This window comes from Cibotium barometz, chromosome 1, assembly GCF_041138505.1.
Source record: "Cibotium barometz isolate CiBa-2024 chromosome 1, ASM4113850v1, whole genome shotgun sequence".
In the NCBI taxonomy this organism is placed as follows: Eukaryota; Viridiplantae; Streptophyta; class Polypodiopsida; order Cyatheales; family Cibotiaceae; genus Cibotium; species Cibotium barometz.
The window spans coordinates 60,219,872-60,364,050 of NC_141046.1; the positions used below are offsets into that span (position 1 = coordinate 60,219,872).

The window sequence follows — 144,179 nt, forward strand, 5'->3', positions numbered from 1 at the left end:
CATGTGCATGCTTCATATAATACGATGTGGTGTGACATTTTTTTATAGTTCTTTGCCACTTTGTGAGCTTATGTGGATAGCTAATGCGGTAATTTCCTTCCCACCAAAGAATCATGATCAACTTTATATCTCCCTCTCAACAACTTTAAGTTGTGCCACATTAGTTATGTGTCCATGTTAAATTCGTTGGAGCCGGTTGTAGTGCTTGGTGCAAAGTATGGAGAGATAAACAAAACAATTGAGAGGCTTAGTGCCAAAACTTTGAGCAAATTATCTTCTTCATCATTAAGGTATATGTTAAGTTAGTTAATACTTAATTAATAACCTGGTGTTGCCAATCCATTTCGATCTTGTTTAACATAGCAAATTATCATGGATCTTAGATAAAAGCATTTTATTCTAAGATTTCAAGGAAACTCCTTCCAAGGAAACACTCTTAACACAAGATAGTGGTTAAAGAAATCCGAGTACAAAAAAAAAACACTTCAATATTATGTTTTACAATGTCTTCATTCATGGACCTTTTATAAGCAAACGTTTCATTTTTTATGATTTTAAAATATTTAAGCAAACTAGAAATAAGAGTTAAAATTTTATTCATATGTATTTAAGCCATTAGCATGTGCATTCCATTTATTTGCACATTACTTATCCTATAATATTACACTTTAAAAAAACTTTCAATTTTTTTAAAAATCATACATTTTTAAAGTCACTCTAAGTATTTTTGAAATTCACAAAATTGCTATGTGCATGCTTTTAAAAAACATATTTACATGTTGATGCATGGTAACCAGCCTCACACAAAGTAATTCCATGGATTTTTTTCAAGTTTATTTATCTCTTTATTAAAAATATATATAAATAAACCTTAAGTCTCTTTTTTTTTTGTTAAAGCCATTTACAAGACTAGTTCTAATATGTATTTACACAAAATTATTTTGGCTTCATAATCATGCATTACCTTGTCAATTATCTCTTTAAAGAAAATTTAAGTGTGTAAAGTGATTGATGAAGTAAGTTTGTCTTATCTTGGGTTTAACTTCCAATCATACATTGCCTTGTCAATCGTCTTCTTTTTTATTTAAGTTTGTAAAGTGCTTGATGAAGTAAGTTTGTCTTATCTTGGGTTTAACACGCAATTAAGTGCTATGGTATATTTGGATTAGCCACCACATGGTGTGCAAGTCTCCTTTTCATGTAAAAAGAGCTTACATGCCACATGGTGTGCATGCCTTCTTTTCATGTAAAAAAGGCTTCCATCATTTATCTTATTGATGTATTCCTGTTGTTTTTCCTACCATGTTCATCTCCATGTCTTTCTCTAGTTCCTTTTCCCACACTCTACTTAAGGCACTACTTGAGCAAGAGGAAGTCCTTATAGAAGTGGCCTTCATGGAGGAGGAAGCATGCAAGTGTGAAAAACCAAAAAATAGAGTATTTCACGATGAGCCAACTCCCTTCTTTTAGTAAAAAATTTGCATGATCCTCCTAGGTTATTACAACACATTAGTGATGATAGATTAGTGTGTGGATGCTAAACCAGGGTAGGAGAGTTTTTCACAAAACTAAGACTTCTTCCTTTTTTATTATTGACTAATATTGGTTGATCTTTAGTAAGTCATATAGAATTCAGCCTTTGTGCACACTTGAGTTGTGCTCTTGCTCCCCTCCGTGCTTATGTTGCCATGCTTCTGTAATATACCGTGTTGGCTCAAAAAGTGGGTCGAAGTTATGTTCTTCGTCAAATCCATTATGGATGGAATAAGTGAGGATGTCCAAGCTTGGAGTTGTCACTCCTCAAGTGGTGAGGCAATAGGGAAAGTTTACTTGTTGGTTGCCCTTGTTGAGTGCAAGCAGGTTCGTGTGGTTTCTCCTTTTTTGGGAGGGGGTTCTACTTAATATGCTGCTTTGACCTCCACACCATGTGAGACTTTAATGCTCTTATCCCACTAAAGGTTGGTGGAGGAGGCTTTAATTTTGTTGTTTGCTTTAGGCACATATAAAAAAGGGATTGCCTTCGTGATACCCTTGAGCATGTAGTATCCACTTGGGCACCCATCTTTTTTGAACCTTTTGCATTGGGAGTTGGTAACTGTTGTTAAGGTTTCTTGTTTTGGGAAGTATTAGGGGGTGGTCTTTTTGGAATCCATAATTCAGCATAACCTTCATTAGTATCCCTAATCTTGTAATAAATTCTTTGGAACCCACAACATTTACATTGCTAGAGGTTGTGGTCAGGCTATTGTGTGTTTCCATGGAAGAGGTGGTAGTTGGGTACCCTTCTTTCTAGACTTTTAAAACTTGTGTTGAGTGCATGGCTTGGGTCGGCAAGGCAACCAAATTGGATTTCCACCCTTGTAGTAGTCTTAAGTTGCAAGCAGCTATTCTTCCAAATTGGGTGGCAATCCAATCTGGCAAGGTAGCAAAATTGGATCACCACCTTTGTATTTAAGCTACAAGAAGTTATTCTTTCACCCATCATCTTTTGAGACTTTGTAGATATCTGGACAATGATCTTTGTGGTCAAAGTCACCTTGCAAGGGATAGTCATCCATCATGTTGGGCTTCAACAATACGGGAAACCGATAATTTGTGTGGGCGGTAGACTAGAAGGTGTTCACATGGGCACTACACGAGCAAACAGATGTTATGTGTGTGGAGCTTGGGTGGTTCTAGTGTCTGATCAAAAGTTGTTGGATGGCTATATAGTTGATGTATGTGGACCATGACATAGTGTTTAAGAGGAAAGTCAACCTGTTCCATGCGTGGATAATTATGAGATAACGGTCTAGGGTAGTATGTAATCCAAGACATATCTAAATCAATGAGGTAGCCGGTGCCTAGACAATACAATGAGAGTGGTGCTGATATCGATGCATTAATATCCAACACCCACCCTTAATGTCCAACCACCCACCAAAGGTGAACTATCTCTATGATCTGATGCCAAGTCCATGAAGATGCCTCAATGAAGATGTAGCTCCATTCCGTCCTTGCTAAAGATGTCTACATAATTTTTTGTTATCAGCTATCTTGGCCTCCCTGAACATGATAAGCTCGCATACAAAGTGATAATGAATCTCGATGTATTTCATGTGAGCAAGCAAGCGGGAGTACGAAACACAGGATTTTGAGCATGTCTATAACTTTGGTTGTCGCATTACAACATTGTAGGGTGCTTGTGGCTATGCACTACTTCCATATCCTGTATGATCCTCCTTAGCCACAATGTCTCACATGATGCAAAGCATGCATCTTTGTACTTATGAGAGTGTAACAATGGGTTGTTTCTTATCGATCCGAGAAATGCATCCCGAACCAAGAGAACTAATATCCTGTTTTACTAAGTGCATGGTGTCCAAATCACTTGCTCAATCTAAGTCACAAAATACACTGAGGGTCTAGCCAATGAGTACCTTGGGGGATGTATCATGAGTACTTTGGATGTATCTCAACACTTGTATACCTACTTCATTCTCAAGGGGCTTGTTGGGGACCTACTCAAAACACTAACAATGTTGGATGCAACCCAAGCCTGCTACCAGAACCCACAAACACCAGTGCTACCTTGTAAACCTTCAGCTACCAGAACCCACAAACACCAGTGCTACCTTGTATACCAAACTTTGCGCCACAGTACCTACGAGCAGCAACACAAGACTTGCCATGCGCCTTCACAAGGTGACTAGCCTAGCCATCACAAGACCCCACGCAGGTCTCATGGCCACCAACTCTTTGCAAGAAAATGCCAACCACCCCACAGCTCCATTGCCGCCCTTTGCAGCATCACCACCAACACCCCAATGCTGCCTAGAAAACAACCCATCAATGCTTGCCTCTACGTCAGGCATCAGCAGAAGCACACAAATGTAACCTTACATGACGTTTTTCAACCATGATGATGGTTGCTATCCATGTACACAAATTCTAGGTTTCCAAGACACAACCTTGAGCTCCTTCCAACTACTGTTGGAACATCCATGTACACAAACTCCATGTGTCACAAGGGCATGAACACACGACTTCACCTCCTACAAGATGTACCAACTCTTCTTGAGTGAGAACAACTCTTGATGCACGGCACATTCTTGAAGAAAAGAAACCACCCACACCCATCACAAATCCTCTAATATGTGAAGCTTATGGGTCACAATGATGTGCCAAAGCAACCCACACATAGGCCCCACCCTAGCCATCCTCTTCAACACCACCAATGTCACCACGGCCATATTAAAGCGAGGCTAAGGACCATGAGGATCTTTGTGCACAACACTTCACTCATGGATATAACATATTGACCTCTATTCTTCTAGACCTCTTTTTAATAAATCCTTGTGCGAAGGCATCCTCCTCCTTGGACCATAGCAACACCATTACTTCTCATTTAACTATCCACCATCACTTGGAGCTGACAAAATTTGACCTACATAAATGAAAACATTACATTTCATGGATGAAATTAAATAATTAGTAAATAACTATATATATGTACATATGTGTGTGTGTGTGTGTGTGTGTGTGTGTGTGTGTGTACACACACACATGTATGTATATATGTATATGAACATATATCTATATATGTATATAAACATATCTCTCTCACTCTAACTCTACACACACACACACACACACACACATACATACATACAGTATGTATATGTGTGTGTGTGTGTGTGTACACGCACACACATATACATACATACATACATATTTATATATATGTGTGTGTGTGTGTGTATACATATGTATATATATATATATACCACGATGAATCCAAGAACATGCCCAAATTCACCTTTTAGGAACGTGCATGTTATATACTCATGGTAGTCAACCCACAAGACTATATAACTATCAACTCCATCATGCAATATGGACTAGATACTACGACATCCCCACTAACGTCATCAGTGCCTATATATATATATACATACATACATATCTATATGTGTGTGTGTGTGTGTGTGTGCGCGCGCGCGCGCGCACGTGTGTATATATACATTAGCATGTTCACACTGTTGGGACCTGATTTTTAAACATGTGGAAGATCTCATCCATGTCTTCTTCAACATGGGGACTTGCTTGGCTGTGGATGAGGTCTGCACATTGTTCCACTTGAAGATCACCTTCCTCGTGTACAACCTCAGGTCTGGCATCCCCTTGAAGCTCTGCACCTGCCTACCCTCCTCTTTGTGCTGCCATGTCCATTCACCACTAAAAACCGGTGATTCTCACTGAGCATTCCTATTGTCTTCCAAACAGTCACTTGTGCTTCAATCTCAATGCTAAACATTGGTGCAGATAGTACGTTACCATAGCACCTTCACAAGTTTTGTAAGCTGCTTAATTGTGTATGGAAACCCTTTTAAAAAAATCGCATTACGTAGTGATGATGGACATGTTGGAGGGATGATAGTAGTCTTTAACTTGACCTTAACTCCAAATGATCCTGAAGGACCTAGAGAGAAGTTTTTCAATGGCCCTCGCATTTCTCATCCAGCTTTGAAAAGCTGAGAACTCAACTTTCCTTTTTAGGCTTTGATGAGAGCAGCTGTGCTCCTATAAATGATTGCAAAGTGGCTTCTAAGGGTTTTCTTGGCAAGCATTCCACCTTTGAAAAGCCTGGCATTCATTTTTTCCAGTCAAGCATAGCAAATTTTAATTATCATAATAATGCCAATCTAACCGAAAAAAACATTCGCTTTATGTTATATCACTGTGCACACTGTTGACAGACAGCATAGTGCACCTTTTTGCATGGGTCATCAAGTACACATGATAGCAAGTATGTTGAGAATGCCACAAGTATATAATGACAACAGTGTATGAAGTATGCTCTATTATACATGCTTTGATCCTTATTCTTGTTTCCAATCTCACTTGGACCATTTTTCAATTGGGAACATTTTGATTGCTGCTGCAGAAGTCTGCATCTCTGATGAGAGAAAGGATAAATAGGATTCATACAGGAATTATGCCAAGGCTTTTCCTGAGCTGTTCGAATACAAAGAACGTGACAATTGTGTGGGGTCCAATCCTCATCCAAACAGGTATAAACCCTTTGTACAAACCTCGCGGCCCTTCTGAACATAGTGTTTTCCAGAAGCAATCAAAAGTTGACGAATAAATTGCACCTCGGCCATCTGGATGCACTGCCTGCTGCATGATTCTGAGGACAAAAAAAAGTTTCACCACATCAGTCAAGGTGAGATTGTTAGGAAATAATCACACCCAGATCGTGCACATGTCATAAATCAAAAACTATGTATGGCCGCTATTTAACAAACCCATTTGGTGGGTAAAAGGATTTTGAAACTTGCTGTCAACCGACTTTGTCTCCTCACACGACACAGAGAGACAAAAATGTACATTTCATAAACTTGATTGTAGGTATTCCCTTTTCGCTTTGTATACAGTTCATGGTTATCAGAAAATCCAGGGGTGAATGAGCACCTTCTTTAACTCTCAAGGAGCTCAGGAAAACACGAATTAATATCACGAGGCCTGTTCATTACTTGCATCCCCAGTAGCTCAACAGTCCCACAGTCGCCCATCTTGCTGAAGAGCTCTTGGCATCATCACTGCACAACCCACCACATCGTGCTTCCCTGCACGATCACTTATTGCAGTTGGCTGCCTGGCTGTTTACTCCTGGTGAAGGATACCTAATAGGGACATGCTCAACTGAATGTTTTGGCTCATCAAGTCCAACCCCCAAACCCTCTTTTCCCCACAAGATTCTCTTTGCAACCCCAAGCAATCCATATGCAAAACCCTAGAGCACCATATCATCTCTAGAAACATGGATCGACAACCATGCAAAAGAAAGTTGTCTGCGAGGAGCTGGAGAGAGCCTTGGCATCTTTATGCTACAAGACCAAGTCACTACTGTCCGTTCACTACCGAGGCAACGGCACTTTATGCTACAAGACCTCTTCACTACTGGCCGTTCACTACCGAGGCAGTCGCACCATCTTGTCCCCACTGCACTAGTTAACCAGGAGGGCATCTATACTTGTCACATGCATCTCATCCAACACTCAAACGCATGTGCCACACCTACTCCCCACCCATTAGACCAGCCTATAAAAGCATGTAGTTGGGTGGTTCTATTAACATGGAGCATCATTTGAGTTGTGCAATCTCTCTCTCTCTCTCTCCACACTCACCATGGGTTGAACCTCCATCTCTCTCTTTGTACATTCTCTACCCTAGCACAATGAATGCTAATAGTTGACTCATGGATCACATGTAACAGCTTTTGGGTCTTATAGACCGTTCAGGTCTTTTGTAGACATTAATAGCACTTGGGTCATCTTCATGCATCCCCTGTTTGCTTTGAGTGTGCTGTCCATGTGTCTGCTTCTCCACATAACCTGTATGCATATGCCTATTACCCAAAGCATCAGAAACAGGGCAGCCGGATACAGTACAGTACAGTACAGCAGGTATTGTCAGATTCAGCACCCTGCAGCAGGTATGGAATGGGTATGGCAAATGGTCAGCAGTTTCACAGGAGACAGGTACAGTTCAGCAACCAGTACAGTCGGTACAGCAGCAAGGTACACAATAGGTACAGTCGGTACAGTGTAGGTACTGTAGATCCTGTCGAGTTCGGCAAGGTGTAGTAAGGACAGTTGGTACAGCAGGTCCTGCAGTCTGTACGGCAAGGTACAAAGATACTGTTGAGTACAGTAAAAGGTGCACAGGAGGTACAGTCAGTACTGCAAGATACAGTAGGTAGAGTAGTCGGTGTAGAATCAGGTACAGTATGCATGTATGGCCACAAGGCGTGTATGGTCACAAGGGTGCAATCGAGTACAGTATGGCAGCCTGTGGAGCAGTCACCAGCTTATTTTTTGGCTTTTGTGGGAATTCACTTGCATAGGGAGAGTTCTCGGCAGAGACAGGTGCCGATTTGATACGTGAGTGGCAAGGAGAGAGTTGTGGGAGAGGCTGATGGAGAGGAGGATTGTTGGGGTCAAATCTTCTTTTGCCATGTGGCATAACCCACCAAGTTTAAAGGTGGGCACCTCCATTAAGTGCCCACACATTAAAGTGAACACAAGGTGGCTTTAAATGACCAAATGGGGTGCCCAAAGTTTAGGCTGCCCACACATGGCCTTTGGGCCCCGGGCATAACCCAATGGGTGGTCCAGACTTTAATAAAGTTTGAACACCCAAAGGTTATAAAAACTTTGCCCAAAAATTAAAGGGCTAAACGAGATCCTTGCCACGTGTTCACATGCCACAAACCATGTCAGAATACAAAGCATCCGCACAGTTCACGGGTGGGCATCCCCAGCCCATGAACTGGACACATCATAGCAGGTAGTCACACGAAAACAAGTCATGCGAAATCAGTTTCAAGCAAGCAGAGATGTGTGCACATGCATTATGCACTGGATATATCTCTCGTTCCTGGAACCTATAAATAGCAGGTCTTCCCGAGCACATAATTGGTTTAGTGGGAAGCCTAAAATTGGGATCCCCGACAGTGGATTCCACGTCCTGGCCACACTACAGGTGACATGAGACCTAGCCTCCCGTAGGTGACATGAGTCCTAGTCTCAGTACCGGTGACACGAAGCTCCCTGGCCTCCCGTATGTAGAGCACTTGCACCTATGTGCTAGGGTTTTCCAGAGATAGAAAGAAGAGTGCGGTGGAATCACACATACAACACACACAAGAGTCCTAAACTACTGCTTTGTATTATGTACAAGAAAGAAGTAATACAACTTAAATTCAAGTACAAGACATGGCTGAGATTCGAGAATAAAGGCGTCAAATCACAACCCTGTGACCTACTATTCACTCTTGGCTACCACTTCACCTATGGAGAAACGCTCTATGAAGTACAATGCTCAGGAAAGCATATGATTATGTATATATATGTACCAATGTTCCTAGTCAGCCAATATTATTGATGTCAGCTGGCTGTACCCAACTGCATGTCATTTGTGCCATGTCACCACTGCCACATCATCACTACCATGCGGTAGTGCCATGTGTCACTTGCGATGTTTGACTCTGCTTGTTGATTGCTATCTAATGTCTGGCATACTCGTAGGTGTGTGACATTCTCCCCTACTTGCATTGCAACTGTCCTCAACTAGCTGCACGGTGTCCATATAAAGTGCCCTTCCATAGAAGGAAAAGATCCAAGAACGCTCAACCAAGAGACCCAAGATCTCGAACACAACAAGACCACTTTGCATCCATTGCGAAGGCTCACATTCTGTCCTCGCCGCATAAGTATGAAGACCTCTGGAGAAACATGCGGATGACCAACTTCCACCTGATAGAGCGCTCTCCATCTGTCTGACCATCCATGAAAAAACACCGTGCATCTCTGAGTATCCTCCAGTAGCCCACGAAAAGAACACCCTAGAGAATGGCTGCACCAAACTCTAGCCCGTAGTGGTTGAGTACTTTAGGTACAGTGCGGTATGGTACGTTCACGTTTTTTATTATATATATATATGTGTGTGTGTGTGTATAAAATAAGGAATATCTAGCATCCATACAAAAAAGGAATATCTAGCATCCATACAAAAATAACATGAAAGACAATGGTAATACTGAAATTAAAACTAATCTATTAACTATTGAGCAATGACCACTGACTAAAATAATTAAAAAACGGGCCAAATAAGTGTTGTACATTGAACCTCATATTTGGTACGAAGACCTTATCCGTACTAGGTATGGTACGTATGGACTGGTACGGAAAGTACTGATGAGTATGGGTACAGAATGCAACTATGCTCTAGCCACTAATGTATCGGCTCATATGGAGCATAAGAACTGTTTGCACCGTCTCCAGCGCACCCTGAAGGAAGAAAGCAGAACCAAGAACCATACTCCTCAGAAACTTTGCACCAAATTTGTATCCATCAGTACTGCTCGGTACCTATATGTCTAAACCACCCATGTCTTGTGGAACATACTCCCAAGTAATACATCCGTCGATATACTGAAGTCAAAACCCCGGTTGTTGTCGATATTGTCTCCAAGAAGTTTGTGTACTGTGAAGATACACCAATTGGCCTATCCTCCCATGACAAAGACAAATCCGATGACAAGTCCTCTTGTCCACCCAATGCAAATGGCAGGTGAGAAGAGTCCTCCTGAACGACCCCTAAAACTGAAGCGACAGCCCCACTAAAGCCAAAGATTCTCCACCGAGTACAAACGGCAACAGTGAAGACTCTCCCTCAGAGACCTGGCTGAAAACTTCCTTTGTTCGTACATGTGGCCTGATGCAATGAAGCACCCTGGGTGTTTGCTCAACCCGAGAAATGAAAAAAGCTGAGACGGACACATACATCTCCTTCACACTCATACTCCAATTTTGAATAGGCCTCCTCCTCGGATTGCTCCTCCAAGGTCTTTAAGCAATCCTTCGCGATATGCTCAGTGGAGTCACAATAAAAGCATTGTTTAGCAGCCATCTTGGCACGACGCTCTTCAAGGGTGAGGCAAGTCGCCGAGGCTCCCCCACTTGCCTTGTCTTTACCATCCTTGGCCTTGGACTAGCTGCCCCTCGTCTTTGCCATTGCCCCCATTGTTTAGTCCCAAACCTAGAACTCTCCCACGTCTCCAGGGTTGTAGCAAGACAAACTGCATCTAAAAGATCATGAGGTGATGTGCATGGACGTCCACGAGCAAAGACGGCTGTTGAGATGGCCAGATATAGCCTCCATTTTAGTTGCCTACGCATCCATGGATGTCTTCATGCCGAGAAGCAAATTAGTGAGTTGTGAATCCATAACAAATATCTAATGATCAAGGACCGGGTGAGGGATTTCAGCCTTGCACGATGAGGTAAGGGTTTGGGAGGGCAATGCACCATATACCCCAAAGAACCTAGGTGCAATGAAGAGAACCCAAATATTCACTTTTCCCAAAAAGAAAAGAAATTTACAAGTTCCCTAGGCTCTGATACCAACTATAGAACACTTGCACCTATGTGCTAGGGTTTTCCAGAGATAGAAAGGAGAGTGCGGCAGAATCAAACATGCCACACACACAAGAATCCTAAACTACTGCTTTGTATTATGTACAAGAAAGAAGTAATACAATTGAAATTCAAGTACAAGATGTGGCTGAGAATGAAAATGTCAAATCAAAGCCCTATGACTTACTGTGCACTCTTCGCTAGCACTCTACCTATAGGGAATGTGAAGTACAACGTTGAGGAAAGCAGATGAATATGATGTTTTGGCTACCCATGTATATACATGCACTAATGTTCCTAGTCAGCCTGTATTATTGTTGTCTGCTAGTTGTAATCGACCGCCATGCCATCACTGCCACATGGCAATGCTATGTGTCACTTGCGCTATCCGACTTTGGCCGTCAGCTGCTATCTGATGTCTGGCTTTGTCCTGCATACTCAACGGTGTGTCACATCGTACCTTGGCACGAAATAAGGGAGAGCCACTTGGGTGGCCAAATGGTTACACTTGTTGGACTACTCAATTGCTCGCGAGACTACTTCGGCTTTGAGATTGCTTAGCACTATTGGACCTTCAAATTGTCGACTTTGATTGCTGGCGACTTTGAGTGCTGTTCAACATGGTGGTGAGCTCGAATGCAACTAGATGTGGCAGTGAGCTGTTGGCTAGGATTTATCCTGAAGCTAAGCCTTTACCCCCCCAGGGTTGGGCATTAGGGCTATGCTCAAGGGGGAGTGGCTGGAGCAGAGGAGGAGAAGACGTGGTTGTCGGACCAGATATGCAATAGATATGATAGCCAAGGACGATCATGTATCACCCGCTACTCATGCCACTAAGTATATCCATAGAGAACGAGTTTCATGCAAGGATCCTTTTGTGAATGCAAGTGTTGGGAGGCCACCTTTGCACAGGTCACCATTGCATAGGGCACATGCCCTCGTGCTGCATGTTTCTCACCATGATCATGTGCATGTACCTACTGTTGCCCCATTGAATAAGGAGAAGAGGAAGATAGATGAGGAGGGTCACCATGCCAAGAGGCTAGGTGATAAATCTGTTAAGTTTGAAGCTTATCATGGTGATTATGATGCAAGCAAGGCAATGGCTTGCATAGCCCAGTTTGATATTGCCTTCAGTGATGAGGAGTTTTTCACGAAGTCAAAGATTCGCAGTGTGAGCATGTTTCTAAAGGGCTGACCTGCCCAGTGGTGGATCACAAGAAAGCTCTCTATTAGCCTTGTTCAGACACGGGAAGAGTCAAAGAGAGGTTTTATGCATAGTTCTTGCCTCCCAATGCTATGGAGAAGATAATGATCAAATGGGATGAGATAGAGCAGAAAGACAATGAGTCTATGCAAGCCTATGTGAACAAATTTTGGAAGATCTATTTGGAGGTCTCACCATTTTGGTTGGTGGGTGAACCCAAGAAGAAATGGAAGTTCAAGTCTAGGCTTCAGCCGGTTTACAAATCCAGTCTTGATACGCATCACACTACCACCTTGCAGGACTATATGGCAGCCGCTCTTGCCACAAAGCAATTAGCACAAACTGCAGCACTCTAGCAAAGGGGATCATGCTTTCAAGGGCAAAGAGAGGGCTGGTCATAACCTGCAAAAGGGTGGACAGCATGCTAAACCTTATATGAAAGATGCGACAAAATGGAGGGAAGGCTGTAAATTCGCATCCCAAAGATGCCTCTTAGAAAAAGCACGAGTTTAGCTTAACCCTAGAGTAAAGAGAGCAATATGCTAAAGAGGAAAAATGCTTCTCATGTGGCAGCTAGGATCGCATGTTTCGGGAGTGTCATGAATGCAAGAATAAGGACAATGAGAAGCAGCAAAAGGTTAATGTGCATGCCATACTCAATGTGAAAGGGGATACATGGAATGATGATAAAGAGAGGGTGGTTTGCAAAGCTTCTCAAGACAGCTGAAGGATCAGCCTGCACTCTTTATGTTTGATGACTGTGCCATAGATAACTTCATCTCTATGGAGATGGCAACCGCATTGAACATTGATGTAGGGGACATGGGACCCTAGATTGAAGCAGAAGCCGCCTTTGTGGGAAAGGAAGTGCAAGTGACCCCTACCATTGGAAAGTTGTGTAACTATTTGGCTTTCCTAGCACTCTATTCACATGATGGAACCCTTGCCTGGACATTGGACAGGTAAAAGTAGGCATGGGGATAGGGACCATAAGGTTTGTCAAAAAGCAAAGAAAAGCAAAAGTCAAATTGAGTTGACCACGAGTTAGGAGCACTACTAGCAAGAGGGGATTGAGCAAGACCAAAAAGCCAAAAACTTCTTTTTCAAAAAACAGCTCTAGGGCCAAAAAGCAAGGCCCCAAAGTCGGAAAAGCAAAGCACAAAGAACTTTGGAAAAAGCTGGCCTTATTGGAGTAATAATTTATTGTAATAAGTTAAAAGTGGAAAACCAAAGTGAAAAAGAAAAGCAAAAGCAAGACAAATTTCAATGCTTCAAAGGATTCTTTTTCAGCTTTGGTCCATTGAAATCCCACGGCTTTCTTTTTTAAATCATGCAATCGACTAGCCACCACCTCAAACCACTTGATGAACTTCCTCGCATGATGTCAATCTGATGATCTTCCATTCTCTTTGGCTTCTTGCTTTGGCTTGTCGAGACAATTTGTAGCCAAGTGTCCCTTCTTTCCATGTTGAAAACACTTCATATTCCTCTAGATGCTTGGGGGACAATTTTCTTCGAAAGAGTGGAGGTTTGTCCCCACTCATATCCTTCTTCTCTTGAGACTCAGCTCTTGATTGGGATCCCGCTTTAAACTTCTTTTTTTGAGATGGATCTCGGTTGTCATTTTTCGTCTTGTCCACCATCCAAGGCATGTGCAAAGCCTCGGCTTGCAAGGCTTTGTCTTGGGCTTCCTCCTCCAAAGATTTCAGACTAGCCATATACACTACTTGCATAAGCTTAGGTTGAAGTCCATTCACAAACTTACGCATTTCCATTAGCGGTGGAATAGGATTATAATAAGTAAACTTCAATGAAACAATTGAAAAGTTGTTAGGATAAGTTGCCACATGCTTGCCGACTTTCTACTTTACCTCATCCCACTCTTTTGGCGCGTCCGCTTCAAAGGTTGCCGGTAGAAACTTCTTGTTGAACATAGCCTTGAAGTCAATCCATGTCTTTGGCTCAGTTCCTTCTTGTACCACCTTTAGCCACCAATTCAAGGCGGCATCCTTCAAGAGCATGCGAACCACAAGATGCACTTCTCCAGAGATCACTCCCTCACGCTCACTGAGGATGGATTCATCCAGCAGCCGGGCTACCTGAGTGTTCACACGTCCCATGCCATGCGGATTGCGATTGGCTAGATATGGGTTTCATCCCCACCGCCTCAGAGTGGAGATAGGTAGAGCTGAGCGCGTTTTCAAAGCCACGAAGCTCATACAGAGACCCAAAGAGGAGAGGATCTGCCGATTATGCCACACAGAGGTTTGAGACAGAGGAGCATTACATATGCCGCTACCCAGTATACTATGAGATCCACAGGAGGTTTCACTATCTGGTTCGTGAGGGATTTGGCTCCCTCTCCGGGATCATTGACTTCCTGAACCAGCGTTGCCTAGGCCTCTTCCTGCTTGAGCTCCGTAGACATAGGGACACTTCCTTGAGAGAGCTTCGGTCCCGCCCCCTCCCTCGCCAGCAGCCAACCATCACCAGTTTCTTCAGCTCCTAGGAGGTGGAAGACACTGATACAATGGATCTTGTGGACCCACCTCGCCTGAGAGGAGTTACCTCAGACCGGGCCTCCGCACTCCAGCGTGCCCGATGCCCCCGGGCCATCGGCCACGATCCCCTCATCAGCTCCAAATCCAGGACATGCTCCGCCACCATCGAGCTACCTTTCCACATGACATAGCTGAGGGCCATACTCATTAGCCCCATGCTTGATATTTTGGAGAGTGGTATACCATCTACTGGGGGCTGATGCTGCTCTCATGTTTCTATGTTCCTAGTATTCCATGATGAGTTTCCATGGACAGTTTTGTATCACCCAAGTGAGATAGTATGTTTATGTTTTGTTTCTGTTTAATTTTCCATTCCATGATGAGATATGCCATGGATATTATTGTATCACTATGGTCTCATAGGCCCATTGGGTCTTTAGTAGATGCTTAATCTCTCTCTCTCTCTTTTTTATTCAGTACTTTTTCATTTTGTTGGGATGACAGAGGATACCCCATACAGGTACTCCGATTTGTCTCATAGGCCGAGTTCGGTCTTTTGGAAGACGTTAATAAAATCTTTCTTTCTTTCTTTCTTTCTCTCTCTTCCGTAGACGTTTATATAACTTTCTTTCTCGTGTGCAATTGAGCACATCTTGGTCTCATCTCACTGCCTCGAGTGGAGACGGGGAGCAGAGGACATTGTAACAAAGCTCACGATCTGTATCAAGAGGAAGGAACATTACATTTGTGCATGCCCAGTGTACTATGATATCCATGGGAGATTCCACTGTCTCTTACGAGACGGATCTGATCAGAGAATCTGGTTCCTGCAGGTGTGCATGTATGTGTGCATGTGCATGTGCGTGTGCATGCGCGTGAGTGTAAGTGAGCCTGACCACGTGCTTGCGGTCCCAACTTTTAGGTGGCCTGGTGGTATCTTCAGAGTGTTGGCCACTGATAGTTTTCCATCTAAACATGAGAGCTTTAAGATGTAAGGACCACCTACAAGCTAAGCTTGATGCATTTACTCAATACATGAAAAGCTTTCTTAATTTTGCAGAAAAAAGGAAACATAACAATGTTATGAAGAAGATACTAAAGAGCACTTGAGCTTTGTTTCTATCACTTCATTAACTGTGTCTCTCATCATGAAACAGCCAAGTTACCAAATCTTGCTGGTTGCAGTAACATCATAGACTAAACAGACTACATTAAATTGTAGACTAAACAGACTACATTAAATTGTCAAGACTTTAGTGCAGTATGCTGCAATGACCATGTTAAATACCTGGTCCTGACAAGATCTACAGGTGAGATAACAACAGCAGACACAAGTCCTGCCACCATAGACGCTATCAAATGGCATGATACACCTTCTTGTACAAGTCCGGCATTCAGAAGTGTATGCTTTGCATGGTCATAGCTCGGAGCTTGTGCTGCATTAATCAAAGCTGCTCTCTGTATAGTCGGTACTAGCCCCCGATAGAGACCATTTATGCCTTCCGTCCGGGCTATCGAAGCAAAAGCTTGGAAGGGACCACTGTAATTCCACCCAGGATGAGCCCCTGGGAGAAATAATAATCTGAACATTAGCAAAACATGATTGGTTTCCCGAGTTTCCCTGGTTTACCTGGTTGTATGGCTAAAATGTTGAAAAGAGTGATTTTTTGACCACACATCATTGAGCTTGCTGTGTAGATAAGCTACCTCCTAATGGTGTCCTCAAAGATTGAGCCTGCATTCTAACCATGACCACATCAGTTGGATTCGCAAAAGCACTGCCTATTATTCCTGCACTTGCCCCAGCCGTAACTTTGATCCACAATGCTGTGTGGGCCGGATCATCACCGCCTAGCATCTGCAGCACAAAAAGAAATGTGTTTGTGAACATTGTCTTCATTAAATTGAAGGAATACAGCAGAAAACCAAAGAATTAAGCTGTAAGATTTATTGTAAGATCAATTCTTTTTTTTTGTGATCAAATACTTGTCCAGTGGTCACGTGTGTTAACCATAGAAAGTTTAAGCATAAGATGATAAGTTGGACTCTTACCATGGGCAAGCTTATATTTACAAACAAATGAGCATATCATTGTACACATACAGCTCTAATAAGTGCAAAGGTTTTCTCACCATTTTGAATGGTTCATATGCTCCCATGCGTATACTAGAATAAGATGCCTCTCTCAGCAATGCGGCCCCTGTACCCCTCCAGAGGCCAGTCAAACCCTCATTTCTACCAATACGCAAAATGCCCGAAAGAAAGCTTCCATATATCCGTTCCTACAAAAGTCCATATCATGGCTCATTAGTCTCATTTTGCTTATGATCACAATAGTATTTATATAATTGATTTTCATTGCAACACCAGTGTTTTTACAAGAAAAACAAAAGCTTTGATCCACGCAGGAGGAAACTCACTTGGCTTGAAGACAAAGCACCATCCAGCTGCATTCGGACTTTAATGACATTAACAGGATTTGTAACAAATGCTCCACACATGTTGCTGAGGCCCGCTAGTGCTGTTATTGTTAGACTCTTATGCCAGTCTTTGAATTGAGAGCTAAGAAAGGGAGCATGTGAACCCTCTGCTGTAAGCCATTTACCAAAGGGTTTACACTGTACCAATAGGATATAGCAATACTGAAAATTAAATGACACTGGCAATAGGGCCGGGCCTACCCCCTTGTAATATATGTGTTATATCAAGGATATACTGAGAGACAAGCTGCATGGACAATGAATGCCAGATTTCCAATGACACTTTAAGCAATGAAAACAGATACCAAACATGATTTTGTCAATGCCAATTGTCAAATTCCAAAGATTTAGGCGAGCGATTCCTCACTCCCCAATCCCCAGTAGCTTGTCACATGCATCTACACTCCATTGGTATCCATGTGCTAGGCCGAGACGTAGAAGACCAAAATGATCAAGCACGCAGATGTGGAGCACGAATCAGTCTAGTAAATGCTCTTCCCACTGGACACGATCAGATTTGTAGGTTCAAATCAACAGTAGCAAAAGTAAACAAAGTCAGAGCTGTACAGAAAGAGCTGTACGGAAAGTACACAGCAGGTAACCTCAAACCACATAAACCTCTGAGCAAGCTTCTAGGTGTAAACGGAAGTTTAAGTCTCAAAAGGCTTCACAAGTCCAAACCCAATCTTCGGGTGAACCCAATCCAAAGAAGGGTCAAAAGCATCAACAGATCCTCTAAAACATTAGGGAGGGAAGGTGTTTCTCTTGCCGTCAAAAGCGCCATGTGAAGGTGAGTCGTCCAAAGGCCAAGAGTAGCAACACATTTGACCAAAGTAACATGTAAGCCTCACATTTCTTCCGTGGATATTATTGTTCTAGGTCTGAGCCTTGAGGGCTTGCATGGAATGTGTTTTCCACATGGAAATCTTTGATTCTAACGACTTGATATGTAGGTATGGATCAATGTTAGGGAAGACTATGTACATTCTTTTTTGACCCTAGTAGTAGTCACAACTTCATTAATGCCAAACTTGTGCAGAAGCTAAAAGTGAAGACAACCGAGTGATCACGTGTATCGTGTGCACCTGGCGGCGGGACTTTGACAGTTCTGGATAGGCCTGTGTCGCGATTACTAATATATATTCAAAGTTATGATGCGTCCATGTAGATTGAAAGGATCATGTTTTGTCCTTGTAATGGAAGATGCTCTAGTATTTTGAAGGGTGATTTTGAGGTCACACTATATTTTTGTAACTCAATAGGACTTCGTACTATAACGTATATTTATGAAGAGTTTCAATGTTTTGGTACCCTTTCATCTAATGTCAATTGTGGTTTATAACACTTAAATTAGATGTTTGGGAAACATAGGACTAGAAAGCATCAAGGCAAAGTTTTGCAGATGTTTTCTTTGTTGAATTAGGTTGTGGTTTTCTAGGTGAACAGTTGGTTGATCACATGATTATTTTTGATCCCACAGTCTCGGCCTTTGAGGATGAGCCAACTGAGGGAGGATGAGATTGCCTGACAATTGTCGGAAGATCTCGGGATTGGGACAGATAGCATGGTGTATTTCCATGTGGGAGCTCCATTAGGAGGAGAGTTGTCGGATGTGTGGACGTGTGAATTATTTCACTAATATTCCAATGGTTTACCTGTAGGGCGGATCGAGACATGGGGTGGAGGTGAAGTGCACCAAGATTTAGTTGGGAAAGGATTTATTACCCTGACCTGGCTTAGGCAATTTTATATGGTGTGTATCCTAGTGCTATAGGACGCTAGGATCTACAGCATGTAGAGTTAATGGGTGTGTCTATATTTTCTAACCTTGCTATGTCATGTCCTTCCCACTTAGGACATTTCCACTCTTGGAAATAAATGAAGAAGAATCCAACTACCTTCATCAATTGTCTCTGAAATCAAGTTTATACCTATCTATTGAATCCACATAGCCATGTATCTAGGAACCAGCTCAACCAAAGTTGTTGTTCCTTCAACATATGACTATGGAAACAAGACAAAAAAACAGAATCTTCTCAAGTCCTTGAAGAACATAAACTATCCTTCAATCCACCCAACTCCTCATGGAATTGGAAACCTAAAATCGCCCCGAGACAAATATCTGCTAGCTGTAAGATGATACCCATCCTTTTCAAGATCTGGTAAATCCTTGTACCTAGGGGATATCATACCTCCCTCTTAAAGACTCCTAACTATCACACACTTTAACCCAAATCCTATCAAACATATTCTAGCTATTGCTAGAACCATATGCTCAGTAGTACCATAGGCAAACTCGACCATAGGGATGTACCTCTCCCAATAAAATGGTCACGAGGAATGGTATGCACAAAGCATAACCTCCAAAACTTGATCCCACCCTCTCCACCTGTCCATCAGACTAAGAGTGATCAGAAAAACACAAGTCCGTCGAATCTCCAGATGACTTGCTATAGGAGCATCATGACAATCACAAAGAATTCCTCTCCTAATCCCAGCACAATCCGGTGCAAAGACCTCTATCATCCTGATATGGTATTGACTACCTTCCACTCTAACAAGTGGAATGATCCTTGAGTCCTAGTCTAAATCAATGGAGCTCCCCACCTGGACCTACTGCCAATACCGAATGAAATGCCCATTAGCCCGACATAGCTCTCTCGAGGAATCATATAAGTCAGTACAAAATTGGGTAAAAGATTCACCCACCCAATCCTAGCAACCACCCTTCCAATTTCCTTGTCAAGTCTTACATAACTCTGTCTACCATAGGGTAACTACCCCTATGTACCTAGCACTAGGGACTAATCCAACAGGGTTAGGGGAGTCCTCGGGTTAGGGAAAGGAGGTAGATTCATCTGGCTTAGGTTTAGATTTAGTAAAACCAAGGTTATTGGCTATTTATGACTGGACTATTATTTATAGGAGTAATAAGCACTATATAAGAGGGTCTTGGGTTATTATTGGTTCATTGTGGTTTGGACTACTATGGACATGAAGGATCACGGGTAGTCTTGCCAAGGGCCCCTTTGGACAGGCATACCGCATCATCTTGTACAAGAACTCTTTTGGTAATATAGTTTACCTAAGGGGGGGGTCGGCCCATCTTCGACCCCTAGTGCTATGTATTGTGCATTTTATTTATGTTATAACATGATGTATCAAACATGGATGTATGATGCCATGATGTATGCAATTGTGATTGTGTTGGATTTGCAGTATTTCTAAGTTTATGTGTTGTGACAAAAAACCCATCTGCAACATAGTACCCTCCAACCACAAAAGCCCAATCCACCCCATCGTAGGATTTCTTGAGGTCTAGTAGTAGAATTGCCATATCCTCTCCACACATCTGTGTAGATCCTGTCACCTTCTAGAAGGTGATGACACTAGGAGAGGTTCATCTGGGTAGGAGCATCCTCGCAACAAGATTGATGGAGCGCTACTGGCGAATCTCCAGCCGGTTCCTACCCTTTTTGGGGATAAAGGGTTTGAGGCCCTCAGTGAGCCTCTCTAGAAGAAAACGTGTTTGCATGACCTCGTCGATGGCTGCCTTGAGGTCGGCCTTCAAAAGTTCCCAATGGTGCAGGAAGAAAGACAGGGAGCTCCGTCCTTGCCAGGGCATTTCGTGCCGGATAAGGCCTGTAGGGGGCAGCCTGTACGGCCTGGTTCAGGTGTTGTACCACCTACTGGACAGCCTGTAAGACCTGGTTCACTTGCTGCGCATCACCCTCTGCTGACTGTGACTACAGCCCTGCTGCCTGCTGCTACCTGCGCAGCCCCTTCCTTGGCTGTTGGCGCACAGATCAGAGCATAACGAGCACTCCCGCACATGGTCGCCTTTCCCTGCATGCCTGTCTGCAAGCCCACAGCCTATGCAACAACCATGCACACCATGAAACTCACACAATCCACAGCACTACATCAGAGAGAAAACCTAGGGCTACAGTCCAAAAACGGGGGTTTTCTGGGACAATTCCACCACACGCATGCATACAAATCTCCCCATGCTCCCCCTTCTCTCAGAATCCACATGAACCCTATCCTGCCAGCAAAACCTAAAAAAGCACCTACTTCTTGCAGATGCAAAACGCCGATATGGTGACCAAGAGATACCTGGCTAAGGCAACCTTGGTAAAAACATGACGACATGCAAACCCTGCGATTAGGCATTCTCTGATACCAACTGTGAGGGACTCCTGAGAGGATCACCTAATACAAAGGCATAAACAAGATTAGAGAAACCAAATAAAAGGGGTGTAGGCAAGCTCACCACCCAACCGTAGGTTCGCGTCTCCAAACCTCCCCCGAGCTAGGGGCTAGGGTTCCACTCCCACGAGTCCATGACAACAATGGAACTAGCCCCTCTGTCTCTAAATGCTCAACTAGCACGATAGACACCCATCACATCCCCTCCTGCTTGACTTGCAGCACGGGTGCAAATGATGCTTGCTCTTTGCTCTACACAACATTCCGAACACCAAAAGCATGGCTCCTAGACCTATCTCCAATGATGTCTCCACTACCGCCTCCTTGGGAATTGCGGACAATGGAACTAGCCCCTCTGTCTCTAAATGCTCAACTAGCACGATAGACACCACTGCGGAATCGCTCATCTCATCCTCCTCCTCAATGGCTTTGGAGAGAAAAGCCTGAAACTCACTTGATGACTCCTTCCATGTCCTTCCTCCAGAATCTACTCCTAACTTGGGAACTTTGTCATCGATACCACTGCCTCTCTTAAAAGCTTTCCGACATCCTCCCACACTCCCTCCTGTTAAGCTTCATCTATGGAAGGATCGTGGACGTGGGTCATCTATTGAAGGATCATGGACTTACCAACGTATGTGCTGCCTTTCTTGCTTGGATCTCTTGTCCACAAGCTGCCAACTAGCTCTCCAACTGCTAAGGATAGTCTTCTCACCCCTCACTGTCCTAAATGTTTCCACTATGCTCTTGTAGGGATTGATGTTGGTGGACCATGTTTTCTCCCCAAAAAAACAAAGAGCTCTCTGGTATTTGCCGAAACTAAGCTATCAATAGGCGTTAAAGACGACTCTACCTTGCAAATTGCAACGAGCCAAGGGGGCCAGGAACAGAGCTGATCTTGTCTTACCTTGAGGTTCTGGAGGAGGCCGGCTCGCGTTTCGTGATGAGGGCTTCTCTTCCATGTTATTTACGTTCACTTTCAGCGACGCTATGCTTTTTTGACAGTCAAATCACTGCCTTCAATCATAGCCAGCTCACGTGGAAATTGCTTGGCTACACACACAGCTTAATACTACACACCGGACGGTCAACCGAACCTCCAATTGGGCACCTTTCATCGTGTGTACAGAGCCTAGGTTCGTCAATAAATTAGAGTGAATCGATAGAGCACTCTTTCTTCCATCTTTATCAATTTTATTCCTATCTTCTAGGTTCTTTCTTTTGTTGTTTTGAAAATAGAAACAGAATATTTTTGGCTCTCATCTTATCTTTGAGAGGAAATATTATATATATATATATATATATATATATTACTGCATTAATAGACTGTGAAAACAAAATAGAGACTATGGTTGTGCGCGTCATCTTGGGACATGAAAGGGCATGTGAAGAGCCCACACTTGGCTTTAACTGTAGATACATCCACCTTATCAACCTGAGCACGAGTGGTTCTCCCACAGACCACTCCATTATGCTTTTCTCAAATGATTAATACATGAGGCCAAGCAGTATTCATCTTCCTTATAGCACCCAACAATGTGTTCTTCCACTGGAACATGTCTTGAGTGCCAGCCTATCGTAGCCAATAGGCCACTACTCTCTAGAGTCACCTAGCCAGAGGGCAACTTCATTCTTTTTCCTCTTTACATACGCCTTTGCATTTGCACAATCTATCACAGGTAGCGAGCTTCCTGAAAGATACCCCTCCATAGCTAGAGATTAAGTGATGGAGCCTTGGTGGTTTTCCAAACATCTTTAGCTCCCAGCCTAGGCCTTGAGTGGGTCCCTAGTAATTCATTTGGCAGTAGCCTTCTTAATCCATTGGGGGTTGTCTCTATCAGTGAGATGACTAGTTCACTAGGTTAAGCTTCACTAGATGCTTTTTAACCCAATTATGGAACTAGTTAGAGAAGTTCAAAGTTGGGATCGTGAGCCACCAATCCAAGGTGATAACTTTGTCAAGAGATTTGAGATATGCATGGGTTTAGCTCTTGAATCGGATCTACCTACTTGCATGGAAACTTCCCTTCCAATTGCTTATGACATCCTTATGTAAATTGTGTAAGTTGGTGTGGGGGTGGTGCATAGGCACAAGGGTAAGGATAGTATGGTATGAAGTATGGATTCCATAGGCATGGTTTTCCATGGCTTACTATACTGGATACTATCGGAGGTACTTGAGGTCTAGCCAAATTTGGATTGCTGCATCCCCTCCTTGGGGATCTTGCTACATTAGGTATAACATCATTTTTGACTCCTAGCCAAGGATATATCTCTATCAATGTGGTGGTCTAGGTTCGCGACTGGGACCTTGTTATCCCGTGTTAGTTCTAGGTGGTAGTAGTGGACTAGAGGTTCGCTCCTTCATGGCTCTTCTCAAAGGTGACTCAACAATTTCACGTCGAATGAGAGTACCAGAGACCAAATAGTTCCAAATGAAATTTGCATGATAATTAGATATAGGGTGCCATCTAATGCCAGATAATATAAGACATGAGTGTCTTTCGATACTTGTAAGGGAAACCATGATTAGAATGAGGGTGCTTACACCCCTCCTATTTTCTTTATCAAACCAGTATTTAGGAGGGTGCTTACACCCCTCCTATTTTCTTTATCAAACCAGTATTTAGGAGGGTGCTTACACCCCTTCTATTTTCTTTATCAAACTAGTAGTTAGGTCAAGTCCCTCACCCTCCCCTTTTGCTTACTCTATCAAACCAGTAGTTAGGTCAAGGCCCTCACCCTCCCCTTCTGTTTGCTCTATTAAACTAGTAGTTAGGTCAAGTCCCTCACCCTCTCCTTGTGCCCCTCCTGTTTGCTCTATCAAACTAGTAGTTAGGTCAAGTTTCTCACTTCCCCTTCAGGTCTGGTCAAGACTGGTGGTCCTAGACTTACCCAGTGTTCCTAGTGGAATGTTTCTCATGTGGTTTAATTAGTGACATCTACTTGATTTATTTCAGTTGAGACTATTCATTCACACCTCAGGTTAGTATTCTCTTCTTAGTTCATATTGATGTGACTCTTAGACTCTTAACAATGACGGATTTGAATATCCTAATACTAGTAGATAGAATAAAGTCTCGATTAGAATAATGTGATGTCTAGACATCGTTTATTATATTATCCTCATAGAGATGTCCTCATAGAGATGCTTGTATAATGAATAAACCTCCTTGAATGAAGGTGCATGAATTGAATGAAACAAGCGGATCAAGCCCTTGGCAAGAGGCTGTAAAAGAGAATCTGTAAATGTGAGAGAACATGTGAAAAGGTGAGAAGAATCTACTAGGAGAGAATAAAGGGTAGCATGAGAAGATTTAGGAAGTGGAGATATTTTGGGAGAGGTGGAGAGAATCAAGCAAAAGAGGTGGAGTGAATCAAGGAGAAATCAGTGGGATTAGATGCTTGGATGTAAACTTTATAAATTGAGGCATTGGCCTAATGAGAATTTGTTGGTTTTTTATTATCCATGCCTACATTAAGCTATTAGGTAATTACTCACTAATCACGTCTTAATTATTATCTAATCACTTTGTTAATGATGTTGATTCTAGCATTTGATCCACCATAGCTCATCACATTACTGTAATTTTAACATGGTATCAAAGCCAAGCCTAGAATCCGTCAAGTTTATGAGTCCATTATCTAGTTAATTAAGATAAATAGATAATTAAAAAATAATCAATTTTTTAGTTATTTTCAAGAAGCTTTCTATACCCCCAGCCAGTGGAGGAGCTCCCTCTCCTTGGAGGCTCAACCATTGCCCAAACCCTTCTAGCCCAACATAGCCAACTCATTTGTGCTCCAGCCAGTCGAGTCAGAAGCGCAAATCGCCGGCGCATTCAAGAGAAATCGCGATTTTGTCAAGCGCTTGTTTCTGGGAGCAAAACTGAGATCTTCTCTTCCACAGATCAAATGGGTCTAATTCCTCTTAGCCCGGAGGGTTTTCAAGCATGCTCTACAAGCTGGTGAAGTCAAAATTTGATTTGATCAAGTCTACAGTGAGATCTAAGCTCTTCATCAAATCTGCAGGTGACTTTGGTAAAATAGAGATTAAGCATTCAATATTTGGTCAAATCTTGTGTTTCTTGGCTTAATCCTCTACTAGACTAATTGCTATGGATGGCCTTGAAAGGATTTGAGCTTATTTCAAGTCTAAGGCTCAGATCTGGGCTCCCCGCATACTCTATTTTCTACACACAAAATAGAGGATAACTTCAGATTGTAATTCGAAGATGGTTTGATACTCCAACCATTCCGTACAAATTGGTTACCCTTGATTTAATGTAATTTTTGGTGATTTTATTGTTGAAATATACAAGTGAATAGGGTGTGTGTGGGAACAAGCTCTTGGATAGAGGCTGTAAAAGAGGAGATGTAATTGTGAAAGAACCTATGAAAAGGTTAGGAGAATCTACTGGGAGAGAATAATGGGTAGCATGAGGGAATTTAGGAGTGTGGAGATATTCTGGGAGATAATCAGGGAAAAGAGAAGAGGTGGAGAGAATCAGGCAAGAGGTGGAGATATTCAGGGAGTGAATCATGGAGAAATCAAGGGGATTAGATGCTTGATGTAAACTCTATAAATTGAGGCATAGCCCTAATGAGAATTTGCTGGTTTTTGAGTATCCATGCCTACATTAATCTATGTGCTAATTTTTCACTAATTACGTCTTAATCACTTGCTAATCACTTTGTTAATTATGTTGATTCTAGTGTTTGATCCACCATAGCTCATCATTCAGCTCAAATTTCAACATGGTATCAGAGCCATGCCTAGAATCAACTAGATTTATGAGCCCATTAGTGAATTAATCAGGATTAGTAAGATAATTAGCAAAAAAATCAGTTTTTAGTGAGTTTTCTCTCTTCCCCTTCACCCCCAGCCAGTGGAGGGTCTCTAGCACCTTGCACACATAAAATTAGGGCACATGCTTTATACACAAGATAGCTAACCTCATTAGCTTCAAGCCTATCTACTCCACGCAGCAAATCGCCGGCGGATGCATCGGATTTTCGCTAATTAACAGGCGCCGTTTTTCTGAAGTAGAATGAAGATTGCTCTTTGCTCAGGTCAAAACTCTCTAATTCCTCTTAGCACAAAGGGTAATCAAGCATGCTCTACAAGCTGGTGAAGACAGAAATCAATTTCATCAAGTCTACAGAGAGATCAAAGCTCTTCATCAAATCTGCAGGTGACTTTGGTAAAACAGAGATTAAGCTTTCATTATTTGCTCAAATCTTATGTTTCTTGGCTTAATCCTCTACTAGACTCATTGCTATTGATGCCTTTCAAAGCATTTGAGCTCATTTGAAGTGGAAGGCACCAGATCTGGACTCCCCGCATACTCTGTTTTCTGCACACAAACCAGAGCATTAATTTGCTAATCAGTGATTAATCAGTGCTAATCACTGTACTTTGGTGCAATTGAGGGTTCAAATTAACCATTAGGTATCTGATACAGATCCCTAAAGCTTCAGATTGCAAATCGGAGTTGGTTTGATACTCCAACCATCCCGTACAAATTGGTTACTCTCAATTTAATGTAATTTCTGGTGATTTTATGCTGATAAAATTGTTGTAATCATCTATTAAACACCAGATTGAGTTGTAAAAGGGTAGACACTGCCCTTGAATCTTGAATTTGGATCAAGAGGTAAGACCCCCTTCACATCACCATGAATTCAGCACAGGAAATAGCCAAATTTAATGGAGAACAGTTTTATACATGGCAAACAAAAACCATGTATTTGCTGATGAGGAAAAATCTGTGGGGATTAGTTGAAGGGAGAGATGAATGCCCAGAGAGAGGGGAAAATGAGTGGAAGTGTAGGAATGAAAAAGCATTGGGGCTTATTGCACTCAGTTTAAATGATGAGATCATTCACCATATCACAGGGATACAGTGGGCAAAAGATGCATGGGATGAACTCAATAAATTATTTGGTACACAAGCAAAAAATTCCAAGATAAATCTATTAATGCAATTTTACAAATTGGACATGAAGGAAAGTGAACCCTTAATCACACACTTGAACAAATATAAAAGCATTAAGCAACAGCTGGGAGCTATTGGCAAAAAGGTAGAAGATGATGAAGCATTAGCTGTACTTTTGAAGAGTGTGGATAAAGGAGATTATGAAAACATTGTAGCAACACTAAAGAATGTACCTGAACTGAAGATACACGAGATAGAAGCAGCTCTACTGGAGCAAGAGAGCAGAGGCAAAGAGAAGAAAGAGCTCGACTCAACAGCAGGAGAGGAAAAAGCATTCTTCACCCGAGGAGGATTCTCTCGAGGACGAGGACGAGGAAGAGGCAGAGTAGGAGGGAGGACCTTCACTTGCCACAAATGTGGAAAGCCAGGACACATGGCGAGAGACTGCTACAGCAAACCCAGTGAAGAAGGAACGACATCGGCAACTTCATGGAGGCTCCAAGAGAAGTGGAGTCGGATCATCTTTTCTGAGAGAGAGAGAGAGAGAGCCCACAACCCAATGTAACCTGCCCCAATAAAGTAAAACCACCTCTGAGCCACCGATGATGTAGGCCAAGTGGTAGATGTATGTGTGAGCACTTTAGTCAAGGTCACGGGCACTTATAGTAGCCTTGGACACATAGAGAGAGTGTCAAGGACTATGGAGTTTAGGGACTTGAGGCACTGGTCGCGGACTGTCAAGTAAGAGAGAAACTTGATACAGGGTCCAGGTGTGCTGAGATAACTTGAGGGGAGGAGTAGACACTGGTCGCGGACTACCAAGTAAGGGGAGGCAAACTTGGTATAGGGTCTAGGTGTACTAGGAGTATTCACTTGAGGGGAGGTGTTGAAATATACAAGTGAATAGGGTGTGTGTGGGAACAAGCTCTTGGATAGAGGCTGTAAAAGAGGAGATGTAATTGTGAAAGAACCTGTGAAAAGGTTAGGAGAATCTACTGGGAGAGAATAATGGGTAGCATGAGGGAATTTAGGAGTGTGGAGATATTCTGGGAGATAATCAGGGAAAAGAGAAGAGGTGGAGAGAATCAGGCAAGAGGTGGAGATATTCAGGGAGTGAATCATGGAGAAATCAAGGGGATTAGATGCTTGATGTAAACTCTATAAATTGAGGCATAGCCCTAATGAGAATTTGCTGGTTTTTGAGTATCCATGCCTACATTAATCTATGTGCTAATTTTTCACTAATTACGTCTTAATCACTTGCTAATCACTTTGTTAATTATGTTGATTCTAGTGTTTGATCCACCATAGCTCATCATTCAGCTCAAATTTCAACATTTATGCTACCTGATAAATCTATTGTAATCATCCCTTAAACACCAGATTGAGTTGTAAAAGGGTAGACACTGCCCTTGAATCTTGAAATTGGATCAAGAGGTAAGACCCCCTTCACATCATCATGAGTACAGCACAAGAAATAGCCAAATTTAATGCGGAGCAGTTTTACACATGGCAGACAAAAACCATGTATCTGCTCATGAGGAAAAATTTGTGGGGGCTAGTTGAGGGAAGAGATGAATGCCCAGAGGTGAGAGGGGAAAATGAGTGGAAGAGCTGGAGTGAAAAAGCATTGGGACTTATTGCACTCAGTTTAAATGATGAAATCATTCATCACATCACAGGGATACAATGGGCAAAAGATGCATGGGATGAACTCAATAAATTATTTGGCACACAAGCTAAAATAAAAGCATTAATAAGCAACAACTGCAGCTATTGGCAAAAAGGTAGAAGATGATGAGGCACTAGCAGTGCTTCTGAAGAGTGTGGACAAAGGCGAATATGAAAACATTGTAGCAACACTAAAGAATGTACCTGAATTGAAGCTACATGAGATGGAAGGAGCTCTACTAGAGCAAGAGAGCAGAGGCAAAGAGAAGAAATGGCTCGACTCAACAGCAAGAGAAGAAAAAGCATTCTTCACCCGAGGAGGATTCTCTCAAGGACGAGGACGAGGATGAGGAAGAGGCAGAGTAGGAGGAAGGACCTTCACTTGCCACAACTGTGGAAAGCCAGGACACATGGCAAGAGACTGCTACAGCAAACCCAGTGGAGAAGGAACGACATCGGCAAACTTCATGGAGGCTCCTAAGGAAGAGGAGTCAGATCATCTTTTCAGAGAGAGAGAGAGAGAGAGAGAGAGAGAGAGAGAGAGAGAGAGAGAGAGAAACCCCACAACCCAATGTAACCTACCCCAACAAAGTAAAACCACCTCTGAGCCACCGTTGATGTAGGCCACGTGGTAGATGTATGTGTGAGTACTTTAGTCAAGGTCACGGGCACTTGTAGTAGCCTTGGACACATAGAGAGAGAGAGTGTGTCAAAGGACTATGAGTTTAGGGACTTGAAGCACTGGTCGCGGACTATCAAGTAAGAGGGAAACTTGGTATAGGGTCCAGGTGTGCTAGAAGTATTCACTGGAGGGGAGGTGTTGAAATATACAAGTGAATAGGGTGTGTGCGGGAACAAGCCCTTGGCAAGAGGATATAAAAGAGAATCTGTAAATGTGAGAGAACCTGTGAAAAGGTGAGAAGAATCTGTTGGGAGAGAATAAAGGGTAGCATGAGAAGATTTAGGAAGTGTGGAGATATTCTGGGAGAGGTGGAGAGAATCAAGCAAAAGAGGTGGAGTGAATGAAGGAGAAATCAGTGGGATTAGATGCTTGGATGTAAACTCTATAAATTGAGGCATTGGCCTAATGAGAATTTGCTGGTTTTTGATTATCCATGCCTACATTAAGCTATTAGTTAATTACTCACTAATCACATCTTAATTATTAGCTATTAGTTAATTACTCACTAATTATATCTTAATTATTAGCTATTAGTTAATTACTCACTAATCACATCTTAATTATTATCTAATCACTTGTTAATGATGTTGATTCTAGCATTTGATCCACCATAGCTCATCACATTGCTGTAATTTTAATATAAAGGAGAGATGGGGGATAACAACCAATCCTGAGTGGTAACTATAAATGTAAGTACTTATTACAGCACTATACCAATTGTAGGTGATACCTACCATTAAAAAAACCAATGGTACTTGTTTGGTAGTGATACATGTCACCACTTTACAAAAAGTAATTAGTTACCACTTAACTACTTATGTTGTAATAGTAAGGAACCTAAAGCTGTAGCTATTAGGACAATATCAAAGAGCACTACTACACCTGCAAATACCAATGATAACTACTCGTTGTAGCAGTGTACCACTGGAGAGGGTTATTGCTATAGTGGTAACCATCTAAATAGTGAAGCTAGATAACACCACTATAGCAGAGGTGTTACCACTTTACAAGAGGTTAATACCACTACACTAGTGGTGAGTGTTACCTATGTGTGTTAACCCCTACAAAATAACATTGTTAAATTAAAATAAATAACACTTTAGAATTACCAAATTTCCTACAAAATAACACTTGCATACACAATGATGAATAACACTATAAAGGACATAAAAAATGAAAAACAAGTGCAAGATTGGATCAAAATCAAGTGCAAGATTGGATTAAAATCAAGTGTGTAGTCGATTTATTTAGTGGAGATGAGATTGCAAAACATATATAGGGTTATTACAAAATTGAGATGACTAATGAGCTCTAACTTTACTCCTTGCTATGAGAATACCAAAATGTTTGATTACATGGAGTGAGAAGGCATCTTTATGATTCACAATCATACCATATGCCTTGCTCGGAGATAACCAAAGTGTTTGCATGGAAAGACAAATCATCATTATGATTCACAGTCATATTATCAATTACATTTATTTAGTAGGGATGAGATTACAAAACATATATAAGGTTGTTACAAAATTGAGATGACTAATGAGCTCTGAGTTTGCTCCTTGCTCTGAGAATACCAAAGTGTTTGATTACATGGAGAGAGAATTCATCTTTATGATTCACAGCAGTCATACCATAAGCCTTGCTCTGAGAGCACGAAAGTGTCTGATTACATGGAAAGACAAATCATCCTTGTGATTCACAACATATTATTGATTACATATGCCTTGCTATTTATGGCATCTTTCCACCCAAGTAACTAGGGGTATAATACATTTGTAAGGTATGGATCCTGACTCTTATCCTTTGGCTCAAAGGACTTAGGGTAGATCATGGAGTCATGTGAATTTAGCATGTTCTTGTAGCGGGTGTCATCAATAATAAGAGTTTCCCTGGACTCAAGCTCTGGAAGCAACTACCACAAGTCTGATAGACACTTCCAAAAAATTGGTTTGTCACCATGGACTACACCACGCCTACCCATGGAATAAAATATAGAGTGAACAAGGCTTTCCTGCAAGATTGTGTAAGAATGATAGTCCAAAGTCTCATACCGGGAAAGCATCTAAAATTCATATTTCTCCATATACTAGTCCATAGGATGAGATTGAAGAGATTGTAAAATTGTCACCAAAACTGCTCTGCATCAGGCCTAACAACATTTACAACGCCATGTGCATCCTTTTAAAGATTTTGAGATTATACCTTATACTGATGTCCCAGAGGAAGCATGTGAGCTCCATTTCTAGTCATGATCATGTATCTTTTTAGTAGCACTCCATTCATGTCTAAGACCAACAACTTGGTCTTCTCTTATAAGACACTTATGGGCATTTATGGTGTTCCGCATGCTACATCATCAGCCCCAACTACCACATCAGCTAGTAAAGCCATATCCTCTGCATGTGGCTCAAACTGCATTATCAGTCCCTGTTGCCATGTTAACTCCTAAAGCCACATCCTCTACATGTGGCTCATCATCAGCCCCTTCCTACCACATCAACTCCTAAATCCACATCCTTTGCTTATGGTTCAAAATTAGCCCCTATTGCCACATCAATTTCTAAAGCCACATCCTCTACCTATGGTTCAAAATCAGCCCTTAAAGCCACATCCTTAGCCATATTTTTAACATTATCGTCTACTCCCACGTTTACTCTCATGCCAGTGTCTGCTATTACATCATCCTCTGCTACCACCTTAGCCTCTGCTCCTACCACAGCTTTTGCAACCAAATCAGCATCTATTAGCCCCTGAAGTCGCATCCTTTGCCATATGTTTAACATCTTCGTCTACCATAGAAATTGTATGATTATCTGTAACATTAACCTCGTGTGTAGGTCCCATATCATCAATACCTATGGAAGCATGTGCTCGTGTAAATAAGAAGGTGATAAAAATTTAGGGCAAAAAAAAAAATCTTTCATTTATTGAAATCATAAGTACAAAAGGTTTTTGGCAATCAGAATGCCATGGTAAAAAACTTTGGCAATGCCTTACAAAAATGTTTAAGAGCATGTAGGGATAAAAAAAGCCATGAACTAGTACGGATAAAACCACTAATGTGTTAAATACAAAATATGGTTACAAAATAGGTAGTGATGGCTAATGCTATGTACAATGTTTCCTGGCTCTAGTTGGGGATTCCACCTTGATGTTCAGTGGTAGTGTCTCCATCCACAGTCATGCCTCCATTCGTAGTAGCACCTCTAGAGACAATCCTCTCTCCACTATCTTTTCCCATTTCTTCACACAAATAGAAACATACTTGTTACAAAATGCATAAAGAAGCTACCTGCACAATTGTTACAAAATACATAAAGAAGCTACCTACGCATATGTGATGGTGTAAATAACTATTTACCTGTAATCTTCTTTTGCTTCTTTCCCTTCTTCATCAACCCAAGCGTCTCAACAATAGAAGGACTCTTTATTGTTTTATCTACTGTTGTGATTTCCTCCACTTCAAGATTTTCCTCTATAGCATCTTTTGTACCCTTCTACACCTCTTCTATAATATGTGTTAACCCCTACAAAATAACATAGCTAAATTGAAATAAGTAACACTTTACAAATACCAAATTCCCTGAAAAACAACACTTGCACACACAATGATGAACAACATTACAAAGAAAATAAAAAAATGAAACATTAAGTGCAAAGTTGGATCAAAATTAAACCTCTTCTGTAATACGAAGAACATTTCCAATAGCAATGTCATGGATAACATTAAGCATAACTTTGTAGTACTTTTCTCCACTCCAAAATTGAGGGTTGTGAGATTGTCAAAAGCACCTTCTTCACACCAATGTCATCAAACACTTCCTCACCTTGGCTGCTATGCAAAAGCTATTAGAGGGACTGAGAACGAACTTCTTGTGCTCCTTGGACTCCTCAAAGATATTAGATTATTGTATTGTTTGGTTTTCTACTAGTAGACAACACAAAATCATAAAATAATTCAAATGATCCTTACAATAGTTACACATGCCAATATAGGCATTGGGGGTGCCATCGAGACATATGTACCTGTCATCATCTCATGACATACATGCACACAAACACTTGTTCAAAAAAAGCAAATACAACAAAACCTGCAAATCAATTGCTTAAATGAAAAGTCATGCCATAGGAAACCTGTAGTAGATGCGACATCAAAACAACAATAATCACATTTATTCATTGAATCAATAAGCCTATACTGAACAATCAAATAAGTCAAAAGTATGACAAGAAAAAAGGATTCCAACCAGCAGAGAGAGAGAGAGAGAGAGAGAGAGAGATTTTCTTCTTGTAAATCTTTCTCTGCATCTGCAAGCTACTCACCAACATTTTCCACTATCTCTAGAGCCACCTTATTATGGTGCACTACTGCTTGGGATTTTTTCAGCTTCTCTACTACCACATCATGGTCTGACATAGCCAATGCATGGCTCTTTTCAATCTCCTGCAATACATCATTTGACACCAAAGCTACAAGTTGTCGTGGGAAAACTTGTGTTAATCATTATCATTAGATTAATCTCATGCTTAATCCATACTTCTTTCCACCCTAATCTATGTCAAAATCTATCTTACCAATATGATACCAGAGCTTTTATCCATGAGTACTGCCATTAATCACTTTTCATAAGCAAAAACCATGGTTTCCCTCTTTGTGTAAACACCCCCTATCAATGTTTACCTTTTCTCTCTATCTTTTTTTTAGTAGATATCATGATAGGTGTGGGTATCGAGGTATCACCCCCTCACCCCTTGGGGAATGAGGTGTTAACCTATATAGTGCACAATGTGTGTATTGTTGTGAGGGTGGAATCCAACCCTAGAGATGGGAATAGCATATTGTGAGGTTTTCCTCTTGGACATGGGAGGGAGAAAGTCTATGTATTTTAAAACCTCATAAAGAATGAATATGTTTGTCTTGTCTCTCATCTATGTGTTAACTATGAGTAGTGTGGTGTGTGAGTGTGGCTAACTTGAGGGTTACGCAGCACGAGGTAGTCTAATAGGAACGTAGATAGTGTTAATAAGTAGAAGGCTTACAAAGTCTAGGTAGTGTGAGTGAGACTAGTCCTTGGCCAGTAGACTTCCTAGAGAGAACCCTAACTCCCTCTTCTCTTCCTCTTGGTAGCTCTGAGTGAGCTAAGATTGACAAAGTCACCTACTATGTATACAAGTCATTTTTTCTAATGAGAAAAAGAGTAATCCCATTACATTGTGGTGATAGCGTGTAGTTTTTCCTCTCTCTCATGCATCATGTAGGTGAAACATGGATTGTGGTGTATGTTATTGCTTGTTTCTCTCTCTCTCTCTCTCTCTCTCTCTCTCTCTCTCTCTCTCTCTCTCTCTCTCTCTCTCTCTCTCTCTCTCTCTCTCTCTCATCCTTGTAGGTAGGTTTTTCTCCATCTCTCCATCTCAAGAGCACACATTAGCATTGGAGTAGAGATAGAGGGGTGGGTGCATGTTTAGGTGGTACACTAACTAGTGGTATTTAGTGTGGTTAGACGGTAATGAAAGGAACCACTTTGTACAAGCGATTGGTAGCAAAAATATTTCTCAATTAAAGCATGCAAACTAAAAACCTTTGCTTATCGAAAAATTCAGTCCATCATTACAGCATCTCAAGATGTAAAATTCACTTCACCTAAAAAAGAAAAAATGTCAGTCCATCCCCACCTAATATCCCAGGAGTTTGACACTGTCCTTCAAATGATATAAAGCTCTACATTCCTTTATAACAAGTGATGATTAAGGTGTTTAAATGAACTCTATTTGATGAGAAGGTTTTTAAAAACTATAGGGTTTTGGTTTTAAGGATCCTAAACATGGGGATTATACCCAAGGGATACATTCACATCAACATGATCACCACTAGTTTTTGGATTCTAATTTTTGCTAGCTTTATCAACACGATCACCAATGGCATGGGTTTCTCTTTTAAAAGAACTCCAAGAAAAATCTTTGTTATAAATTTCTAGGATGAGCCGCATAGAGTAAAACTAATTTTGTATGATCATGGTGGAGAGAAAGATTGAGCTTTGGAGTTCCTACAAGCAAGTGATGTGTGTGATAGGGTATGTCTCAACACTTTGTGTATATGACATATTACCCAAAGTTTAAGGATGTCTCTAGTTGTTGGTGAAGGTGGCCAAGGTCTAGGACTTAAGGCACTATGTTGGTCCATACAAGTCGTGAGATTGAAACAAATCACATCCACCAGTGGCAACAAGAGGGAGGAGCGTTGAGAGAGAAAATGGTGATGTGTGTGGTATTGTTGGATTTGAACCATGGTCCTTTATTTTTGAGTTATTATATGGTTTATAAGACAAATGTTATGGGTATGGTGTTTTGTAAAAAAGAGTGGGGTAGAAGAATTTATGGTTACATAAGCACACATGAAAAGATCTAGCCACATTACAAGCCACATGGATATGGTACCATAGATTGAAAAGCATGTGAGTTGTTAGAACCCTCTTAGAGCTATAAAGTGTTGCACTTCGGATTAAAGCCTTTGTCGAGCGGTAGATGTTGATAAGTAGATGTTGCATGTCTTTGATTCTCCAAAGGGATCATAAGTAGATGTTGCATGTCTTTGATTATCCAAAGGGATGAAGAAGCTAGAGTTAGTAAATGAAAATGTTAATAGCAGATGGGATCCTAATGGTGCAGGGGCCATTGTGTGTGATTACTCTCTCTTTTTCTTTTCTTTTTGTTTCTTTTTTGTTTTGTTTTATTTTTTTACAAGCACCAGTGGTTGGGTGAGTGAAAGTGCACTCACTGAGTAACTGCTTCTTTTTATTATAGTTGACAAGGATGATTTTCCTGTTGAAGACTATTCTTCTTTAGGAATGAACCACATGCGTGATTCTAAGAATCATGGTGGTGAACTTTTATGAAAGTGTAGAAGAATGGTTTCTTGGATTAGAAATATGATGAGAAAACAGTGTGGCCATGTGGTTGCACATTTGAGTGTACATCATCCTCCATGATTTTGTAGGTGGGAGAAATTATGGCTATGATTGTTGAAGAATCATGGTGATAAACTTGTGTTTACGACAGCAAATGATTGATATTCGTTGACCATAAGTGGAAACACCTATTTGGCATGGTTTTTGCACATTATGATATGGTTAAATGAGTGTGATTATATAGAGATCAAAATCACGAGCATGATTTTGGAAGAATCACGGTGATAATATTGCATGTATACTGAGAGGACATGACTTTACTAGTCTAGACATGATGAGAGAATGCCAAAATATCATGCAATTGAACATATGAATGAAGATTTGTTGGCGTGATATTGAGGAATCACAAGTGTGATTCTTGGAAAAATCACGGTTTAATGCAACACAATAAATGATAGAATATACATGTGGAGTGCAATTTGAAAGCAATCGACATGATTTGAATACATGTTACAATTGTGATTTTTGATGATGTGGCACACTGCATGATTTGTGAGATGACATGGCATAAATCACGATGTTAAAAATCATGATAGCTTAGCCTTAATGGTTTTTCTTAAGCTGATGATGTATGGAGCATGTGTAACATCCTTGCATGTGCAACATCCTTGTCTATGCAAATGATTAAGAGGGTGATACTTTGTTGGTGTGATTATTGTCTATGCAAATGATTAAGAGGGTGATGCTTTGTTGGCAAGATTATTGATCACGGCCATGATTTTAAATCACAACACGATTTTGTGCGACATAACTACAAAATCACGACGATCAAAGTTGATGTTTTTGGTGATGTTAATGATGCTTTGTACTCCTTGCTTCATCATTGACACCATCCTTTGATTTTTTGTTGAGCTTTGAATGGCCTAACTTTTGATGATGTGGCAATCACGACTGTGACTTTTGAAGAACCATGACAGGTAATTTCTTGATGTTACCATGTTTTAAGCCTTTTTTGATCATGTGGAGCATGTATGCACCTTAAATGACCATTTCTATGCATTTCTAATGGCATGATTTTGCAGAAAGAATCATGGCCGTGATTTTTGGAAGAATCATGGCATGAAAACTGCTTGAATGTTGCACTTTTAGCCACCATTAGAAATGTACTTGCTTGCATTTGAGAGCGTAATTGTGCCTCTTCCTTGAAGTTGACTACTTTCTAGTAGCATTTGTTGATCTCATTCATTATAGCCATCCCAAATGCTTTGTAGGATGTTAAGCACTCTCGTTACTCGTGTGTGGTGGCAGGTTCTTGTGGCATTTTTACCTCTTTAGTGAGTGGTTCTTGTGGCTCCCTGATTGCGATTTTGCACTTCTGTGAGTAGTGGGTTCTTGTGTCTATCACCTTTTTGGGAGTAGTGGATTCTTGTGTCTATCACCTTTTTGGGAGTGTAGGTGCTTATGTCTGCCACACTAAACTTTTGCAACCTTAGTTACTGGTTCAAAGAGTGGCTTCATGTAGATGATCTATGGGGACATTGTTGAAATATACAAGTGAATAGGGTGTGTGCAAGAACAAGTCCTTAGCAAGAGGCTGTAAAAGAGAATTTGTAAATGTGAGAGAAGCTATGAAAAGGTGAGAAGTATCTACTGGGAGAGAATAAAGGGTAGCATGAGGAGATTTAGGAGGTGTGGAGATATTCTGGGAAGAGGTGGAGAGAATCAAGCAAAAGAGGTGGAGTGAATCAAGGAGAGATCAATGGGATTAGATGTTGTAAACTCTATAAATTGAGGCATTGGGACCTCACCCTTAAGCAAGAAGGAGAATTGATAGCCTTACTCAAAGAACTTTAGGATGAGTTTGCCTGGAAATACGTTGACATGAAGGGAATTCCTATGGGAGTGGTAAAAGACACCATCCCTCTCATGAAGGCATGAAACCATCCAAACACAGAACCTATCACGTGAATCTCATCGACACAGGATTTGTGTATGGAATCGAGCACACCGAGAGTGGGTGCCATGATAGTGATCATTCCCAAAAAGAACACAAAGCTTAGAGAGTGTGTTAATGTTGTAGTTGCCGGCTTGGTTGAATACATACAAAAAGTGTGTATATGTTTTCAAAAAGAGTTTTCTAAACAGTTTTCTTAACAGTTTGAGTCCACCCTTGTCGTGTTCATTACATGAATACTAGCTAGTTCTATGTTGTTACCCCCCCCCCCCCCCCGCCCCCCAAAAAAAAGGAGAAGTTGCTTCATGCATAAGTAGACCGATGCTTCAAAGTTCGGTTAGATTAGGCCATATGAATATACAATTGATTAAGAGATTCAAATAGGCTACATGAAAGTGTACGGTAATCATATTAGACGATCGCACTAAGTCGCAGGGGCGTACAAGACCTCAAATGAATTTGGAACGTAGTACTATATGTAGAGTGTTGGATGGGGTCCAACGACTTAACATATGACTGCCCCTAGATAGTACTGTATTCTCAACAACTTCCATCATATTCAAATTATCAATTTTCTTCATTGCCTTATGCACCCTTATTTTATGGTGCATGCAACATCTATCTCAATGTCTTTCTAGATCACCTTCAAAGCGCCCTCATATGAGCATGCATGTGAAAGGTAGTTGCCATCAATTGTAATCTTAGTTTACAATAATAATTCATATTATTTTCTACCTTAACTTACTAGATCTTGTTCTTTATGAAGTTCATGCTATGTGTGTTGATACGCAAGCTATATTTTACAATGTGGGCATCGCAACATGACCATACAATGAGTAAGTGATCAACATGAAGAACATAAGTACTATGACCATCACTATGGTTGACATAAGGAGAAACATCCTAAGATACTTAAAAAAATAAAAAGCTTCAAAGAATAAGAGTTGATGCTTGCATACTAAATCCTAAGAATATCTCTTCAAGCTTGTATTCCATGGGTTGTACCTTTGACATATAAATGCGTTCCAGGTAGACCTCATCCAAATGCCTATTGAAAACCCCACTTCTAGTATCCTTTTGGGAATTAAAAAATAGTGTAAAGCACCTGGAATACATCATCCTTAATGGTTACATCTTTGTTACTGGAGCAAAGGTTTATCATAATCCATTCCATGACCTTTTCCATAGACCTTAGCAACTAATTGTACCTTTAAGCCTATGAATTGAACCATCCTTTTAGATTGTATACCAACGCTTTGCATAGATCTTAGCAACTAGTTGTACTTCATACCTTTGAATTGAACCATCCTTTTAGATTGTATACCCATCTTGCTAAAAAGAACTAGAGTTAAATAGATGTTAGATAATGATGTAAACCATGCATATCCTTCATCCATGTCTATCTTTCGGTTTTTTATTGCGTATGATTTCCTCATAAGAATAATAGTTTAGGAGCATAAGAGCAATGATGAGGGCATAACTTGTTTGAAAATTTACATCATCACTTTTAATGTAAAAGCCTCCAAGATTCTTTTCTTGGTCCTTTTGTCCTCTAGGGCTCAACAATTGAGCTGTCCAAGATTTCTATTAACTACTTCTCACAATACAGTCCCATCATCCTTGATCGCTAATGAGCAACACTACTCAATAACCCTTTGGAGACATCTGCAAGCCTTTCTAGAAATGCATCCATGTTGGCTCTAACAACCTGCCAACATGTGGGCAAAGTCTCCATATGCCTCATGAGAGTATAAGAAAGGTTGAAATGAGATTTTTGTTGTTAAGGAGAGAATGCTATATGTGTATCATGCTGTGTGTTAAAAAATAGGAAAGCTACTTTTTGGATTTGAGAATCCTAAAAGCTCTATAAACATGAGCAAACATACAAGATAAGCTAACGTCAATCTTCACCGTACACAATCTAGAATTCAGATCTTGAGATCCTTCTTATGGTTGTAGGAGAGGCCAAAGAAACAAAGATCGGTGTTTTGCTGCTTGCATTAATACATTAATACAGATGGCCGGTAACAGATTCAAATCACAAGTTTTTAGCTAACACATTACAGCTTGCCTGGATAAGCAAGGAGAACTGGAAGCACACAGACAAGTTGCTTAGACTTCTGACCTCTTGACAACAGCTTTCATCCTACTAACCCCCAAATGGAAATGCATTGAACTGAGAAAACTATAGGTGTAAGGTTTGAGAGTTTTGGTGTTGAATGTAAGCATATTGACTTCCTGTCTTGGTGACAAGCCTGATATCAATGGGCAAATGCCCATGATTGCACGGGAAAACTATGGGCAAAGGATAAAGATGGTGATCACTTGCCTGCCCATGACTTGCCATCAACATGAGAAAAAAGACAAGGGCCATGACTTCTCGTAGACATAGGGAAACAGACAATAAGATAACATCACAATCCTGTAAAACCTTCCATAAACCTTCATCCATTCAAACACACATCATACATACTTGAAGGCCTCCCGATAACATAAGTGAAATACATTCTGAAATAAGTGAGCCTTTATGCTCTCTAATGAAAGAGAGTTATATTATAAGAACAAAAAGGAGTAGTCCCAAATAGGTGATAACAACAATGATACCACACACGGTTCAGTATTGCTTGTGCTATATAACAACTTTGGCAGAATTGATGACATGATGTCATATACCTTGCATTGGGAAAAACTGAACATCTCCAGTAGTCCACATCATTTTCACTTCCTGGGCCATACCCTTCTGTGTTTCATGAGAGCTGGAGAACAACCTATATAAAATCTTCAAACAAGATAAGCAATAACTGCCCTCTTAAACTGGCCAATACCCTATGAGCCACCTGTCATTTCAATTACTCACCTATACACTGGATATTCTAAGTCGTCTAAACATTTTGACAAGTTGCACATTACACATTGGGGTAATACAGATTTCAGATTTTCTAATTGTGGCTCATTTTTGTATTGAGACCCCAATATCCTGTCAAACGTAGTGTAAGCTTCCATGGACACTTTCAGAGCAGCCATTGGAAGGTCACACTTTGGTTCCAGCTGAAACTAGCCCATGTGTAAAGGTTACCATAAAAAAACGGCAACAGTAATCCATATTATTAGGCTCACTTAAGAAAAAGCCTTTTTACAAATAGTATTGGCTGTCTACATAGAGGACAAAGTGACTTCTTCTGTTTCAATATCCTGCACATGCAAAATAGATGTCACATCCCTCTCTCTCTCTCTCTCTCTCTCTCTCACACACACACACACACACGTGGGATCCCCAAGTAGAGATTGTTTCATATTATGTGTACCTTGGGGTTACTTTACAGGCCCAATCTTTTCCATGAGACCAGCTGCCGATGCACATTTGGTGAAAGGATACGCATCCCTAGCCCGCCTAGAGAGACAGTGTTTTGCCAATGAGGTGATAGCCCAAGTGGTGAAGGTGTTTGCCTAGGACCAGGAGGTCCTCGGTTCAAAACCCCACAAGGTGCTTCCTCTGCAGCATCGCCTGCGGGCGGATGGGGGAAAGAGAGTTTTTCCAGGCCCATTTCAACGAACTTGTTTAGATGCCCACCCCAGTATGAGATCTAAGGGAGATTTCATTGCCTCTTCCAGGACAGATTCGGCCCCCTCTCACATGGGTCATGCAGTACAAGGACCAGAGATATTTAGGCATGTATTTGCTAGAGCTCCGCCATCACAAAGAGCTCATGCCAAGGCAACACTCCAGACAAAGACAGTGTCAAGGATTCTCATGACAAAATCTAGGCACAAACCATCTCGTCACATGACAAATACAATAATCCGCTCTTTAGGCTAATCCTACTTATATAGTCACTTATAAGTTATAAAGAGCTATGACTCACGGGATTAACTCACGAGCCTTAGACACTATAATCAGCACGCTTTCTAATCTTTTGGGTCCCCTGACCCACAAATTAGCCATACTAACCCCTTGGTAGCCTCCAGTACATAACAATCACAACGAGACGCCTCCACTAATAATAACCCCTTGCTTACTAACCCCTTGGTTAGCCTCCAGTACATAACAACCACAACGAGACACCTCCTAGACCTCCATCACAGATGTCTTTGGGCCACAACCACCAACTATCGTGGCCTAACAAGAGCAACAATAGGACCCACAAGTGTTACGTACTTGGTACTAATCCTCGAGATTAGTGGCCTAATTTGGCGAGGTTAGGGAAAGAGAGTGTTTCCAGGCCCTATCAACGAACTTGTTTAGATGCCCACCCTAGCATGAGAAAGAGTGTTTCCAAGGTTGGGGGGGGGGGGGGGGGGGGGGGGGGGGGGGGGAAGAAAGAGAGTGTTTCCAAGCCCATTTCAACGAGCTTGTTTAGATGCCCACCGTAGTATGAGATCCAAGGGACATGTGCAAGTAATCCAGATTAAGGTTCCACATGCTAGCTCACCACCCAACCATACATCCTGTACAACATATGATCTCCTCCAAGCATAGATACTAAGACTCACAATAGTCAACCTTAGCATCCCATAATCCCAAGACCTTCCTTCACGGGTCATCAATGCACAGTCCACCTCAAGGATGGATAATCCAGAGTGGATTGATTCCATGGTCTAGGCATAAACCATCTCGTCACATAACAAATACAATAATCCGCTCCATAGGCTAATCCCAATTATATAGTCACTTATAAGTTATAAAGAGCTATGACTTATGGGATTATTAACTCATGAGCCTTAGCCACTATAATCAACATGCTTTCTAATCCACAAATTAGCCAAACTAACCCCCCGGTTAGCCTTCAGTACATAACAACCACAACAAGACGCCTCCCAGACCTCCATCACAGATGTCTTTGGGCCACCACCACCAACTATCGTGACCTCACAAGAGAGAGCAACAGTAGAACCGGCAAGTGTTACATACTTGGTACTAATCCTCGAGATTAGTGGCCTAATTTGGTAAGGTTAGGGGATCCTCGTGATTAGGAGAAAGCAAGCTAATACAAGCGGCTAAGGTTTTTATTAATAAATCCATGTGTACTTGCTATTTATAACAATTTGGTTATTTATGACAATAATGGACACTATATACTAGATGCACCTTGTAAGATTGCCAAGCTATCAAGCATGGATCTATGGGAGTCAAACCTTGGCCTCTGGCTTAGGGGAGGTTCAAAGATTAGAGGAGGTGAGCTAACATGCACCCCTCTTAGGGGATTTGTACTAATCACGTGTGTTCTATGTTTAGGAGATATATGGGGTTGTTACACTTGGTATCAAAGCAACCTAAATGCGGAAGGTATCGCGATGCACAGGAGAAGGTCTTAGCTAGATTTTCCCTTTTGCTTTTCATGGATTCATAAGAACTAGGTACTCTCTACGCTTTTGCGTTGAGGTTTCGTTGAAGGCGTTTCTCCACCCCATGCGTAAGTTCTCATCTCAGGAAAAAGTTTATGCTTTTTAGGGGTCTACTGTCATGTTGGAAGTACATGAATTCTGAGGTAGGAGAATTATATGATAGAGAGGTGCAGATTTGAAACCCTAGAAAAAACGCACGCTGACACCCCTGCTTTTCCCATGGGAACCATAGAAAAAACCTCTCTCTCATACCCGGCTGCAGAGATGCTTCATGTAGCTTATGGCATGCATAGGCGGCATAAATGGACCAGGCAGCCAGAGGGTAAGACTGCACAGCCACCTGTACAGGCCATACAGGCCACATGGCAGGCTATACAGCCACGTCAGCAAGTCGTACAGGCCACATCATCAAGCCATACAGGTGGGAGGCCATATGGCAGCGTGCAACACAGCAGCGAGCAGAGGTGGGTGTATCTACTGAAGGCGACCAGCAGTAGGGAAAGAGGGGGGGCAGGTCTGCACATGCATGGGCAGAAACAGTGCATGCAGAAAAGAATGGGTGTGTAGGTAGAGAGGCTCATGCATGCACAAAGTCATGCTAAATTTGGGCACATCTAAATAAAAACTTGTTTTTTTTTTGGAAGAAGCGGTGATTTGCTTCTCTTTAAAAAACCAAAAAAAAGAGCACTTCTCTTTACTGTTCAGTGTGGGACAAAAGTGCAAGGAAGACAGAGTTCAATATAAGTCGACCTCCTCTTGTACACAGAGCAGTGGCAGGTCCTTCTCTCGATATTAATTCTTGGATTTTCATGTGTAAAGTGTGGTTTTTTCCCTTGCTTTTTTGTGATTTTCAGAATCTCTATCAGCATAAAACCGTACTCTATCATGAGCACCCCCGATAGAATCTCTCTAGACTCCACCAGTCCATGACAAGAAGTGCCTTCACTGACCCCAGATGTGGAATATGCTCATCCGTCTACTTCAGGCCACTTTCTCGGTCTCCCTTGAGGCCACTTCCTTGGGGCCCAGTTTCACATCTCCTCGGCCCACATTTGCTCCAGCCTGGCCCAGACAATGGATTCCATGCACTCCCCTCCCATCTGTGTTGGGAAAACGAAAGAGAGAGAGAGAGAGATGACATCTTCTACCAAGACACCAAAATCCAGAAAGAGGACTACCCACAGTTACAGGCTACAGTTGGTTCTCTACTTGCATTCGTGATCTCAGTTGCTTTCCAGATGGAGGAGGCTCCAATACGATGGATCATGTGAATGTCTAGCTTTTATCCCTAATATCATTGATCTCAGTGCACACACCCCCCCCAAAACCACTAGAAGCTGATTACGCATTCCTTAGTTTCAGCCCTCTTTGCACAGTCCCAAAGTGGTCTAGCAGATCACCTACCAGGGTGTACACAAACTTTCTTTTTCATCACACCCTCCAAACGTTTTTCTCGTAATGAATCTAAAGAAGGCTGGAAACTATTCTCAGAAAAACACCCTCCAACACTGATCAGTGACCCTCAAATTTGGAATACCTATACACAAACACTCCTAGATGTCCACAATCAATCTTCACTTGACTTCTTACACATACCCAAACCCAATACTTCCAATCAATTTACAACTGCCAATTTGAGGGATGCCATCAAGAAATGAATCCAAAGAAAGCTGAAAACTATTCGCCCTCCTACACCGATCACTAACCCTCAATATTTGAGATACCTATACACAAACACTCCTAGATGACCAGACTTCTCACACATACCCAAACCCAATACTTCCAATCTATTTACCACTGACAATGTGAGAGATGCTATCAAGAAATTACAGGGCTAAGGATCACGAGGGTCCACAAACAGGATTCTTTACATATGGATGAAGATAACTGCACACATCCTTGCCAAGCTTTCCAACGAGGTAGTTGGCAAAAGTTTTCCCCAAACTTAAACCTAGACCTCCAATACTTATGAGACCGAATGGAGCCGAATTACCACAGGCTGATCATGGTGGGTCATACAATAGCTAAGATCTATGCTTTATGAGTATCCAAAGGGAGAGCTGGTTTTTGACACAGTTTCTGCAGTGGATCATATTTTTATCCTCACCGACATCATTGAGGGAGCACATGCCAAGCCTGAGAAATTCTATTGCTGCTTTGTAAATTTTTGAAAGGCCTTCAACAAAGTCGCATGCAAGAAACGTTTATAGGCTTCAAGATCTCAGTTTTTCACCCAAGGTTATTTGGGCTGCTATGGAATTGTATGAGCAAGTCAGTGTCCGAACTCCCCAAAGGATGATTAATGAGATTTTGTGCACCGCTGGTGTTATGCAAGTCTGTCCTCTTTCTCCAACACTCTTCAGACTGTATAATGATGAGGTAGCTGATTTTATTGAGCCATCTGGTGGAGCTGGATGATGGATCCCCCACAGCATATGCCAATTCTTCTTTAGGCAGATGATATTGTATTGATTTCATCTTCTGCTGAGGGGCTGCAAAAGCATTAGAAACCCTTAAACCCTTCTGTAACTAAAAAAAGCTGAAGGTCAACCTTGGTGAGGTCATAATTTTTGAATTTTCAGTTCTGTCAAGGTATGGTCTTTTCAGGCCCACAGTTCACCTTGGTCCTTAAGGAGGGCTGAAGAGGATCGCCTTTGCAAAAGGCTATGGTTCTTTGGCTAGGTTGAAATCTTGCCCTTCAACTCACACAATTCCCTATCTCAGTTATCCCCAGTGCCCTAGTGGACCAGAGCACCGTGTGAGCCAGTAGTGGGAGCTCATCAGCAGCATTGCCACCTAGCACATCCACAAGCCCAATGTAGCGAGGCTACCGATGGCTCCATTATTCCGCCTCTGTCCATTCCATCTGGACAGGTATTTTTCACACCCTCCAAGGGCGATGGGAACACCTCACCAGTGACTCGGACTGGATGCGGTAGCGCCGAGCAGCCTTCTTGCGCACTTGGAGCCTGGGCCCTTTCTGCACCCGGGGGGGGCTCTGGACTTGTTTGACAGTACAGGCCTCAATATTCCCCTTCCTCCAAATAGCCTCCCTCCAAGAGCGGCCAGATAGAGAGGGAGCCTCCCCTCCTGTGTTTTTTAAAAATCTGGTGTGAGAGTATTTTGTAGCTTGTTTCCTCTTTGGAGAGTTATAATCTGCAACTATGCACACGTTTTTTCTTTGGCTAATAGTGTGGGAGCTCGTTTATGTTCACAGGTGGTCTCAAATCTCCTGTGAATTTCTTGCGCACTTGGAGCCTCAAGAGGACTCTGGACTTGTACAGCCCCCACTGTGGCTTTCCCTCCCCCTCCCCCATGTAGTCTCCCTCCGAGAGCAGCCAGACGGAGAAGAAGCCACCCTCCATGTGGTTTTTTGTTTTTTTTCAGATCTCGTATTTAGTCTGCACTGTGCACACATTTTTCCTTTGACTAATAGAAGAATCTATTCTTGGGGGGAAAAAGGTATGAGAGCTAGTTCATGTTAAAAGGTGGCCTCAAATCTCCTGCGTTTCCTGCAGGTCATGGTAAAAAGGACTTGATCGGTCTCCTGATGTCGATTGCCCAGGTTGCAAGGGTGGGAGCTTCTTTATGTTCATAGTCAGTCTCAAATCTCCTGTGTTTCCAGCAGGTCATGGTATAATGGACTCTTTGAACCTTCTAACATTCACTGCCCTGTAGTATTTTTCTTCCAAACCTTCCTGGCATCCTTGCATTCCCAACCAAACCATGAGATGCGCGGTAAAACATTTTGAATCCAACCAAATGCTAAGCACTAATTGGCATCTTACAATACAAACCCCCTTCCCCCTAGGTATACAATCCAAAGCAGAGCCTTGTTTTGGCATAGTTCAATGCCTACTTTCAATCTAGGTAAAAGGTACGAAATACTCTTGGCAATTAATCCACAGATTTGACTTTATAATGAATCTCAGATAATTGATAGAAATGATTCACAACAAGCACAAACAGGGTCTACACCATGAAACTGAAATCGATCTACAAAAAAGGAAAGCTATTGTGCCCAAAACATATTGAAAATCTAACCTTACAGGCAAAAAAGGAACACTCACTTCATGCTGCATGAATAACATGTTGCAGAATGCCCACATGGATCAAAGAAACAACTTCTGTGTGCTTCAAAGCAGATTATGCACATATAATCTTCCAGACCTTCAGTTTCTTCCTCCTCAAAACCATCAATTTTTATTAACTTTTCTTTCTCCTTGTAAGAAGTGTCAAGAGGGGTTGCCTCTGCAACAGGCCTGTAGCTGTGTGGAGATGCTTCCGTGCCACGTGAAAATGACTTGCAGAATAGCAGAAAAATTAGCAAAATGATTGCTATGATCCCTGCACGAGAAATATTTCATGTCAATTTTGGCATCGTTTCATTCATGCACATGTAGAGAAAAATCATACTCTAAGAAGGACCCCCTTACCCCAAAAGAACAGATATGTGACCCAACGCTGCTCAAATACAACGTTTACATTCCATAAATCATCACCTTGTTGCAGAAGCCGTGCATTTCTGTGTGTATCTCCCTGCCCAATAACCTTGGCAATGCAGAGCGCAAAAACAAAACAATTCAAAACTACCATTGAAGCCTAACACTCCACCTGAAAGCATCAGACAAATCTACAAATTGGAGGGTTGATTTGTGCCACATGCAACAAGCCATAAGCAATGCCTAAATATGACTAGCAAGTTACAGTCTGCAGCTTTCATCCCCCTCTAGAGTCTCCCAATTATGACAATACAACAGCTGAGCATGAGATCAATACCTGATCTGTTTGTGGCGATGTTAGTAGTAGCACATCGGATGCTAGGAAATTTAGATGCACAGCACAGGTTGCAGACGTCAAATAGCATTGAGATTTATAGTTCTCCGTCCTATGCACCTTGCTTTGAAATTTAATCTTTACATTTACCTGCTCCATAAATAGTTATTTAGAAACAACAGCTTTCACTTAAGCAGAGCAACATACACAAATGTCTCTCCAGCTGGAACCCACTGCGGAAGGAGGGGGGAGGGGGAAGCCTGGTTTTCAGGGCCCTGCCCATGAGGACATGATGGGTTTATCTGTAACCAGCATTTGGTTGCAGATATCTCCCCACCCGTAAGCAGGGTGGCTATCTCAGCCACCCATAAATGATGAGCCAGCAATCTTGCCCATTCAACCTGCTGCCCGTAAGACAGGCAGGGATTTACCTGTTACCAGCCTAAGAGTCTGGAATATGACATTGTGTTCATTACATAAAATATGTCCACTAAGAAGGTGATTTCAACACACAGTAGCTTAATCACAACAATGATAATTGAAGAATATGACTGTTTTCATTGTAAATAAATAACAACACTTTCACTTAGACATACCTGCACATCTGAGGACTGTACATTACCAAAGGTGAAATAGTACTTGTAATTATGCTCTGTTTTATATTGAAGAGTTCCCACACCTAAGTGATCAAATACAGGAAAATTACAACCTCAATCCTCAAATTATATATGTTTATCTGTGCATGCTTGCAAGCTCATGCACATAAATGTGTGTGTGTGTGTGTGTGTGTGGTAAACATAAAGTATGTGTACATACAAAAAATATACTCTCTTTTTTTTTTTTTTTTGTAAAAAGCTATGTTCCATTGCTTCACTATACAATGAAAGAAGTCCTCAAAGTGAGGCAAACGTTTTAAAGAGCAGTCACACAAGTTAAAAGCAATGAAAAAACAAAGCCAACTAGCCATCATCAATCTGATCCAAATGGATGCTGTCAAACAAAGACTGACGCAAGGATTGACCAAAGTAGTCGCGTGCAATCCTTATTACGGAACGAAAAACCAACTAATTTCTTGCATGCCATATTGTCCACAAAGCCCAATATCTAGTCTAGATTAGAGAGGGTTATGCATGATCCAATCTATACAAGGCCACCTGCCAAACAGCCAAAAAAATCTAGAGGAATAACCTCGAAGAGAATGTGAAATTTGCCAAAGGAAACTTTTGGTTTGTGGCCTTCAGAGGATTAAAAGGCTACAATTGTTCTAGTAACATGCGCCATAAAGGTCTGTAGTGTATACCCAACTGTCAAGGCTGTGAGCTTGAGGAAAGGACATAACATTTCCTTCAGCATCAACATCATCTTAGCAAACCCGAATTCCTTTTATAGAAAGAAAGCTAGCTCGCCGAGGGGAACAGAGAGCCAAAGGAGCAGGGAATGCATGGCTCCAAAAGATACTTTCTTGTCTCAAAGTATTGCCAGTCTCAAGAGGTCTACCCGACTACTGAATATATTGCAAAACAAGCTTCCAGTCAGCAAGACAAGAGACATAAGGACATCCAAAAATCTTACCCTCCACATAGCCAAATAAAAGTTCCAAGTGAGTTAGCTGCCGTTTGCCAAATGCATCCGTGTTCACATTAAAGCATAGAGCTGCGAACACGGATGCATTTGGCAAACGGCAGCTAACTCACTTGGAACTTTTATTTGGCTATGTGGAGGGTAAGATTTTTGGATGTCCTTATGTCTCTTGTCTTGCTGACTGGATCATCGTCAATATGGACATCATCGATAAGCTGCCAAACGACGATGTCTGCAGAGTGAGCTTGCGCTGCTGATTTTCCTGCCCCCGCCTGCCCTCCTCCTGCCCCCGCCTGCCCTCCACTCCCCTCCTGCTGCTTCCGCCAGCCCTTCTGCAGCCCCCTGCCTGCCCTCTGCTGTCTTCGCCTGCCCATCTTCAGCCCCCGCCAGCCCTTCTGCTGCCCCCGCCTCCCCCTCTGCAGTCCCCGCCTGCCCCTCTGCTGCCCCCTCCTGCCCCCCTGCCTTTGCTACCCCAGCTGCTCCCGGCCCTTTTGCTCCTGCCTTTGCCCCCCTCTTCTGCACCCGCCTCTCTATTAGCAGCACTTTTACCTGGATTCAAGTCGGCCGCCCATTTTTTTGATTGGCTTTATGGCTTCTTCTGCCACAGCCAATCTTTCGTCACCCTCATTGGCCGGGAGAATCATCAATTTTTCACAAGACGAGCTCACCTCTCTTCAGCACGACATTGACCTTGAGGTCCAGACTACCCTTGTTGCGAGAGTTTATGGTTCCCACCCTTCTCGTTCACAGGCCCGTGAATGGCTTCTAGCAGCTCTCCCTTCAGAGCTAATTGTGCACTTTCAAGATACTCGTTTACTTGGTCGAGGCTTCTTCCAGGTGGACTTTCATTCTTCTGAAGCTACTTCTCAGGCTTTGGCTAGCAGCCCCTTTCCTCTTGGTCCTAGGAAGATTTTCTTCTTTCAGTACCAGGTGGGCTTTGATCTAGTGGTGGAGGATCAGCGCCTTACCCCGGTCTCATTACGGTTCCCTGCTGTTCCTCGGTCCTATTGGAAGCTTTTAGCTTCCATAGGGGCATCCTTTGGCCAAGTTCTAGAGGTACCAATCCTCCCGAGCTCTCCCGCCTCAGCTTCCGCGGCGGCCGTTACCGCCACTCTTGATGGTGTACCCCGGGTCCTTGTGCTTGTCCCTGATCCATCGATTACTGATGATCATGTTATGCTTCAGAGACCTGACGGATCTCATTTTCGCCAGAGGATGGAGATTGCAGGCAGACCTGACCAGTGTCGGATTTGTCGTCAACAGGGTCACATTGCTAGAGATTGTCCCAGATCGAGGGGCCATGCTAGGAGGCGGCGTGGTCCTGCCCATCAGAAGCCTTCTGCAGTTGCCGAGACTCCAGCTGCTCCTTTGCCATAGCAGACCACACAGCGTTGGGTTGTGGTTAGGGATGGCAGGCACCCTCGGACCCCCGTACCTGCCCCTTCACCCACACTCCATGTGGAGCACCCTAACCCCTTCACCCACACTCCATGTGGAGCACCCTAACCCCTATGCAACTCTTGCCTCAGAGGATGTTGATCCTTTTTTGGAGGATGAGGCCTTGCAGGCACATGATCTGGATCCCTCACAGGAGGATGCTGCATTACATTTACAACAGGATGATTGCACCCTTGAGGATGATGTTGCACATCCGCATTGTCATGGTACCTCTCCAGTTCTGAGGACTAGCCCTGGCTTTTCCCCGGAGTGGGAGAGAGAGGTAAGGTTTACATCGTCAGTTTTGCCCTCCCTTACCAATGCGAGACGTACTTCCGCCTCTAAAGGGGGTCCTTCGTCGACCACGAGATCTGGTCGTTCCTACTCTGAGTCTTTATGAGGATTGTCTCTTGGAACATTCAGGGTCTTGGGGGTTTTTTTCAGCGTCAACGGAAACAAATTGTAAAAACCCAGCTTCATTGTGCAGTCACATGTGGACCTATGGATATATTGCTCTTGCAAGAGCATAAACTGGATGCTAGTCAGTGTGGGCGATCAGGCAAGCTTCTCTCAAGACACACCTTTTGGTCACCGGCTGTTGGTACCAAGGGTGGTGTTTGTATCTCTGTTTCAGCTTTGATCTTGCCTTGCATCATTGGACATGGTGTCATTTTGCCTGCGAGAGCGCAGTGGATCCTTCTTATGCAGGGTACTACACGCATTGGTATTCTCAACCTCTATGCTCCTAACCATAGAGGTGAGAGGATTGCCTTTTGGAAATCTCTCACTACATTGATGCCTCTTGCCGACCATTGGATTATTGGTGGGGATTTTAACATGGTTGAGATGCCAACGGATAAAAGAGGTGGACATGAGGGCTTGGTGCATCCTCTTGAAAGAGCGTCTTGGGAGAGGTTTATACTCTCCATTCATGGTAGAGATTGTTGGCATGAGGATGACATTTTGAGGAGTCCATCCACTCTTCTTTATTCATGGTCTAACAGGAGAAGAGATGTAGGATGTATCTATGCACGGTTAGACAGATTTTATGTGGATTATTGGGTGCTTGACAGAGGTGGACATACTTCGATTGCTACAGGCACCTCCAAATCGGATCATTGCCCGGTGGTTTTATGTATTAGAGATCCGAATTGCCATGGATCAGCACCCCCATGTACGCATCCCTGATCATTTGTTTTCAGATGCAGAACTATCGCGTCGTATGCTGGATATTTGGAGATCTCATGACTTCTTACATGCCTCTCAAAGCTTGGCCTCTGCTCTCTGTGATATTAGTGACTTTTATCACACATGTGCCCTGTCTAAGAGGCAAGAGGCCTTGGACTTGGAAAGGGCTATTAGACGTAGATTGGCTACCTTGCAGAAAGAGCACGAGAAACATCCTCATGCTCAATGGGTTGCAGATTCTTTATGTACTATTAGAGCAGAACTTCATCACTCTCTTGAGCAGCGCGCGGAGTATCGTTTCCATGCCCAAGAATCCTTTTGGACACAGATGGGTGGCAAATGTAACAAACATTTCTTTGCTTCTCACAGCCCATCTCAATGGATTCTTACATGGCAAGAGCGTCTTTGATAACATTTTCTCGTTTTGGGAGGCCGTCGAATGGGCTAAAGCAAGCAATCAGCCCTTAGCCATTCTGCTCTTGGATTTTGAGAAGGCCTATGATAGAGTGGATTGGAACTTTCTTGAGGGTACTCTTAGTCATATGGGCTTCTCTCAGAGATGGATCAAGGGAGTTTCATGCATGTATCGTGATGCCCACAGTAGAGTTCTTGCTTGCGGTGATAGAGGAGAGTGGTTTCAGATTTCTCGTTCAATACGACAGGGCTGCCCATTAGCCCCTTTATTATATATCATAGTTGCAGAGGCCATGAGCATCTTTCTCCGCTCCACTGCTGGTATTTCAGGATTGAGGTTGCCTCTTCGTAGCCATGAGGAGTTGGTTGACTCTGAGTTAGCTGATGACACAGCCCTGTTTTTGGAGGCTTCACATATATGCTTATGTTCCTTCCGGGTAGCACTAGAGGAGTTCTGTTTGGCAGCAGGGGTACTCATTAATTGGCACAAATCTATTGGTTTTTGGGTTAGTGATTCACCGAGAGTTGATTGGGGTGCAGAGCTTGGTTTTACTTGGATCCACAGAGGATGTACTGCTAGATATTTGGGATGCCAAGTTGGGATTGATATTTCTCCTGCACAACAGTTTGCTCCAGTACTTATGAGTATCCGGAAGAAGCTCCTCCATTGGAGCTCCAGGAGATTAGATTTAGCCTCCAGAGCTTTGGTGGCTAATCAGGTTTTGCTTGCCTCAGCTTGGTTTATTGCCTCTTGTTGGTGCTTCTCTCGTGCGTGCATTGGCCAATTGCGGAGATTGATCCGCAATTTTCTCTGGTCGGGTTTGGATGGCACCTCAGACACTCGTGCCAGGGTTGCTTGGCTCACAGTTATTTAGCCCAAAAGAGAGGGGGGCTTGAATATTATCGATCCGGATGTTCAATGCAGGGCGTTGCTTTGCAAACTTGTGGTCAGAGGTTTCCTACCAGGCACTGAGCCTTGGAAGGATTTTTTCTTGTCTCAGATTTCCAGATGTACACCCAGGGTCGGGAGAGACTGGATGCCCAACACACGTTTTTTGTTCACAGAGGCTGATATTAGGGCACTATCTTTCCCTCTTATTGCAACCATTGTCAGAGCATGGAGAAGCATGAGATATTTTTTGCGACAAAGGCTTCCTAGGTCTTTGGACGAGGCTAACCGACAACCTATTATGTGGAACGAGTTCATTAGGGACGAGGCTGGTCGGCCACTTGGTGCATCTCGTTATATGCAATGGTCAGGATGGGAGAGATGCGCATACACAGTTCTTGCTTGGAAGACCTTTAAGAGTCTTCCGGAGGATCGGAGAGTTGCATCCACTCAGCATCTTAGGGGCTCTCGCATTCGTATTGATCAGATTGATGCAGCTATTCCGCATGAGTGGCTTTCTGGGACCTTTCACGGAGACTATCATCCGAGTTGGCTGGGAGTTTTTTCGAGGATAGGCATACCTCTGCAGGTCATTGCTCTGCCAGGCCAGGAGGATACAGATTTCCTCATGTATTCTATCATGCCTGGTGGGAGATTGAGGAGAAGTAGTATGGTGGGATATTGAGGAAAAGTAGTATGGAGGAGATCATACCAAACACTAGGCTTAGTCCAGTGAGGATTGTTGGTCGCTCGGGGAAGCACTGGTTCATTGACCCTTCTCCTCAGATAGTGACTCATGGCTCTTGGTGTTTGTGGCTATATGGTGGCAGTCCTATCAGATATCTTCAGTGGGATCCAGGAGAGTGGGAGTGGATTGATGCCTTCGATCCTTTGAAAAGCCTTCCTTTTTTCAGTTTCACTGTTCGGAATGCCAGGCTTCTCCTCACTCGACAGATGCATAGGATTCCTACTCTCAGGCCTCATTGGGAGAGCTACGATATTTCTCCAGTGATACAGCGCAGATATTGGCATAGACTTTGGCACTCATACAGAAGGAGCCAGATCTCTCATTTCTTTTGGTTATTCTTACATGGTGGTCTCCCCACCAATCAGTGGAGATCAGTTTTCGGTGTAGCACCTTCCTGTCCTAGATGTGCGGCAAATTCTGAGTCTGTACAACATTGTCTATGGGGGTGCAGCATTGCACAGCAGATTTGGGGTCCTGTAGCCCAACTTATGGGCAAATTGAGTGGCCGAGCCATGCATGTGACTTGGGGGGCAGTTGCTTGGCTCTCCCAGTCCGGTCCGCAACTTTTTCATGAGGACAGTGGTACAGATTCTGTTTTTTTCATTCGTAGAGGTATTGCCCAGCATGGTTTATTGCACGATGTTCCTCACTCTGATTATACACCCCCTAGATAGAGGATTGACACCAGTTGGGAGATTATTGCCAGTATTACAGCATGGCAGATCTGGAGAGCTAGATGCACGGAGGCTATTGAGGGTGTCCAGATTTTTGGGTCTCAGTGCATTAGTACTATATGGGGTGATATCATCCACACTCTTATGGCTACTTGGGCTCGCATTCAGGGACCCTCTCGTTCTGCGCAGGCGAAGCGTGTGATATTTATGCGGGAATGGGACCATGGCATCTTCTTTTCCTCTAGTACCATAGGTCTTACATGGCATCATGATGCTCCTCAGTGGTTGAAATCACCTTACATATTGGGGTGATTCTATTCTATTTTTCCGGCTTATAGCTGTGATTGTTGTATATTTTTCTCATACTTAATAGAAGTCTCTTTCTGGAAAAAAAAAAAGAAGCATATAGCTCCAATCAAAAGCGTCCAGGTTGTTTCTGCACGAGAAAAGTTGGAAGCAAAGTGGCTTTGCGTGCCAGAACATGATAATGGATATTCAAAATGTTAAGCCCTCCATGCATTTTCGGCAAGCATATGAACTCAATACTTAGGGAGACGTAAGGCCTTCTTATAATGAGAAATTTTCCAAAAAACCTCAATGCTTTTTGTCATAAAACAAGAGATTTGGTTTTTAGACCATGCCAAACGAGGGAGAAAAAACTGAATGTAAGCCATCAAAATCAACTGAACTATTCTCAATCTGACATGAAGTGGCCAAGTAGAAAGTTTCCAATATTCCAATTTAATCATAAGTTTTTGCAGCACCCACTCTGTAGCATCACAACGTGAAAGATTCCATCCCACTAGATATCCCAAATGTCTGACATGTGCAAGTGATATGATTTGCCCAAGCCATAGAATGTTGTGCCATTGAGCTTCGCTAAGGGACAACAGTTTTGATTTTTTAAAATTGATAAAAAGACCTACTACCATTCCAAACATACGCAAGGTGTTCATGAGACATTGCAAACCCAATTGCATATTCTAATGAAAGAAGAAAGAGTCATCAACATATGCCTGAGCAACCAACCATCAGGGAGACGAAGCCCATGTAATCTGGCAGCCTCAATGAGCATATCCATATATGTCAAGAAGGGATGAGTAGCAATAGCATAGAACAAGGCACTAAGAGGGCAGCCTTGTTGAACAGATCTACCCAAAACCCATCGAGAGGATAAGCCTTTTCCCAAAATGCATCTGGATACAACCAGTACATTATGTTCTGCATTTTTGGACAGAAGCCCAACTCGCCATGACTTCTACAATGTAATCCCATTGGACCATATCAAAAGCCTTAGCAATATCAACCTACAATAAGATCACATCCTACTTGGTATATTTTGCATACTCTATGCCAACATAGACATTAGTAATGTTATCTATTATTTATCTACGATGCACAAAACCATATTGCGCTAGATGGATACCCCTATTCAAGATATTTTTGAGGCAGTTAGTGATCATCTTAGTGGTCAATTTATAATTCACTCGCATCAGCGCCAATCAGAAAGTTTTTGACACAAATCCTTATTTGGCACCAGTTTTATCAGCCCCTCCTACCAAGAAAAAGACACGACGCCCAAATTCCAAGCTTCATCGATCATAAGCAAAAGTGACTCTTCAAGCATAGGCCAAATGTCACATGCGGAAGCTCTAGGAGTCTTCTTCTTTCAGCACTAAACACCATCTTGGAACATGCTTGATGCAAAACGCATACAGAAGATATACATACATACATATATATATATATATATATATATATATATAGAGAGAGAGAGAGAGAGAGAGAGAGAGAGAGAGAGAGAGCTAAGTATTCAGTATATTCTATAATAGAAAAAGGTGTACAAGTCTTGGCTAGCCCATGGCTGTCCCATCAAAAGGTAGAAATACCTAGTCTACATCCTAATCTATGACTCAGCTCACTAGGAACTAAATGATCAACAAGAACTCAGCCAAATGTTGTCTATAGCCAAGAAAAACCCATCTGGACTGGCCGACCTGCTGTTGACCAGGTCCTTGGACAAACCACCTTCACATGTTGCAACCAACTCAGATAAATCTCTATTAAAGCTGCTGGTCGATAGCCTCCTGGGTTCCTCCAGTGTCTTCCCTGACCAGACCTTGCTGCTGCAGTTCCTAAATCACGTTCAAATATGTTGTTTATGTGATGCTCTTCAAGGAATAATCCTAGGAATTAGCATGCAGATGTCTTGCACATGACATCCCCCTCTGCTAAACTTGATGATGGGATTCCAAATTCTATTCTTGGATAAGTGTCATCATCCCATTATCTATTCCTGGAGTCCCAAACCTATCATCCTTCCTTTCCTAGCAACCTTTTCACTGAAAACCCTGCCTGGTCTCCAAATTCAACTCCAACTCTAATGAAGATCTCTACATCTATTCCATCCTGTCCCCTTTCCCTTCATGTCCTGTCCCTGAACACTTTCTCTGGTGTTCTTTTCCTAAGTATTGAGTTTGGCACTCTCACTCCACCCTTTGGAGGATCATCCTCCCTTGGAACCGTTGCCTGAAAGTCCTTCCTGGTGTGTGCCCCAAGTGGCACCCGACTCACAGGACTACCATTCCCCTTGGGCCTTGTGGAACACCACCAACCAACCTCCTGGGAACTTCTTCCATGTCGTGTGTTCCTTTCCTTGGATTGTGCACCTTCATCTGCGAGACAGAATCACTATTTGGCCTTACTCAACCTGGTGTTCTGATACCAATGTTACATGCGGAAGCTCTAAGAGTCTTCTTTCAACCCTAAACACCATCCTGGAACATGCTTGATGCAAAATGCATACAGAAGATAGAGAGAAGAAAGAAAGATAGCAATAATCCTAGGAATTAGCATGCACATGTCTTGCACATGACATCAAAACTGCAAAAAGAACTTCACAGTCAATCTATCCCATCCTGGAGTCTTCCATTTACTAAGCGCATTTACTGCCGTGTTCAGTTCCATAGCTAAAAACATGGACTCCAAATCAACCGCTTCATCCATATCTACAATGTTGGAAACATGAGACAGAAGCTCCTGCCAAGCCCTACAAATATCAAGAGTCATCTGGGGCAGTGTTGCAAGAACATACTGAAAATGCATAACACATTCATGCTCTAGCTGGTGTATATCCTATGTCCAATTGCCACCCTCTTTCATCACTCTAGATATACATTGTTTTTATCTCGAAACATGAAAGCTTTGGACATACAACCCTTATCCAAAAGGGGTTTTTGGTGTAATCTAACTTGCCATTTCTACAATTTTCGATGGTCATTGAGAGCTAATGCATGCTTTGCATAGACAATATGATCCTCCTCTTCTTGCTTGGATGGCATGCGAGTATGACAAGTCTCCTCCAAAAACTACAGCATATTCTTTAGATTATATATGTGTTGTCTTTCATCCCCCAAATACCATTTGCCATATTCAATGATAAGCATTTGCATACAGCCAGCAAAATGATACCATACAATGTCTATGTTCTCATATATTTCAGCCTATACTGCATAAGGACATCAATAGTAATATCTTGAAACAGTGCATGCGAGAGCTAGGAATTGTTCACCAATAGAAGCCGTTTAGTGGGTAAGGAAGCCTCATCAAGAGACATATCAAAGTACAAACACAACCAAACTGGCGCATGATCACAAAGCTTCAAAGAGTAATCAATCCCCATACGACACGGAAAGTGTCTGTATGTAGGAGGTACCAACGATCCAATCTTGCACAATAATCTGAATGCGTAGTGTAGTTCCACCAGTCGGTGTGGAGAGCTTGGTTGAAGATAATGCTAATCAATACACTTAAATATACCAAGATTTAATGGACAACAAGAACACTACAATATGTAATTTGCTAAATTGACAAGAAACGCACAATGAGCCAGAACGGCTAGCCCCCTCAAATAGTGTATATTAATCTTGGGAGAATCAAGTACATAGTATCATGGACATTTCTTGACGAGATTTCCATACCAATGCATATGAATACAGTATCACAAACAATATGGTTGTCGGTGTAGAAATGCAATTCATACTACCCTCTCAAGTGCCCATGTTCCCTACCATCTGCTCACTATTGTTCCACCAACATATCGTAGCAACAACCTAGCAAGTAGGACAAGAGAACGCTACACACGGTATGAGAACATGCAGTCCTGCTCCTCCCTCCTTCATCTACCCACTTAGCATCAATGGGAAGATAGTTCTTGAACTTCACAAGGTAACACCTGACAACTTTGCCTGCAGCAAGCTTGCGTTCCTTGTGATACACAATCTGTTCTAGCTGCAAAATCTCATCCACTTCTGGTGGATCCTCAATGAGCAGTTCACTAGGCTCCAGCCCTACATACTTGTGAAGGAGACTCACATGACAAGCATTGTGTATATGCAATGACTAGGCGATGCCAACTTGAAAGCCACTTCATTGATCTTCTCGATCACTCGAAAAGGCCCATAGTACCTAGTTGCAAGCTTAGAGTATGCACTCTCTTTGCTAGGCCTCTTTGCAAGTCTTGCTTTCTCAAATTTCAGCAATACCCAATCGTTCTCTTTGAAATCAAATTGTCTTCTATGCTTATCGAGCAACCTTTTTATGTTTGTCTTGCGACCTTGCAATGGCTGTCCACACCTAAGCAAAGGCAATATCCAAGTCCCTTACATACTCATCAGCTGCAAATATCTCTCCTTTGTACAAAGGATGGGTGGCAAAACCACCTTACCGTAAACAATCTCAAACGGAGCCTGCACCATGTTATTGTATGCAAATTCTACAAGTGGTAAGTACTTCTTCCAAGAAGACTTTTGATCCGCCACATAACATTTCAAGAGATCCGACACGGCTGAATAACTTTTATAAAAATCCTTTTATGCATCTATTTATGCATAAATTCAATTTAAAGGAAATATTTATTTTTCTTTTCCAGGTTCCCATGGGTGATGTGAAGTGTTTTGTGTGCGAGTGTTTGTTCCACCGCCCGTCAGATTTCTGAAGGCCGGTTACATCTCCAACTACGGGCTCAACATCCTCAACTGACTGAGGCAGTCCAACTGGAACAATCGACTAGGAATCATCGTCAGAATCATCTGGGTCTCCAAGAAGTGGCGGCTCATCAATAGTGGAAACCGAAACATGCTCATCAAAAACCACATCCCTGCTGACAACAACCTCGTTCCTCTCTGGATCATACAACCTGTATCCCTTGGAAAGAGAGTTATATCCTACAAAGACAAGCTTTTGGGACTTTGAGTCGAGTTTCCCCCTCTGCTTCTTTGGAATGTGAACATATGCATCGCTCCTAAACACATGGAAATGGGAGACCATAGTTCCCAGGCGTTTCATGAACGTGTTTCATAAATGTTTCATACAAAAAGGGGGGGTACAGGCCTCAAAATTTATATACACGTTTATATGTTGCCTTCCCTGCAACACAATATTAAACATGCATCAGTTACACGTTAAAACATGTTTACAAGCTAAAACTAAAGAATCTGGGTGACCCAGTTACAGTGGGCACCCAACTGAGTCACTAACCAATTGGCATGAATAAACTGGCAACATCAAGAATCAAGATCTGGAATTCACCATCAATAATGGCAACTACTCAATAATGGCACTCACAAAAGGTTTGAATCATGAGCTGATACAAAAAAAGTAAACTGAAGTCTTAAATACACAAAGTAAAGCATGTTGAAGCTTGATAGATGCAATCATGCATGAATGATGACAAATTCGAAAAACGTGCTCTTTGGATAGAAAACGTTGAAAAACGTAGGTTTTCCTAGGCAGAGCATGAAAAAAACACGTTTCATTTCAATGAAACGTTTCGTTTCATTCAGATGGAATGAGACACGTTTCATTGCAACTATGTGGGAGACATCAGGTTTCCTACCAAAATACGCCTCAAAGGGAGTCATGTTCGGTACTAAAGTCGTCGGAGAACGGTTGAGGATATGGACAACCGTAGCCACAGCCTCTCCCCAAAGTGGACAAGGAAGATCACCATGTTCCAGCATCGCCCTCGCCATCTCCACCACAGTCTTTTTCTTACGCTCAACTACTCCATTCTCTGACAGGGAACCTGTATTAGCCAGCTCCCGCTTGATGCCATGTTCCGCACAAAACCGCACGAAGGCATTGGAGAAAAATCTCCTCCTTTGTCAGCCCTAAGAGTCTTATCTGCAAGCCAGACTCTTTCTCCACCATCACATGCCACTCCTTGAACCGAGCAAAAGCTTGGTCATTTTGTGAGAGAAAATAAACCCATGTGAATCTGCTACAATCATCCAACGAGCAGCATAAAATACAAAGAGCCTCCCAAGGATGCTGTCTGCATAGGCCCACACCAGGGAGTGTGTACCAACTCCAAAGGTTTCGAAGCCCGCTTGGAAGCCTGCTTCGGAAAGATTCCATGTGTTGCTTACCACGAATACAAGAACTACAGCGTCCTTGCCTGCTGCCAACCACCATCTAGTCCCGGAAAGCTCGCCACAACGCATCCACATTCAAGTGGCCAAACCGAAAGTGCCACAAATCACCAATATGAGAACCTGTCAAAGAGGAGAGTGCGGAGAGTTTGTATATACCATTCTCCACGCCGCCTTCCCAAACAACTTGGCCAGTCTCGCAGCCCCGCAGAGAACCAGAATGCTCCTCAAACTCCACCTGGAAGCCAGTCTTGCACACCTCATGCACTAACAACAGATGAAAACCAAGTGCCGGGACGTAAAGAACACGAGAGGAATGCTTCCCCCCTCTGCCATCGAGAATGATCTCCATCCGGCCCTCACTGTGTATCGGTATAGTGGAATTGTCGCCAATGAAAATGTGACCTGACTGTCGTTTCAGATCCTGAAAGAAGTCACGGGAAGGAGTCATGTGCCTAGAAGCACCACTATCAAGAATCCATTCCCGAGTATCCTTGGCGGTGATCCTCGCTCGAAGAAGATGAAGCATCGATGTCCAACATCTCCAAGTGCACAAAGGCGGGAGTCTTTGCAGCTGAAGCTAAAGAATCAACACTCTTCGCACTCCGCTTGGGAAACTTCCTCCAATAGTGGCCTTTCTCGCCACAATCATTACAGGTCATATCGGCCTTCAACTCCTCTCAGTCTGAATCGGGCTTCTTCTCATCAGAAGCCTTCTCCGATGAAGCCTTCCCTTTGCCCTTGTTGTTGTTGTTGTTACGGCCTTTTGGCCGTTGGCCAATCAAGGCCTCAGAACCTCTACCCTGTGGAGGGTTCGTGAATCGCTCTTCCTAGTCCAAGACCATGGGCACAAGCTCCTCCCATGTGATGGTGCTGAGCCTGCCACTGGTGATCAAAGAGAAGTAAAAGGTTGAGTACTGAGAGTGCAAATGTGACAACAATGTTATGGCCATATCCTCTGACGATATCTCTTTCCCTGCTTGGAGAACTTCCTGCTGAAGAGCCTGCAGCTTGTTGATGTGCTCCCGCATCGTCAACGACTTTGCAGGATTCATCACCCGCATCTAAACTTCCAAGGAGATTCTCTTCATGGGTGATACCCTGTTGTAGAGAGAAGCCAAATGCTGCCAAATCTCTCTGACCAACGTCATATGCTTTATGTGATTGATCACTTGTGGTGTGCAATTGAGGAAGATGAAAGAACGGACTCGGGCATTAACACGATCCCATAACTGTGCTTGTGCCTCCCATTCCTTCCGAATAGAGGGTAACTCCCCTTCTTCCAACTCCGGCCGTGGAACCCCAACAATGAAATCAGCCAAGTCATAGGACTCCAAAACAGATTCCATCATTACCTTCCATATGCCGCAGTTGTTCCCCTCCAACTAGCGGTCCACCGAGAACGTGGGGAGTGTCGGGATCTTAACGTGCTTCTCAGCCATCTCAAGTAAATCTGCCATCTCAAGGGTTCACAAGGTTTTGTGAAGCGAGGGCGAGAGGGGAAAAAAGAAGAAGAAGAGGCTGCAAATAGAATGCAAGGTGGCTGTCCAACGGTGATGGCCGCCTTCTACCCGATCTCCAAGTCCCGTACAGCCCAAAACAGTCTCCAATCAGCACCTCAATCAACAAACCCTCAACGTCCCACTATCTCCAAGCTTCAAGCCACTTGGGGCTCTGATACCATGTCAGAATGCACAGCGGAAATGAAGACAACTGCTGTAGAGAGCAATACACAGATGAAAGAGAGAGGGAAGCTAGTGTAACTCTGCTATATACACCAATAAATCCCGAAATACACAATGGAGAGTGTGGGGGGGCAAGGGGGCATTTTATATGGCCCCAAGCTCCTCATCGGCTAGCCCAAAGACAGCCAACAGCAACCCATGACCAGTAAAAGCCCAGTCGGCCAACAGAAGGGCAGCCGGCCAGCAAATTTGAAGTCGGCCAGGGCTGTACAGTAGGTCAGGTATCAACAACCAGTCAGCTAGCAAAAGCAGACAGCCGACAGCTCTCCCACACCCAAAAAAATGGAAAAAAATACATGGAAGTGAGGGAAAATGGGAACACACCAAAACTGGGCAGGCACACTCACAATAGAGGCCCTGACATAGTGATCAGACAGGAGATGACTGCTAACAGAAAATACCTCAAACTCTAGTGATCTATCTTCACAGTGAAATCAGCCCCAAGAAGGTAATGTTTCCATATGGTTAATGCATGAATTACAGCCAAGAGCTCTTTCTCATAGATGCCAAGAGAGCGCTCTACATCATGCAATCTACGGCTCTCATAAGCCACGGCATGTCCCTCTTGATTTAGAACAGTTCCTATGCAATTTCTCATAGATGCCAAGAGAGAGCTCTACATTGTACAATCTACGGCTCTCATAATGACGGTATGTCCCTCTTGATTTAGGACAGCTCCTATGGAATTTGCAGATGCATCACATTCCACACTGAATGGCTTTTGCAAATCCAGAATGATCAACACTGGACCATGTGTAGTTGCATCTTTCAATTTGAGGAATGCATCTCTCTCTACATCAGTCCATTTGAATATAGCCTTCTTTGTCAAATCATGCAAAGGAGAAGCAATCCATGCAAAGTGCCAAATGAACCTGCAGTAGTAAGAGCATAATCCAAGAAAACTATGGATCTCATGCACTGATCTCAATTCAGGCCAATTTCGAATTGCATCAATCTTTGCAGAACCATCCACACTCCATCTTTGGACACAATATGCCCAAGATAATGTATCTCTGACAATAAGAACTCACTCTTCTTTGCATTTATGAAGAGTTTATGTACGGATCCGTACCCCCCCCTCCCCAAAACTGACCTTTGGCCCAAGATTCTCCCATAGTTACCAATTTTTCACCGCCCATAGGTGGTCGCCCGTAGGCGCTTATTTATCCACCCGTAGGCGATGCCGCCAAGGAAGCACCAAGGGGGGTTTTGAATGCATGACCTCTTGGTCCTAGGCAAACACCTTCACCACTTGAGCTATCACCTCATTGGCCGTACATAGCAATTTTTAAAAACATTTTGGGCCCAAAAAAAACCCTACACCAGCCGACGTCGCTGATTTTAGCCGTCTCTACACGTTGGGGATACCCAAGAAAGTGAGGATACATGCCCTTTCTTGTTTAACGTATGTGTGTGTTTTATCGCACGATACGCATATACTTGTGGTACTAACAACTCAGTAGCGAGAGATGATGATGATGCGGTGTCAACCGCTGCGGTCACCGCCATTGCAGAGCCAGGGTATAATAGCGAAGGAAACATGTTGACAGGTGGAGATCTTGAATCTTCATCATCTGATGGTGATGAAGTGGATTGATCATTGAGCGCTCTGCAATGTGCAGTGATAGTGATACTAGTGACTAGAACTATTATTTTTTGGCTTCTCTATATAGTAAACTATCTTTTAACTTTTAAATTTTGATTGATTGCTTATAGTATGTAACCCGTGGCATTTAAGTCATGGGTACTGAATGTTTGATTCCATTTTGAGAAATCTATTTATGCTTTTGTTTACTGATAGCTCTCATTTTGGTAATTGTGTTGTTATTCAGAAATGAATTGTTTTTCAAATTTAAAGTTTGCATTTTTTCATTCATTTTTTTGTATATATATACACTATATAGTATATTTTTTATGTTTTTACATACCTTACATATTTAACGTACCTCAAAATCTCAACCCGTACCTGAATGCGTACCTTACATACCTGATTCATACCGTACCTTATGTGCCTTTCCACCTTGAATGAGCTCTATGCTCTTCTTCACTCTTCAAGAAGACTAAGATGTCATCAAAGAAGACACCTAAAAATTTCCTACACCCACGGAACATGCAATCCATCATTCTGTTGAATGTAGCTAGGGCATTCGTAAGACCAAAAGTCATAACAAGATACTCATAAAGCCCAAATGATGTCCTGAAAGCAGTTTTATGTACATCCTCAAGCATCCCACGCACTTGATGATACCCACTCTTAAGATCAATTCAGCTAAAGCATGTCGATCCATCCAACTTGTCAAGGATGTCGTCTATGCGTGGAATCGAAAACCGATTCTTAATGGTGATCTTATTAAATGCTCAATAATCCACACACATACGAAAAGTTTCATCCTTCTTTTGAACCAAGAGGACGGGTGAACAATATGGGGAAGAGCTTGGCTGAACCAAACCCTTCTCAAGAAGCTTATTTACTTACTTCATGATCTTCTCTCTTTGGGATGCACTCACACGATAGGCTGGCCTATTAGGTGGTGAGCTACCCGCCACAAGATCAATGCGATGATCTTCCGGTCGTACAAGTGGCAACTCATTTGGTAACTCATCAACAAAACAATCATTGTACTCTTGCAAGAATTTCAACCTATCATTATGAAGAGTGTTTACATGCACATTAGTTTCTTCAACATGATCCTGTACAAAAATCAAGTTCGCAAAAACATCCTTTTCCATTACTTTCTTAATTTGTATTTTTCATTACTTTCTTAATTTGTACATACAAGGGGAATAGAATCACCCTCTTCACCAGCATCAATCACATGCTCTCAGCCTTTATGCACAAAGGTGATCTTGTTAGTCTTGTAAGCCCTGTGCGGATCAATGAGCATATGCCAAGGCTTTCCAAGCAATACATCACAACCATTCAGAGGCGCTACAAGAAAGTTTTCATGGTCCACAAAGCCTTGAATGTGTATGCACAACTTGCCAATAATAGGCATGACCTACACTTCTGTACTAACAAAGGCAGCCCTTGCTTCAATTCGAGGACCCATGTCCCCCACTTTAATACCCAAAGAAACTGCCATCTGGGTAGATATGAAGTTCTCAATTGCGCAGTCATCAAACATGAACAAAGCGGGCTGATCCTTAAGCTGTTCCCACACTTTACATACACCTTTGTCTTTACTATCATGTGAAGTATTGCCCTACACATCCGGAACCATATGCACATTGGGCTTTGGTGCATTCACATTATTACACTTCTTCTTGTTTTGGACATGCATTTGCAATATGCTCACTGCTTCCACAAGTAAAGCATTTCCCCTCACTCATACTGCTTTTTCTCCTCTGGAGTGAGACCATAGTCTTTCACTTAGACTTTTTCTGCTCCAGAGTGAGACCATAGTCTTTCACTTAGACTTATTTTCAGCCTTTGGACCATTTTTATCTTGGTTTTGGTCCTTTTTAGGTGGCTGTCCACTATTTTGCAAGTTTTGAACAAGCCTCTCTTTGCCTTGGAATGAGGGTTTAGCCATATTAGATCGACTCAATTTTTTTTTTATGAGAAAAAGATCCTTCTATTAGTTAACACAAAACAACCACGAAGGACTAAGTACAACCGCAAAGGTCTAGATACAAACTCGCCTCCATGTACGAGGTGAGGATAAAAGAATCAAGGGGTGGAGAAAGAAGCACTTCTCCTCCAACTGGCCGCTCTATGAGGAGAAGGGTGTCTCATACAGAGGGAATAACCACACAGGTGGTCTGTAGTGCCAAGTGGGCTCACCACCTCTATCTGTGAGAAAAGGCCTAGCCTGCCAGAGCCTCAAAAAAGCTTCTCGCCACTCCCGCATGCGATCGGAGCCACCCTGTAACTTCTCCCACTGGCCACAGAGGGTATGAATGATGTCAAGCTAAATGCTCCTCATGGGCTCTGCAGGCAAAGTGTGGGTGCCTTCAATGGCTTCACTGCATCTAGCTCTCCAAATGTGCCAAGCAACAATGGTGCTACAAATCTCCCATCTCTGGCACGAACCCGAAGTCCAATGATCAATAGATGGGGTTGGAAGTGGTGCTGCCACAATGCAAAGGTGAGAGACCTAAAGGGCTAGCCCCCCACCTTCCTCCTCATAAGCCATGACAAACTCAGCCTCAGGCAATCCCAAAGACAATGTATCTGAGACTCCTGAGGGTGGCCGCACCTCAGACAAGCTGCTCGTCGACCGCCTATGGAGACAACCACCGCCAAACTCCTATGTGCCAATAGCCAAAGAAAGAGGGTGATCTTTTGAGGCTGAAAATTGTCCCAAAGCCTCTTCCAAAAATCTGAGAGAAAACGTTGTGAGAGGCCCTATGACTACCAGTGTGTTGCTGCTGTCAGGGTGCCCTCAACCTCGAGCATCTAGATCTGCAGCCTATCCATGTAGTGTATGTGAAGAAAGGGATACCCAGCATCTCCTCCGTGTCAGCTGGATCACGCCAAGTCCACTATGTCAAGTCCCACTGAAGGCATGTGAGGGGCCAGCTCTTCCAAATCCATAGTCGCCAGAGTCTCTCCCTGGCTACCTTGGTCGGTGGGGAGTCAATGTGTCACTTAGATTGACTTATTGCTCAGTGGTAGTTGAAGCTACGATTAGTTAATGTAAGGTGTGACCAAGATACATTTGTAGTCCCGCTTTGTACACGGGTTGCAATCCCGATTAAAACCTTCTCTTCCTTTGCGCCTCGGAAACATGCATAAATGGAGACATCTCCAAAAGCACTTTCCAAAACTTTTGCACATATGCATTCACCATTTCCTCCTCATTCTGCTTCTCACCCAATCCCACTTCATTGTTATCTCATTTAATGCATTGGGAGAGGCAACAACCGGGCATAGAATCTCTCCTTGAACTCTTCCCATGATCTAACAAGATTTGGTCAGAGCTTCTCAGTAAGCCACCAATGAGCAGCAATACCTTTCATAAACATGCTTACCTACCGGATCATAGATTTTTGGGTGAAATCCTCATCACTAAAAGCAATATCAAATTGGGCAATAAAAGGAAGTGCCTTTGATGCATCATATTCCCTATGATATGTATCAAACTTCACAGATTTTTCTCTGGCTTTAAAGTCACGACACTTGGATGCATTAGCGTGCATCTCAACATGTTTTCCCACATGTATGCCCATTGGGACAGCCCCTGTGACTCGCATTATTTTGGGAACAAAAGGTAATACATTAGGCATAGATACATGTGCCCTGTAAGCATGAGGCATGGGTGGCCCTTCAACACACATTGGTGCATTTTCACTCATAACTTCTCCCTCGGGAACACACTCAAGGGCATTAGTAGCATGAGAGATACGCGGAATAGAAAATTCAAGCCCATGTTACATGTGTTGTGCATGCACATTTTCAGCCAGCAATGGAATTTTACATACATTTTGACCACTACCATAAATATTGCATCCTTCACGGGCTATGTAAGGTAGCCCTGCATGGCGTGAAGTCACCAATGGTTCCTCTCTAATAGCATGAGGATTCATCCTCTTAGACATATGTTCTTGTTCAACCACATGTGGGGTTACCAAGACATTTGGAATGGTTGTCTTTTCTGCATAGGTATCCTCGAGCCAAGTATGCACAGCTGCATCCCTCAATTGCATGTGCAACTCTTGAGCTATCATTGCCATGGCATGATCCATAAAAGATTCAACTTTCTTGGCCTTCAAATGATCATGTACCAATGGATCCTCGCGGTAGAGCTTCAATTCTTCTTGTTGTGCATAAAGAAGAGCCTACATACGAGTAAGTTCATCCCTTAAGACTATGGACTCTTCTTCTTGCATTTTCTCTTTGCCACAAGACAGTTGTCCCACATGTTTCTGTTTCATGGGATACACCACATGAGTTTGCTCTTCCAGTAAAGCATTGGAAGCATACATTTCACTGTCCCCTTCTCTTTTGTTGGCATCTTCAATATTCATTGTACGGCTGTCCATAGTGTTCTAAGTGTAGAGATAGCTAGTGTTCGCGATAGAAGTGAAAGAGAACTGTATGCTCTGATACCAATGTAATTTCACCAATCGGAGTGGAAAGCTTAGTTGAACACAATACTAATCAATCCACTTAAATACACCAAGATTTAATGAACAACAAGCACAATACAAGATGTAATTTGCTGAATCAACAAGAGATGCATAATGAGCCAAAACGGCTGGCCCCTCCCTCAAATAGTGTATATTAATCTTGGGAGAATGAAGTACATAGTGTCATGGGCATTTCTAACCAAATTTCCATACCAAAGCATATGAATACAATGTTGAAACAATATGGTTGTCGGTGTAGATCTGCAATTCACACTCTCAAGTGCCCATGTTCCACCAACACATGGTAGCAACAATCTATGTAGGACAAGAGAACACTAAACAAGGTATGTTAACATGGAGCCTTGCTCCTCCCTCCTGCTACTTGCTTCCATAATTAGGACAATCTATGTAGGACAAGAGAACACTAAACAAGAGAACACTAAACAAGGTATGTTAACATGGAGCCTTGCTCCTCCCTCCTGCTACTTGCTTCCATAATTAAGTATTAAAGCTTACCAATTACAAGTAGAGTCGATGACAGTGGAAGTCTTCGCGATGGAAACGTTTGAGCGTTGAAATCTTCAATCTGTCACGATCCTTTGCGCAAAAATCTTCAAGAGGATGAAGGGAACCCTAGGAAAGCTTCCCCTATGGTTCAACTTGAGAAAGAAATGCTGAAATTAGGATTTTCAACCAAAAGACCTAAAAATACAACCAAAGAAAGGACTGTTATGCTGAATTTCAGTCATTCAGAATGTGCAGGAGAGTGAATACCACTGGAAACACTCTTGGAAGCTTGGAAAATAGACTAGCAAGCTTGGATATGGAGTGAGAAGGAAAGTGCAAAAAATACATCCAAAGAGGCTCATGAAGGGAGGCGCCTACTTCTAGAGAGAGAGAGGATGAGATGTCCACCCTGGGTGTCAGACAGAGAGGACAAGTGACTTGTGGTGCAAGTTGGGATGAACACATGACTGGTTGCTCTCTTTGAACAAAGGACATAAGGTCTGGGTGGTAGGCATTGAGTTTTGTCCACCTCGAGATATCAATGTGTGCGAACACGAGGCTGGTCATATTTTATAACTGAGTTTTGGTCACCTAAAACCTAATGAAGTGTATATACACTCGCTTATAAATTAATGCGAATTCCTAAGACTAGGTTTTTGACGAACTTATCACGTATCAAATGCCACACAACCATGTCAGCAGACAGTTTCACACGCACGGTTCACGGGTGGGCATCTCTTTACCTTGAACTACACATTGGTCAAGCAAGCATGAAAACATGCAAATTCAATTGCATACAAGCACATAAAGATGCTATGTACTGCAGAATTGGTATGGCCAATCCACGTTCATGAGACTATACCAAAATAGACGTGTTCGAGGCAAGTACATGAGGTACCAGACCCGATGGAACACCAATGCTCCAAGCATTTCCGGGCATGTACTCAGACACAAGTCCCAACTGAAAGCCAAGTCCACAGTATGACATGAGTGGCATCGATTCCCGGCATATGCAACTTCCATGGACGCCAATCCAATGTATATACATAATGAGAAAGCACGGGTGAACTAGTTAGGTGGCCAAATGGTGACACGCACTATAGTGAAAAATAAAACCTCTCTTATCAAGAGAAGTGGCTCTCAATAAATCTCTCAATCCAAGATCAACCACCACATTCCTCTAGGCCACTTTCTCAGAAGTAAGTATATGTGAATGACCCTGAATATTGTCCCGAAGAGAAGGGGAGTTATTAAAATCCACACAAATGAGGGCATTAGACAACCAAGGATACCGACTCATAAAATGCCACAAAAGAGTTCGGCAGGCTGAAACTGTAGGGGCATATATACAGCCAAACTCATAGAGCTCCCCATTGAGAGCATGCACAGCAAAATAATCAGTCTACCAACTGGATCATTCTAAGCCGCTAGCTTGATCAGCACACAAACACTAGCCAAGCCAGTGTAGTATATACAGTAACCACCAAAGAAACTTGTCTTGCCAGCAAATTCATGCTGGTTATGCTCTTGAAAAAACATGATATTAGGATGCATCTTATGTACATATTCCCAAACAAGCCTCCATTTGTTAGAGGAACACAGACCCTGTACATTGTATGGTATACATTTTCTAGAGCATTCATCATCATCAACAAGAGAAAGCAAAAGGTTAAGTATCCATCATGTCTATATCACCCTGCAAAGCCCGAATGCCACCTTTCACAACATCATCTACTTCCGTACTAATTGATTCACGGGCATGTGCATATAAAAGGAGTAGACAGAATTAATACAAACAGATGAATTAAAAGAAGGCAAAAGAAACTTCCTGCAGCTATTTTCAGCAGAAAAGGTGAATGTTTACCTTGAACAACTTTGCAAGAAGAGACTCCATCATGATTTGTTGGATCTGTGACCCACTTTTGCATATTCTCTTCCCCTGTACACTTCACATCAGACAATGCAGTTAAAACTCTTAAAGCTTCAAATTACTTATTATAGAAAGCTATAAGAAGTTTTTTGGATCATGCTCCTTGCTTACCTCGTATTACGGAAAGAAGCAGCTCCATGCTCGGGTCTGAAATACTATATTGCAGCTCTACTTTACAGCCCCTGTTGAGCCAGAAAGCCCATTCCTGAATACAAAAAGAAGCAAGTAAAAAACTGTAAAGCATCTACTTTTGCATGGCATTCAAAGCAATCTGTAGAAAAATACTCTGAAAATATGAAAAAACCTTCATGTCGTACACCACAATTGCAAACCTAGCATTTTCACTACATGGGTGCCAGCCAGCTCATGTCTGTAAGGCCACCTTCATGACCTGTGACCATGTTTGAGCAGCCCGGACACCCACAGCAAACCTGGTCTGAACGCATGGTGGCCAATGATAGTTTGTAGCTGGCTTAGATGGATCCGGCACACCCAAATAGCCTACGTGCAAGTGTGGACCAATATTCTCATATTGGGCCACAGTAAGGGCAGAAGAAGATATTCCCACATTAGCATAGATGGAGAGCTACCTATACACGGCCAGCACTCTCCCCCTGCCCTTCAGAACCCCCCCCCCCGCCCCCCACGGCGCTGTGCCTCACCCCCCTGCACCCCTTCACCGCCTTCCCTCCTTCGCACCCACTCCTCCCATCACGCTGTCCAAGGCCCCCTCGCCCTCACCTGTGCTTTTCCCGCCCCTCCTCTGTGCTACCCCTGCTCCATCTCCGCCCTGCCCGCCTTTCTGCAAGCTTCCTGCCCCCTCTACCCCTTCTCCCTTTTTCGCCTCCATCCCTCTGTACCCCTCTGCCCTTCTGAGCCTCTCCGTCTTAGCCCCCCATGCTCTTCCATCCTCCCGTCACCCGGCATTGTCCTCTCCCACCCTCCTGTCATGCTGCTCTTTTCAAGCCTCTCCATCCCTACCCCCATGCTAAGCCGCGTTCATTTGTGCTCTTGGCAAAACAGATGGTTCCCTTTGGCTTTCCCCCTTTAGGAGGACTCCATGGCAGCCGCTTCGTCAACCCCATCCAAGGCTGCCATCAGTTGTCACCTATTTGGAGCAGACCCCCAACTCCTCGCCTCATCAGTGGCCTCCCTCGAGGCCACCATGGTATGCAAGTTCATTGGTTGTAGAGCAGCCCAAAGAAAGGTCGGAGACCTCTAGCAAGCCGCTCTCGTCAATGAGCAAGGGCATATCATGAACATTCTCTTCCTTGGCAATGGCTACATTTGGCTCAAGTTCAACTCACCCCCCTTGGCCGCAAAGCCCCTCCTGTGGGGTCTGATGGGGCTCAGTGTATGCCAGTGGTGGCTCCAATGGAGAGGCTGTGGAGGGGAACATCGCTGGCGGGGAGGTGACAGTTGAGTGGTGCCGTGATGAGAAGGCTAGGCACCAAGTTCTCCACTGTCCACCAAGGCTTGTGGTGACCCAAGCTCATGCACCGACAAGGGCAGCCCCATGGGAGGTGGGTGATACAAAACACTGCCCGGGTAGTCCTAAGAACTCTACCTGCTTCGGGAAGTAGGAGCCATCAGTCTGGGGAGTTGCTAATTGGCGGGGAAGGTCTTTTGGGGAGGCAATGAGAACTCGCATGGACGGGAGCCCAACAGCCCTAGCAACGGCTGCTACCGTTGTGGCGAGGGGGGACTTTAGAACCTTTCCCAAGGAGCGCCCAATCACCAGAATGAGAGCATGATACTCCTTGGGGAGTCCGGAGAGCCGGCAAAACATGACTCAGGCGGGCAACAATGGAGGAACCCCCCCAAGCGCCATCTCACTGCCATCACAGCAGATGTGACCAGAACCACACCCCTATGGATACAACATCTGAGGTAACAGTTTTGACAGAAAATTATTATGAGCAATTATCCTTGGATCCACCTAGGGATTCAGTGCAGGATCTTCCAGAGCAGGCTCAAACTGCAAACGCGATAGGACCGGCCACCACTCCCAAGGCAGCTGCACGGTCCCACACTTACCCTCACCCTCTCCCGCAGCTTTCATTCGCGACTCCCACTCCTTGAGTGCCTCCCACCCCCACCCCCTCAGTGGATTGTGGATTATGCCTTCTTCAGGTGCCTCCTTCTAGACGCCAGTTCTTTAGCGGAGGTAGTGCACCACTGTCACGTGCATCCCGCACGTGGATGCCACGTAGACATATCTGTACAGAAGGTGCAGGACCTAGGATGGTAAATTGGTCCCATGTGAGCCCAGTCCGGAACGAGTCAGCAAGGGTTCCATCCCAGTCGTCGGAGGTCAGGTGTGCATTGTCCTGCACATGAAACAGTGCCAGTCCGCGCTGTGAGTCTCCCTCTGGAATGATGTCAGTGACTCTGTGTATCTGGTTGATACCGGATGCTAGAACACTGTGTAGACAGTTAGGGTTTGCAGTTAGGAAAAGGGGCCAGCCCATAGGGCTACCCCAGGAGCTCTTGTGGGCATGGGGAAAGTACAAAACAGTCCCCATAAGGGCCAGGAAGGCCCTGGCTGTACCCACCAGCCATGGATAGGCCATGGGAGGGCTGTAGGACAGCCCTAGGGGCATGCCAAGGGTAGCCAACAGGTTATCCAGCCATGAATTGACTACGGGGCAAGTATGGGGCAGCCCATACAGGCTGCCCAGCGTCCAGTACATCAGGTAAACAGTGCCCAGCCCCCTTAGAACCATGCGCTTTAGTACCCAGCCAGGTATGAAAGCATGCGCAGATTTAATCAGCATTTAATGCTGTTTATCCAGTCGTGGGCTGATTTTGGGACAGCCAACTGCAGTAAATCTGGCCAACTGCTGTCCTGGAGTAATATGAATACCAAGGCCACAATTCATTTGTGTTATCTCATAATTTGCCAAGTGCTGAAGCTGAAGCAAGGGCCAGGACAGCCCAGATCAAGCTAATGCAGAAGGGGTGAAGGATTGCAAGTTTTCGGACCACCCCTTTCGGAGTGACTCCTGTCCCTCGAAGGACGGTTGGTTTTCAGCCTCCGGAAGTCTCCCACACACATAGTGGATGGTCAGATTGCGCTCTGGAAAGGAAGTGTGTTTTCCTACTATGGCGAGCTTCGACAACGAGAGAGACCAAGAAGCTTGGGACCTGAGTGCACCAGGCAGCCTAGCTAGGGCACCAGGCTTGATTGTTACAGAGATGTTCCAGCAGATGATGCGAGCAATCGCAGACCAGACGACCAAGTTGGAAGAGTAGAAGGTGCAAATCCAAGCTCGGGAAGAGCGTACCCGTGCTCCAGCGTCGTGTTTTCCATCTCCTCCTCCCTCTCCTTCCGTATCCCAGATTCCAGATCCTCGACACAGGGACCCTCTCGCGGGGTCACGATCGTAGTCGAGCTCTTTGCTTGAGTTGCAGATGCGTGCATTGGAGATCCGACAACGTGAAGACGAAGCCATGCGACGCGTGGTGGAACATGAGCGTTACCTTAAAGCTTTGGACACGAGATTGACACCAGCGGCGCCCTCAAATCATTTTTCCAAGAAAATGAACTTCAGTAAGTATAATGGTAAACTTGACCCCACAACTCTTTATTCATGGTTGCATCAGTTTGAAGCTTACTTTGCCGCAGTTAGAAAGACAGATACTGACAGAGTGATCTTAGCGAGTTGGTACTTGGAAGGTGAGGCCATTCCTTGGTGGACGCAATAGGCTCATGCCCACACCAGATTAGGTATGGCAGCATATGTGTGGAACGTGTTTGTGCGCAACCTTAAGCAGCGGTTTCTACCACCCCACTACCTTGAGCGACTCGAAGACGAGTTCAGGGGAGCGCGTAAGAACGCGCAACCAATCCTTCAGTTTGCCAATAGAATTTCGACTTTATGTTTGCATATAGGCTTATCTAATTCAGACAAAAAAGGGCAGTTTTTGTATGGCCTTGACACGCAAATCCAGTGGGAGGTGCGTATGTTTAGGCCAACCACCTTCGAAGATGCACTCTCGCTTGCGCAGAGTGCAGCAATGAAGCATAATGGTGGCAACCCCAAGACTTCCCAACCGGCTACTCCTAAGGCTACCGCCTCAGGGAGGAAAAGGCCAAAACCAAACAGGGTCTTCCCCAGGACAGAGCACGGGAGCCTCTAGCTCCAAGAACTCGAACAATGCGTCCAAGCTTACTCCAGACCAGAAAGCGGAGGCAGGCAAGACAGGTGGCAAGTTGAGTGCTGAGGAGATTTCTCAGTACAAGAAGGAGGGTAGGTGTTTCTTTTGTCATACAAAAGGACATACTTCTCGAGATTGTCCTAAGAAGACTACCGCTCCAAAGACCGCCGCCGCAACCTCCACAGCTTCCGTGGTGAGCCCAGCTCCCACAAACCCCAGTGGTTGCCCCTAGTTCTTCAAATCCCAATGCTTCAGTTGAAGCAATTATTAGCCGAGAACTCGAAGATAAGCAGAAGGGCACCCATGACCGCGAGTAAGAGCGCAACGAATCGCTCAAGTCCTTTGGCTACATAGGTGGCCAGAGAGTTGTCGTCTTGTTTGACAGCGGCAACAACGAGGACGTGGTCATGGAACAGGCCGCTCGGTGTGCCCGTTTCGTCCTGACTTCGGTGGACAAACAAGTTGAGGGTTTTAGCACAGGCATGACAATGAGCGTCAAGTATGAAGCTCTAGGTGCTAAATTAGTGATTCAGGACAGAGAATTTGTGTGTGATTTTATGGTTGCCCCTCTTGTAGGAGCAAACATAATTTTAGGCATTTAGTGGTTTCACAAGTTTCTTCCTGATGTCAAGTGGGACAAGCACACGTTCCAGATTAATCGGAATGTGTCAAACGCCCCAATGACCATTAAGTGTGAGCCAAGAATTCCAAACTTTTCGCTCATAAGCCACTTGCAGGCTATGCGAGCAATCAGGAAAGGCACACATTGTGCGATGATATACATCCAAACAGCCCAGACGATGGCCAGTACTTCCGAGAAGTACTTGGCTCTCCATGAAAAGTTCCAGAAGTTTTTTCTTCGGGACAGGAACGGGCCCACTATGAATTTGTGGTCATGCCATTTGGCTTGATGAACGCCCCAGCTACATTCAACCGCATGATGATGCGTGTTTTCTGGGATTTGATTGGAAAGTGTGTGTTCATATTTCTGGAGGACATACTGGTATTTTCAGCTACTGTTGAGCAGCATGACATTGATGTGGAGAAAGTCCTTAAGTTGCTGGAAAGCAACGAGCTCTACGTCAATGAAAAGAAGTCGAAATTTTATTTGTTCCAGGTGCATTACTTGGGATACATAATTAGTGCAGAAGGCATTCGACTTGATCCGGCTAAAGTGGCCGAGATTGTCAATTGGAAAGTACCTCAAACAGCCTATGACATCAGATCCTTTGTGAGTATATGCCAGGCATACTCCATCCACATAGACAAGTTTTTTGACCTCTCGGCAGATCTCATCGATCTGCTAAAGGGTGTTAAGATAAGAAGACAACGGATTCGAATGACTCCACAAGCGTTGGAGGCATTCAAGAACCTCAAGGTGGCTTTATCAAAAGTGCCTTGTTTAGCACTTGCCTCGTGGGACGAGCCATTTCAGGTGATCACCGATGCGAGTAACATCGCAATTGGTGGTGTGTTACAACAAAATGGTCATCCAGTAGCTTACATGTCTCGTAAGTTACTGCCCGTAGAGAAAAATTACTCAGTCTACAATCGTGAACTCCTTGCAGTTATACAGAGGCCTTGAAACATTGGAAACATTTTCTTTATGGCCGTGACTTTGAGATTCGCACTGACCATCAGGCATTACGCTGGATTCAGACAACGCCAAGTACACAGTGGAGTGACCGATAACACCGATGGAGCCAGATATTCCAACAATTCGGTGGTATGATTGAGTACCTTCCAGGAAAGACCAATCCAGTGGGGCCGATGCTTTGAGCAGGAAGGGACAAGTGACTTCGATTCAGACCACTAGACTCGACCTTGTTGGTATAGGACTAGATGACATGATGCACACATACGGGGATTCCGAGGAATTCGGTACACATTGGGAATAGGCATTGGATGCCACAGAACCATGCCACTTTTTGATACACGATGGTTGGCTTTTCTATAAAGGCCGACTATGTGTCATGAAGTCGTTCAGGGCAGCTCTTCTCCATGATGCCCATGACGCCATTACAGGTGGTCATAGGGGCATGAATTCGACTTTGGAGAAATTGGAACGGCAATATTATTGGCCAAAGATGAGGCGAGATGTGTTTACATATGTACAACGCTATGATATTTGTCAGAAGGTGAAAGCTCCTCGTGGAAAGAAGATAGGGTTATTACAACCCTTGCCAATTCCTGAGGGTCCTTTCCAAGATATTTCAATGGACTGTCACGAATCTACCTCCCAATCCGAGTAAGCGTAATACTCAATGCTTAACTATTGTTGATAGATTTAGCAAATTTGTTATGCTTATTCCTTGCAGGGCCAATGTGACCGCCGAGGATGTTGCCCAATTGTTCATTCGGCATTGGTACCCAATTGGCGGGATTCCTAGGACCATAGTGTCAGACCGAGATGCCAAGTTTACCAGTCATTTTTGGAGGGCATTGTTTGATAACTTTGGTACTAGATTGAATTTTTTCAGTGCATTCCACCCACAGACGGATGGCCAGACAGAGATATACAACCAGTTGGCCTTTGATGTGCTGAAGTGTTATGTCCACGATCAGCAAGGTAGTGGGAATCATATTTGCCTTTAGTTCAAGCTGTTTTGAATGATTCTTTTTCTTCAGCTATTGGCAAGACTCCATATGAGGCAGCGTTTGGAAGACCTTTCGAGTTGTTTTTGACCAAGACCTCATCTTCAGCACCTAAAGCGAACAGAGTGACGGAGTCTTACCAGGAGATTTTAGAGTCAGTAAAAGACAGGTTGGCTAGAGTGCAAGAGGCCTACACTCGACAAGCCAATAAAGACCGAAGCGATATGAAGTTTTCGAAAGGGGATTGGGTTTATCTTTGGATTATGAAGCAAAGGTTGAAGCAGGTGGGCAAGCGATGCCCAAAGTTGTCTTTCAAGAGCTTCGGACCTTTTCCCATCCAGAAAAAGATTAATGAGGTTTCCATGCAGTTGAAGCTACCTCCGAGTTGGACTATGCACGATGTGTTTCACGTCAGTTGGTTAAAGCGGTCGGATCCCTTCAAAAGTTAAAGATGAGACGGAACCGATGAAGCAGAAGTTATGGTTCCAGAACAGATCCTTTTGCACCGTTTCAAGCATGGCTCAAGCCGAAGACATAGACAGTTCCTCACGAAGTTTCAGGACCGACAGACCCACGAAGCGGTATGGCTTGACAAAGAGTTTTTCGAAGACTATCCAACGTTATTGACGGATTATTTGGAGGCTATGCAGCTTCCGTCAAGTTAAGCAGAAGGGGATGTCACGTGCATCCCGCACTTGGATGCCACATAGACATATCTGTACAGAAGGTGCAGGACCTGGGATGGTAAACTGGTCCCATGTGAGCCCAGTCCGAGACGAGTCAGCCAGGGTTCCATCCTGGTCGTCCAAAGTCAAGTGTGCATTGTCCTCCACATGAGTCCAAGGTCAGGTGTGCATTGTCTTGCACATGAGTCCAAGGTCAGGTGTGCATTGTCCTGCACATGAAACAGTGCCAGTCCGCGCTGTGAGTCTCCCTCTGGAATGATGTCAGTGACTCTGTGTATCTGGTATGATACCGGATGCCAGAACACTATGTAGACAGTTAGGGTTTGCAGTTAGGAAAAGGGGCCAATCCATAGGGCTACCCCAAGAACTCTTGTGGGCATGGGGAAAGTACAGGACAATCCCCATAAGGGCCAGGAAGGCCTTGGCTGTACCCACCAGCCATGGGTAGGCCATGGGAGGGTTGTAGGACAGCCCTAGGTCACATTCCACCACAAAAGGTTTGTGCAAGTCCGGAATAATGAGTACCGGTCCCGAGATGATTGCACTCTTCAACTTTTGAAAGGCATCTCTCTCTTCTTGTGTCCATTTAAAGATTGCTTTCTTCTTCGTTAAGTCATGTAACGGAGCGGCAATGAAAGCAAAATGCTTGACGAACCTCCTGTAGTAAGCACAACCAAGGAAGCTCCTCACTTCATGGACTGATTTCAGCTCTGGCCATTCTTGCATGGCTTGTATCTTTGCGGGATCCATGCGCACACCATCTTTTGATACAATGTGACCAAGATAGTGAATCTCTGGGAGGAAGAATTCACTCTTTTTTGCATTTATGTAGAGCTGATTTTCCTTAAGCTCTTTAAACACAATAGCCAGGTGCTCACGATGTTGGGCTTCATTCTTTGAGAATACAATAATGTCATCAAAGAATATACCTATGAACTTTCTATGCTTTCTGAACACCCTGTCCATCATCCTGTTGAAGGTAGCGGGTGCATTTGTAAGGCCAAAAGGCACCACCAAAAACTCATAAAGACCAAAGGCTGTCCTGAATGCAGTCTTGTGTACATCTTGAGGTGCCACTCTCACTTGATGATACCCACTCTTGAGGTCTATTCGGCTGAAACATGCCGAACCTTCAAGCTTGTCCAGGATGTCATCAATGTGCGGAATGGGAAACCGATTCTTGATGGTTATCTTATTGAGGGCACGGTAATCAACACACATCCTGTAAGTACCATCCTTCTTTTGAACAAGAAGTACCGACGAGCAATATGGCGAGGAACTAGGCCGAACCAAAAGTTCATTCACCTGTGCCATAATCTCTTCTTGTTGACTAGCACTCACCCTGTATGGTGGCCTATTAGGTGGAGAGCTACCGGGAATTAGATCTATGCAATGATCTTCCGGCCTCTCTGGTGGCAACCTTGCTGGCAAAGCATTTGCAAAACAATCTTTGAACTCGTTCAAAAAGTTAAGCTTGAATTGATCTAATGTACTAACATCAACACTAGAATGTTCAATGGTATCACGTACAAAAACCAAGTAAGAACAAGCTGATTTCTTTATTGCCTTATTAATTTGTACATGGCTTACAAGAGGTATGGTACTTCCAGTAGTACCAACATCTATAGAGTGCTCACGGCCTCTATGTACAAAGCTGATTTTCTTCTCTTTGTAAGCCTTAACAGGCTCTAAACGGTGATGCCAAGGCATCCCCAACAAAACATCGCAACCTGTAAGAGGAGCCACTAGAAAGCTCTCATAGTCGAGGTAGTCCTGTATTTGTACACGGAGCTTACCAATGACCGGAGTTACATCAACCTGTTTGCCCTCAAAGGCGGCATCTGCATTCATTTGCATTCCCATGTCTTCCACATTGAGACCTATGGCGGCAGCCATCTGTACGGATATAAAGTTATCTGTGGAAGCATCATCAAAAAGAAACAAAGCGGGCTGATCCTTCAATTTGCCCCAAGCCTTGCATATGACTCTACTCTTGGGCTCATGCCCTGTATTACCCTGCACATCGGGTACAACATTCACAAGAGGCTTTTGCATATTAGGCTCAGCATTCTTAGGATTCTGTGTGCATTTAGGATATATAGGATCTTTACTGCCACACTTAAAGCATTTTCCAGCCTTCCTGTACTCTTCCAATTGCTGTTTTGAGAGCCCAAAATTGTGGCGTTTACCCCCCGGCTTCTTTTCGGAGTCATCCTTTGCATCTCGGCCATCTTTGGGAGCATTCTTAGGTGGCTGTCCACCCTTTTTCTTGTCATAACCAGCCCTGAATTTGCTCTTGTTTTGACCTGCAAATGGCTTATTTGTGGGTGCTTTTATGTGCAAGTTCTCCGCAATCATAGCTGAGTGTATAAGCTCTTGTATGGTCTTATTTGGGTACACTCCCAAGCTTTGTTGGATGATGTGATGGAGCCCCGATTCAAACTTTCTCTTCTTCTCGTCCTCTCCAATCTTCATGAAGGGAGTAACCTTGAGAAGGACTTTCCAAAACTTTGCTATGTAAGAAGCAACGGACTCTCCCTCATCTTGGGACAGCCAATCCCACTCCTTGCGTACATCCTTTGCAAAGTTTGGTGGTAAGAATTGATCATAAAACTGAATTTTGAAAGAAGACCAAGTTGGGGCAGCACTTCCATCAAGTATTTTTGCAAGCCACCAATCACTTGCCGTATCCTTGAGATGCATTCCCACATGCTTGAGCATAGACTTTTCCGAAAAGTCTTCATTGCAAAAAGCTATCTCAAACTGTCTGATGAAAGCAAGTGCTTTGGTAGAGTCCATCCGTCCCTGAAAGTTTTCAAACTTTACATCCTTGTCACCGGACTTGAACTCTCGAGGCTTCTTCCTTCTATATGCATCCCTATGTACATCCTGTTCATCTGCATGATGATGATGCCGCGATGAAGATTCACGATCCCTCTTCGTTCTCTCTTGAGCCACGCTCTCCAAATGAGTGGAAAGCTCAACACGAGAATGGATATGTCTTCTTGGAGCAAAGCGGGAATGAGTAGAGGATTCCTCATCCTTACTCTTCTCTTGACCTGCATCAAGCCTAGCACCAGGGACTCTTGTCCTTTCAGCATTTGGCACTTGCTGTGCTCTTTCTGCTTGTTGTGTATCATGTGCATCACCACGGGCAGCCATGAGGGGTGGCTTCTTGAAAGCCAAACTACCATTTGCTTCAGTGTATACATCACCCTTAACCATTAGGTATGCAAGTGCAAGCTCTCGGGGTTTCTCAACATCCATTTCCTTTGCAATTGCTTCAAAAGTGACTTCATGGACCGAAGCCTTTGCCTTCGTAGCCAACACCCTTTGTACATCCGGGTCATTTTTCAATGACCTAAGCTCTTCGGTTTCAGCCCTATAGCGTCGCACTTGACGCCTCAAAGATTCCAAATCAGAATGCATAGTGTCATGAGTACCTGCATCTCCATAGACATCATTGCCTGCAGCATCTCTTGCATCCCTTGTACCATGAAATTCACGGTCCTGTGTGTTCTCCACACTGTCAGAAATGTGGCTGTCCATGACACTCAAATCAGGTCACCACTTATGATTCCAAGCCTCAGACCGTTTTCCAACGAGGGGAAAAACTGAGCTCTGATACCAATGTAACGGGAGGCGGACGCGTGTATTGGAATCGTATAAATGTGAACAAGATTCTGAGCACTTAACACTTGAGCATTACAACCACAAAGCTGAAAATGACAGTACACCACATAAAGGGGCCGATGATAGGCTGACCCCCCCCTTTAGGTTATATTACCAAAAGAGTCTGCAAAGTACAAGATTACGGGTGCCTAGGGATTCACCACCAGCCTACACCTGATTCTTCCAAATACATCATGAATGAATACATTTCAAACAAGAGAATCTGTAGGTGCATCCGCCCTACATACAGGTACATCCGCCCTGCACAAGCCTCTTCACAGGTACATCCGCCCTGCACAAGAGTATCACAATCCTCACAGGTACTCCGCCCTGCACAAGATATAAATGGATCTTTAGGCCCTGTTTCCACGCGAGAAACTGATCCAGAAACCTGTGTTCTCCGCGAGCAAGTGTCCCCAATGCTTGCCCTAAGCACCTGTTATACCAGGAATCCTTAAGACACATCCATGCTCACATATTCCATTGCTGTCCGGCCTGTTTTGTGCAATAACCAGTCCAAAACAGCAACTTTCTATCGCGAGAAATCCACCTGTAAGGGGTCCTACAACCCTGTGGAGGTCCCTAGAGCTGTCCTGTACTGTCCAAGTTGACTTTGGACACCTGAAACCAGCCCAAAACTCGCAATAACCAGAAATTACAGGTCTGAAATTTACCAACCAGCCCTTTAGAAGAGTGTGGGGATCGATATCCAAGCTTGTGTGAGTCCGGGAAGCAAGCAACCAGCCCTGTAGCAACTCCAAAAGCTTCAACCAGCTCTCCAATGTGTTCAATTATGAATAAAACAGCCCAAAAGGCCTCTTGAAGGAGGCGCCTTTCTCCAGTACCACCTAAGGGGCTTGGTGGGTACACATACAGGCTGACAAGTGTCCCCATAAGGTGTCCAGGTAGGTGTCCAGCCCATAGTGCTCCATTTGTCCTGTTTGTATAAGTTTAGGTCCAACCAAATGGGAAATGGCCATAAGTTGTCCGGACTTCATTAATTTTGGTCCAACCAAATGCGAACGCATTATAAGTTGTCCGGCCACTTATTAATGAGTGTGGACCTGCAAACCAATAAACTTTAGTAGTAAATGAAATAAGCTGTAAATTGAGTGTGGACGCACTTACCACCTGCAAAACCCATAAGCCCACAGTTTTAGGCCCAAACAGGAGTGCACACACGCGTCCACAAGGTGCCCGGGCGTCCCCGGTCCCTCGGACTTCACAAGCCAAAATAACAAGCATTGTCCAGGCAGCAAGACAATGTCACACAAAGTAAAATAAAGTTATGGCATGCATCATTTATGCATTGTGCACATGTAAACTTGGAGAACCACCTATCATCATTCTTGTACTTGAAAATATTCCGCCTGCCATCATAACACACCATGTGTGCATGGCCGGAATCCACACGGGCACCGCCCGAAAGTCCACAAATGTCCTGCCATGTCCTTGGACTCATATGCATCCACTCATATGATCCATACACATGCCCAGGTATAATACATACATGCATCCGCATGTTTCTAGGCCTGACACGCATCCGCATGTCCCTAGAATATAGGGATTTGTGACACCACGTATGAAAGCATGCGCAGATTTAATCAGCATTAAATGTTGTTTATCCAATCGTGGGCTGATTTTGGGACAGCCAACTGCAGTAAATCTGGCCGACTGCTATCCTGGAGTAGTATAAATACCAAGGCCACAATTCATTTGTGTTCTCATAATTTGCCAAGTGCTGAAGCTGAAGCAAGGGCCAGGAGAGCCCAGATCAAGCTAACGCAGAAGGGGTGAAGGATTGCAGGTCAAGGGCAGAGATTACTCTCAGCCAAGAAAGGTTCATTCAGTCTTTTATTTTCAGTATTTCACATCATTCTAATAAAAGCAAATACACCATTCATGGTGGGGGCCCTACAGAGGGTATTCGGAACCCAATATTGTGTTCTCTTCTCCCTCTCTCTCTCTCTCTCTATTTTTCTGCACATCTACATCCAGTTTTGTGCGTTATTTTCGTATCGACAAGTGTGCTGTTTTCTGAGCATTGAAGTTACCGATCTCCCTCCAAGCTTCCGCATGTTACAACCACGCTAGGGGTGCATGGTTTTCCACCGCTCTTGCCCCTCCCTCACAGATGTTGGCACAGCAATTTTCTCGTCTAGAGTGTGGTTCTCAAGCAGGAGGGGAGCCCTCATGAGCCAGGCCATCAACTTCTCACACTATTAGGATCCTGGAGGCCATTGAGCTGGCTTGGTTCACATCATGGACAGAGCTTGAGCCCTTCGAGGTGACGACCGGGGCCACAGTAGCAAGGGCTGAGGGCACCACCTGTGAGGTGCTGTTATTTGTGTTAGAGGGGACATGATGCCTGGCAGTTGCCCGAGATTGGCAGGCCCCTGTGCTCCTATCATGTGCTCCTATGGAGAGATCTTTGATGGCTGATCCAGAACTGCTGAGACGAAGGCTGTATATGCTACTATAACTCACACTATGACTAATGAACTATGTAGAGAAGGGGTTGGCCATGTATCTATATAGGCATGTATACGCAGGGCGGCCATGCCATGACCACAAAGGTCTGCAGTCACGGTCGGTGCCATTGTCCGCAATGTAGACTCCGCCCATAAGGATGTACTAGAACCATAGTCACAAGAAATGTTTCGCCCGTTTTGTCACTTCAACACGTTTCGTATCGTTTCGTCTCTATGAATGAAATAGAGAGGTTTCAAAGTGAGACTTCTCAAATCAAAAGTGGCATCCTCACCAACATCACCTTCTCTGATAATGCCCTAGTGCTGATTCACCTAGGAGGTACGTGGCGACGAGTGAGCGAAAAGAGGACTCCCAAATCTCCTCAATGCGGTTGCAGACCTCAAGATCCCCTATGAGAGCATCGAGTATCCTGGAAGGGAAAAGTGGCTTCTGTGCTGGACAGCACCCTCTTGGAGATCAGCACTTTTCTCCATCAACCGTCCAAGAGCAACTGGAGGCCTTTCATTAGCAGGAGAGAAGCTTGCGGCGCAACCTAGCCTCACTTCAATGCCTTTTGGAGCAGAACCCAGATACTGGACAGTTAATGGGTGATTGCTCAGATGGGCCTGCACAGCTCTTCACCACTGAGAAGAATAGGGTATAGTACCATACGACACCTAGGCATCCTTTCGGACCCACACGGGAAACAGGGTGACAGGAGAATTCTTCGCCTCAACACACCCTCACCACCGCAAGGATGGCGTGCGCCACACTTGCCTGGGCCCAATGGAATGGTGGCATTGACTTCTACTCCCAGCTGCTTTTGGTAGACCCCTTTGTTCATCTCAGGAGCAGGCACGTCAGAGGGTGTGGCGGCACCAGCGGACAGCCATGTGACGATCTTCAGCGACCACTGGATGCCCCCCTTCTCAGCGGATGATCTGGAGAAGGCTCTTCCTCACCAGAAATGCACGGGCAAGGATTGCTTCCAGTTTTCCTCTTTTTAGTGACACTGGGATTGCATGAAGGCTGGCAGAGGGGGAGAACAAGCTTGAGGTGTGCCAGTGGTGCCCCATCACCCTCATTGGCATGGCCTACAAAATCTTCGCTAAGGCGATCGGCTTCAAAATCGCATCCACGGCACCCAGACAAGTTTCATCCCAAATAGGAGCATCCTATATAACATTTTCGCCTTTTGGGAGGTGACTGCCGCACAGCCAAGTCCTCATTTAAGGTGCCCACAGGGTACATTATTCTCTCTCGCTTGGTGCGTCAGGGCTTCCCCCTGGCTCCTGTTCTCTTCCTCATCGTGCATAGGCAATGGGTAGCTTCCTGCAGACACAGCATGGGTCTTCAAGGCCTCAGCTTGCCCATCCGCACCTTGGAGGAGCTCTTGGATGCAGAGTTTGCATATGACACTGCAGCCGTCTGAAGGTGGCAAATGATGCAACTTGGCTACTAGAGCCACCCCCTGGCCCGCCTTCAATTGGAACCAAAGTAGTGGCATTGGAGGGACCCAACCTACCATCCGGAGGCCCCATGGAATCATGGTATCCCGTTTTTCCAGCACTTGGCTCACTTGGAACAGCGCATTTTTTGCTACCGCCCGTTGGCAGGCCCAAGGCTTACTCTCTAACTTTCTCCCAAATTACTGGCATAGGCTTTGGGATAGCTTCTAGCCTTAGAAGGTTATCCTCTTCCTTTGGCTCTAGCACATTGCAGCTTAAGCTGATGGCACCTAGCTAGCGATTGTGGCATGACCATCACTCAACCACATTGCCTTTGGGACTGCCCAAAGGCCCAGCAGGTTTAGTGGAGGATCCTCACATTCTTCACCAGCACCCTCCGCTTTGTTACTTGGGTCCCAATTGCTTGGGCTACATAGGACGGCACGGATCTACTCTGAGGACGAGGACAGTGGCCTCACCCTACAGCTCACCCACTTTCATATCTCTATGATTCCCGCCTCCTCGGTCCCATCACATCAATTGATCCCAACGTTGTCTTGAGACATAGGCCACCATCGTATAAAGCTGCACATACCCACTGGCACAGCACTCACAGGCGTCCCTGATATAAAATAAGAGATGTAATTCCAATAACACGAGTGATTTCTGTAACATCTGATCCCCTTAGTTTGGAGTTTGCCACTGATGGGAGATCATCAACAGCATTTCTGCTTGGCATATTTGTAAGCTAGATGCAGAGAAGCCATTGATGGCACTGCCACTCGCAGAGCGGCAACGATCCGCTCCATTTGGTTGGACATCATCCACACCTTGCAGGGACGATGGGAGTGCCTTTTAAGTGATTCGGAATGGATGCAGCATTATCATGAAACCTTCCTACGCAAATGGAGTCTCCTCACTAGAGGGGGTAACAGACCAATTTGCCTCCCTGCAAGAGCAGCCAGCTGGAGAGGGAGCCGTACCTCTTTATTTTTCAGTTTATACCTTCATCGATGGATGTATATGTCTAGCTCCACATGAGAGCAGTTCTGTAGTTCACTCTTTGCGGATGCTTTTCTCTTATGACTAATGAAGGATCTTTTCTTGGGAATCAAAAAAAGATATTCCCACACTAGTCAAAGAGGAAGAAAAACAAGCTATACCTGGTGGTCATTGCTTGGGATGATGGCATCATGCTCCTCAGTCCAATCAACTTCTTTATTCAAATCTGGAGTTGCTGAGAACCCATAAACGACCGGTCCTTTATTTTGCAACCTGTTTGTGACCTGAAGAAAAGAAAATGCCAAGATCCATGAGTATGCAAAGGCGATATGATAATAAATCACCTTCACGGAAGGGAACAAAGTACCCAAAAACTACTCACGACAATTCTCCTGACAAACAAGGAATTTGTTGCAAATACATGGGAGTAGTTCCTCCCCATCTCCACATTTTGAGTCGCATAAAAGCTCAATAGCAACCACAATGATCCTGAAGTATTATATAAACAAACAACTCAGATTCCTCCAAACCTTTGAATTAGTTACTACGCTCAGTGGCTAAAAATCAACCTAGTACCGAACCCTTGGCACTAGTAGGTTAAAAGCAAAACAATCGAGTTATATGCATTACCCTTGAAATACAGGATAAATGCTTGGAAAACAGTCAGCAGAGCCCTTGCCCAAGTGGCTATAGCACCACACTGCCTAGAAGTGGGCGTGGATCTGACACTTTAATATTCGATTTATGATCCACAACAAAATAAAATAAAACATAAAATACAAACAAATACCATGAATCATTTCAGAGAATAGGGAGTCATCCAGAAAAACAGCAAAACCTTCGCCCATGAGCAATCACTACAGGGGTCACTGGTCAAGAAGCCGATAATGCCATATGAGACCAACATCAAAGCTATCCTGTTGAGCTCAGAAGCTGTAGAGGTGTCCCATCTAATATCATGTTCCAAAGAGAGGAGCAGTGAACAATGCCTGCTCATTGAAAGGGGTCAAGTGACCATTGCAAGGGCATCTTCTCTGACTCAACCTTGCTATAAGTTTGGGGTGCTAACAAAGTCACTAGGGCTGAAGTATTTAAAACCCAAAGACAGCATGTATAGAAATCATGTTTTACTTTGACCATAGGTCTCTTTAGAAAACTTTACTAAGCTTCTCAGCTTGCCAAGCAAAAAAACCCTTTGTCGCTCCTGGTAGTTGTCCAGAATCCGGCCCCTAAATCATGTTTATTTCCAGGTAAGCTGTGACAGTGAATGGATCTGGACTTCACTTTGTGCAACTTTCTTGATTTGGCCTCTTTATTTTCTTAGGTAAGAAGCTCCTTGGCAAGTCGCACTAGAGGGTGGCTTCACACCATATGAATGGCCAAGCAGGATTGCGGACATTGCACAATGTGGGTGGTGCACAGCATGCAGACACCAATTTGCACCTTCGCATATTTGTCCTGACATCTTTATGCCATGCCATGCCCACCCTTTTCAATTTCTCATTCCAGCATGCCTAGTCTTGACAGCCACACATGGCCTCATGCCAAGTCCAGACACCGAACAGCCACATGTGACCTCAGATTCTTACCATGCAATCTTCTCTGGCCCCCAAGCCGCTTCCATCCATGGGCTGTGGTGAAGTCATGTGCCAGCTCCCCCCAAAAGTTTCTGTTTTGAGCAGCCGTGCAAGGGCTCAACAGCCCCACTGGTAGTGAAGCCTATCTAAGTATTCTTCTTGCAAGTGCATAGTTGCCAAACCTTCCGTACAAAATGCATTTCAAAAATCATGAAATGTTTCTTGAAGGTTTCATACAAGGGGGGGTGTCTCCAATACTTTTTTGGTTGGGGTTCAAGCCAAGATAACAGAAATTATGCAACACATCAAACAATCAGCACAAATTCAGCAATTCACACCTTTATAAACACACCCAGGTTGTACGAAATGCATTTCCTACAATCATGAAAGTTTCTTGAAGGTTTCATACAAGGGAGGGTGTCTAAAATACTGTTTTGGCAGAGCTTCAAGCCTAGATAGCAGAAATTATACAATACATCAAACAATCACCACAAATTCAGCAATACACCTTTATAAGCACACCCGGGTCACTGTTTTGGCATTTGGAAGCAAGAAGGAGCATTGCACGCTGTCACGAGCTGGAGCGTGGCAGCACAAAGCAAGTATGGTCGTGCAGATTTCAAGTAACAGGTGGATTTGACACCTGTGCCACACATACTTTAAATTTTAAAGAAAACTGCCAAAAAAAAAAGAGTTTCAAACGTGCAAAACATTTTTCAAACATTTTTTTAGTTTCATATTGTTTGAAACGAGTTTGGATGCAACTATGTTCAACAAGTGGTATCCACAAAGCTCTTTCAATTATCAAGACCACCTGGATGACTCCCTTTCTGTCTCTCTAATAGTCTCGGTGCTAAGACTTGCTTAAGAGCCTGAGAAGTTGCTCTTTAAGATATTAAGATGAGCATGTCTCTCGGCACAGAAGTGAATGTGGCTGCTCTCCACCAATGGAAGATACACCATTTCTTCGAAATGAGCATCATTGCTGAGATGGACAAGCTCCTCCAGATCCAGATGTAAATCTCCATCTTCCAAAGAGCAAGCTTATATGTTGAAGATGTTAGAACCTCTAAATATCAACCGAAAGATAGGCCACACTGTTGGAATGCACAGCGGAAAAATAAGACAAGTGCTGTAGAGAACAAAACGCAGAAGTGTAGAGAGAGAGAAACTGTATAAACTCTGCTATATACACATGAAACCGATACAAAAATAGGTGCGGGGGCAAGGGTGGTATTTATACCATCCTCAAGTATTGGTCGGCCAGGTCAAAAAAGCCGACAGGCAGCCTGAGATGTCCAAGACTGAAGAAGATGCAGTTGGCCAGCAAAAAATCAAGTCGGCCAGGACAAAAATCCAGTTGGCCAGGACAAGTGTAGTTGGCCAAAGAAATACAGCCCCCACGACCAAAAAAAAATAGGGAGAAATATGGAAAAATGGGGAAAAAATAGAAAAGGCTCTTGGGCGGGTACACCCACAACAAAGGCCCTCAATGTACAAATAGGAGATGACTGCTAACACCCCCTCTCCGCTCCTAGATGTGGAACCAACCCCAGTGAGCTGGAGTGCTGCCGGAGCATAGCCTGAGGTAGAGACTTCGTGAAGAGGTCTGCCGCATTGTCCTCCGTCGAACAATAAATAAGCAAGATGTCACCAGCCAAAATCTTCTCACGAACAAAGTGATATTGTATCTCTATGTGCTTGGTCCGGGCATGGAAGACCGGGTTCCGAGCAATGGCTACACAGCTCTGGTTATCGCACTCGATGACCGTGGGTTCCTTCTGTGGAAACCCAATCTCGCCAAGCAGCCACACAACCTCACAAGCAAGTTGTAGCGCCACAAGCAACCCAATACTCTACCTCTGTAGACAACAAGGCAATAGTTGGCTGCCTCTTGCTGCTCCATGAAATAGCTCCTCAGCCAAGGGTAAATCAGTAGCCTAATGTAGATCTCCTCATGTTTGGATCTCCTCCCCAATCTGAGTCACTCCAACCTTGGAGTCTGACTCCGTCCGTCATTCCCCCTCTAGTGTCATAGAAGAGTCCAAGATCCTTCGTACCCTGCAGATACTGCAAGATCCGCAATCTTGCATCCCAATGAGTCTTCAAAGGCGTCTGTATGAATGAGCTCAACAACCCCACAGGAAAGCTCAAGTCCAAATCTGGTGTTCAGCAACCAAATCGATGAACCAACAAGCTTCCGATACAGAGAGGCATCAACCTACTCACAAGGAGCATTCACGTAAGTTTGGTGTTCGGGTCCATCGGTGAAGAAATAGGCTTGCAGTTCTCCATCCCAAAGGTCTCCAGCAGCTCATGAACATACCACTGCTGAGAAACAAAGAACCCCCTCTAGGTCTACCAAATCTCCAATCCCAAGAAGAAATGGAGTAAGCCTAAGTCGGTCATCTCAAAGTCCTTTGACAAGGCAAGCTTCGTCATTGCTATGTGCTCCACATGACCGCTAGTGAGAATGAGATCATCCACATTGTCACATGCACTCTGCACTCAGTGCATGGTGACAAACTGGCTCATCATCAGCAATGCAACATTTGTACATTATTAGAACCCAATAGGATGATATTTGTCGTACGCCGTGACCCCATTGTACATCCTCAGTCCAGGATAAGTTAGGCACGAGCTACGTAGGTCATTCCTTAGCCTTAGCGGGTTAGTCAGTCAGTCAAGTCCCTTAACCCACTTGGAGAGAATCATTCATGCATGTAGAGTCAATAGAAGCCTTAGGGTTTGCATCAGAAAGCACTCTGCATCCTGCATAATATGCATTCATATGCCTGTGCATCATTTAGAACATCTCAAAAACCTTGGGAAATTTACTAGGATTTATCTAGTATTTTTTCCATATTTTATGGTATTTATTTAGCATTTATTGTCATTTATAAACATAAAGTTTATTAAATTATGACCAGCCAACTTGACCAACCCCTATCTAGTATAAATAGGCTTGCATAGGGCTTAGTTCTTCATTCAGTCTTCAGTTTGCTAAGAGCTTTCCTCCTCAGCGCTAGGAGCATTCCCTGCCTTCAGCCCCGCTCGGGAACACCAACGTGAGCTTGATCGAGAACGTATGTTACTCGAGCACCAACGGGAAAAGGAGGCCATACACTTGAGGTATCAGCAGCTCTCCTCAGTCTCCCCAGTCATAGGTGTCACCAGCCCGCAGTCCGAAGCAGCATCCATCACCGTCATTCGCAGTCAACCAAACTTCAGTAAGTATGATGGTAAGTGTGATCATTCATCAGTTAATCAATTTATTCATCAGTTTAATGCTCATTTTCCATTAGCTAGGATCACACACCCACAAGATAAAGTCCACTTAGCAGCTCCCCATCTCACTGGTGAGGCAGTCACTTGGTGGCAGCATTGGTCTAGTATTCATACAGACCAGGCCACAGGTGTCACAACCTTTGATTGGGACATCTTTGTCCATGACCTGAAGACCAGATTTCTCCCGCCCCAGTACATGACCGGTCTGAAAGATGAGTTCTATCGACTCAGACAGAACGGATCCCCAGTGCTTCAGTTTTCCGGTAAGGTTATTACTTTAGCACAGCAGTTAGGGCTATTTGCGCAGGCCAAGATGGAGCAATTCATTCGTGGATTGGACTCACATTCGGTTCACAGTTCGTAACTTTGAACCAAGTACATATGACCGGGCTCTAACTCTCGCTCAGAATGAAGAAATGAAGATGAACGGAGGCAAGCCCAAGCAGTCATCACAGTCTAGTACCAAAACCCAACAGGGGAAGGGTAATTTGTCTTCTAAAGACACTATTCATCTAATTGGGGTTAATTTAAGTTGGAAATAGAATGATAAAAATGAGAAATTGTCAGCCATACAAAGGAGGTTATGACAAAATTTTCTAGAATTTTGTGGAAAAGAAAGTTTATTTTTATGTTATTCCAAAAGAGTAATCCCCACCGTTTGTGCATTCTAAAAGAAATATTCTAATTTACTCCATGTACATATTCACCTATGAATATGCATGGATATCACTGATATTAATTATTAAAATTAATTTCAATGCATAGAAAGATGCATAATGGAAATTGTTTTATTTTAAAAGTGTTATTTTCATTGAATTTAATACAATCCTAGTTCAGGGGGTAAGGAATCCAAGCCTAAGAAGACCCCTGAGGAAAAGGCTCAAGCAGGCACCACTGGAGGCTATCTTCCTCCAAAGGAGCAAAGACAGTATCAGTCAGAAAATCGATGTTTTTTCTGTCATACCATTGGGCATGGTAAGAAGGATTGTCCAAAAAGGCAAGCGGAGCAAGCCTCCAAAGAGCCTTCTGCCACAGTTGCCGCAGTATCCCCCGCTCCTCCAGACCCGCCTACTACCACCAATGCAGTTCAGATCTTACCTTCTATGCATTCCATGCCATCCGTGGTACTTGATGCTAAGCAGGAGGGTGAGGCAACAGCCACACAGAAAAGCCTCATCCGAGCTTATGGCTCTGCCAAGGGCCAACAGTTCATCATCCTTTTTGACATGGGCAGTTCTGAGGACGCCATCTCTCCCCAGTTGGCTACCAACATGAGTTGTACCTTAGTGCCCTATCATTTGGAGGTAGATGGGTTTACACCTGGTCTCCCCACCCACATTTCCTAGAAGGCACAGCAATTTGCCTTTGAAGTTCAAAAGGCCTCATTTCATCGAGATTTCATTGTCGCTCCTCTTTTGGGATGTGACATGATCTTAGGAATCCAGTGGTTTCGTCAGTATGAACCTATTCCCAATTGGGGGCAGGACACCTTTATCATCTCTAAAGGTTTTCCTGAGCTTGTCATGATTCGGGGGAATAGAAGTATTCTTGGCATTCCTATGATTTCTCATCTCCAAGCCCGAGGAGCTATGTGCAAGGGAGCAAAAGGAGCATTGATTTATGCTCAGACAGCTTCTATCTCATCAATAACCGCTGTCTCATCATCTTCAGTCCCTCAGTTGGCAAATCTCCTTTCTCATTCAGACATTTTTAAGGATGATCTCCTACCCAGTATCCCACAGTCAGTAGAACCTCCTAGCAAGTTTCCCTCTTGTCTTTCCAAGACTTTCAAGGGCAAGCTAGAACAACAGTCAGTTCTCAAACATTTGAAACATGTTCCTTATGGACACATTTTCACAGTCACCAGAGACCACCAAGCACTTAAGTGGCTCCCGATGATGCCAAGTGCCCAGTGGAGTGCTCAGCACACTAGACAAAGTCAGCTCTTCCAACAGGTTGGAGGAATGATTAAGTACATCCCTGGTCAACATAACCCAGTAGCAGATGTTCTTAGTAGAAAAACCAGCATCCAGACCAGTCAGGAGTCTACCATTCTCAACATCTCTGGAAAAGACTTAGAAGATCAGTGTGTCGATTCCGCAGAGTTTGGTACTCAACCTAGTTTGGCCCTCAATTTTGAGCCTGGCCATTATTCAGTTCACAGAGGCATGTAAGTTTAGACGAGATTGGGTCTCTCAGTGCATCATGAAACAAGTGGACAAACATTGTCCCAAGCTTTCATTCCATAGTTTTGGCCCTTTTCCAATAGTCAAAAAGTTAAGTGATGTCTCCATGAAGTTAAAGTTGCCTACCAGTTGGACAATGCATGATGTTTTCCATGTTTCTTGGCTAAAACCATATGTTGGTCCAGAAGTGTTTGATGTGTCAGATGAACAACAGCCAGACGTGGTAGACGAAGCAGAAGTTATTGAGCCCGAGCAGATCCTTCTTCATCGTTGGAAGCATGGTTCTGGTCGACGGATACGTCAGTTCTATATGAAATTCCGAGATCGAGATACCCACGAAGCCGTATGGCTAGACGAGGAGTTCTTCCAGGATTACCCCCAGTTGTTGGCGGACTACTTGGAAGCCATGAACCTGCCGCCAAGCTAAGCAAGAGGAATGTCACATGCACTCTGCACTCAGTGCATTGGTAACAAACTGGCTCATCATCAGCAGTGCAACATTTGTACATTATTAGAACCCAGTAGGATGATATTTGTCATACGTCGTGACCCCATTGTACATCCTCAGTCCAGGATAAGTCAAGCACGAGCTACATAGGTCATTCCTTAGCCTTAGCCGGTCAGTCAGTCAGTCAAGTCCCTTAACCCACTTGGAGAGAATCATTCATGCATGTAGAGTCAATAGAAGCCTTAGGGTTTGCATCAGAAAGCACTTTGCATCCTGTATAATATGCATTCATATGCCTGTGCATCATTTAGAACATCCCAGAAACCTTAGGGAATTTACTAGGATTTATCTGGTATTTTTTCCATATTTTATGGTATTTACTTAGCATTTATTGTCATTTATAAACATAAAGTTTATTAAATTATGACCAGCCAACTTGACCAACCCCTATCTAGTATAAATAGGCTTGCATAGGGCTTAGTTCTTCATTCAGTCTTTAGTGTGCTAAGAGCTTTCCTCCTCAGCACTACGAGCATTCCCCGCCTAGACTAATCCAACCCTTCTGGAGCTTCTGCGTTAGCCTCTCAACACCCTTGAAGCTTGCGTTTTTGCTCTCACCAGTCCCTGCAGTTTAACGCAACACATCAGCAGTCTTATTCAACAATCCTAGCAGTTTAACGCAGCACCACAGTCCTTACAGCCCTCAGGCGCAGCCATCTGTACCCTAACACAGCAGTTTTGTCCTTTCAGCCTACAGGCGCCTGCATACAGCACTCTTTCACGTCCCAGTTCAGTAGGTACCCTCTGTGTTTGAGAATAGATACCACCAGCAGGTATTCAGGTCAGTTCAGTCCTGCGTTTGCAGTTCTACAGCAGTTTACCTTGCGTATTCAGCCCGACAACAGTGCCTCCGCCCTCTGTGCATCATCCATACATGCTACAGTCATCTGGTGAAGGTAACATATCATTCATAAGCATTTTCAGCATATTTACATAGCTTAGCACAGTCTACCGCAGTCCTTTCTAAGCCTCAGGTGTGCAGCCCCTTGGGAAGAGTGCATAGGCTCGAGATCAGTTCATTGAGGTGTTTCTACAGCCGTGTACAGTTCAATCAGGCTTCAAATCCTCTGAGATCTTGCGTTTGGCTTATCTACAATCCACAGTCATTCTCTCTAAAGTAATAAAGCAAATACTATCTCGTTATCGGGATAGGGGGCCCTTCAGTGGGTAATTTGGGACCCAATCTGGTGTACAGTTCTCATATCTCTCTCTCATATCTCTTTAAAGTTTGAAGTATTAAAGTGGATTGCTAAACTCACGAAACTCAGGATACAGAAGACGGTGTGAGCATTTGTGTGACAGGATCCTCCAATACAAAGACTTCCACTGCATATCACACACATAAAGGATAATCAACGTGACCAAACCACGTTCTCGAAAGAGATACAAGTTAGGATCTGCAAACTGATCTCTGAAAACCTGTCCGTAGAAAGAAGGAATCAATTTTCTGATTCCAAGCCTTGGCAGCCTGCTTAAGACCATACAAGGCCTTCCGCAACCTGTAAACCATCCCCTTTGATCCCGGAACCTCAAAGCGTGGAGGCTTCTCAACATACACCTCCTCATGCAAGTCACCATTAAGGAACACAATTACATCCATCTGATATACGGGTCACTGCTATAAGAAGAGGCAAGGGCAAGAACTGTCCGAATTGAAGTTGTAACTATTTGGCCCTCCTAGCTCTCTCACATAATGAAATCCATGCCCGGACAGCAGACAGGTGGAAGAAGACATAGGGACAGGGTCCATAAGGTTTGATTAAGAAAAAGCACCATTCTTGGTCAAAAAGCAAGAAAAAACAAAAAGTCAAACAAGGTTGACCGCGAGCCAAGGGCACCATTGGAAAGAGGAGACTGAGCCGGACCAAAAAGCTAAAAGGCGCTTTCTCAAAAAGCATCTCTAAAGCCAAAAAGCAAGGCCTTAAAGCTAGAAAAGCAAAGCACCAAAAGTTGAGGAACATTTTATTAATAAAAGTAAAAAGAGCAAAAGCAAATGCAAAAAGAGAAAAGCAAAGCGTAAAAAGGCAAAGCAAAAGCATGAAGGCTTTTTGGCAAAAAGCAAGGTCTCTTACAAGTATAAAAAGGATTGGACTTCTCTTGTAGTACCATGAACAAGATCATTCAAGATTGAAGGAGATAGTGGAGAGTGTGTGGCCATCATTATGGTCATGAAGTCTCCAACTTGCTTTTCAGATGTACGGTCAGCCCTAGACTTGGATGGGCATATGCATGGGCAATACGGACGCATGTACGGACATAAATTTCAGAAACCCTAAAACTGTTCCAAAAACCCTAAAAATTGCTTTTTGGATGTTTTTATCGCCCAAAAACCATTAAAACAGGTTTATATTAGTTTTCTTGCGAGAAAGAGCTTTTCCATGGTTTTCCTCATGGACAACGCTATAGGAGTTGTGGAGATTACTCATGGGATGAGCGAGTGTTTCTTGGATTTGGACATATAGCTTGGACATGGAGAACTTGGGCATAGAGCTTGGACATGGAATATGAAGCTTGGACATGGAACATGAAGCTTGGACATAAACATGGAACTTGGACATATAGGTTGGACATGAAGCTTGGACATGAACATGGAACTTGGTTATGGAACTTGGACTTGGACTTGGATCTAGACTTGGACTTGGACTTGGATTTGGATTTGGATTTGGTACTAGCCCGGTGAGAGATACTTGTGGGTCATCCACGTGGTGTGCTCGACATCAGAGATCTTGTACGTCGACATCGACATCGACTTGGATATCCTACATTGGCATAATTATTTGTTTTAAATTCATTGATTGTATTGATCCTGGCCAACGTGCCCATGGATTGTTCCTAAAAGGAGGCAAGGCCTGTTCCCCGCTCAATGTGGTGTACTGTGCAAGATCCCCATTCCCTTTTCTCTCTCCCCTCTCTCTCTTTATCTTTTTATCTCTTGGACACGTGGTTGAGTCTATCATTGCACGCCCCGCTAGGCTTACAGTAGTCATCCTCGCTGTCGGTTGCAAAGGTATCCTCATAGTCGATGCCAGGCCGCTAAACATAGCCCTTAGCCACAAGTCTGGCTTTGTGCTTGTCCACCGGCCCATCAGACGTATACTTGGTCTTAAAGACCCACTTGACACCAATGACCGACCGTTTTGACGGCCTTGAAAACCAACTCCCAAGTTTTATTCTTCTCTATGGCATCCAGTTCCACTTGCATGGCTTTCTTCCAACTTCCAAGTCTCCTGAGAAAGAGCTTCTTTCACGGAAGTGGGCTCTTTGTCCTGAATGATACGAGACATCAAAGCATAGTTTACCTATAACAGCTCCTCTGAATCACTTTTGTCACGAACTCTGTGCGATCTTCGAGGTCTATCCTTTGTGGTCCACTCAGAGGGAAGCTCTGTAACACCTAACTGGCGAATGGTGTCTAACAACCACTTTGGTACTCGAACAGAACGTGGAGCCTCCTGCTACTATTAGGGCTCATCTCCAACCTTGGGCTCAACCTCTACAACTGACTGAGGCTATCTAGCTGGAACAATAGACTGGGAATCATCCTCATACTCATCTGGTTCTCTAAGAAGTGGCGGCTCATCAACAGTGGAAGCTGGACCATGCTCATCAAAGCCAACATCTCTGCTGACAACAACCTCGTTCCACTCCGGGCCATATAACTTGTAGCCTTTGGAAAGAGAGTTATATCCCACAAATACAAGCTTCTGGGACTTCGAGTCAAGCTTCCCCCTCTGCTTCTTTGGAATGTGAACATAAGCATCACTCCCAAACACACGAAAAATTGGAGACATCCAGTTTCCTGCCAAAATAAGCCTCAGATGGAGTCATCTTTGGTACTGAAGTCGCCGAAGATCGGTTGAGGATATGGACAGCCGTAGTCATAGCCTCTCCCCAAAGTGGATGAGGAAGATCACGATGCTCTAGCATCGTCCTCGCCATCTCCACCACAGTCCCGTTCTTATGCTCAACTTCTCCTCCTTTGTCAGCCCGAAGAGTCTTCACCTGCAATCCAGACTCCTTCTCCACCATAACATACCACTCCTTGAACCGAGCAAAAGACTAATCCTTCTGGGAAAGAAAATTAGTCCTTCTGGGGAAAAGAAAGTAAACCATGTAAATCTACTACAATCATCAAGCAACATAAAGTACAAAGAACCTCCCAAGGATGGGGTCTGCATAGGTCCACAAAAGTGTGTGTGCCAACTCCAAAGGTTTCGAAGCCTGCCTAGTAGCCTACTTCGAAAACGATTCCTTGTGCTGCTTACCACGAATGCAAGAACTACACCGTCCCTACCTGCTGCAACACCATCTGGTCTCGGAAAGCCCACCGCAGTGCATCCACATTCAAGTGGCCAAAACGAAAGTGCCACAAATCACCAATCTGAGTATCAGAGAAGAGAGTGGTGAGAGTTTGTAGATACCATTTTCCACTCCACCTTCCCATATAACTTGGCTGTTTCTTTGCCCCATAGAGCAACAGAATGCTCCTCAAACCTCATGCATTAACAATAGATAAAAACCAAGTACTAGGACGTAAAGAACACGAGAAGAATGCTTCCCCTCTTTGCCATTGGGAATAATCTCCATCATGCCCTCACTTTGAATCGATATAGTGGAATTGTCACCAATGAAAATGCGACTTGACTGCCATTTAAGATCTTGTAATAACTCTTGAGAAGAAGTCATGTGCCTGGAAGCACCACTATCGAGAATCCACTCCCGAGTATCCCTGGCAGTGAAACCAATTGCCTCCCTGCTCGAAGAAGATGAAGCATCTATGTCCAAAATCTCCAAGTGCAGAAAAGCTGGAGTCTTGGCAGCAGCTGCAACTAAAGAATTAGCACTCTCCTCGGTACTCCGCTAAGGACATTTCCTTCAATAGTGACCTTTCTCGCCACAATTGTTACAGGTCCACTCGGCCTTCAAAGTATTACACTTTGAATCGGGCTTCTTCTGAGAACACTTCTCCGATAAAGACTTCCCTTTGCTCTTATGACGGCCTTTCAACCGTTGGCCAATCAAGGCCTCAGAACCTCCGCCTTGTGGAGGGTTCATAAAACGCTCTTCCTAATCCAAGACCATAGGCACAAGCTCCTCCCATGTGATGGTGTTGAGCCTGCCACTGGTGATCAAAGAGGAGAAAAAAGCTAAATATTGAGAGGTCAGATGAGAGAGCAAAGTGATGGCCATGTTCTCTAAAGATATCTCCTTCCCAGTCCGAAGAACCTCCTGCTGAAGAGCCTATAACTTGTTGATGTGCTTCCGCATCGTCGAAGACTTTGCAGGATTCATCACTCGCATCTGCACTTCCCAGGAAATCCACTTCATGGGTGATATCCTGTTATACAGAGAAGCCAAATGCTGCCAAATGCCTCTAGCCAGCGTCATATGTTTGATATGATTAATCACCTGTGGTGTGCAATTAAGGAAGATGAACGAACGCACACGGGCATTGACACGATCCATAGTCACAGGGGACGGAGGGGACAGACCCTTGGAACGGGGGGACGCCGTCCCGGGAACACTATGGGACGGGAACGAACGGACGTCCCCAACTGGGCGTCCCTCACAAGGGACGGCGTTCCGAGGACGGATCCAGGAGGGGATGGTTGTGGGGGACGACTGCATGGGAACGCTGCAGGTTACTGTTTGGGCAATGGTCACATTTTTTACCCTTTTTTTTGGCCGTTTGGGAGGGGCTTTTCATGGGCCTTTAGCCTTGGCCCATAGGCCTTGAGCCTTTGAAGCTTTGGACCTTGGCCTCTCTCTTGCCTCCCTCTCTATAACGACACACACACACACACACTCCCTCTCACACTTCAAGCTTTAGCTTCACACACACACACACACTCTCTCTCCCTCAAGCGGCGGCAAGCCTCAAGGGCCAAGGTCTCAAGTTTCAAGCTCTCACACAAGCAAGCTGTAGCCTCTCAAGACACTCTCTCCCTCACACACACTCTCTCAAGCTTCACACACAACCCCCCCCCACCCACCCTCACACTCAAGTTCTCCCTCAACTTTCCAGGCTCAAGCCTCACTCACTCTATCTCTCTCTCTCAAGCTGTCAGGTGACAAGGAGGCATTCATCATCCATGGCATCCTCCTCGTGGCAGTGACTCTTCAAGTTCCAACTACCTATAGAAGGACGACGGGATGGACATGGTGGAATGAGGTCAATCACACCCCATCCCCTCATGGAGGTGGTGCATAGCCATGGACATGCAACCTTTGCCCGTATAGGCAAGTTGGTGGTACTGACAAAGTAATTTTTAAGTGTTGTTCCTGCCCCCGTCCCCGTTCCCTACATATGGTCGTCCCCCGTCCCGTTCCCGTCCCCGTCCCCCGTTACCGTCCCCCGTCCCTTCTGACTATGACACGATCCCATAACTGTGCCTGAGCCTCCCATTCTTTCCGAGTAGAGGGTAAAAGCTCCCCGTCCTCTAACTCCGGCCGTGGAACATCAACCACAATGAAATCAGCCAAGTCATAAGACTCCAAGACAGACTCCATCATTACCTTCCAGATGCCGTAGTTGGTCTCGTCCAACTATCAATCCACCAGGAATGTGGGGAGAGTAGGGATCTTCACGTGCTTCTCAGCCATCTCAAGCAAATCTACCATCTCAAGGGTTCACAAGGTCTTGTGAAGGGAGGGTGGGTGGGGAAAAAAAAGGTCTTGTGAAGGGAGGGTGGGTGGGGAAAAAAATGAAGAAGAGGCTGCAAATAATATGCAAGGTGGCTGTCGAACAGTGATGGCCGCCTTCTACCCGATCTCCCAAGTCCCGAACAGCCCAAGAAATCTCCAATCAGCACCAAAAATCAGCAAATCCTCAAGCTCCCACTGTCTCCAAGCTTCAAGCCACCTGGGGCTCTGATACGATGTCGGAATGCACAATGGAAAAATAAGACAAGTGCTGTAGAGAACAAAACGCAGAAGTGTAGAGAGAGAGAAGCTGTATAAACTCTGCTATATACACATGAAACCGATACAAAAATAGGTGTGGGGGTGAGGGTGGTATTTATACCACCCTCAAGTACTGGTGGGCCAGGTCAAAACAGCTGACAAGCAGCCTGAGATGTCCACGACTGAAGACGATGCAGTCGGCCAACAAAAAATCAAGTCGGCCAGCACAAGTGCAGTTGCCCAGAGAAATACAGCCCCCACGACTAGAAAAATAGAGAGAAATATGGAAAAATGGGGAAAATATAGAACAAGCTCCTGGGCAGGCACACCCACAACAAAGGCCCTCCCTGTACAAACAAGAGATGACTGCTAACACACACCCGACATAACGTGAGCATCATCTCATCATCAGCAATCATTGTAAATATTCATCCATGTTAGTAAAAGATTACTACATCTATCTTACTATTGCATAGGGAGAGTTGCGTTAATCTACACCTTAATCTGTGTTTTTGTGTTAATCTCCATTAAGTTAAGCACTCATGTTACATTGGTAGCAGAGCAAGCAACAAAAGGTTCTACAAAGCTAGGGTGTTGCATTAGAGTTTGCGTTTTTGCTGTAGCAATCAGTTTTTTTCAGTCATATCAGAGTTTCTAGGCCATTCCTAAGATTTCCAAAGTCGAGCAAAGTCGAGCATTAATTAAAGTCATCATCTAGAGAAAATCACCCATCATTAGGCAGCCTGAAGAGCGGAAAACAGTCTTCTTCAGGTTGCAAGTTAACACACTTCAGGGCAGCTTTAGGAAGGGCAAACACATCTCACAAAGGCGGCCAAGGCTGGTGCAGCAGGGGCCAGGGCAGCCTGTGTGGACAGCAAATGCATCCTTCACTGAGGTCAAAGTTAGCCGATTCATGTTAGTTTCAGTTGCCTAAAGGTCAACAACATGCCAAGTACAAAAGCCACAAGACTATGCCCCATGGATGGTGGGTGATTTGCGAGCAAACAATTGTGGAAATCCAACATGGGAGCAAGCTATGGAGTGTAGAAATGGCTTAAACTCATGGTTTTAGCATAATAGAGTACTAATGAAAATTAGAAATTGAATTAGCATTGATAAGTAAGAGCTAGGAATGTCTAATGGGGGTGGCTTTCAAGAAATGCCATTCCTGCACAATGCATAGCTCATTGTGCAATAGTCATAGTCACAAGGAAACTCCGTTTCGGGGCCTATTGGATCGGAAACTCTGATTCCAATGTCACCCATTTCTCGTTTCCTTTGTGCGGTTTCTTGATAAAACTCTTAAGGTTGCATACAAAATATAACTATGTTCTTTCCAAGAAGCCGTTTCTTATCCGTTTCCATTTCCAAGATTAAGTTGTTTCCGTTTCCGATAGCCTTGTCGTTCTTGTTCCGTTTCCCGTTTCATGTGACTATGGCAATAGTGCATAAAAACAATACAAACAATGCAAGCACTTTCTGCTAAAGTTCAGAAGGCATCTTGAGCATTTCATGGCTTGGTTCGACAACAAGCCAAATCAAAAAATTGGCTACTTTGCTAAATGCAAGATGCAGCTGAGGCCAGCTCTAGTCTTAGTAAGGAAGCATATAGGTACATGGCACGAGAAGATAAAGACAAAGTCAAGATACCTCAATTAACACGCCATAGAGACGGAGCACAAAGGCATCGATTGGTCCAAGAAAATATTGACAACCAGCAAGAGATCAATCACAATTTATGAAATAAACCATGTGGAAACGGGCTGTAATAGGAATGGGCCTTCACATGCACCTATATTCATACCAAGAGATGAAGCTTGCCAATATTTTGTAGATGGATTCCTACATGGGCACAAAGAGGTTCACATCGGCATGCACGCATGAACTTGTTTGTTGAAAGATGGGAGTTTGCCCAAACAATGGTGCATAGTGCATTATCCATAAATTGTTTTGCATGTGGCATGCACGCATGAACCTGTTTTCTGGCATGGACGTTGACCGGCTTTATTGCCCGAGTCAGAGTCCACCAGAATAAGACAACTTGGCACCCCACATGGATGGGTATGCATGATATGGTTTGGGCCTAACACATTGTTTCTTATGTGTAGGTGGTGAGTTTATCTCCTAAGACTCTTTTTACTTTACAAAAAATTATGTTCTATTGTGTATGACAGGTTCACAGCAAATTCATGAAGGACACACAACTTATTAAACTGAGGACCCAAATGATGACCAGCATAGTAGTTACGCGGTTGTTTGAAATGGGTTTCTAAAAGTTTCAAACAGGTTTCGTAAAATCAGCCCAAAGTTTCCTACAAGTTTCCTACGTACGGGTTTTTGCATGTACAAAATTTCAAATATATCCTCTATAAGATATGTAAAAATAACACTAAATGCATAGAATACATGGAAACATCAATTTGAAGCCTACAATCTTTGAATCATATTTAACAAAAACCATATAATCATCCATCATCAATGTCAAATGATCATGATTCATAGACCATGGTCCACTGTCCATGATCCAATCATCCATCATTCCATGCCACAAAAAAGAAACCATACATGACACTACTTAAAAAACTTTATCAAAAGAGTCGCATAGATTTCAACGTTAGCTTTGGGACAAAAAAAAAGGTCAAAAAATTTGCTTGAAAAAAACATGTTTCCTACAAGGAAACGTTTCGGAAACGTTTCCAAGTTTCCTTCCCTGTAGGAAACGCGTTTCCTAACCACTATGATGACCAGGCACCCAACTTTATGTGTGAGAAGGGGACTGAGTCCAGCCCACCAAGTGTGTGAGCCAACTTCCAAGATATCAAAGCCCAATGCTAGGCACCAGGTGTGCGAGGGATGGCCTACCCACTCCTTACAAGAAAGGAGTGGCCATAATTACATGCACCAAGCAGTCCCCCTCTTTGGAGTTGCAGCCATCTGGACAGAAGGCACCCCCCTTTGCCCTTACAGCCATCAGCCGTACTGCAGGTACAAACCATCCCTACAACAGCCTATGTTTTCCATACAGCAGCCCGTACTTACTATACAGTGTACCTGCAGCATGTACCCTCCATAGCAGTCCATACTGCAGCCCATACCCCTGTACCTAAAGCTTGCTGCTGGTTGTGACTTCCATACCTGTTGCTGCACCCCGTACCACCCTGCACTTGCTGTTGCAGGCCATACAGTACTTATACCTGCTGCCCATGCTATTCATACTAGCTGCCACACGTGTAGCCTCCAGCTGAACCCGTACCAAGTCATGCTTGCTCTAATCCCTGGTGCAACAGGGTTTGTACTTTTCCGGACTGGCTGTGAAACGATCGGCCTCCAGTTGGAACCAGCTTATTTTCATCAACTGGGCCCCTCGAGTCAGCAAAGGTATGTGTGGTTAACTCGTTGAGGAGAGGGGTCCTTCATCCTCTTGGTGAAAAAGGCTACCTCCTTAACCGGGCCCATAATCCCCCGTTGAACCCACAGGTTTGGGAATGGCCCAAAGGTCCATTAACCACATGTGCTTGATGGAGACTTGAAAACCTGAAGATTGAGGCTTTGGAACATTGTAGATTCAGCATCGACCCCAATCTTTACAAGATAAATACTCCTTCTAGTAATAAAATACCTAAAAGGTGACGTGGGGGCCGGGGGAGGGGGGGATGGGAAGGAAGGGGGGGGGGGGGGGGGGGGGGGGGCATTGTCGGCCCCAGCATGGAGTTGATGGTGTTGATGTCTCTTTTGGCCTTGTTCATGGTAATGGATTGTTCAAGTGTGGCTAAAATCTTGTAGTCATTTAAGTGTTAGTAAATAAGTTAATGGTAAGTGTTCCAAGTTATGCGATCCCCATTACAGTTGGACCTGCCAACTAACACACATCTATCATTACATATTTTACCCCTCAATTTGGCTCTTGAGACTTCGGCTTTGAGAAGAAAGGGAGTGTGTGTGTGTGTGTGTGTGTGTGTGTGAAAGAGTGAGAGAGAGAGAGAGAGAATAAAGCAGCCTCTCTCTAAAGCATCCTCTTGTAGACTCGGGGTTTGGATGGTTATAACTCAGGACACAGAACACAAAACCAGCATGATCAGAGGCAATCCTTTTGCATTAAAGAGAACGGAGAATTTGGAGCATGGTAAGACCTTTGCAGCAATCAGTTTGCATAAAAAGAACAGTGAACCAGACATGATCGGACATGATGCAATTCTTTTGCATCAGGAAGAGGTGAATACAGATGTGATCAGTCACAAGACCCTTGCGATCCTTCTACACAGAGTAATCAGACCTTGCAACCAGTTTGTAGTAAAAGGACGAAATTCCTAGCATGTCAGACCTGTATATCAGCAAGCACAAAAATGCAAGCACGATGGCAAATGGCAAGCAAATAAAAGACCTTGATTCCATGCAAAAAAGCAAAGCAAACATCTGCGATAGAATATACAAGTAAGAAAGAACAGAGAACCACGGATTGAGAGAGAAGTGGCAGAACCCGTAAATAGCACTGCAACCAGGAAGATGCAGAAGAAGCCCAGAATAGATCTTCTGTTGCGGCAGAGGCACCCTCTTCGGCGCGGCGCGTTTGCACGGCTTAAGTGGACCACAAAAGCCTGTGTCGAAGGATAAGACAACCTCGCAGACGAAGTGGCAGATAAGGCTTGACGATCCAAGCTCACGCTCCCATGGCCAAAGGGATACCCATTGTTGTGGAAGGTAAAGCTGGAGCCAGAACCTTGTGTCATTTCTTTTTCTGACTCTTTCTCCGGCATTACCACAGGCTAGATCAGAAGGAGCTTCCAAAGCCCTTGTCTAGGACGTATCAGGGATAATCATATTCGGGTTTCTTAAACTAGGTGTCTCTCACAGGTTCAAGTAGAGGTGGCTATGGCGGGCTCAAGAAGGAGTCTGCAAAACTAGGGTTTCGCTTGGCTTGTCCTCTTTTAACATGTTCTTTTGGCTATGGCGGTATGAAGACCTCTTTCTTTCAAATTTGGAGAGCTCTTTCTTGTTCAGTTAGCGTATCTTTCATAGCTAAGTGGGTCTTCACTCCTCTCAATTTATTATGTTGCTTGAAAAATTGGTTAAAACAGTTGAAGACTGAAGATACTAAAACATTATAAATATATATATATTGATTGTTTTATAATAGAATTATAATTTTTAAAATTTATTTTCTAAACGCTTACTTCTACAATATGGAAAGCTATGTGATGAAGAAATATATATAGAGGGCTTGAACCCATGGCCTTGGGACTCTCAAGCAACACCTCTATCCACTCTGCATCAAGCGGTGGCACGCATGGGTTATGTGTGTTGTGTTGTACTTTCTAATTCCAGCTAGTTCAAAAAAAGAAGAAAGATATATATAGAAATACACCCTTATATATTCAAATAGTTCAAAAAAAGAAGTGCACCTCCTTTCTCCTCAAGTCATGACTCATGGTGTAGAAATTTAAGAGCATTTACCAATCTTCTCCTCTTTTCCCACCTAACATTTAATATTCATTGTTACCTCTTGCATGCAAGTAAATCTCACAACCTATAATTTTACTATTACGCCTATAAAAGGAAGGATTTTGTAATATTCCTCATTGTGGCCTAGTGTAAATTTTATATAATTTTACATTGTAGATGTATGATTACCCCCATTTGCTAATCTCTATCTTTTATCTCTTTTGCTCTTAAAGTATTTTTCTTCTCGCATGATTTATACAACATAGGTAGCTCAAAGCCTAGGGTACTTCTACTTTTCCCTTCCTTCATAATCAAGTCCAAAAGTAGTGAGCCACCTTGCATGGAGTGATAATTTATACCTACAAGTGTCTCAACCTCAAAAAACACTATTCTCTTTACCACAAGTTACATCACTCCTTCCATACCTTTGATGAGTGATGAGAATGTTAGCTAATGAGTCAAAGTCACCTCCTCACTTGCTACCATGATGGCATCTCCATTGACCAATCTACATAAATCACCACATGAATGCTTTGATAAATATTATAGATGCCCTTCGTTCATCTATATATCAATCAAGATCATAAATTATCTTCTTAACATTACATATTTCTTTTCTATTCTAATTTACCAAGAGTCATTTGCCAAGTTTCCAAGCTTTGAGCAAGACTTGTGTCGACTTGTGTTGTGTACCTTGAAAAGGATTTGTAGGCCTCGAGACTTCCATCCTTGGTGGAAAAATAGAGTGTTTCTTTTGTTTGTTTTATGTATGCAGTGAGATGTCTTCCTTGGGAAAAAATTAAGCCTCAAGACTTCCATCCTTGGTGGAAAGAATGGGTATTTATTTTCTTTGTTTTGTGCATGCAGTGATGACTTCCTTAAAATTTGCTTTTTCCTTGGTGGAAAGAATGGGTGTTTCTTTTCTTTGTTTTGTGCATGCAGTGATGACTTCCTTAAAATTTACTTTTTCCCAAAGACTATTAACATCAAAAGAATGGGTGTTTCTTTTCTTTGTTTTGTGTATGCAGTGATGACTTCCTTAAAATTTGCTTTTTCCAAAGCGCATTAACATCAAATGCAAGCTAGAAGTGTATGTTATTGTAGAAGAAGTCCCACTTGTTGTGGCTTAAGAGCCATCAATCACAATATCATATATCATTTACATCACACACCATGATTGTGCATTTCCCCTTAGACCTTAATTTAGGTTACCATTGTTACCAATGCTCCTCTCTCTCTCTCTCTCTCTCTCTCTCTCTCTCTCTCTCTCTCTCTCTCTCTCTCTCTCTCACACACACACACACACACACACAATGAAAGCATATGCATCACATTTTCTCTCTAGAGTGTAAATATCTTTTATAACTTTCTCACCCTCTAGTCCCAACGCAAAAGTCATGGGTTTGACCCCCAATTGTTGCAACCAAGAGTTTAACCTATGCACATTATTAAAAAAAATGTAAAACATATATATATTTTTCTCATTGTGGTTGTTGCATATAAACATTATCCTTGCAACACACTAATTTTTAGTATATTCTAATCGATGCTGCTGGTTTGGGGCCAACCTTTACTCCCAATTACTTTTTTTAATAACAAATGCCATTTCTCTCTTGGTGTGTCAGGGCTGATATTATAACAATTTCCCGACCAAAGGGTAGAGAAATTGGATCCTTATTATAATAATTTCTGAACCAATAGTAGAGAGTTTGAAAGAAAACAAATTCACCATAAGTTTTTGAAAGAGAAGATAATCTAACATGAAACTTAGACCACCTTGCATTCATAACTATAAAGTGATGGTTATGTTATCACAACAAGTGACCCATCCATATTTTGAGCTTTTAGTTTGATCACATTTCCTATTCTTAGCTCTTTTTACATTTTAGCCTCCATACTTTCATTTTCTTCGTGAAAGTCTAACTCATTTTTTAGGTTGTAGTCAAGGATATAACAAGTTACTTGCTCATTATTATGTTGTAGTCAAGGATTTAACAAGTTACTTACTTACTCATTATTAGGCCACTTCCAGTATTACTTAATTGTGTACTAATTTGCATCTTGTCATTTCTTATGTTCGAAAACAATGGTTCACTATGGTAGTCCCCAAATCTGGTTAGATTATGTTTGTATGGTCACTTTCCATGCATGTCCAACCTAGGCATCCCTCATCTTGATTTGGACATTGCATGAGACTTTGTGTGTCAATAAGAGAATAATAGATTTTGGACGGTTTGGCTCAACCTAAACAAGCTAGCATGCAGTGCACACACATTAGAATTATTACATGAAGGTATTGGATATTATGGTTTTTGTAGAAGCCATGGATAATGTAGTGCAGATTGTACTACGAGAGCTAGCAACAACATATAACTAGCTAGTTTGTGCAATGTTTGTTGAGATATCGAGCTCAACTAGTGTTGTGGACATTGATAACTTGCCTGGGTGTGATAGCTTTCGCACCTATGCCACTGGCATGGTTGGTGAGATGATGGTTGATATGCCGCCTCGCGAGTGGGATGACAAGCTGTGTGATAGCCACATTTGGATTGCTAGAGTATGGCATAGTTATAGCGCCAGCTCATATAGTCGAGTTCACGCTATAGACCAACCATTGCAGATTATAATAAGAGTTTAGTGTAAGTGTAAAGCTATTACATCATATTCTTATGTTCTCTCATATGATATTAGAGATAGTGTGCTAAAACCTTGACTTGGCACACATCTTCGTATGTATGACATTGAAGGGAAGCTTGATGCACTGGGCATTAAATGTGTCACACCTAAGAAGAATCCTCTTATATATGAAGAGGTTAGACTTTTATAGCATGCAAAGAAGCTACAATACAATAAGAAGAGTTGAAGCATCAATATTTTTCACCCAAGAAGAGTGCAAAGGTAAAAAGGCAAGAGGAGGCAAAAAGGATGTTCTTAATATATTGACTTTTCAAACACCAAGGGTAAGTACTTCTATTTTATCAAAACATGGTAGCCACAATGAATGTATGAAAAGTGAGCCAGTCTAAAGCTGAGATCATGAAAAAGTTAAGGAAGGTCATGGAGTCAACCTACCTCTTTACTTTTTAGGAGGAGCTTTACTTGAAAACTAAGGTAACTATGTTAGATGATACTTGAACCCCTTATAAGTGGATGACTTAACAAACGATAGGAAGCCAAAAATGGTTCAATGCGGCATGACTTTGGAGTTACAATCTTGTGGTGTGTACATCTTCCCTAGAAGACATGCTTAGGGAGGATTTCATTGCCAAAGATATATTCATAGATGAAGTGTTAGTGTTAAATTGCAACATGGACAAGTAATAAAACCACAACCATCCACCTTGTGAAATCAAGGCATGTCAGCTCTAACTCACTAGAGGGGGAAATTCAGGGCACTAGGTGATGTATATTGTTCAATTTAGGATTGGAGATAGTTGAAGGTTCATTTAAAGTCTATAAATAGGCCTCTCCACCACCTCATCATGGTACTCTAGTGCATGGTCTATGTCTTCTAGCATTGATGGATGAAAGCCTTTTCTTCATTGATGGAGGACAAGCGCATCCAAATATTGTTCACCTTTGAGGGGGGCATTGGAAGTCCACCATTCTCCATCCTTGATTTTGGATCAACACGTGTGTGGGCTACTTGATGATAGATATTCACCTTCACATGGACACTCAGGGAGCATATAAGAAACTAATGCTCTAATCTCAATATTTTTCTTGCTCATGTTTGTAAAAGGGCCCCTTTTTGTGGAGTGGCCTTAGTGCTGGATACTATGCAGTTCAATTTGAACATTAGAAGAGACCTTTTGGTGTTTGTTGGTGGAAAAAGGAAATCTTTTGCGCACTATTCGAGAGAGAAAGATAATTAAGACGTTTGTGCACCTAGTCTCATGAGTAAGAGAGAGTCTTGTTGTGTTGCATATAACACCAAGAAGCACATCATCATCATTCACAAACTTTAACATCACTGTCATCATCACTAAGTGGGTGAGCATAGGGTGAATAGCAGAAACAGCAAGAAGCATTGTTTATCATCACGGTGGCTATTGGCTCCAAGGATAAGCACAAAGCATTCGTTACTTGGCTAATTAAAGGGCTTAAATCCCTTGCTTGTGTTGGCCTAGGTTCGAAGAACTGTGCCTTCTATGGTGTAGTGTCCACACTTTGTGGTTCACGCCTGTTGTGTGATTTGGTTGCTTTGGCTAGTTGGCTAGTTCTTGGGTGGTGGTTTCAATGTGTAGCTAAGCCTGTGTGGGCTTGGCCCCACCGAGTGGCCATCCGCATGACCATTTTGGATTTCTTTTAAAAAATCATATATATATATATATATTTTTTCAAAGAAGTAAAAAACCTAAAGGCCGTTGATACTCCAAGAATTCAAAAAACAGCCCGTGAAGGGATAAAATTTCTCGAGGATTCCAAGATCGTGAGATGACCTTTTTCCTTGAAGTGTATTCACACATGCACTATAGTCGAGTAAATACCCTCTTGATGCTTCCAATGAACACATTGACCTTTTTCCTTGAAATGTATTCACATGTGCACTATAGTCGAGTAAATACCCTCTTGATGCTTCACATGAACACATTGACTTCTTATACACAAATCCTCAGATGCATCACATTTTGGTGTGTGTGATCGTGGAAGCCTCTTTGGATTGCTGACTAGTTTTAGTAAAGTTTAATATCGCAAATATGCCCGTTTTGAGCAAGCAATGGCTCAAGGTCAACAAGCAACATCCCAACCCGCTGCTCCTAGTATACTTTTATATATCTTTGTTGAAGCTTTGGCCCCTTGCTATAAAGTAAGGTTTGAGGACAAAGGCTAGCTACTCTTCAAGATGTTATTCAAATTGTTGAAAGAGACAAAAATGTGGTTGGCTCGACGTCCTTCATCATCTTTGGAACCGACTCTTACGCAAACGATAACGGCAATTGTTGCTCCTCAAGGTGAGAGTTCAGTGGATCGTTTGGTTGATGAGTTTGCTAACCTTTGAGTTTAGTTATTGTAGCAACAACAATGACCCAGAAATACCCAACCTAGATAAGGGGGGTAGCCCAAGTGGAGTGTTTTTATTGTCAAGAACGTGGTTATGTGGGGCACAATTGTCCAAGGCTCTTGGAGACCAATCCATCTTCTATGCCGAGAGATTATGTCTTTGGTATGTCTGTTGAGGAGATAGCTTTAGAAAAAGCCATGGAACAAGTCGAAGTAGAGGTTCTTGTGGGTAAAATAACTCGTGCTCGAGTAAAGGTGAACACAAAAGAGGCCAAGATTTCTCATGCAACATGGAAACACAAGAACAAGAGCTTGAGGAGGAAGATCAAATTGGGTGATTTTGAGCTTGGCCATGGTGTCAAGGCTTACAACTTCTACGAACACTTAAGCTAGATATGACTCTTCCACAGCTTTTGGCTATTAGTCCAAGCATGGTCACGAGCTATTAGTATGAGGTCATCCAAGTGTCAGGTGATGTTATGATCCATTTATATGATGATTTTCCTAGTGATGTGATTATTCAAGGCTTAACCATTTTGTGGGGCCTACATTGATGGAGGAGTGACCGTGAATGTCATGAGTCAAGCTACCATGGAAAAACTCGGGCTTCGTTACCATGAAGCTCCGTCTCATATCAAGTTCACCAATATTCTCGTGTGAGAGTTTTTGGGGTGATTAAGAAGCTTAACATTGATATGTGTGGTATGCAAGTGCCTCCAAATTCTCAGGTTATTCCTACCAAGGTAGATGGAGTAGCTTACCCTCTTATCTTGGGAAGGCCTTGGATGCAACAAGTGAAACTTATTGTGACGAGCTCTTACCAAAGGTAGTGGAGGCATGGTTTATTATGATTCGGCTCCTCTCAACCATGCGTGTGTTCTTTATTTTGTTTGTAATAAGAAAGTTAATACTTTTGAAAACATCCAACATATTTTTCTTTGAAAACAACCAATAGAATTTTAACAATTTTCATTGTTGGAATGCTAAAAAAACTTAATCATATTTAATTTAACTTAAGAACACCTTCACTCAACACTTAAAATTATAATTAATTTAATTTAATTTAAGAAAACCTTCACATAGTTGGATGCAACATACCGTCACTCGGGATTTAAAAAATTACAATAACTAAAAAATGAAAAGTGGTCTATATTGAAGCCCTAAAAGTTGTTGTACTCTATGTGGTGTGCATAGGTAAAAGTTTCTCTTTTCTTTATCAATGAAGCTATCCTTTTCTCTCTCTTCATGTGTGAGCTTGGCCATAGATCCAATGCAATGCCAAGGGGACTTCCCACAAATGTAACTTCCCTTATGGGTGTGTTAGCTCTTATATCGCATCCTCACTTCATTACTTCCATGGCTATTGTTAGGAACTAAATGATGAAGGGTACTTGGAAATGAGGGGGAGTATGCACTTGTTATGAGAAATCACACTGGGAAATATGTTAGGAAGCAATGTAAACCTATAAGGTGTTTACTAGGCATGGCCGATTTTTAGGAAGAAGTTGCCTACTTCAAGTGGGCATGTAATGTGCACAAAAGTCTTTAATAAACATTGAATGGGCTTCAAATCGAGGGTGGTGGACCTAGAATCAAGGAGATGATTAGCACATGTTTGGGTGAGGAGTAAGCTAACCCATGGGCAAATGTTGATGTACCTTAGCCTATTTAAAGGCCTAGGCCCCCATTCAATAGAAATTGTATGTGTTAGATCAACTCTGTAGCATTATCATTATCATTATCATTAGTGCTAATTTCTTTGACCCTACTTATCGTACTTACACAAGAATGTTAAGCCTAATCTTATAGCTTGGTTTTCTCTCTAACCCACTCAAATCATCAATCTACACTCAATATTGATAAAAAGAATGTTAAGCCTAATCTGATAGCTTGGTTTTCTCTCTAACCCACTCAAATCATCAATCTACACTCATTATTGATAACAAAAAGTCACCTATCGATGAAAGAGTATTTTTTGGGGTATTGTAAATAGGAGAGAGGAGTGTCTGGAGTCTGGAGGTGAGATGGATCGATGAAAGAGTAGAGATGAAAAATCTTTATCCATTATTGCATTGGGACTAAGTGATACACACCATATTGCATCGAAGGAGAACTCAAAGGGCATGGGATGAATTTCCAAAGATAGGACGATCTAATTTTACAAAGTTAATAGCGCTATGACTGTTGGCAAATCTAGGGCTCGAAGGACTATGGCGGCTCTCATTTCCAAAGGTTTCACTATTCCGCCCATGTTTGCATTTTATTAGCTCATTTTGTCCCAAATCCCCTTACTTCCTGAAGGAGCCTGTCTTCTCACACTCCATCTTCCAACCTTAATGTGCACTATATATGCAAAGATAACCTTGAAAATAAACTTGGAAACATGGAAGAGTCATCCCATGGGTCGAGGCATTCTCGCCAATGAGTTTGATACACAACCGCTCGGACCGAGATGATGCAAGATAGAAGCCCACACCACATTAATTGATCTCTAGAGCTTGTATAACATGATGTTGGATGGTGAAGATGAGGACGAAGAATATGAGGCCCCCAAACGACATACCCCCCCAGGAGCCTACGGACTTCGAGGATTAGATTCAGGTTTTGGAAACCATGGACACTCTTCCATAGAATCTTGGGACAAAGTTTGCACGATTGGATGGTGCCAAAAATCACATCTCTATTTGTGCTCTATGTATTTGAAACAGAAACAATGGTGGAACAAGCTTGCCTTGAGTTAGAGTTCCACTAGAAAAATCACTTAACTACGTGACACTGGGGCTAGCCGTAATGTTTTGTCTTGGGAGACGTAGACCTCATTAGGCCACCCACCCCTTGTACCATACCATCACCACAGAAGTTGAATATTATATTGGAACTAAATCTGCATCTTTTGCAAGTTTTATGTGACCCCCATATATGCACATGTATAATGAAAGAGAGCATCATCCTCTCGGGAGGGAGTGGATTTTAGTTATTGGAAAAGAATTGCAACACTTGAGTTTCCCCACGGGATGGTTACTATACCCTTGGTGGATGAGGGTACCCCCGAACTTAATAATATCCCAAGGCTTGTCCTCCACTTACAAGCCAGCACCTCATGTAACCCCTAACACTCAACAACCCTCTTGCCTTGCTGCATTAACAACCACCCCCTCAAACCATTATGGAGATCCAAAACCTTGCTGTAAAGGATGAAGACCACCCCTCAAACATAACCTTAACAACCCATCACCAAGAAGGAGATACCCAAGAGTACCCTGGCTAGCCAAGGAAAGTTTGATTCCTAAGCAACAAAGGCTTGGAAACCACAAAAAGCTTAGCTATGAGTGGAGATTTTCCAAACGGGATCCCCAAGTAATAGAGCTAAATACCCACACTTGAGTCTTGTTGGATCTCCCTTAAGATGTTAGATGATCAAGGCTTCTACAACGGAAACCCTTCCATTTGGGTCCCAAAAACCTTGTGAACCACACCCCAATCTCTAAAGCCACAAAGAGAGTGGCAGCGGCCTTGAACCCCAATTTGAGCCCAGTATAGTAGCCAACATTCCATTGGGTCCCAACTAGGTTGTTTTAGAAGCACAAGGCTTCTACAAAAGGAACCCCTATATTTGGGTTCTAAGGTCAAGGAAATATGCACCACAAGCCTCTATAACCATGCCATCAAAACCTAAACCAAATATGGAGTCGTGACCAGGGGTAGAGACCAAAATCCATGCCTCCAACACTATTCTGAAAGCTTAAGCAAGAAGGGAGAGCGGTGGCTTCCACCTCGACTCATATTATGACACCACCTCTAGAGAAGTTGAAGAGCCCCTAGACATTGAGCAGCAAGAGGTACTACCAACCCCATGCCCATTTAACTATGACATATAGTGCTAGACCCCAACGAGAACCATGCACACACTTCCATGGCACCACCAAGCAACCCTCAAGGCTCAAAAGTATCACCACAACCCCATAACACCTGTGTGCGCCCATCGCACACTAACTCACCAATAACTGGAACTGGAAAGAAAAAGGTCAATCAAGCATGCTAGCAAATTTGGCAACAGTGACATCAAGGCTTTTGTGGTTGATGGGCAAGCGATTCTCTGCTTCTCACGGCGAGGCCACATGGTAAGACAAACCTTAAAACCCCATTATACATATGTAACGTAGCGCTTCCTATTAACATGTTACCACCTCCCCTCCCCCCACACACAAATTTTAGCCCCCCCTCCCATAAAAAAATAATGATAATAAATAAATCTTAAATAAGGGTTACATTCTCACATTGTAAGGTAAGCCACATTTGCCATATGGCACACAAAAAAAAAACCCTTAAAAAATAAGCTTATGTTACCACATGGTAATGCAAGCCACATGTGCCACATGGCACAAAAAAAAAACTTGAAAAAATAAATTTAGAGTGGTGCATTTTTTTGGAAAACGTTGGCAGGAGGGAGATTTTACCGACGATATATCCTTCACAAACATATCTACATGGGGGATCAAGTTCCTCTAACATCCCATGTTTCTCCAAATGCATTAATTCACCAATCAATGTATGGCCAAACCTAACATGCCACAACTAGGCATCTTTCATTGCATTTGAATTGTCTCTACTAGATAAGCATTATCACACTTGTCATAAATGTTCAATTTGTACAAACCATGGCTAAGAGTTCCAGTAAAGTACAATTGTTCTCTATTACAAATAATGTATTTATTATCTGTAAATTTAACATTAAGACCTCCCTTGCAAGAATGGGCACTAAAAGTAGATTCTTCTTGATACATGGAACAAAAAGTACATTTTGAAGACAAATATCCTCACCAATAGTAGTAGAAAGGAAAATCTCACCAATACATTTGACTAGATAGGAGGCATCGTTTGCACACATAACAGTGTGGCCATCCTATATAGATTCCATATTAATGACTCAACTTCTTTGAGAAGTAATGTGCTTAGGAGCACCCTGTAAGACTGTCTGAATCATTACACAGAGATATGAATCCTGGTGAAGATTGAGAAGTCTTTAAGGACAACATTCACATAGTCCTCTTTCTTGGCACGCTGGTTATTTGGGATAGAACTGGTAGAACCTTTGTTAGATTCCTTTTTCTTCTTTTCTTTATTCTAAAGTTTAAATCAATTTTCAATTACATGGCTGGGCTTTTTGCAATACCAGTAAGTAACCTTCTTTGGCTTATTGTAATCATTCTTAGCCTTTGAAGATTGTTTTGAATTGTTCTTTTGTTAGAACTTCTTACCTTTGTCCTTCGGTGATAAGAGCTTGATCATTGCTAGAACTGATAGATGCATTCATTCTCGACTGCTCCTCCTGCAACAATAAGCTAACAAGCTTTTGGAAGGTAAGAGGGGTTGCATTTCCTCTCAAAGAAATTGGAGGGAAATATTGAAACCTAGATAAGATTTATGCAAAGAGTTAAGGGTGATGTTAAATCGTTTTTCTATCAGGAATGATCTCATCAATGTTGAGAAGCTATTCTCTTAAGTCATGCAACTTGGTTAGGCATTCATTCATGGATTCCTTCTCTATCTTTTCATTATCAAGCTACCTTTTGAGAAAAGCAACTCGTACATCATTTTTAGCATGATACATAGTCTCTAAAGTGTCCCAAGTAACTTTAGAAGTTTTGCAAGTACGAATATGCAGAACAATAAATCTTTTAACAGACAAAGCAATCAATGCCAAAGCTTGTGTATTATTAGAATCCCATCTTATTTGATTATGAGTTATTTGAGGGGCATGTGTTTGGTTTTGTTAGCCCTGACCCTGTTGAGAAGTAGAGGAGAAATTGTGCTAGGGTGGGGTTCATCTCACCACACCAACAAGACCCCATAAACCCTAGGAAATAAGGACATTTCTAAACTCTAGAGGGAGTATTTCATCTAACTTGTCTTATTTTAAAAAAATAAAAAATTATTGGATGAGTTGTTGGCCATACCTAACTGCTATTGAATATGGGAGAGAGATACTAAAAAATAGATTGAAATAAAGTGACCAGATAGTGATGAATTGATCTGTCAGTCTGCTGAAAATTTGAAGTCCTGGATAGGCTAGACCATTCAAGTTGTAGTTGAATAAGTTGATTGAAGTCTTGGATTGGAAAATTGAAGTCTACAATTGAATCAGATGATTGAAGTCCTGGATTGGAAAATTGAAGTCTACAATTGAATCAGATGATTGAAGTCCTGGATTGAACGATTGAAGTCATGCAGTAGAATCAGGCGATTGAAGAAGTTGAATCGCTCAATCGAAGAAGTGAAATTGCCAATCAAAACACTGGAATTGTCGATTAAAAGATTAAATTAGACGATCGAAAAAGATAAATTAAATGATTGTAGAAGTCGGATCACCAGCTAAACTAGTTCTGAATTGCACGATTGAATTCTACAAAATCCCGTGATTGATGCACATGAATCGGTGAATTGTAAAAGTTAAATTACTGATCAAACTAGACTTAGTCTACAATTGCAAAAGTTATATCAGGCGATTGAATTGATCCTAGTTGACAATTGCAAAAGTTATATTAGGCGATTGAAGTGAACCTAGTTGACGATTGCAAAAGTTATCTGCCACCCACGTGCCACACATGTCAAGCTTTACTGAAAGCGGTGACGCATGATTTGATAGAGCTGATGATAGACGATAATGATTTGATAGAGCTGATGATAGACGATAATGAACAACGATGGATTAGAGAAAATAAACGTGGACATAGTACCTATTAGAGACAATTGGAGAAGTAAGTCGCCGATTGTAGCAAGATTTGTTAGAAATGACAGTTGAAAACGAAACAAGAAGAAGAAGTCCACTGTTGGTGGACATCGCCAACAATTGGAGAGGTTGGTGATAAGTTGTTGGAGTTGCTTGTTAGCTGCAAGTCAATGGAGAAGCTGCATGTGAGCTCAACGAGTTGAAGCTTCCTGCTGCCTATGGAGTCTTCAAAGCTACAAGAGAAGTTTCAATGGAAGCTTATAAAACACCAAAGCTCTATCAAGGAGAAACACCACAGCTCTAATACCACTATTAGCTCGCAATGGGGCTGAGCTCACACACACAATGCTCAATGACAAGAACACAATGGTGTAACGTGTGAGAGAGAATGGCTATGGCTCAAAGAGGAGAGAGATGAAGCTCTCTGCAAGTACAAGGAGAAAGTAAAAATGAGTAACAACCCTAAATAATGGATGAGATTGCTTATATACTAGCTAATTCTAAGGTATCCGTTCACACCTAGATGGCCATGCAGAAAAACCTACTGGGACAAAAGTGTCCATGGCATCAATACATGGCCTCATTGTAGTACAAAAGTGTCCATGACATCAATTTATGGCCTCGTCATTCATGGTGGACACTACACTCCTATACTCAATTGAATCCCATCCCCTAGCCACTTGTTGGTGTCACCTGTTTGTGAATTCCACACTCTTTACCATCATGGAATTCACATGTTTGCATTTCCTTGACCTCATGGTACCACCCGGTCTCAACCTTGTGATGCAAATCTCTCTCTGCCTCTAAATCCCCTTTGTGAATAGAAAGCCTGATTTTTGCCATTATCATCATGGCTAGTAGATGCATCATGAAAAGAGTCACTGAGTTTGATTTCCTCAACAAGCAAGAGTGAAACCAACTCATCAAAATCTGGTAAACCTGTACTCCGAATAGAAATAGATGTATCAAAAGACTTGTACTCCTTACAGACCATGCAAGGCAATGTCTACCAAATCATCATCAGGCATGGGGGCATTGATAGTTGCCAATGCATCTGCATACTTCTTTATCTCTTATACATAATCATGAATACTCCTTCCTTTTCGCTTTAAATTATGAATCTGTTATCTCAACAACTGAGACTTACGAGCACTAGTATCTGTATCAAACAGCTTTACCAATGTATCCCATGCATCGTTGGGATTCTCAGCATCATGTATATGTATGAGTATAGCATCCGAGATACATATAGATAAGTAATGCAAAACTTTGTATGCTTTCTCTGACCATTGCTTATGAGCTACAACCTGTTGTTGTGTAGGTTGTCGGGGTAGTTCCGTTGGCTCTGGCTCATGAGTTTTGAGAAGGACCTCAAGGTGGGTAGCACTAGTCTTCTGGATAAGAAGCCCTACAAGACAATCAAGCCCCCTCGTCAGGCAGACAATTTGGGAGACAAAGCAAACCCACCCACCTCTCAAGTTCCATAACCCTCTTTTCAAGCTATCCATAACACCTTCTATGGGAGCCTACTTTACCCATCGCTTGTCACGTAGGCTGTAACGCATGTGACCGACGGTAGATCGGATGGCCAAGGACGTGGCCATCCGCCGGGGTTTAGTGGGAGAGGATGCCCATGCGGAGTCATGGGCGGCCAGGCTAGTGTGGACGGCAGGCCACACACTATATAGCCTGGGGGATGAGGGGCAATCCTCATTCTTCCTCTATGGCTGGGTGGTGAGCCAGAGGCTGTCCCCTCCTGTGGTAGCACCCGTAGCGGTATTACAGCGATCTAACACTGGTATCAGAGCGTGAGTTTCAATTGGGTCACGGTCTGTGTGTTACCGGGGGACCGGAGCCCAGTCAATGGTTTTCAACCATTCAAAATCTCATCCTTATCTCCACAATGGAGTGTGTGGAGGGAGGCAGCCAGAACTGAAAGGAAGAACTCTCTCTCTCTCTCTCTCTCTCTCTCTCTCTCTCTCTCTCTCTCTCTCTCTCTCTCTCTCTCTCTCTCTCTCTCTCTCTCGCTCCGTCGCACGCATCAAAGAGATAATCTGCAAGTAAGCGTTTTTTTTCTGATTTTGAAGCTTGTCTGCGAAAAAAAACGTTTTCGTTTTGGTGTAGAGAGAGAGGTCGTCTCGTGTAGAGCGAGAATGGCTGTGAAGAGAGACGTCGATGAGGTTGGCTGTGAAGAAACTAAGCGGCTGCCTAATGTTGTTGACGGCCAGCCCTGACGCGAAGAGACAAGCTGTCCGGGGGGTGCGAAGACCAGCCCCGAACCGTCGACTGTGTGGTGGTCCACTGGAGCTACGCAATGCGAAGCCCACTCTGTGTGGGGGGGGCGAAGTTAAGCCCAGGCCGCCAGGTGCAGCCACCGTCGACAGGGGCCAGGGCCGCCGGCCTGCCCAGCGGGTGACCTACTTGGCCCACAAGCGGCGGCCAGCCACCCCACGGGCGGCCAGTCCGACGGCCAGCCACCACCCACGGGCGGGCAGCCACACAGCCGACGGCCAGCCACCACGGGCGGGCAGCCACACAGCCGATGGCCAGCCACCCCGGACTGGCCACCCCACGGGCGGCCAGTCCACAGCCGACGACCAGCCACCCACGGGCGGGCAGCCCACAGCCGGCGGCCAACCCTAACAGGCGGCCGACCTGGCCACAATGGGCGGACTGTCTGCCCAGCGGGTGGCCAGCCCACAGGCGGCCATTATTTTTTTTATTTTATCTAACGACCGCCGCTGTTCAGTGACCCAAAAAAAAACATCATGAAATTCCTCTAATAAATTCATTAAAGTATCTACGTACTTTTTCATTAAGTACGTAGATACTTTAATGAAAAACATCATGAAATTCCTCTAATAAATTCATTAAAGTGTGGAGGGAGGCGGCCAGAATTGAAGGAAAGAATTCTCTCTCTCTCTCTCTCTCTCTCTCTCTCTCTCTCTCTCTCTCTCTCTCTCTCTCTCTCTCTCTCTCTCTCTCTCTCTCTCTCTCTCTCTCTCTCTCTCCGTCGCACACACTAAATCGCTCCGTTGTAGGTAAGCAATGTCCTTGTTTTTTGCGTTGAAGCTTGTCTGCGAAAAAACGTTTTTGTTTTGGTGTAGAGAGAGAGAGGTCGTCTGGTGTAGAGCAAGTGGCTGTGAAGAGAGAGACGCCACTGGAGCTTGTCGATTGTGTGGCCTCTGCGCTAGAAAATGTCGCTGTCTCGCTGCCTGGGGTTGTGAAGTGCATCGGCGGCGGCAGCCAGATCATATCTAGCCAGCCAGGCCAGCCAGGCGGTGGCCAGCGCATATCTGCGGCCAGCCAGGCCAGCGCGATGGCGGCCAGCCAAGCCAGTGCAGGAGGCAACGGCCAGCCAAACCAGCGTAGCAGGCGGCCACCAAAGCCAGCGCTAGCCACAGGCGGGCCAGCCAAAATTTTATTTATTTATTTATTTATTTTTTTCATATTTTTAATTATTCATTAAAAAAGAAAAGTAAATTCAAACGAACACCTCTCTCCCGACAGTGGAGGGATAATCTCGGCGGTGATGACGAGGGATAATCCAGGGTGTTTTGGGCACGGATTCCGTAGCACAAAAATTAATTTTTGTTATGAGTTGCAGGCACTTTTCTCTCGGATCGGATCATCTCAGAGTAGCGACACTTGTAGAGGCTCGCAGCGCAACACAAATCGGCAGTCGACGACACTCGCAGGCGACCGTAAGGGGGGTGACTATTCTCTCTCCACCACTGCTCATTTTATTAGTGTTTTTTTTTGTGATTTTCGAGTTCTCGCATTTTTCTTTGTGCAAGAATTAAAGATGTCTGCTAGGCGTAGTGTGTCCCCACCGCCTTCTACTTCTCTAGGGTTTTCCGGTCTCTTGTCCTCGGTCACGGGTTTGACCTCGACCAAGTTGTCCAGTCCGGAGTGCGCTCGTCGATCACGCGTGATCCACCAGCGCCCTCCTCGTTTGTTGACCCCGCCTTAGGACCCAGCGAGCCCGTATAGCGGCTGGAGTAGAAGCAGATGACCCCTTTTTGGCCGATGAGCCAGATGACATGAACACCGACGTCGTTGAGGGGACCGAGGAGGACCTCTTGGAATATGACGACGACGATTCTGACCTATTAGACCCTGCTGATGTCCTGACAGAGACGGAGCTCTCTAGTGGACTTTTTAAATATCTTAATGCCAAACTAAACAATATGGGTAAAGTCCAGGCTGACTTAGTCACGATGCTACAGAGCATCTCCACATGGTTAGATGCACTGACAGCCACCTCGGCTAGTACTCCGACTCCTCGTGATGATAGACAAACTCCTGCATCACGGGTGAGCGTAGCCTCGCCAGTGGTTTGCAGGAGTACAGGTCGATGTGCCTGCGAGGCGAGGCCGTCCGTAGAGACAGCTTCATCGTTATTGAAAGACTTAAAGCTGCCTAGTTTTGGTGGCGAGAGAAGAAGGAGAGAAACAAGGACTCGATCAACATGTTTCTAGCGAAGTGGTCAGATTTGCACGCGCTGTGATAGCAGCCTAGCCGGATACAGCCCGTAGAGGCTAGCCTCTCATTAACCGGCAAAGCGTACAAGTGGTGGATGAGTTTAACAACTCGTCCTGCCACTTGGATAGAGTTTGAAACGATGTTTTGAAAAGAGTTTTTGCCTGTTTTAATGAGGCGGAGAGAAGCTGGGAGTTATGGGACAAGTGCTCGTTGGAGAACAAATCCTTGACTCGATGGTAAATCCTCTAGGCAGTTGCATACAGTGTAGAGACTCCCTCTCAGTTCCGCAGAGTTCAGAGAGGTGACAGTGTGTCATTGTGATGAGCATCATGCTTGTTCAGTGACACCAACGATGTGGCAGCCTACTGTAGGTCCGCATGACATGGTGCACATGTATGGCACCATAGGTGGCCGTAGAGTCACAGTTTTTATTGATGATGGAGCTAGCCACAACTTCTTGAACTACTCGTTAGTCAAGAAGTTAGGGTTGACTGAGACCCAGAGTGATCATGAGTATAATGTTGGCCTAGCCAACGGATATGACAAAACGGTATGGAATACCGTAGTATTGGGGGTCCCATTATCTATGTAGGACTACGAGGCTCCGCTTGACTTTCAGGTCATGCACTTAGCGAGAGCAGATATATATCTAGGCAGGGAATGGTTGTATGGCTTGGGCCCTAGTCTAGCTCAGAATTACCTACATAATACGCTATGTTTTAAGCATGGAGGTAGAGTCATTACCTTGCAGGGCGACCGTACTGTCCCCGCCACACCACTTATTTCCTCCATGGAGCTGTGCACAACGGTCTGCAAAGACCACATATCAGAGGTATATGCTTGTTACCCTCTTTTAAATTCTGTTTCTGTAGATGAAACTGTAAATGATGTTTGCGTAGACAAACAAGGAAAACAAAATAGCCTTGGACGAGACCCACTGTTTGAAACCCCTGTTTGGCATGCATGCAATTCAAACAAGAAAAAATCCAAGGTGAAAGAGACATTAAAGAAAAAGTACATAGATACTTTAATGAATTTATTAGAGGAATTTCAAGATGTTTTTCTTGATGATTTGCCAGATGGCTTACCACTATCTAGAGAAGTAGACCATGGCATCGAAGTTATGCCAGGATTAAAACCTATAAGCAAACCTGCTTATAGATTAAGCCACTCCGAGGCATAGGAGGTGGAAAAACAATTGATGGAATATTTGAACAAAGGCTTCATTCGGCCTAGTTCAAGTCCGTGGGCATCGCCTATTCTTCTGGTAAAGAAGAAAGATGGATCTATGCGGATGTGCATAGACTATAGGGCTCTTAACCAGATAACGATTAAGAACAAGTATCCGATGCCACGCATGGATGAGTTGTTTGATCAACTCTATGGATCGAGATACTTCACAAAAATAGACATGAGATCAGGATATCATCAGGTTAGAATTAAATAAGAAGATGTTGCGAAGACAGCATTTAGGACCCGTTTCGAGCATTTTGAGTTTTTGGTTATGCCATTTGGGCTAACCAATGCTCCAGCGACGTTTATGACGCTGATGGACAGCATTTTACGTCCATATCTGGGAAAATTCATAGTAGTTTTCCTAGATGATATTCTTGTGTACAGTAAGACACAGAAAGAACACATAGAGCATTTGCGTCTAGTGTTCGAGTTGTTGCGAGAGCACAAAATATTTGCAAAGAAGAGAAAATGTGAATTTTTTGAAACAAAAATTCACTACCTTGGCCATATTATATCCGTCTCGATGGTACGCGAATGGAGCCAGAAAAAGTAGAGGCTATTCTTACATGGCCAGCATAAAAAAATCTCGAGGAACTGCAGATTTTTCTTAGCATGTCAGAGTTCTACCGATAGTATGTGAAGGACTACGCGAAGATCGCAGTCCCGTTGATTGACCAGTTACGGTCAAAAACTAAAAACATTAGTTAGGGGGAAGCCCAACAAAAAAGCTTTGATAAGCTCAAGGTGACCGTATAGCTGCACCTGTTTTAACTATTGTCGATCTAAATGAGCCGTCTGTCTTGGAAACAAACGCTAGTAATGAGGCCATTGGGGCCGTACTTATGCAAAGGGGACGCCCAATTGCATTTGAGAGTAAAAAGTTAGATCGTGCGCAGCGTAACTACTCGGCTTACGAGCGAGAGTTTATGCACTGAAAAAGTGGAGACACTATTTATATGGTGCTACTTTTGAGGTCCGAACGGACCATGAAAGTCTGAAATGGCTTTCAAGTCAAAATGAACTGAAGGGTAGAAAAGCTCGGTGGGCGGAGATTCTACAGGAGTTTGACCTTCAGATACGTTACCACCAGAAAGTATAACGTGGTGGCAGATGCACTTAGTCGCATGCCACAAATTAATGAACTTAGTTTCACAGTCTTCAAGAATGATTTCTTGGAGTCACTACGTGGTTTATGTGAGCACGATCCATCTTTTACAGAGGTCTAGCGCTGTACGCGTACGCACTTCTTCACAGACGCGACGACCACCTCCCTCGTTGGCATGTATTTCTAGTCTGGAGAGACTGGCCGAAGGTGCAACGGGAAGGGAAGCGAGAGTTAATCCAGAGAGACTAACCGTGTCTTTCGGGTATAGTTGGGAGCCGAGAGTTAGTCCAGAGAGACTAGCTGTGTCTTCCGGGTATATTTGGGAGCCGGAGAGCTCTGACGTAGGCCCTTCATCACCTTTGACTGCCACGGCTTCAAAGGGGAGTGATAAACTTCGTCGGGGGGAGAAATATGCTAATTACTCCATTGACGACAGGTACTTACTCTACAAGGGTAGAGTATGTGTACCAACTATTGGTGACTTTTGGACCCAAATTCTTAAAGAAAGTCATGATAGTCCAAGTGCGGGTCGTCCCGGGATTCAGAAGACCTATGCACTAGTAAAAAGACAGTTTTATTGGCCTAGGTTGTTTAAGGACATCCAGACTTATGTGCTGAAATGCAGTAAGTGCCAGGTCAATAAACATGAACGTCTTAAGGTTGGAGGACTACTCCATCCGTTGGAGATTCCTCAAGGGAAATGGGAAAGCATTTCCATGGATTTCATTACCGGTTTACCCAAGACGAGTCGAGGGAATGACTCGGTGTGGGTGGTAGTGGATAGGTTAACTAAAATGGCAAAGTTTATCGCCACGAAGAAAACTGTTAAAACACCAGAGTTGGCAAAACTCTTTATTGAACATCTCTACAAGCTCTATGGCCTGCCCACAGATATAGTGTCGGATAGAGATAGAAAGTTCAACAGTCATTTTTGGAGGGAAGTCTTCAAAAAGTTGGATACTACTTTGAGTATGAGTACGGCGGATCATCCAGAGTCTGATGGTCAAACTGAAAGAGTTAACCAAATTCTAGAGGATATGTTCCGTTCTTATGTTAGTAAGAAGCAATCTAATTGGGAAGAGTACTTGCCCTTATTGGAGTTTGCCTATAACAGCTCCAAACACTCAGCGAGACTAGATTTACACCATTCATATTAATGTATGGATTCCAGCCGAGATCTCCGATGGCTATAGGCCTAGAAAAGGAGAAGATTCAATCTGTCAAGGATTTCCTTGAAGATATGAATGATATGCTCAGAGCCGCACGTGAGAGCATTCGTAGCGCTCAGGATCGTGCTAAAACTTATGCGGATAAAGGACGTAGAAAGGTGACCTTTGCAAAAGGTGACTTTGTATTCCTCAAGGTTCCTGCACAGTCAGAAACCATGAAAACGGAAAAGTGTGATAAACTTTCTCCGAGATATTGTGGTCCTTTTAAAATCCTTAAGAAGATTGGGGACGTAGCATATAAACTTGAGTAACCGGAGAGTTCTCAAGTCCATCCTGTCTTCCATGTCAGTAAACTGAAGAAATCAGTTCACAGGTTAGAGAACGCAGTTTCTCCAGAGATTTTGGTGGACTTGATAGAGCCACCAAAGATACCACATGAACTTGAAAAGATTCTAGAGTATCGTGACAGACAAACCCGACATAAAGTGTACCAGGAGGTACTTGTTAAATGGACATATAGGGATGAGGAGGTAGCTACCTAGGAACGCCGTAGTGCAATTTCCAAGAGGTTTCCCCAGTTTGTTTTCGAGGACGAAAACTCTTCTTAAGGGGGGGTAATGTCACGTAGGCTGTAACGCCTATGACCGACAGGGCAGACCGGATGGCCAAGGACGTGGCCATCTGGGGTTCAGTGGGAGAGGATGCCCATGCGGAGTCATGGGCGGCCAGGCTAGTATGGACGGCAGGCCACACACTATGTAGCCTGGGGGATGAGGGGCAATCCTCATTCGGTAGCGCCCGTAGCGGTGTTACAGCAGCGATCTAACATCGCTCAACCCCAAAGCCTCAACCTTCTCAACCAAGTAAACCACCTTGTTAAAACCTCATCCATGAGTCCCCCATCCTTGAATCATTCTACGAGGGGCTGGCTCTTGATGAGGAACTACTACAAACTACTCAGGAAGATTCTAGTGAAGATGATGGTAGTGGAGGGAAGGACCCCGGGGTGTCCTTGCCTGTCCATGAGCAACAACTCACATACCTGCCAACTATGCAGGAACTCACATTCCAAGGCAACTTCCATAGCCACCTAGATACACCCTTCGACATTGCAAAATCTAATTTTGGTGAACCAACACATGGATCACTTATTTAATATGTGGAAGACTACATAGTAGAGGAGGCTGGCACTTTGTTGATCCTAGGGACTACCTATCCATAGGTCATCAGCCATAGGTCACAAAGGCATCCAACTCGAGTGGTGCACACCCTATCTCTTTTGTGATCACCAAATGTGGTGGGAATACATGGCCACACCTAGAGAAATCCTTATTGACCCCAAGTTCATGCCAATCAAAAGGATGTGGTCTTAGTGCAGGTTCCTGCGCATGGAAGGAAAAGGGTTAGGTGACAACTTTCCCTAAATTGATGGCCCCACACCCCTCAGCACCACATCACCACCACGGAGATATGGATCCGAATGAAGAGCTTCAATGTCGTCTACTATGCCATGGTCTTTGATGCCATCGCTATCGTCGCCACATGCCGGTTCTTCCAACTCATCATCCTCATCCTCCAAGAGGTGCCTGGCCCATGGTACAACCTTTACCTCGACCTTCCTCAAATAAGCAAGAACCTTCCATGGCCTAGTCTTTGACCACACCACCCATTCATCCACACTGCCTCTATCCCAAGTGCTCGACAATGTCAAATCCCTTGAGCCACAAAGGTTGTCTAGCTCCCTTGGAGCTGTGGGTACAACCATGCTCAAGTTTACTGCCATGCCTCAAACAACGTAATAATCTTGACTCCCCAAGAAAAGGGATGTCAAGTAAATGTCAAAGAAAGCAACAAAAAGAGTTGAAGAAAGTAGTTAAGTTGAAGAACTCTTCATGTTGGAGAAGTGCACACACATGGGCACACCTTCCCACCTATGGCCTATGCATGGCACCTGCATATTGTACTACGAGAAACACACTTTTTTTTTCACTTTTTGCATCTCACGACACACACACACATGCACTTGTAAATAATATGGTCAATGCCAACCCTTCAAGTACATCTCTAGTAGGTGGGGGAACCATGGCGGCTAGCCCATAATGTGACCCAATACCTAGAGAACCTTCGACCTTACAGGTCCCTCCAAATGGCTTCAATGCATGTAATTTCTGTTTCGACTCCACTTCATCACACCTCCTTGCCCTGGCCAACATTTTTGACGCAAAGAAGCCTCATCTCTTTGTATCATGTTGTGAGATTGAGATATACTCTTATGTCATGCCATGAAGATTCGACGCACTACCATCTACCAATGTAAATTATTCCATGGTGGTCTCATGGAGGGCGCATGACATGAAGATTTGGTGCACTACCATCTACCCATGCAAATTGGTCCCATGGAGGGTGTAAGCCTAGCACATGGTATGACCCATATCCTGGAGAACCCTCAACACCTTGCAAGCCACTTTGAAGGACTTCAATGCATGTAACTTCTACTTCAACTCCACTTCATCACACCAACACAACCTCACTGTGGTCGACATTTTTTCCACACAAAGAAGCCTCATCTCTTAGCATCACGTTGCTATGAGATCAAGACATTATCTCATGTCGTGCTATGAAGATCCGAACCACCATCTACCTCTAGCACATGGTATGACCGATAGCTTGGAGAATCCTCGACCTTGCAGCCCCTCCAAAGGGCTTTAATACATGTAACTTCTGCTTCGACTCCACTTCATCACTAACAAAACCTTGCCCTGGCCCCACATTTTTGCCACACGAAGAAGCGTCATCTCTCAGCATCATGTTGTAAGATTAGGACATACTCTCATGTCATGCCAAAAAGATCCAAACGACCATCTACCTCTTGCTGACATTTTCTCCCCCACCAGAAGCCTCATTTCTCAGCATCACGATGTGAGATCAAGACATACCCTCATGTTGTGCCATGAAGATCCGAATTGCCATCTAGCCATACAAATTATCCATGGTAGTCCTGGTGCTTGTTTTGCCGATCATCACAGGGTACCATTTCTACCAACTATCTCATGTTGAAGAGTCCACGCCACTTCCACAACCAATAGAGGCTTGGCATGAAGAGCCTCTACATCACTTATCACTTTCCATGCCACCTTAACATGCTACCTGGCCATCCAGGCTACTCAAAGCTTTCCACTAATTTTCCATGTATTCTAGTATGGATTAGTCCCGAACCATACCACTTAACCTCAGTTGCCAACTTCATGGTGTATCCTAGACCATCACACCTAACTTGCCTGTAGTAGCTTCACCACCAACTTGGTATGACACTGGGATGTGGTCACCATTAGGAAGGGGGGTATGTTAACCATGCCATAGGTTAACATGGTTTCACCTGATCCCTACTGACCTACTATAAGGCACTTTGCCATCTTACCTGCTTAAACATGCACTATCTTTTGTAAGACAATGGTGCAATATATAAAGCGGCCTTATCATGTTCTTAATATCAAATAGAGAAGGTCTATGAACTCCATGTACATAGTTGCTTACGACTAGTAATAGAGGCTATACCATTTTAAAGTTTGGCCAGCCTAGTGTGAAAACTAGTCATTTGTATATAAGTCATTTTTGACAATAAGAAATATACAATTGTTCACTTGCAATAGAATACTTGTGAGCTCTTACCTTCACTCCTTCTTACTACTTGTTTGTATGCTATTGGATTCATGCATGCTAGATGGATGCTTGCTTGAATAGATTTGCTTGGTGTCCCTCTTCCATTATTAGTTTCTTCTTCCCCTGCCTTTTGTGAGAGAAAACCATCACAAAGTAATATCTTTATTTGCCTCCATCGAGGCAAAGAGATCTCTCCCTTCACCCCATCAACATCAACAAGGAGTATTCCGGTGTGATAATGGAGCGAGGATGTGAGAGGGACAAGCTAGTGTACCCAGATTGGGAAGTTGCAATTGCAGCTCTAAGAAGGCAAGGCCCAACAACACATGCTTTAACAAGGCTAAAGTAAGCTATTGAGTTGAATAGTCAAGTATTGAGCTTATAAAGGAGAATTTGTTTCATGCCATGACCAAATACATGGAGGTCCACTACCACTTTACTAGAAACAGAAGTTGTTGCACGTGAGATAGATCTAAAGTATGTGAATAACAATTATTAGCAAGTGGCAAACATCTTCATCAAACCAATTCCTTTACTAGAAAGTGGTTGCATGTGAGATAGATCTACAATATGTGAATAACAATTAACAAGTGGCAAACATCTTCATCAAACCAATTCCTTTACTAAAACCTCAACAATTTAGATAGAAATTGGAATTTCATGAAAAATGGAGGGGGAGTTGAATACATAAGCTGAAATCCACCAAATTCATCACATCATTTACATGTGACTTTCAAACACCTCAAGCGATGACATGGCTACATCAATATTAGTGTATACTTTATGGTTGATATCTCAAATGATGGGTATGACATGATCTAAGCACATCTACAACTTAATTCACTCTAGGGAGTTTCCAACATGTCAGCTAGGACAAGCATACTTTGGCATGTTTTCATAATGTGGGGACGTGGACACACAAGGGACATGCATAATGTTGTAGATCAAGGAAACCAACCCTATGATGTTGGATCATGGATACTCATCGGCTTAGAGAATCTAGTAAGTAGTTCATTGTTTGGGTTAGTTTGCATGTACGAGTAATGTTTAAGCTTGGAGAAATATTGTACATGACCGAATGATACAAGACATAATGTTTAAGCTTGGAGAAATATTACACATGATTGAATGATATGAGACATATGGAAAAATATGACTAGATAATATACATGGATGGTCCAAACATAAAGGAATTTATAGCGACTCCTACATATCACATATGGATGGATAAAACATGTGCAGGGAATGGATTTGGTCTCTCTAATTACTTATGGTTTTCACATAATGTGGACTAAAATGAAGAGCAACTTCTTCTCTTGACTTTTATTTGTAAATAAAAACAAATGGTTGAAGTAAGGAAGAGAGTGGAAGATACGCTTTATCCCCTTAATGAAATTCTTATCATCAAAAACTTTGTCATGATCATCTACTTGTGATTTTGATCATCTATCCATGTAGATGGAAATGTTTTGGCTATTATATACATTTATGTGAAGCATCTTTGGGCCTCAACAAAGCATATTTCTTTCTAGGTGATTTAGCAAAGACTATGTGCCTCCTTCACTAACTTTCATGAGGCTTTTCATCAATACATCAGTAGGGTTTTTGAATGCTCTAGAGTCTCATGTAAATACTTACTAGTTTACAAGATTCACGTAGGGCATTATGACCAATATCAATGTTGTGGTGGCTTCTTAAAATTCAATGAAATTGGGTCTTGATCTACACACCATATATCAAAAAAGTGTTAAAATTTATAGGTAATATATCATCCATATTTGATTCTAAGTGACATTAGAAGAGTAGGGATTATTCTTAGCCTACAAATACTTGTAAAAAAAGAATTGTAATTCGACCTTGGGGGCTAGTACTTATTATAAACATGTACTCCCTTCTTATTATTTATTGTAATTGAGTGACAGCTTTGTGTAAACTCCACTTGTCAAGAAGCTTGAGAGCACTCCATCTCTCATAGTTGCTTTTTTAAATTTTGAGTTTAATTCAGTGTCATTAGTGTGATTAATCTTTCAATTTGTTCTTCATGGGCACACATATAATCCTCTTGTGTGTATATATGTGTGTGTGTGTGTTTTTTTTCACATATACATATACATATACATGTATATGTATATATATGTGTAGGTGTGTATGTATGTGTGTGTACATACACACCTACATATATATATATGTATATGTATACACATATACATACATACACACCTACGTATGTACACACACATACATACACACCTACACATATATATACCATGTGTATGTACACACACACATATATAAAAGTATGGACCAATCTGTAATGCAAAGTGAGAAGTCCAACTAGTTCAACAAGGTAAAAATAACATGCATAGACACATGCACATACACACGTGTGTGTGTGTGTGTGTGTGAGAGAGAGAGAGAGAGGGGGGGGGGGGGGGGGGACTTTAAGCATTACCTCCTGACAATACAAACAGCATTAAACAGCATGAATAGTCACCAGCAGATGTGCTTGGGTACGTACACGTGCTAGAGTGGTGTTTCTATGTATGAGATAGAAGTTGAATGCAAAGTAGATAGTTGTGAACTGTAGCTTAACTTCTCATAAATTGACAATGAGGTGACAGCCCAAGTGGTGGTGGAGTTTTTGCCTAGGACCAAGAGGTTTTGGGTTCATAACCCCACAAGGTGCTTCCTCGGTGGCATTGCCTATGGGCGGATAAAAATTCGCCTACTGGAAAATCTTGGGCCTAAGGCTAGTGGGGGGGAACTTGCTCCTAAGTTCTAAGAATGTATGCAGTATGCAAGCAATTCATATAAGTATGGGGCTCCCTCCAATAAGGGATCAAAATGGCTTTTCTTGCAACTCATCTGCAACCTAGACCATCATTCAACTTCAAACCTGTCTTCTGAACTCCGATCTAGCCTTCAAGCGACTTCCCTTACCCTATGTCTGGCCACCCAAAGCCACATGTATATGTGACGGCATCTTGCTCGGCATAGAACATACTCTTCTGAGATTCGAAGAAATGGGGAACTTCCTTACACCACATATTTACATCCAAATTATGGATCACATTTTGCTTAGAATGAAATTTTGAGGCCAGAATTTAGTTGGACAAAGTCTGTAGGTATCCCTCTATGCTTTAAAAAGACGCCGCCACCCCTTTAAAAATGGTACAACTCTTTCGATAAGGCTCGCATGATGAAGTAAAGCATTGATCTCTATCCCTGTGAGATCAAAAGAATGAATTTGAGGACTACAAAACTGGCTTTAAACATACAGAATGTCTTCAAGACTGTATGCTATTCCTCTGAAAAAGGTGGAGGAGGAGGTGGAGGCGGTGATGGTCGTAAAGGAAGGTCCTGAGATTCAGATGGGCGTGAAGGTGGTGATGGCGAAATGAAGTCCAAATCTGGGTACACGCCTGGTGGTCTCTCTAGAGGTTCAATTGCCAGTAGCTGAGCAGAGTTCCCTATGGCATCTGCCCAACCATAATGTGGCTCCGTCCTGAAAACAGGCAAAAAGAGACCGATATAAGCAACAATGAATTGACTGAAAAGCTAAATCATGCTCTGCAAAGGTCTACACATAAAAAAGTCGACGACAAAGGGCAGTTTTCCTACTCATAGTAAGTGCCTTCTTCAACCACAGCATCCCAACTTTCTCCACTTGTGCTCCTCCCATACTTATGTATCTTTCTGCAAGAGGATTCAATTGTTAGACCACTTAGTTCCTCCCATACATGACCTAAGCAAAGATGCAAGTGTACACTGATAATATTTTGACAAATGATTTGGTTTCTATCTGTCTATAAAACAACATCTTCATTAAGTGCACATGCATGCCTGTAGGTGTGTGTGTATGCATGTAGGTTGGTCTATGTATTTAAGTAGGTACGTGGGTGTATATATTGTGTGCAGGTAGGTCCATAGGTATGTAAATAACTACATGCATACGTAGGTAGGTATTGCATGCTGCTTACATATGTAAGATATGTGCATATGTATGTAGGCATGTATTTACATGAATTCCACGTACGTATGTGTATATGTATGTACATGTACACACATACATATGTATATGTACTTGTAGATGTACGTGCATGAGTCCACAAAAAGGCAGCAGTTGGTCTTTTTACCCATTTCCAAAATGCTCCTCACCCCACGTTCTTGACCACCCTGTCAGATTCTCAGGGAATGAGTTAGAAAGGACATCACAGAGACTCTTTTGAAAGAAAAACCATTTCATATCTCCATCGACTGGCTTCAAATCTAATCGCTGTGTTGTTCTCGCCACTCGTCGGCATGAAGTTCTTTACATTGAATATCTAGGATTCATTGTTTCAAAGGATGGAATCTCAGCTGATCCAGCCAAAGTGCTTATAGAGACAAAATGTACTTACGTTCCTCTCCTGGTGAAGAATGCCATGTTTCGCCTTGTTTTGTACCCATCCCCGAAAAGAATCTTTCCTCCCATTTGTCTCCCCATTTTGAACCCATCTCAGTCTCAGCCCATTTATCAGTCCTGAAAAGGTACAATGTCAAAACATTTACACAAAAAAGGACCGTCTGTGAGGAGGGGCCCCATCATGGTTGCCTGTCATCCATGGTGGATGGGCAGGCAACCTTGCCTGTCCAACTCCTCACCTGTGACACCGGTAGCATATGTTCTTCTATGGCCAGCCTGAGATGGGCAGGGGACTTTTAAAAAACAAGAAAGACAAGCTCAAATGGGCCTTTACCACTTCAAAACAGCTCCTCGGCCATCGTACTGTTCACCCCACTTTTCCCACCAAGACTGTTCATTGAGCCGACCATATTTATGGGCACCTTTCTCTGTCCATCCTTTTGCATTGTATTTCTCCCACCTTTTTAAATGCATTTAGAACAAAAACCATACAAATATCAGGCAAACAGCACTACAGTAAAATATTAACAGAAAACAACATTATAGTCAAGGGCTTTGCCTTCTCTCACACTTTCTCACCATTTCTCATACCAGCCAGCAGCACCGTCTCCAGATTTTGCTTGCTTCTGGGCACTCTTTTCGATCCTTGCCAAATTGCTGCAATAACACAGAACTTAATATTTACAAATGCTTTGAACATAAACTATACCACAACCTCCAGGCTATCACCGGCTCTGTCAGTGGCCTCCGCAGCCTCATCTTCAGCAAACCCATGAATAGTCACTTTCTTTTATTTGATAGATTGCCTGTAACAGGCAGTAACGCTTTTTGGCTGGGCAGCCACCCTTTTTATTACTGTTGTAGTTAACAATTTACTTGATATCTGAAGAAGGATTGTCAAAATTCTATATTATATATATAAATATACATGCGGGAGAGAAGAAGAGGGGAAGGAAGGAGACGAAGAGGAAGAGGAAGAGGAAGGAGAAGAGGAGGAGATGGAAGGCGCAGCCCTGAAGGGGCAGCGGGGCTGTAGGAGAGCGCAATGGGCACCTGCACAAGGCAGCCAGGCTGTAGGAGAGGCGCAACACGGGAAAGAAACACAAGCACAGCAGTGCAAAATGGGTGGAGCAGAAATGGTGACCAAAAGCGGAAAAAAAATTGCAACTTCAAATTTGGGTGAAATGTCTCCAGAGAGGTTTCAGATGTTTCGCAGGTTTCAAAATTTGGAAACTCCTGTTTTTGTGTGACTATGGTAGGAACAGCAGTTTGAGCATGCAGAGACAACACGTATGGACGACGCCTGGCAATGGCAAGCAGATCTGCAAGGGTCAAGGGGCTTCTTTGAAGCACGCCTGGGCACAAACAAAGAGAGGAGAAAAGAACAGGCAGGCGAAATGGGTGTGCAAAAGGGGGGTAAGGGAGAGGGTTTGCCGCCTGCCGGGTGGGACAGACTACTATTGATTCCTTTCTTGTTTGCTTTAGCAAAGGCCTAGTTGTGTGAACAGACAGGTGCATGTATGTGCACTTCATTGATGCTGCATACTTATCTAACATACACACAGATTGTGACTTCAGATTATATCCAGCACAAACCTCCATTCATCTTGGCGCAAGACCTCTTGCCATGTCTCCCACCACGAGTCACCTTGAGCATTCTTCCCCGATTTCTCAGCACCTTTCCACAATCCAAGAAGAGAGTTAAACCATCTAATGCATAAAAGAAAACCTCAAATGAATAGGTTACTTGTCAAGGCTAGCAAAATAAAAGACTCAAACACAGTTTTTGGCTTTTAAAAAAACATGGTAGACTTCCAAGTTCACCCAAAAAAGGTCTTCCTACATCACTTCTGAATTGATTGCTTGGCTAATGACCTCTCCTTCATCAATATTCTACAGGGACCACATGCAAATCGTGCACAAACATGTGAGGAATTTCTACCTTGGTTCAGACAGCCCCTTCAACCTTTTTTGTTTTGCTGTAAATTTGCCATTGAGATATTGCTTGCTTCCTAGTCCAATAGATTCGGAGGTCCAAATGTAAATTGGCAAAGGATGGCAATCACTCATACAACTACCATTTTTTATGAAACACCTATTCTACTTGGAGCATGACAATCTCTTAGAGCTCAAAAAGCCTCCATTTTGTGTGCATGCAAATGGATGACCAACGATGAGAGCTAATAGAATGCATGTTAATGTCTAAAGTGATGGATTTGGTTAGCTCTAGTCCCATTTTGTGTGGCCAGGATGATTGCAACAAAATGAGACATTAGTACATCTTTGGGTGGTTTGTTGTCAACAAAAACCTAAGCTTGATCTGTGTTGGCTTCACTTCATCTTGAGAAGATGCAATGCATTCTTCTCCTTTTTGGGGCTATTGTTCATAGGTATAAATGAGGTCCTGGGATGGTGCCCTTAAAGCATGAAAGGAGAGGTCTACAACCTACATGAAAAAATGCTCAAATGGAAGCATCAAAGAATCCCTACCCAAGAGCTTGCTTAGATCCAACAAAATGACTTCTTGACGAACAAAGTGTCGGAATACGCAGCGGATATGAGACAAACTGCTGAGAGCACAACGTAGCAAGACACCAACATGAAGATGAGCAAACGCAAGAGATCCACCACTTGGGAAAACCAAGGTTATGGTGTTTAACACCACACAGGCATGGGTGACGAGATCAGAGCCTTAGTTCACTTTCCGAGGGGAGCTAGTAGAGTACGTCAGTCATATGTCTACTTGGGAGTTACTTTCACAGGACCGCGTTTCTCCTTGAAGGAGGCAGCAGCACCTAGATTAGCTCGAGGGCATGCAGCCTTAGGGGCACTTGAGAGGCAGTGTGCACACATACAGTTTCAGGAGCCACGCACCAAATTGTGGCTATTTGATACGCTTGTCACACCGACCCTCTTGTACGGAGCTCCTATTTGGGGGCCTAGTATACATCACAGATCTCAGAGAGGGACAGATGAGGGATGGAGGCAAATGGAGAGACCACTTATTATGATGATTACCCGCATGAGTCGAAGCAAATCATCAGTACCACATGAGCTGGGTGCCCCACCAGTAGTAACCGAAGCCCTATTCCAGGCAGTTACCTTTTTACAACGGCTATGGGAGCTCCCTCAACAGAGGTACTCCCGATTGGCATTGACCTCATCCATACAGTTGGCAAAGGATGGAGATACTCATTGTTGGTACGCTCAGATGAGATCATGGTTTGACCTACATGGTTTGCGGATAGAGGCACTACCACCCTTTCAGTACAGTCTGGATTGTCCATTTTTGGATCTCACCCGCTCAGAGCAAAACCGCGTGATCAGGATGGATATCATCAGAGTAGACACAGAGAGGACATGGACTAGCCCCCTTGAGCCCTTGGGCACAAAAATGGCTCATTACAAGAGCCATTTTCTACACCTCTCACCGGATGTTTTTATCACCCGCCCGGTGTACATGGATGTACACCTATCACATGGGATACGTTGTGCCATTGGACAGATCCGAACCTCATCACACCAACTGCGGATTGAGACAAGGCGATATGTGCATCAGATCTTGAATGACCGCATTTGTCAGTTATGCTACCAGGAGGTAGAGACAGAGGAACACTACATTTGCCGATGTACAGTCTATTATGAGATCCGAGGAAGATATCACTGCCTCTTCCGAGAGGGTTTTGGGCCGTTACGCAAGGTCATGGAGTTTGAGGATCAAAGATGCCTGGGATTGTTTCTACTTGAGCTCAGGAGACACAGAGAGACCCTCTTGGCAGACAGGAGGCCGGAGCCATGATGTACCTAGACAGAGGACCCTGACAGATTTCTTCGGCACCAACACCAGCAACCCAGCCCACACACCTCCTGATACCTCCTCCATTGGGCCATCAGGGCGCCGACCACGCTCCCAGGGAGTCACCATTGATAGAGCAGTTATCTTATGTCGTGCTCGTCGGCCACGCCCACCAGGATCCCGACCACGGCATCAATACCATCGCCACATCAAAGCCATTATTGCTCCGCATCGGAGACGCCTACCTCGCTTCTACGACCTCTCCATCCTAGATAGCCCCATGGCGGAGATACTTGATCTAAGGAGAGGACAACACTTCAACTGATCAGCATACATGGATCTACCTGATATACATTTTTCAATATTTTCCAGTATTTTCTACTCAGTATCATCTCGGAGTTTTACAGTTCTGTTCTTATAACTGTAGGACAATCAGTTTATTGTACTTTTTAGTCTCATTTAGTTGTTCTCTTTGATGAGACACCAACTTCAGATGTACTCTCAATATTGGTCTCATAGGCCACTATGGCCTCTTAGAGACGTTAATATATCATTTCATTTCTATGGCATCCAATTCCACCTGCATGGCTTTCCTCCAAGTATCCTGTGAAAGGGCTTCCTTTACGGAAGTGGGCTCTTTATCCCGCATGATACGAGACATCAAAGCATAGTTTACTTGTAAGAGCTCCGTTGAATGACTTTTGTCACGAACTCTATGCGATCTTCGAGGTCCGTCCTCTGTGGTCAACTCGGAGGGAAGCTCCGTAACACCTGACTTCCGAAGGGTGTCTAACAACCACCTGGGTACTTGAACATAATGCAGAGCCTCCTGCTGCTGCCGGGGCTCATCTCCAGTCTCACAGGCTCAACATCCTCAACTGACTGAGGCTGTCCAGCTCGAACAATCAATTGGGAATCATCATCAGATTCGTCTGGGTCTCCAAGAAGTGGCAGCTCATCAATAGTGGATGCTGGAACATGCTCATCAAAAACCACATCGCTGTTGACGACAACCTCGTTCCGCTCCGGGTCATACAACCTGTATTATATCCCATAAAGATAAGCTTCCGGGACTTCGAGTCAAGCTTCCCCCTCTACTTCTTTGGAATGTGAACATATGCATCACTCCCAAACACACGGAAATGGGAGACATTTGGTTTCCTGCCAAAATAAGCCTCAAAGGGAGTCGTGCAGTTCTGAAGTCGTCAGAGATTGGTTGAGTATACGAATAGCCGTAGCCACAGCCTCTCCCCAAAGTGGACGAGGAGGATCACGATGCTCCAACATCGTCCTCGCCATCTCCACCAATCTTGTTCTTCCGCTCAACTACTCCATTCTCTAAAGGCGAACCTGTATTGGTCAGCTCCCACTTGATGCCATGTTCCGCACAAAACCGCACAAATGCATTGGAGGATAACTCTCCTCCTTTGTTAGCCCGAAAGCTTGGTCCTTCTGGGAAAGGAAACAAACCCAAGTGAATATGCTACAATCATCAACCAGTAGCAGAAAATACAAAGGACCTCCCAAGGATGGCATCTACGTAGGTCCACACAAGTCAGCGTGTACCAACTCCAAAGGTTTCAAAGCCCACCTAGAAGCTTGCTTCGGAAAAGATTCCTTGTGGTGCTTACCACGAATGCAAGAACTACAGCGTCCCTGTTGCTACCAACATCTGATGAGCCAACCACCATCTAGTCCCGGAAAGCTTGCCGAAGCACATCCACATTCAAGTGGCCAAACCGAAAGTGCCACAAGTCACCAATCTGAGAGCCTGTAAGAGAGGAGAGTACTGAGAGTTTGTATATACCGTTCTTCACTCCGTCTTCCCAAACAACCAAGCCTGTTTCTCTGTCTCGTAGAGCAACAGAATGCTCCTCAAACTCCACCCGGAAGCCAGTCTTGCAAACCTCATGCACTGACAACAGATGAAAACCAAGTGTGAGGACGTAAAGAACACAAGACGAATGCTTCCCCCCTGTGCCATTGGGAATGATCTCCATCCTGCCCTCACTATGAATCGGTATAGTGGAATTGTCGCCAATGAAAATGCGACCTGACTGCCGTTTCAGATCCTATAAGAACTCACGGGAAGGAGTCATGCGCTTGGAAGCACCACTATCAAGAATCCACTCCCGAGTATCCCTGGCGGTGAAGCCAACTGCCTCCTCGCTCGAAGAAGATGAAGCATTTGTGTCCAAAATCTCCAAGTGCACAAAGGCTGAGTCTTTGCAGCTGAAGCTGAAGAATCAGCACTCTTCCCATTATTCTGCTTGGGACACTTCCTCCAATAGTGGCCTTTCTCACCATAATCGTTACAAGTCCGCTCGGCCTTCAGCTCTCATGGTCTGAATCGGGCTTCTTCTCAGAAGACTTCTTTGACGAAGACTTCCCTTTGCCCTTGTTGTTGTTACGGCCTTTCGACTGTTGGCCAGTCAAGGCCTCAGAACCTCCCCCTGTGGAGGGTTCGTAAATTGCTCTTCCTAGACCATTGACACAAGCTCCTTCCATGTGATGGTGCTGAGTCTGCCACACTAGTGATCAAAGCGGAGTAAAATGCTGAGTACTGAGAGGGCAAATGGGAAAACAACGTGATGGCTATATCCTCTGACGATATCTCTTTCCCTGCCTCGAGAACCTCCCGCTAAAGAGCAGGCCTGCAACTTGTTGATGTGCTCCCGCATCGTCCACGACTTTGCAGGATTCATCACCGGTATCTAACTTCCAAGGAGATCCTCTTCATGGGTGATACAGTGTTGTACAGAGAAGCCAAATGCTGCCAAATCTCTCTGGCCAGCGTCATATGCTTTATGTGATTGATCCCCTGCGGTGTGCAATTTAGGAAGATGAAAGAACGGCAGTGGATATGAGGCAAACTGCTGAGAGCGCAACATAGCAAGACACCAACATGAAGATGAACAAATGCAAGAGATCCACCAGTTTGGAAAACGCTGAACTGTGTGTGGAAGAGAAAACATAAAAGAGAGACAGTGAAGCTCGGTGAACTCTGCACTACACACAAGATCCGGTACACAATACCTAATACATGGAGTGTGGGAGGAAGTTCCACTATATATATGGTCCAGGACTGCTCGTCGGCCAGCCCAAAGCAGGCCGACAGCAGTCCCAACTGCTCACGACCAGAAAAATGGGAGTTGGCCACATAAAATCCAGTTTGCCAGAATTGAGCATAGTCGGCCAGCATCTATTGCCCCACGACCACAGAAAACAGGGAAAAAAACGGGGAGATAGGGAAAATGAGAAAAGGTGCAGGGTGGGCACACCCACAACAAAGGTTCTCTGTGAGATAATGTACAGACGGGAGATGACTGCTAACACAAAGCTCATCCAAAATGACACCTTAAGACACTATTATGTACCTATGAGTTGTACTTAAGTTGAAAAGTTGATCTAGAAGAAAATAGGGGTCTATTATGACCCTATGTTTTTCTCTGGACAGTATGCAGGTGTGCACGAGGACATGGTGGACAGTGTGAATGGCATCAATTTGGAGTTAAAAAGGAAACCCATATGTGGACAACCCCAAGTGTGAAGGGGACAAAAGGATTTAAGTTTATAAGGTTTTATAACCTTTGATGATTTAAAAAAATAATATTTTTGGGAGGATGCGTTTTGCTATTAGTCCTAGCTTTTTGGAGAAAAGCGGGCTGAATCGCCTCCTTATCGTTAAAAAGGGGTGAGGTGGTGGAATCGACGTGTGGTGGTGTGTGTGGCGCTTCTCCTTGGCTGGCAGTCTACCCTGCAGAATACACAGGCAAACAGGCGCAAAGCTGCGCAAGGGCAAAGATGGCTGGACTGCGTGGGTCTTTCTCTCTCTCTTCTGAAAAGCTACGCTGGTCTGCAAGACAGGAGGACAGCAAGCCGACGGCTGCAGGACAGGAGACACACAGGGCTGAGGGGGTTTCTCTCTCTCTCTCTCGTTCGGCGGGCTGTACCCACACGTTTGCTCTTTCTCTGGGCGACTAGCAGGCTGCAAGAAGCGCAGGTGGGGCTGCCCTATCTCTCCCATACAAACAGTTGGGTCAGCACATGTGGGCGTTTTCCTTTTTGGTGACTGGGGGCTCCTGGACAGCAGGTTGGAAGGAGGCGCTCAGGGGCTGTCCATGTTCTTTGAGAGAAGTTGGCTACAGTAGAACCACAGGAGAGCTGTAGCACTTTTGCTCCCCTTATTGGCTATTATCGGGCTGGCTTCAGGAAAACAGGACATTGGTTTCGAGAGGAAATAGGCCTATGGTTTATGGAATACAGGTCTTTGGTTTTAGGTGGATACAGGTCTTTGGTTTTGGAAAACATGTCTTTAGATTCATGTGAACAGGTTGTAATTTTCTCGAAGTTACATGCAAGCTGTGGCTATAGGGAAGGACATGTGGTTTGGTACAGCCCTACT

The 144,179-nt window shown here is 43.6% G+C and overlaps 3 protein-coding genes across 8 annotated transcripts in view; all 3 read right to left on the reverse strand.

Annotated features, from left to right (window-relative positions):
* Positions 1 to 5,791: 5,791 nt before the first annotated feature.
* LOC147642258 (uncharacterized) lies at positions 5,792 to 22,424 on the reverse strand. 5 transcript variants are annotated; one of them, XM_086804483.1, is made up of 6 exons: positions 22,269 to 22,424; positions 17,093 to 17,259; positions 16,805 to 16,954; positions 16,380 to 16,530; positions 15,961 to 16,237; positions 5,792 to 6,172 (listed from the first exon to the last, which is right to left on the reverse strand). In XM_086804483.1, exons 1-6 carry the CDS (start codon positions 22,321 to 22,323, stop codon positions 5,965 to 5,967), a joined length of 1,008 nt encoding a protein of 335 aa, XP_086660609.1. In that variant the 5' UTR covers positions 22,324 to 22,424; the 3' UTR covers positions 5,792 to 5,964. The 5 variants fall into 5 exon arrangements, with proteins under 5 accessions (XP_086660609.1, XP_086660601.1, XP_086660616.1 ...); XM_086804475.1 differs by having other exon boundaries at positions 17,093 to 17,262; positions 22,269 to 22,402; XM_086804490.1 differs by having other exon boundaries at positions 17,093 to 17,290; positions 22,269 to 22,397.
* Positions 22,425 to 40,944: 18,520 nt separating this feature from the next.
* On the reverse strand, positions 40,945 to 107,826 carry LOC147642259 (E3 ubiquitin-protein ligase APD2-like). The gene is made up of 10 exons (XM_086804457.1): positions 107,223 to 107,826; positions 88,666 to 88,772; positions 88,445 to 88,567; positions 72,359 to 72,452; positions 72,182 to 72,256; positions 49,228 to 49,310; positions 48,635 to 48,781; positions 48,292 to 48,406; positions 47,926 to 48,202; positions 40,945 to 41,704 (listed from the first exon to the last, which is right to left on the reverse strand). Exons 1-10 carry the CDS (start codon positions 107,497 to 107,499, stop codon positions 41,626 to 41,628), a joined length of 1,377 nt encoding a protein of 458 aa, XP_086660583.1. The 5' UTR covers positions 107,500 to 107,826; the 3' UTR covers positions 40,945 to 41,625.
* Positions 107,827 to 134,564: 26,738 nt separating this feature from the next.
* Positions 134,565 to 144,179, reverse strand: part of LOC147642260 (inactive purple acid phosphatase-like protein) — an 18,904-nt gene continuing 9,289 nt past the window's right edge. For both annotated transcript variants that reach the window (XM_086804468.1, XM_086804467.1), the window contains 7 exons: positions 137,575 to 137,656; positions 136,558 to 136,635; positions 136,313 to 136,438; positions 135,974 to 136,095; positions 135,710 to 135,749; positions 135,195 to 135,269; positions 134,565 to 135,078 (listed from right to left, as the gene is read on the reverse strand). In XM_086804468.1, coding sequence (XP_086660594.1) covers positions 134,874 to 135,078; positions 135,195 to 135,269; positions 135,710 to 135,749; positions 135,974 to 136,095; positions 136,313 to 136,438; positions 136,558 to 136,635; positions 137,575 to 137,656 — 728 coding nt within the window. In that variant the 3' untranslated portion in view covers positions 134,565 to 134,873. The remainder of the gene's footprint in view (positions 135,079 to 135,194; positions 135,270 to 135,709; positions 135,750 to 135,973; positions 136,096 to 136,312; positions 136,439 to 136,557; positions 136,636 to 137,574; positions 137,657 to 144,179) is intronic.

What these genes read in the sequence shown, in the direction of transcription:
- LOC147642258 (XM_086804470.1), bottom strand. Translation starts at nt 21,325, where the DNA reads ATGCCTAATCGCAGGGTTTGCATGTCGTCATGTTTTTACCAAGGTTGC. An exon ending in TTTGAGGACACCATTAGGAG is followed by an intron (nt 16,238 to 16,379) that starts GTAGCTTATCTA and finishes TATTTCTCCCAG; the next exon opens with GGGCTCATCCTGGGTGGAAT. An exon ending in GTAGATCTTGTCAGGACCAG is followed by an intron (nt 6,173 to 15,960) that starts GTATTTAACATG and finishes TTTTGTCCTCAG; the next exon opens with AATCATGCAGCAGGCAGTGC.
- LOC147642259 (XM_086804457.1), bottom strand. Translation starts at nt 107,499, where the DNA reads ATGCCGGAGAAAGAGTCAGAAAAAGAAATGACACAAGGTTCTGGCTCC. An exon ending in TCCCAAGCAATGACCACCAG is followed by an intron (nt 72,453 to 88,444) that starts GTATAGCTTGTT and finishes TTTTGTATTCAG; the next exon opens with GAATGGGCTTTCTGGCTCAA. An exon ending in GCTTCTTTCCGTAATACGAG is followed by an intron (nt 72,257 to 72,358) that starts GTAAGCAAGGAG and finishes TGAAGTGTACAG; the next exon opens with GGGAAGAGAATATGCAAAAG.